The 144,179-nt window shown below is 43.8% G+C and overlaps 1 protein-coding gene across 2 annotated transcripts; it reads right to left on the bottom strand.

Annotated features, from left to right (window-relative positions):
* Positions 1-35,069: 35,069 nt before the first annotated feature.
* On the bottom strand, positions 35,070-110,859 carry LOC147452288 (uncharacterized). Of its 2 annotated transcripts, XM_086518044.1 has the most exons (7): positions 110,236-110,857; positions 110,050-110,137; positions 80,540-80,634; positions 80,367-80,439; positions 55,682-55,774; positions 55,500-55,586; positions 35,070-35,517 (listed from the first exon to the last, which is right to left on the bottom strand). In XM_086518044.1, the coding sequence occupies exons 1-7, from the start codon at positions 110,535-110,537 to the stop codon at positions 35,452-35,454; spliced, it is 804 nt and encodes a 267-aa protein (XP_086374170.1). In that variant the 5' UTR covers positions 110,538-110,857; the 3' UTR covers positions 35,070-35,451. The 2 variants fall into 2 exon arrangements, with proteins under 2 accessions (XP_086374170.1, XP_086374171.1); XM_086518045.1 differs by lacking the exon at positions 35,070-35,517 and having other exon boundaries at positions 55,467-55,586; positions 110,236-110,859.
* Positions 110,860-144,179: the final 33,320 nt, after the last annotated feature.

Raw genomic sequence — 144,179 nt, 5'->3', positions numbered from 1 at the left:
TAGATGGGATGCAGATTACGCATGACCCACACCGGGAGTAAAAAGGCTATAAGCATATATAAAGACATCTTGGACTATCAAAACTCACAATTGTGAGTGGTTATTGTATTATAAAGTCACAAAGAGAAATACAAAGCAGCCTCAAGCTCATGCCGAGCCTTGAGGGACAGAAGGTTACATCAGAACTTAGTCAGCCATACCAAAGTGCTTACACTACACAGCTCGAATGGATGGTGAGAGTCGCCCTAATCCAATCATCTGAGATATAACTTTTGGTAACCCCACACATCATATCCTTACTTTCTTGCACAATCTCGGAGAAGCTAGCCACATAGATGTCGCTATGGAATATGCGGTAATTCCTGGCCTTCCAAATATTGCTGAAGAAACAATATCTGACAATTTGAGTACAAATTAGCAATGCAGAAGTTCAAAACTGTTTCCCACCAAGGCACAAATCCTTCTTGAAAAATCCTATCTTCCACATTCTTTGTACCCATATGCACACTTTTCCTGCTAGACCTCTAATAGCCGCGCATTCTATGAACAGGTGGGTGAGGTCTTCACTGGCCAATCTGCACACCTAAATATTAACCACTAAGGATAGAATATGTGACTGTTTCTTAACAATTTCTCCTTCACTCTCATATTTGAGGAGACCTATTAACCTAATTATTGGCATAGCATTCAGAACGTCCAATCGTCATTGACTGAAGGAGGATCATTTTTTACCATTGTTACAATTTCCTCATGTTCTTTGACTTGTTCCTCTTGCTGCTGACATTTTATGCTGGATTGAGGTTGGATGTTGGATTTTGGCTTAATGTTCTTTGGAGAGGATGATTTTTGCAATAGATTTTACCTTTTTGTTCATACCTTTTTCCAAGAAAACAGAACTCTCCCAAGTTTGTGGCTTAGCATCATTATTTCCCTGGTTGATCTCCCATATTTGTTTCTTCATTAAATGAAATTTAATCCTAATTTACTAGATGTGAAAGTTGTTACCACAAAATTTCTCAGTTCCTTGGAAGCCATTTTTAGGGCCATATTACCATAGAAGTCAATGCTATGGACAGTTTCTATGAACCCTTTAGAACGATTTTTGATCGGTGTATTTAAAAGCTTCCTATACTAAGATGTGCTTTGGATTTGTGGGTTCCACAAACCAGGTTTTATAAGCCGGACATGTTCTCTTCCTAGTAGCTATCCTATAGATTCTTGGATCCCGGGCATGTATAATTTTGGATGTCAATGCTTGGTAAGTCACTTCTTCTTTACCGTTGAATGGTAGTTGGATTTCAATAGTGAGAGTGCTAGTTGCAAGTGTCTTCACTCATTAGTATTTCATGACACGAAGGTCTTACCACTTGATCGGGTTAAGGGCAATGTCTAATCTCTTCTCTTATACGTAGTGTGATTGGGACACACTTATTGCTTGCAAGGATTAAGGCTTTTGTTAGATGTGGCAATTCTCACGAGCACCTTCAAAAAAAAATATAACTCTTCAAGCAAGGGTCTACATTCACGTGAATTTAATTGATTCAAAAAAATAAAGAAAGGCAAGCTTCTGTCGAAACAGGAGCTACTCGATGAGTGTCATTCCTTACATGCATGTTGGCAGAATTGCCCTTTGCTCGCACAAATAGTGTGTGGGGAGTCGTTTGGCCACAGATCGCCGATCCATATGACTACTAGGTGCCAAGAATGCCCTCATGCATAAATACCATCTGAGACATTCTTAGTTGCTCGTGGTGATCTTGAGCGGTGGTCCTCACTGAGATGGTGCTTGTGTGTATGAGTTTGTAGAGCCACTAATTGAAGATGAATACCATTCAATCACTTGCTTTACAACCTAGAATCACACATTTGCTTTTAAAACATGCTCACCTATGACTCAATTAAACATCAACATGCTTTGATTGCACTGGAAAGGATTGTAACTTGCATCTTGAAAGGGTTTATGGAGTTGTAATCACTCAAGATTAGTGGTAGAGATCAATAAATCACCCATTCGTTTGGTATTAGATGGTGTATAGAAGCTCTCAAATTTCGTGTAGAGGCACGAAGCAGGTTAATCACTCCTTGACTTTATGTCTCCAATAGTTGAAGTAGCACCATTGATTAAATGTAAGAAGTACGTCCTTAATTAAGCAAGTAAATCAACTGGGTGCTCGCTTCTCTTGTTGTGATACCAATTGTTGGCTTGGGTGTAGACTCCTAGCTTGGGTCGTGGAACCCGTAAAAACCTCTTGGCGTATTAATGCTTAGGGATCTATGTACACTTGAAGATTAACTAGGCTTTCAATTTTAGATATAGAATATGTGAGTGCTTCCTATCCATTTTTCCTGCACTCTCATATTCAAGGAGTTATACAAGGCTTATTGTTGGCAAGGCATCGCATATTCGATGACCTATAAACCCAATTATTGGTGTGGCATTTAGTACACCCAATCTTTGATTGTTTCTACAGTTTTTTTCATGTTCTTTGACTTTTTTCTCTTGCTGATTCTCCATGAGGAATGCTTTTATCTTTTTCTTTTGGAATAATACCTTTTACCACCTAAGTACACTATCAGTGATAGTCTCTGTTTTCTTGGTGAGACATTTTTTCTCTTCAAGCAGTGAAGTATCCACTTCTTAAAGTTTTGGTGTTGGTAAATTTGTTAATGTTGTAACCAAACTTGAGTATTCATTGAGGTTTGATTAAGAATACTATTTTCTCACTATCCTCTATTTGTTTATCGATCTCCGCTAGCTGTGTCAATAAGCTTTTGCAATTGTTAAGGTGTGATGACATGCTAGTGTGTAGTCTTTGTCTAGCCCGAAAAATGAATGAAAGGCTAATCTTAGAGATTTTACTTGTGGCCGCGAAGGTTCTATTTAAAATAACCCAAGCTTCTTGGGTTATCTTGTACTGATGTAAGAATCGAATAAATTTTCACCAATTATCACTAGAGCCTTATGATTTTTAAACTCTCCTTAGAAAGAACTCTCTCGAGTTTGTGGCCTAGCATCATTATTCCTCTAGATGATCTCCCATAGCCCTTCTTAATCAGGTTTTTTTTATGTGAAAGTTGTAAACAAAAAATTGCTAATTTCCTTCCTTAGAAGCCATTTTTAGAGAGATCTTACTAAAGAGTCAGAACTCTCCATAATGTCTATGAACCTTTTACTAGGATTTTAAATTGATGTTTTTGAAAGCTTTTTATGCCGAGGTGTGCTTTGGTTTTACGGGTTCCACGAACCAGGTTTTACAAGCCGGGCATGTTCTCTTCTTAGTTGTCCTATAGATTCTTGGACCTCAAGTAGGCCCACAATTTTAGACATCATTGCTTGGGAAGTCACTTCTTCTTTGTGGCTGACTAACAATTGGGTTTTAATAGTGAAAGTGCTAAATGCACTTGTGTCCTTTTTTTAGTATTGGAATGAGAGGTTCTTATCTTGGATCACATCAAGGGAAATTCTAATCTCTTAAGGTTGTCAAGTGGTAGGCCCACAATTTTAGACATCATTGCTTGGGAAGTCACTTCTTCTTTGTGGCTGACTAACAATTGGGTTTTAATAGTGAAAGTGCTAAATGCACTTGTGTCCTTATTCATTAGTATTGGCCTATGAGAAGGTCTTACTACTTGATCACATCAAGGGAAATGTCTAATCTCTTACAGGTCTGCTCTAGTGGGTTACAATGTTGCTTGGCTTTTATCATATTGAAGTGGCTATATGAAGGAAAATTAAAAACGGCACTGTAAATTTCAACAAGCAATGTGGCTTTTATTAACATTTACTCAAAATGCGCATTGTTGTGTTTCCTTGGAAGTACTGTGATTGGGACACACTTACTAACGCCAAGGATTGAAGCTTCCATTAGATGTGGCAAGCCTCATGAGCACCTTTACATAAAAGTGTGACTCTTCAAGCCATGTGATAAAGCTCCATATTGAAGTGAACTTAATTGACTCAAAAATAAAGACATGCAAGCTTCTATCAAAATAGGCATTGTTGGATGAGTGTCGTTCCTTGCAAGGAGTTCCTAGGAGCGCCCTCTCCTGACACAAATAGTGTGTGGGGGGTCATTTTGATTGTTGATTTGCATGGCTACTATGCTACAGACGGAAAGCGCAGAGGATCTGCGAAATACCAAAAATAACATAGTAGGGATTTTGTAAAGCGTAACATTAGGATTTTGTGTGTGTGTGTGTATATATATATATATATATAATATATATATATAATATATATATAAATATAGAGAGAGAGAGAGAGAGAGAGAGAGAGAGAGAGAGAGAGATCTCTAAAATGATATATTAACATCTTCAAAAGGCCAAATTGACCTATGAGACAAAAGAGTTTACAAATGGTGAATTTGATACAATGTCTGTGTAAAAGACTGACAAGCTGAAACTGAAAAACTGAGCTAAAGCAAAATGGAACGAAATGGAATGGGATTAAATGAAATGAAATGAAAGGCTGAGATGCTAGAATCAAGATCCTATCCTATGATATCTAGCATCGGTCTTTGGCGGAGCTCATCGATGTCCTCCTCAGTGAGCACTCTGACTGGGTATCTCCCATGTCATGCCAGAATAGCCTAAACCCTCTGATGAAGCTTCCACTGATGTCTTGATGACCCTCGAAATTGTGGGCGCCTAGATCTCCCAAGTTCAGTGGCCCTGACAGTCAGTGTACCTCTGGTACAGGTGGACTTTGAAGTCTACTGTGATGCCAACTCATGTGAATGTCGCGCATGTAGTCTGGAAAAACAGTAATCTCCCTCCGTGAGTGTCTCCCACTGTCTGGTCTCCTCAAGAGGCTCTCCCTATGTATGCGCAACTCCAATAAAAATAGCCCAAGGCATCTCTGACCTTAATATCTCACAACTTTGGCCAATGTTCCAAAACCCTCTCCGAATAGGCAGTGGAAACGGCCTCGTATCTCATAGTAGATTGGGCAATGACAGATGTGATGTAACTCTGTCTCTGGCTCTATTTGGCATAGCTGACAAATCCTGGCCTTTATTGGTACTCCTCTAAATCTACCAATCTCAATCTCTAACTGATGTGACGATGTGCGCATCTGTCCAATAGCACATTGTAATCCATGGGATAGATGAGTGCCCATGTAGGCGGGTCTGATCACAAAACCATCCTCTGTAAGCTCAAAGAGATGCTCTCTGTAGAAATCCATCTTTGTGCCAAGCACACACATAGGCTATATCCATGTCCTCCTAGTGTCTAACTGAATTAAGTCATGTCTGATGAGCTGAGTGATCTCAGTCCATGTGAGAGAGCATAGGTGATGTGACCAAAGTGTCGAAAATCCATAGTTTCGATTGGGGTTCCTGAAACTAAACCTGTGAACACATCCTCTCCATCTTCCCTAACGCCACATACGCTCTCGTTAGCCTAGTCTCTACTGCTATCCTCAAAGAAAACACTAGGCCACTAAAGACAACACCAAGGTAAGTGTATGCATCTGTATACGCCACCGTCTCCTGACCATATGCAAAGGTAGGTGCAAATCATCTGACCCACTGTGGTGTGGTGTTGCCAAGGTTCACCAATAAGCCGCTATCACTAGCAAATGTGTGCAATGTATCCAAATGTTGTTGCATTCCCTCTGGTGAATCTAAGATCAACACAATATCATCTGCATATAGTAGCAATGAGATCCAGGTCCCTCCTAATTGTGCTTCTCTGTCGCCTCTCCTCTCAATGTATTATGAAACCTCATCCACATAAATACCAAATAAAGTAGGGGAGAGTGTACAAGCCTGTTTCACCCAAATATTGGAGTGAAAAAGCTCAGACATCCCTTTGGGAGTGCGGACCTGACCCACAATTTTCCTGTATAAGGCCATGATCCCCCAAATCAGCTTTGTTTGTACACCCATCTCATGTAACCTACACATCAGTTGTGCTCTAGGGACCGTGTCAAATGCTTTGCGGAAGTCCACAAAAATACAGTAAATCCTCCTAGCATGTGATCTGCCCTCCTCAATAATAGCTCATGATGATTTTGATCTCTTACATGTGAGTATAGAAGCAGTAAATGTGTGCGAGGAGCAACATGAAGTGCAAGCCGAGATGCCTAGTGGAGCAGTCTAGGCCCACATGCGATAGTGTGCAGGTAAAGCTGGTATGCGGTGCCATGCTAATGGCCATGTTGGTCAAGGTAGTTGTGGAAGTTGGTCAAGGTAGCTGTGGAATATGCTTTGGTTGTACAGCAGGTACAGGGGTTTCTCGAGAAGGAGAGAGCTGTTGTGGCTATGGAAATTGGACAGGTCATAGGAATAAATTGGCAAGAGGTGTTGGAGGAGACATATGGCTCTATTTTCTTCAATGATGAGGATGATTGGGGGTTTGATGACCCAATAGATGAGATGGATGGAGAAATACAGGCGCTCGTTGGAAAAGATTTGGCTAGGATACAAGTGATGCGAGGACTAGCCCCTCCACAATTGGAGGTTCCTTTGGGAGAGCAGGAGTCTCCTTCTATGGTTGTGCGAGCAGAGGCTGTTGTGGGGGAGTATGTGTATCAACCGCAGTGCCCTTCACAAATCGTTCTACATGGTTGGGAGACAGGGCCGGATATGTTCGGTGAAAGTGATGATGGTGTGTACGCGCATAATGATATGCTTGATGATGTCTTGTTTGAGGTGGACGATTTGCTTGTGGATTCTTGGAGCAAGGGAGATATGCCAAGACCAAGCTATGTGGACAATTAGCTGTGTGCGGGAGTGCGACACTACAAGAGGATGCTATTAGCGGGTGAAGGAGACCAATGTCAAGTGTTTGACCCAGGTGGTGTCTATGCGGTAAAGCAAGGGCTGGGCAATCCGCTTGAGCAACAACAGTGGGTCACAGGTGCCAGTCTATGTACATATGGTAGTGTTTTTGTGGTGTACAGGGAATGTTTTTTGGGTGTGCAGTTTTTTAGTGCAATAAGCCTATGTGTGGTTGAACATAAATGTTCAATGAGGGTGTGGGCAACGATGGTGCAACCAAATTTGGTCCGAGCTAGAAAGTGGTCTATGCCAAGAAAAGGCTACAAGTAGGTGCAATACAGAAGGCTAGGGCAGGTACCAAGGTCCTTGGCAGCTAAAGGGTAGCGGAAAAGTATGTCTAAAGTGGATTTTTAGGCCAAGAAGGCTCAAAGATGGCTCAGTTGGGATAGCAGGTGAAGGTGCCCAAAATGCTCTATCAGTCACCTGAAATGTAGTGCTTGATATGCTCTAGGATCTCGTCCAGATGGCTCATCAAACGGAGTCCCAGTGTGCAAGATACTGAAGTTCAAAGCTAGAAGGTGTTGCACATCTCAACAGACAGGGAAGATGGGGACAAGTGTCCTAGCCAGCTATCAGTGGATGCATGTGTAGAGCTTGATTTATGGAGCATGCCTGTCTTCTCCGATTGCGGATCGGAGCTCTAGTTAGCAAGTTATGGTGAATTCAAATTTTTCCGGGGGCTAGTTATGGGCCAAGTCGACCGCACCAGGGAATGCGCCATCTGGCGTCTTTTTTGCCTCGCCAAGGTTCTCGGAGATAGTATGCATCATGTGGAGCTAGCACAAATCGACAGTTCGTGTATCGGATGCTCATCGGCCAGGTACAACATGAGGCAGTTTTGGGAGGTGTAGGCGGTGGCGGCGCCATGCACAGGTGACGCGCTGGCGGGGGAAGCCAGTGCTGGCTGATGACGTTGCCGCCCGACGAGGGGGCATTTCACACCCGCAACCCTTGAAGGGTGTTTTTTGAAAGAAGGGGGGAGAGCATTAGCAACATTGCTAATGCCTCCCCAGTGCATATTAAGAGGTGCGTCCCACAGGGATGAAGGGAGGGCTAGAGTGGTCGGGTCGGAACCGGGTCAAATTCCAAGGGAGAGCCCGATGTGAAATGAAGAGAGAGAGAGAGAGAGAGAGAGAGAGAGAGAGAGAGAGAGAGAGAGAGAGAGAGAGAGAGAGAGAGAGAGAGAGAGCCCAAAGGGGCCACCAGGTGTACGTCGATCAAGCAAAGGAAAGGGTAAGCAAGCCTTTCCAAGGCTGAGTATGACAGGACCAAAAGGGAGAGCCACAAAGAGAGAGAGAAGGCAGGACAAAGGATAAAAAAGAGGAGCAGTGCAAGCTAGGACCCCCCAAAGGGTAAAAATTAAAGAAGAAGCAATAAAAATGAAAAAATGCCTAGGGGAAATAGCGACATTGCTAATGCCCCCCCCCCCGCCCCCCCAAGTGCAAAGAGAGCAAGAGAAAGTAGATGAAGCATGAAGCGGCTACCTCCTCCTAGAGTTACCAAATGTGGATGCAAAGTGGACCAAATAGAGCCCAGATGCCCAAATTGAAAGGGCACCTGTATATAAACCATGTTTGAGCCATTTTTCATGCTTCTTGCCAGGGCCTTGAGCCGGTGAGCGTGCAAAGAGCCAAGATAGGGAGTGTGTGTGAGTTCTTGGGTTATCTTTTTTGTGCAAAGGTGTGTGCCCGCAAAGCCCCAAGTGCGTGTTTTCATGCCCAACAACCATGTGGGTGCACCGTTTGATGTGAATGGGTTGTATAGAGTGTTTGAGCAGTGGTGAAGCCTCCTATTTTTTTTTCTTGCGTCGTTTTCCCTTTCCCCTTCTCTTTCTCCTGCTTTGATGTTTCCCCTCGGTGCCGGCAGTGTGGATGTGTGTGCCCTCCCGGACCGACGGTGTTTTGTGTGAGAGAGTGAGATTGAGTGGCTGTGTGCGGTGTAAGGGTGGAGACAGACCGTGGCAATAGGTGTGCATTGTGTGGTGGATTTGTGGAGTGTGTGAGTCTTGGGAAGAGAGCAAGTGGTGTTCTGCTAGTGTGAAGCGTGTTTTTGAAGGTGTTGTGGATACCCTGAGCTATAGAGAGGCCCTTGTGTTTGTTCCGGGCGTGTTCCCCCTCTCCAACGTCTTCAAATTTTGCGTGAAAATAGGCACCAAAAATCTAGCCAAAAAGCCTATTTTTTATGCCTACAAAAGTATTTTAGTGGCCCTCTCCTTGGTTGAATTTGCACATTGCATCCAAGAGTGATCCCCTCCTTTGTCATATCATGATAAAAATCATCCAAGTTATCTTTACACATGGATGAAGGAGGATTATTGGGGAATAAAGAAATATACATGGTGGGACTAGTGTATGGACTCTTCATGGATTTTAGCGCAATGAGCACATGGTGTTAGAAAAAATATGTAAGTAAATGAAAATTATATAGTAAACGTGAGGGAGTAGAAACCAATTTTTTGTTGGGTGAGGGTGAAAATATGGGGGTGATTTGTATAAAAACAAAATATGAGATTAGAGAATGTACACATTGGTTTTTATTTAATTTATTTTTTGGCTCAACTAACCCAGTGACTAGCTAATTGAGGGTTTTTAAGGAGATATGGGAAAAGTCCCCTAACTCATACGTCTATGTACAATGAAAAGGTAGGGATAACTACAATGTTTGGGTGATTTTGGTAAGGTGAGGTAGCTCACTATGGCAATTATGGATAGCCAAAAAATGGCTATCATTAAATTGAGGCGGTCTGGGTCGGCGGGCAATAAGAGAGATGACCTCTAAACACCCCTCAAGGCTCCCGTGCTTCTCAATTGGAGCTTGGGCTACCACAAACAAGAAAAACAACAACAAACCCACAACCAAAATAAGTGAAGGGGGACCACTTGGCTATATAACGAACTAGGATGCAACAGAGGAGAATCCCTGAGCAATACAAGTGAGTAGGAAGGATACACTATCACTAATATCAATGCTACAAATACATACACAAAACACAAATATATATATATATATATAGAGAGAGAGAGAGAGAGAGAGAGTTTTGTGCAAGAATTTAGCTTCAATTTAAATGATTGACGTGGGTGTATAAACAGCTTGGAGGAGAGTCAAAAACACAATTAAGTTTGAGGATGTTGCAATCTACACATTATCTTAGGATTATGGGAACCCTCTCACCATACAACCCTCTTATAATGTTCTTTGAAGCAACAAAAACAAACACAAAAGCTCTTGAGTTACATACAAGCAGATACTACAAAAGAATATATAATGAGAACGCGTCACCTTAAACCAAATGAGATGAGGTTTCTAAGAGTGACTTGGAGAGACTCAAGAGATTTTTAAACCGTGGTTGCACCCAATATTGATTCAATTGATGTGCAAGAGTAGGTACAACTTTGATTGGAAGTTATGAATCACTTACTCCCTCGAAATGTTATAACTAGCTTAAAGAAGCTTTCCTATATACCACAAGTAATGGTGTATAGAGAGCTCACTCTCTCTCCCTACAACTAAGATGGAGAATGGTACGCTCAAAGTAGTGAGTAAAAGTGTAGACATCATGCCATTTACAAAGGAAAAAGGGTTCTATTTATAGGTGAGGAGAGCCCTTATTAGGATTATCTCTTGATCAACATTTACATAGAAAACATTGAGGTGATTATTCAATTTGTGGTCTACGATTTGTATGTTGGTCACTTCTTCAAAGTCCAAACGAAAATAGGTACCACAAATCTCACTAAAAAGCCTATTTTCGTTCAAAATTTGAAGAAGTTTTTTATGCATTCAAAAGTCTTTTAGTGGCCCTCTCCTTTGTTGAATTTGCACAATGCATCCAAGAGTGAGCTTCTCCTTTGTCATATCATGATACAAAGCATCCAAGTTATCTTTACGCATGCATGGAGAAGAATTATTGGTAAATAAAGAAGTATTTACATGGTGGGACTAGTATATGGACTATTATGGATTTTAGCTCAATGTGCACATGGTGTTAGAATAATGAGTACATAATAAAAAGAATATGAAAGAATTGTGGATATGAAAAAAGATATTGGAATCATATGAAATGGTCTCTCGTTTGTATTATTTTGGGTGAAAGAGGAAAAAGTATGCAATTAAATAAAAATTATATAATAAACGTGACTAAGGGAGTAGAAACCAATGTTTTATTTTCACAAGGATAAAGGTGAAAACGTGGGGGTGGCTTGTATAAAAGAAAATTATGAGATTAGAGGATGTACACATTGGGAGAAAATATAGTTATGGTGCAAGAGGATGAAAGAAGGCGTACCTAGGTTTAATAAAACACACACCTAGGTATAAATATGTAAATAAAATACCAAAATAATCATAATAAAAAATCCCTATATTTAAGCCCTATATACAATGAAATATTTATACACAAAAAGGCTATAATATACTTTTTTTTCTTTTTTTGGCTTAATTAGCCCAATGACTAGCTAATTGAGGGTTTTTAGGGATATTGAAAAAAATTCCTAACTCACACACACCTATGTATAGTGAAAGGGTGAGGATAACCAGAGTATTTGAGTGATTTTGATGGGATGAGGTAGCTCACTATGGAAATTACAGAGAGCCAAAAAATGGCTATCATTAGCCTTCCCCTAGGATGATGGTACATTCATGTACCATCAAAATGAAATTTTTTTAATGGGATTGGTTTCGTGTTTGGTGTCTCAAAACAATCTTCACTCTATAGTTCTTCTGCACCTTGTCTTTAACTACTGACATAAACCAAACTACAAGACTTACATGATGATATAGCTTCCTTTGGTAGAGTGCAACTCAGATAGGATTCTAGTCGGTACGGATTCACCTTCTTACATTAGGAAAGAAATGGACTCACTTTCGGGCCTTTTAGCTCTAGTGAGAGAATGCTCCTTAGCCAATAGGAAGAAAGCTAACGTTACGTAGAAAAAATATTTTTTCTCATTTTAAAAATGTCCATGAAAACCATTTTGATGAAATTGTCACTATCATCAGAAAAGTAAGGCGCTTGATAATGACATCTTGCACAAGCGCCAAACGTCTTTTTATGACCCAATGTTACTATCCTATACAGTGAAGTACTTGTACTTGTGCATCTTGCATAAGAATCAATTATCTTTTTATGAAGTACTCGCAATTTAAATTCGAACAGATCGTACTTAATAGTGATTGATACGTACTATTTAAGACTAAGAAGGAGTTAGAACCAAGCAAATCAAGGCCCTTGAGAGGTCTCTAGGACCTCTATTTTCTTGGTTCTGACCTCATGAGGCCTTAGTATTAAGATATAGCAATTTTTAAGCCCATGAATGCATTCGGAACGTCCAAAAACTTTATGATAGCTCTTCAAAACGCTGAAATCTGACGTCTCTAGCTCAAGATATAGCATTTTTAAGCCTAGGGCCTCATGAGGTCAGTGCCAAGCGAATAGAGTGTTAGGAATTGGATCGTGCTAGCTATGGTGGATGAAAGAGAAACATGGTGCAAGTGTGTGAGTGTGTGTAAGCAAAGTTATCACTCAAGTGAATTAGGTTCCAAGATAGAATTAGTTTGGACTCATAAACACAATCTTGAGTATTGACTTAGCTTAGCACAAGCTCACCATAGACAAGCATGTAGTGCAAAATGAAGTTGTTGTTTATTGATTCAAGAAATGAGCTTTAAGTAGCTCTACAGCCTTGATCCACAGTATGTGGGATAAATCCACTCTCCTCTCCTTGACTCACACCTTAGGACAAAGCTCACACTTTACAATCCTCTGTTGGAACTAGGGTTGCACAGAAACACACACAGCTTGGAGAAGACGAAGGAAGCTCAAGGCACACAATAGAGAGTGTATTACTTAGTGTGCAATGGAAAGATGGATAGCCCTAGAGTGATGGGCGTATATACAATGTACGGGGGAAAAAATCTCCTAAAGAGGGAAAAAATGCCCCGGCGGTCCTAGTGTGTTCACCCACATCACTACCACATGTATATGGTAACAAATCCCCCCTGGAGTGATGCGATGAACGAGGGCTGGCACATGAGTAAAGGGAAGTGCCATGCCCTGAGGACAGGATCAGTCCACAAAGGGGAGTAAGCCCAAAGCTTTGCGGAAAGCTTCAAGATTCTCATGAGACAATGCCTTTGTGAAAAGATCTGCAAGGTTGTCCTGTGTTGGCACATAAGCCAAGTTGATCTCTCCTACTGAGAGCCTCTCCCTGACATAGCGGTAATGCACCTCAATGTGCTTTGTGCGAGCATGAAAAACTGGGTTCCTCGCAACTGCCAATGCGCTCTGACTGTCAGTGTAGATAGTGTTGGCAGTGTCCTGTCCAACACCCAAATAAGCCATAAGGCGTCTGAGCCATACACACTCAACAGTAGCTGTGAAGACTACCCTGTACTCAGCCTCACAACTCGAAGTCGCCACAGTAGGTTGCTTCTTGCTCAACCATGATATACATGAACTGCCAAGCATGAAACAAAAACCACTTGTGGACACTCACGTGTCAAAACAACCAGCCCAATCTGAGTCCGAAAAAGCATGTAAGTTTGGCGGCAATGATCCCCCCTTGGGATAAAACAAGCCAAGATGTAAAGTGCCACTAGCGGAAAATCCTCTTGACAGCTTGCCAATGCTTAGACCCTGGGCTATGCATAAATCTGCTAACCTGTGAGACTGCAAACTGAATATCCCGCCTCGTGTTGCATACATAAATGAGGCAGCCAACAGCAGTTTGGTAAAGAGTGACATCAGCAGTATCGCCAGCATCATGTAGACTCAACTTCAAACCTGTTTCCATGGGAGTGGCAATAGGTTTGCAATCCTCAAGTCCAAACTTACATAACAATGTCTCTATGTAACTTTTCTGACACAAGGCAATACCACCATCACACTGCTTAACCTGTATACCCAAGTAATGATGCAACAACCCCAAATCATTCATCTTGAAAGTTGCATTCAAATCAGCCTTAAATTTAGCAATATGTCTCTCATTTGGTCCAGTGATCAGCAAATCATCAACATAAAGAACCACAATGAGAAGTACATCATCCTCACGCTTTACATACAATGTGCTTTCTGTTGGACTGTTACGAAAGCCTCGTTTAACCAAATGAGTGTCAGATTTCTCATACCAAGCACGAGGAGATTGCTTCAACCCATACAAAGCCTTCTTACATCTGCACACTTTGTCCTCTTGTCCTTTTATGACAAAATCGCGAGGCTGCGTTACATAAACTTCCTCAAATATGTCACCATTCAAGAAAGCAGTAACAATGTCTGATTGATGTACATCCCAACCAAAATGAGCTGCCAATTCACATAGAAAACGTACAGTAGTCATACGACAAGTGGGAGCAAAAGTCTCTTCATAATTTATGCCGTTTTGCTCTGCATAACCTTTTGCAACAAGTCGAGCCTTATGGCGATTGATCTCACCATCCGGCTTGCGTTTCAACTTGTAAACCCACTTCATACCAATGGCCTTTTTGCCAGGAGGCAAATCACATAAAGTCCATGTGTCATTTTCTATAAGTGCATCATATTCTGATTGCATGGCAGCCATCCAATTTTCTGAATTTTGTGCTTCATCAAAAGACAGAGGCTCCTCAACATCATGTAAGCTAGACACAGCCAAAGCATAACAATCTGATGCATAAGATGCATGGCGAAGGCCTGAACGAGTACGACTAGACAAAGGTGTATCCAATTTATTGTCACGCAAAGTGTGCACCAGCCATTTTGGCATACCTCTAGCCTGCTCATTCAACCCTTTCCTCATCAAGTACATCATGTACATCTGCATCAGTAACATGCTAATCTGTAACATTTTCAGAAACCCCCATAGGATGTACCTTTGCCTCATTGGAAATTACATTCGTATTTCCACCACTGAAAAGAGGCAACAAAGTGTCATAAATGTCCTGTGAGCTTACATTATTGTCTCTAGTACATGACAACAAGGGCTGAACAAAATCTTCCACAAACACTACATCCCGAGAAAGCAAAATACATTTTGTTTGCAGATGATACAACCTGTAACCTTTGATTTCAGCACTATAACCAACAAAGATACATTTGACAGCCTTATCATCCAATTTTCTGCGCTACACTTGTGGCACCAAAGCATATGCCAAACAGCCAAAAACACGCATGTGCTCAATAGAAGGCTTTCTATCATGCCATGCTTCATATGGAGTAATAGACTGCAAAGCTTTCGTAGGGCAGTTGTTAAGTACATAAGTGGCACACATGATGGCCTCAAGCTAAAAAGAATGCGGCAAAGCTTGACTTTTGACCATACATCGTGCCATTTCCATCAGTGACCTGTTTTTCCTTTCAGCAACACCATTTTTCTAAGGTGTATAAGGCACTGTACATTGGTGTTTTATCCCACGACTAGCCAGAAATGCATTAAATTCATGAGACATATACTCCCCCCCTCAATCGGAATGGAGGGTGCCCATAGTACATTTCGAGACATTTTCAGCCATAGCCAGAAATTTTTTGAAGCACATAAAAACTTCGGACTTCGCTTTAAGCGGAAATACCCATGCTTGCCTGGAGTAATCATCAATGAAAGTCACGAAGTACAGGTAATTGCCCAAAGACGGAGTTTGCATGGGCCCACAAACATCACTATGTACAAGCTGCAACCTGCATGTGGCCCGAACTGAACCATCCTTTGGAAATTTAGAACGGTGCATCTTACCCAAAATACAGCCTTCACAAACATGTTTGATAGGTGCTTCAAGAGGCAGCAAAGAAGCAACCATATCAGATTTCTGCAAATGCAAAAAACTGGCAAAATTCAGATGACCAAAACGTGCATGCCAAAGTTTTGCATATGATATAGCCCTTGAATCTGCAACAATATTTGCAAAATTTTGTCCACACTTGTCATACAAAGTGAGCTTATACAGCCCATGGCACAAAAGTCCAGATGCAACAATTTCATCACCAAAACTAAGATCATGAACTGTACATCTGTCATACACAAATTTGACTACAAGTCCAAGTCTAGCAAGTGCGGATACAGACAAGAGATTCTTCTTGATCCCAGGTACATAAAGTGCATCAACAAGTGTGAAGGAACTACCATTAGCAGCAGTAAGCACAATCTTTCCAACTCCCTGAACTGGATAAGAGGCATTGTTGGCACAAGTGACTGAATTCCCATGAGGGATAGACTCAAGAGAGGTAAATAATTCACGATGTGAGGTAATGTGCTTTGTAGCACCGCTGTCAAAATACCACACATGTGAATCTACAGCAACTGACAAGCATGCATCATGGACAACAGGATTGTAAGTGCACTCTGCGCTAAAAGCCCATTCTGCATCAACATCAGCAACACAGTCTCTTTTCATAGAAGACTCAACAATGGCTGCATTTGTAGTGGAACCACCCTCTTTCTTCTTAGCCTCTTTGGCCTTCAACTTAGGACACGACTTGATCAAGTGATCATTGGCTTTACAATAATGGCAACGCATCTTCTTTTTGCCCTTATCACTAGAATTTCCAGACGAATTGCTGTCAGCAGAAGCATTAGGAACAGAATTTTTGCCACTCGCAGCAGAACCATAAGAAGTGGCTACATTGCTGTTACCACCCTTTCTTTGAGAAGCAATAAAAGCATGTTCAATTGCACGCTGTCTAGTCCTGTTTTTTCTGGAAAGTGACTCTTGCAACAGCAATGTGCATAATGCATCAAACTTGAGAAATTCTGGATTTCCTTGGGTCATAAGTCTCCAAGTACTAGCAAAAGTCTGGTAAGAATCTGGTAAGGCATCAAGAACAGTCTGCACAAGGGAACTGTCTGAAATAACTTCACCTGCAGAAATAAGTTGCTCATTGATATCCTTGACACTAGCAAGGAAAGTGTCCATATCATCTTCCTCATGCATAATCTTCGACTCCAGCTCTTTATGTAGCAAAGCAATTTTAGCCTCATTGCGGCTTGCATAAAGACCTACTAGAATATCCCAAGCCTGTTTTGCAGATTTTGCTGAACGGATGTGAGGAACAATGGTGCGCTTCACAGACAACGCAATCAATGCATGAGCCTGCACATCCTTAACATCCCAACAAGCTTGTTCTGCCGTAGGCAAAACAAATCTAACAGCTGCAATCCTTGCAGCAAGACCTGCAACATCCTCAACATCGCCTACATCCTCAGAACCAGGACGTACATCAATGCCCTGCACAATGTTCCAGACACCCTTTGACACAAGAACATGTTGCATCATATAAGCCCACATAGGGTAGTTATCCCCATCCAACCTGTCCTCAGCAACAAACATCTTGTACACATATGTGTTGTTGTTGTTAGCCATGGTAAATGTTGCACCTGATGTGAAAACTGCCCGAAAATAGGAGAAACGGAGCAGGAACAACCTGTGCTATATAGCACAAACCGTAGAAGACTATAAGGCACCTGTTATGCAGAAAACGACACCGACAGAAATTCTGCACAAAATGACGAAATAGCCTGTGCAATACTGTCTGCAGTGGAAACAGAGGCCGAAATGAGCCCAAATCATAATTCTGAGTAGACCAAGCTCTACGAGCTGTCCCAAAATATGTGTCGATCTGCGAACGCTTGCCAAAGCTCATTGAAATCGGAGAAAGTGAGCAGGCGTGTGCTGGAGCAGCTGGCGACTAAGCCTAGAAGGACGTGACCTGCTCTGATACCAATTGTTGGAACTAGGGTTGCAGAGAAACACACACAGCTTGGAGAAGACGAAGGAATCTCAAGGCACACAATAGAGAGTGTATTACTTAGTGTGCAATGGAAAGATGGATAGCCCTAGAGTGATGGGCGTATATACAATGCACGGGAAAAAACCTCCTAAAGAGGGAAAAAATGCCCCGGCGGTCCTAGTGTGTTCACACACATCACTACCACATGTATATGGTAACATCCTCCCCTTGAGGTTTGGACTAAGACAAGATACTAAAGATGCATGATCCACACACACTAACAAAAATCCACATAGGATGGTGATATCCACACAGGAAAATAAAGTCCACAAAGGATGGGGATATCCACACAGGAAAAATCCACAAAGGATGGTGATGTCCACACAGGATGATAAGCTGGTATCTACACAGGAAAAAGTCCTTCCCTACAAGTAGAGAGTCCGCATCTTCAAAATGGGTCTTCCCAAATGCTACCTTCATCTTCGTCCTTTTTGTCTTCTACTATGTGAGCTGATCCTCTGTCAGGTCTCTTGCCTTCGTTGCTTCTGCTGTTGCTTTCAATTGCTTCATGGTCTGAGTTCGTATCCTCCCCTCGAACGAGTACTTCTGTCCCCCTTTTTGTGGTACAATCAGGCTTTATTCCATGCGTCATAATGACATGCAACAATATGCTAAAATATCCTATGAAAAGGTTTATGCAAAAATTAATGCTCTCTTCCATCTTGGTCATACTCCGAGAGCCCAAGCATGCGGTGTTTCTCATACACTTTGTCACAAATTCTTCACACATGGAGAGATTTTAGCGATTTGGAGACTCTCCAATGCCAATTTCTATCCCATCACAAAAGCACATAATGTAATCCATATAGACAAATACAATTACATACATTGCAAGAAATTTGTTGTGCTTGGCTGCAAGAATATTTAATTTGTACTTTGGTTTTCTCCTTCAAATGTGAAGCTCCTCTTCACTGTCGGTGAAGCCCCTCTTCACAATGAAGTAATGCTCCTTTGGATGCTTGGTAATGCCGTGGTCGGTGAGAATGGCCCCTTTGGCAGCCCTTGGATGCTCGATAAAATTTTGAAGTCTCACCCTCCCTTAAATTGGTTAGAAATGCCTTTTGAAGCGCGATGAGATCCGCCTTTGAATGCCTTCTGGAAGGCCTTGAAAACCTTGTTGCAGCTTTGTGGGAGCAAGCCCTTAAAGGGTCTTGGCGGCTTGAGGCAGCAGGTTCGTGGGACTGCCCCCTTGAGGGAGTTGGAGGTTATGGAGACACCTTCTTGATTATGCTTGTGGGAGCAGGGGCTTAAAAAGCCCTCGGAAATGTGCCTTGGAGCTTTGGGCCTCTTGGAGGTGCTCGGCAGTCACGCAGGCGAGACCCGTTGCTAGGGCAAGTTGGCAAGGCGAGGCTTGAAGGCCTTTGATGCTCGAGGCAGCGCCGTGGGAAGGGGGGCCCCGTAGGGGCGGACCTGAAACGCTTGTTAAAAGCAGTTGAGCGCGCGAGGGACAAGCGCGGGTCAGGCCAGGCGGGTTCCAGCTAGTCGGTCGCGGCCGATCGAATCAGGCGCGGGCGCGGGGTCGCCAGTCTCACCGGACAGCGTAGTCTAACGGTCGGGCCACTGACGGACCCGTTTCGGGCATGCAATGCAATTTTTTGCTTATTTGGAGTCCGCCCAGTGGGCCCCTTAGTGTGTGTGGCCCCTTGTGGGTTTGACTTCGCCAAAAGTAGGCTGTTCCCACCACGTGGGCTCACAAGGAGGGTGATGGTGTGGGAAAAAGTTGATTGAGCATTGAATGCTCTCTTAGGCAGGCACACACACACAAGTGCCCCTTGGCCTTGTTCTGCAGAAAATTCCAGAGATTGAGGGTGTGTATGAGACCAAAATCAAGCAAGCTTTAGGATAGGCAAATTAAATGCGATTTTGGCATGGGTGGGCTTGATGAAAAGCATTTGAATGGGGCTACGCACACATACCAATGGTGAATGCCAATTTTGCCAAAATGAGGAGCAGCCGTTGAATGCAAAATGCAAGTTCTTGATGGGAATTAAATACAATCTAATGCTAATTAGGCTTCCAATTGGCCAGTGAGTAGTGGCCCAAGAGTCTTTAGCTCAAGAACATGCTCATGCTAGCCAATGGAACACTAATCAAGCGTGCGGTATGCAATTAGAAGAGAAAATCTAATGGATCTATCTAATGATGATCAATGAATGCTAATTGTACTAACACACAAATACATAACAACAATCCTAGCATCAATATGTAATCACGAGTGGAAAAACCTCTCTTGAAACCTGCCTGCTATCTGTGCTAGGGTGAGATTATCCCCCAAGAAAATTCATGTCTTCTTGAGTGTTGGTCTTTCTTCAAAAACTCCTTCCTAGCCTCCCAAGTAGGAAAGCACATAATGAATGCTCTTTCTTTAGAGCTACACGTCCCATCCTTCCCTTCCTTCCCTTTCTTCCCCACTCTCTAAGCCCATGTGTGAGTAGGCTCAGGGATGTTCATTTGTTTCAGAAGTTCCTTTACTTCTTCTTCCACATTGTTAGTGTCTTTGTGAGAACAGTGACACGTACATGAAAAGCTCTCTTTCTTCCTCTTTTGCTCCTCCTCCAAGGTCAAGTTAATGGTAGATGGGGGTGTGGTAGTAGACATTCCACCTTTTCCTTTCTTTGCAATAACAATCTACTTCTTCACTTCGTCTGCCTTCTTCTACATTTCGAAGAGCCTATCTGCCCACAAGGAAGCTTCCCGTGTCTTTTGTTGCTCCTCCTGCTTAAGAGTCTTTACCTGTTCTCTCTTTGATGTTGTTCAATTCCTTGATCACGTTGGGCTGGTCATATTTAGCTTTTTCTAATTTACTTTTGCACTCTGCAAACTCTCTCTTGAGTTCTTCAATCAGGGCATCCTTTTCATTCATACGCTTCTCCACCGCTGATTTCCAAACCGCAAAGGTGGTGATTATTGCATCCAATTCCTTTCTCCAAAGGACTTGTGCTACCTCTATTTCTACCCTTATCCTTTTTTGCATTTCTACTGTCATTTTGTTCTACCACTAGACTTTGCATGTCTCCTTGGCTTTGACAAATTCATTTTCCATGGCTGCTCTCATGAGATTGAGCTCGACCCAAATCATCATCTAAACCTTTTCCTACATGGTTTTATCCTTGATCTTGTTGAGCTTGCCTGCCCTCTCACAAACACACACACACAGAGAGAAAACTATTGACTGGAAGAAACTATGAAGCTTGGATTTGGGTTTCATGTAGCCGTCTGCCGCACATTAAGGGGTTTGTTGAGCTTTGTGCATTGGCCTTCATACCTGCGTCCTGCCTTGCAAGACAGAGAGAAGGAGAAGAGAAGAAGGACACGTCGGCAAGTTAGGGTTTTGCCATGACGTGCTGTAGAGAGAGAGAGAGAGAGAGAGAGAGAGAGAGAGAGAGAGAGAGAGAGAGAGAGAGAGGGAGAGAGGGAGAGAGAGAGAGAGAGATTTGTGGTGTTTATTTTGAATGTAGAAGGGTTGTGTGTGAGTGTATATAGCTAGGTGGGATGCACCAAATATCAATTCCTTATCCTACATATTGATTTGGGTAGGTAACATTGTGTGGGTCCAAAAAGTGGACGATTGTGAGATTGAATGGGGTGTTCATGGGTTTCATCCCATGCTGATATAGATGCAGAGTGGTTTTTGGTCATTTCATAGGCGTTTCGGGTGAGCACGTGTCACAATTGCTACACGTATGATCTTTAATGCAAAAGATGTCGTGAAGAGAGGTGAAAGGGTATGGGTGAAGTTCTTGCTCAAAGTTGGGAATAGCCTTTTGATGAAGGCTGTTGCCCAAGCTTGTCCATGTAGCCTAGAGGGCATTCACTTTTTTGGCTCAAGTGAACAATCTGAGGTTTGCCCCCAACGCCGTAGCTCTAGCAAGAAAACGCAAGCAGCTCAATAAATAGCGTCGCGTAAATGATCTAGGCGAAGGGGCTGATAGGACAAAATATTGCCCATGTTTTTAGCTTCGAAGAGCTAAAGAAAACACTCTTCTTTGATTGTCTCTATGTGGTAGTGAATTGTGTGTGTGTGAATAGGGGGATGAAACATATAAGAAAAATAAACATCCAAATCTGCTAATAAAAAATAGGTTTGGTTGTGTATGTCACTAGGAGGGATCAATTGAAGGAGTACGAGCGAAAGTGCGACGCGAGAGAGAGTGCGAGAAGAAGAGCACGACGATATGGTGAACTCGGTCTACTGTAATGTGTAGAGCATAGTGAGTTCTTATTAGGTTTTAACAAAAGAATATGTGTACATACCTGGCGGCCCGCCCACTTACCTGGGCGACCACATTGGGCTTTATACCCCAACAACCTCCCACTTAAAGTCCAATGTGGTACTTTAAGTGTGAAAGAATCTACTATACAAGCTAATATAAAAGAGATGTAGAGAAGTGATGTCCCTACACCTAACTGCTTGCGAAAATGCGCAAAGCTCTCTGAGGGAAGTCCTTTTGTAAGTAGATCAGCAGGATTTTCTGTGGTGTGAACTTTGACAAGCTGAAGTTGCTTATCCTCGAGCATTTCCCTGATGAAATGATACTTCACATCCACATGCTTTGTCTTTGAGTGATAAACTGGATTGCGAGCCAATTGTATAGCACTTTGACTATCACAATATAACACAGGCATCTCTTCTTTGATTCCCAAATCTGTTACTAGTCGATTAAGCCAAATTGATTCTTTGCATGCCTCTGATGTTGCAGCATATTCAGCCTCTGTAGTAGACTGAGTAACACAATCTTGTAATCCAGCCAATGTAAATACATACCATGACGTAGACCTTCGGTTGTCTAAGTCACCTGCATAATCTGAGTCTGTAAAACCCTTTACACTTAGTTCCTGACTCCCATAGCATATAAGCATACTCTTTGTAGCTTTCAGGTATCTCAATATTCCTTTCACTGCCTCCCAATGTTTCTTGCCTGGGTTTGACATGTATTGACTTACTACTCCCACTGCAAATGCAATGTCTGGGTGAGTAGCAATCATTGCATACATCAGACTACCCACTGCAGACGCATATGGAATCTTATCCATTTCAGCCTGTTCTTCCTCAGACACAGAACAATCTTGTTTGCTAAGTTTCACATATGGTGGCAATAGAACACTCAATGCCTTTCCCTTCTCCAGATTGAAACGTTGCAAAACCTTGTCAATATACTCTGTTTGAGATAACCAAATCAACTTCTTTGATCTGTCTCTCTCAATGCGCATACCAAGTATATGACTTGCCTCACCCATGTCTTTCATGTCAAACGATTTTGCCATCTTTGACTTCAAGGCTGAAATTTCTTCCAAGTGCTTGCCAGCAATCAACATGTCATCTACATACAAAATAAGGATCAGCCAACTGCCATCCTTAGCTTTCTTTGTATATAGACAGTGATCGAACTCACTACGTTTGTAGCCTTGAGAAAGCATAAACTTGTGGAACTTATGGTACCATGCCCTCGGTGATTGTTTTAAACCATAAAGACTCTTTAACAAATGGCATACCAAATCTTCCTTGCCTTTCTCAACAAACCCTTCTGGCTGCTGCATGTAAATTTCCACATCTAAATCACCATGCAAGAACGCTGTCTTGACATCCATTTGGTGCAACACCAAATCTAATATGGCAACCAATGCAAGAAAGCATCTCAATGTAGTCATCTTGACCACCGAAGAGAAGACTTCATCAAAGTCAATGCCTTGTTCTTGCTTAAAGCCCTTGGAAACAAGCCTTGCTTTGTACTTTGGCTGACTATCATGAGTGGTGATCTTATACCTGTAAACCCATTTACAAGGTAGAGCCTTTTTGCCCTGTGGTAATTTAACTAGCTTCCATGTCTGGTTTTTATGCAGAGCTGTCATCTCTGACTGCATGGCCAATTGCCAATTCCCGAAGTCCTTCATTTGCACTGCTTCCTTGTAACATGAAGGCTCATTGCAATCAGTCAACATGACATAGTTCATAGATGGAACAAACCGATCAGGAGGTCGTGAGATCCGTCCCGATTTATGCAAAATAGGTGGCTGAGGCTCAGCCACAACCTGTAGTTCCACTCTATCCTGTCCTTGGTCCTCTTGAGCCATGACATTTTGTCTTGCACGTGCAGGTCCATCTTCTTGGAAGACAACTCTTCTAATCTCCTCAACCCTCTCTGGTTTAGAATGATATTTGGCTTCATTAAAGTGAACATCATTGCTGTGGATGACCTTTCTGGATTCGGGATCCCAAAGTTTGTACCCCATCTCACCAGAATTACCATAGCCTAAGAAGATGCACTTTCTACTCTTTGGCTCAAGCTTGTTCCTAAATTCCTTTGGAACATGAGTATATGCCTCACAGCCAAAGACTCTGAGATGCTTGTATGAGGGCATTTTGCCTGACCATACCATCTCTACCACTGAATCCTTCCGCAAAACCTTGCTAGGAGATCTATTTATAAGATGAACAGCTGTTGATACAGCTTCAGCCCAAAACCCATTTGACAGTTGTGCATTAGACAACATACTTCTAACCTTCTCTTGTATAGTCCTATTCATCCTCTCAGCAACACCATTTTGAGGAGGATTGTAAGGAGCAGTAAGTTCACGTTTTATACCTTTTGACTCACAAAAGTCCTGAAAGGCCTTTGAAACATACTCTCCACCATTGTCAGCGCGTAAGCATTTAATCTTCTTGCCACTCTGATTCTCCACAAGTGTCACAAACGTTTTGAAAACACTAAACGCTTCATCCTTGTGCTTGAGAAAGTAAACCCATACTTTCCTCGAGTAATCATCTATAAATGTCATAAAGTAAGAAGCTCCCCCTAGAGATAGGTTAGGCATAGGTCCACACAAATCACTATGAACAAGTGCGAAATGTGTATCTCTTCTATTGCTTCTATACGTATGTGGCTGCTGTGTTTGCTTACCATACAGACAATGCTCACAAAATTCAAAATCATTAAATGAAAAGCCACGTAAATAACCAGAACGAGACAAGATTTTTATTCCCTTCTTGGAAATATGTCCTAACCGGCTATGCCACAAAGAAACGTTCGGCTGCTCGGTTACATTGATTACGTTTTTAGAGACATTTGATACATAAATCATGTAAATTCCTCCAGACTTTACTCCATGTGCTACTGTCATAGAACCCTTGGATATCTTTCACATGTTCTGTCCAAAGGTGGTGACGTAGCCAGCATCAAGTAAACCTGTGCTGATCAAGCTCTTTGTAATTGCGGGAACATGTCTCACATTCTTCAACGTGAAAGAAGAGCCATTATGAAACTTCAATTGAACATCTCCAACACCTAAGATCTCACATGTCTGTCCATTGCCTAGCCGAACATGATCTTTAGTGGTCACATAAGAGGTAAACCACTCCTTGTTTGGAGACACATGAAGTGATGCCCCTGAGTTTATAATCCAATCACTAAGTGCATTTCCATCAGATGCTGTAAGAAGAGCTGAGTCCATTGTATTCTTCAAGAAGTAGATGTCTCCTGACACTAGATTGTCATCCTCTGCAATAGTGTTTGTCACATTTATTTCTTGAATCTTCATTGAGGACTTGTTCTTCTCACCATGGTCTTTAGATTTCTCTTTGCCTTTTTCTGCTTTCCATTCTATGCAGTCTCTTTTCATGTGACCCTTCTTGCCACAATGATAGCATTCTATGTCACTCTTGCCTTTAGCACTGCGGGACTTGCTACGAGACTGATTCCTCTTTCCACCTGTCCTTTTCTTTGGTCCTTCCCCTGACAACTAAGGCTGTTCCTTTTCCTTTGTCCATTTTATTTCTGTTGGTTTCTTCAGTAAGCAGACTGCCTTCTACACCTGCTATGGTCAAACCATCTAGAGGTGCAGAATTACTCAAAGCTGTGCGAAAAGTGTCCCAACTCTCCGGCAATGTGATCAACAGGAACATAGCTCTAACAGGTTTATCAAACTTGACACCTTGAGCTGACAACTGACTGTAGATGGTGTTGAATTCATTCAGATGATTGGACATAGGTGTCCCTTCTTTCATCTTCAAGTCAACAAGCTTCTTAAGCCAGTATACCTGTGAAGCTGCACTCTGCTTCTCATAAAGATCACTCAACTTTGTCCATGCTTCATAAGCCGATATCTCGTCTGCTACATTGAAGTAAACACTTTCTGCCAAAGTCAGCATAATGGTAGAGAGTGCCAATTCATCTATTTCGCTCCATTCATCTTCGTCCATATCTTCTGGTTTTATCCCCTTCAGCTTTATAGGTTTTATCTGCTTCTTTTGTACCAACACGTGCCAAATCTGCTTCTTCCACAATGGGAAATTGGTTCCATCCAGCTTCTTGATATTGTAAAGAGCAGTGTCATGTGATCCAGCCATAGCTACGCTTCATAGTAGTTTACTTTCCTAGGAAAAATTCGGCAGAGTTTTCTTTGTAAACTGACCTCTGAACCAATATCAACCTGTCAAATGAACCAAGAAAGCTTCAGATTCTGTAGGAATTTCGACAAAGTTTCCTTTGTAAAATGGCTCTGGTGTACTCAAAAACAGACCAAAAAACAGCTCAAAAAACACTGTCTCTCTAACACTGTAAGCTGCGGGTAAACCTGTCCTGCACGTGTACTGGCTCTCACTGTCCTGCAAGCATAGACTCCGACAATGCCTCAACGGCAGTAAAGCAAAGATGCAATCCCAACTGTCTAACTCACAGTCAATACATCTTAGCTGCCTATCTAAGGGTGCTCGAGGGATCGCTCCAAGACTTGTATCACCGAAAGGATCTCAACATTCGAGAATCCCCCAGCTCAATAAAACCTCACTCGACCCTCAACAAAGGCTCCAGTAAATCTGACAGTACATAGACTTCCCACAAAGTCATACATCCACAAATTTTTCACTGTATGTTGTAACCGCTGCAGCGGTTGTTTGCTGCGTGACTCACAGCCAACAAACCCTCAATAGACATACATCATCTCTGACAATACATCCCATGTCAAAGTACCTGCAATGTCATGATGAAATCTGGAATATCAAGCAACAAACACAAGCTACCTGATGAACTAGTGGATGTCGCCTACAGTCTGTGTGTAGATGCGCCCGTGTCCTATGTGACGCCTCCAAGAACTGTGAGCCGTCCTTCGTTGTGTAGACAGCCACAAATCAGCACTCTGGAAGTGCAGATATCCTCAGCACTAACAGTCGTAGGCCGAAACCCCAAATTTGCAGAGTCGGATCTGCACCCGTCGAGACCATGTAGTCGAAAATGGCATGCGCAGAACTTTGTCGAAGCTGAACGGTGGTCGAGATGACCTCAGAATGAAATTTTGAGAACACCTACCCCTTCGAGTCCACCCACAAGATTTGGGGCCGTGTCTTCGCCTGTGAAATCTCACTCCAGTGACTCTGGCTACCTTCAAATGCTGCCCCGAGCCCTGATCTGAGCTCTGATACTAGTTGAAGGAGTACGAGCGGAAGTGCGACGCGAGAGAGAGTGCGAGAAGAAGAGCACGACGAAACTCGCTCTACTGTAATGTGTAGAGCATAGTGAGTTCTTATTAGGTTTTAACAAAAGAATATGTGTACATATCTGGCAACCCGCCCACTTACCTGGGCAACCAGGTTGGGCTTTATACCCCAACATCAATGGCCCAAGACGACTGATTATGTATTTGTTCTTTTATTCTGAATGATTTTTGCCTATGTTTATATGTCCCTTTTTTTTTTGTAGGTTCTACAACTTAAAACTATATAGAGAATTCCTCTAGGTTCAGGAAGCTGAAAGAAGTCACTTGAAAGTTTCATAGTGGCTTGGTGGACAACCTTGTGCTAAATGGAGATGTGGAGGTAATGTTTAGTCATTCTTTGGTGTGGCAACGGAGTTCTAACTTCCTTGCTTAATTCTAGGGCACATGAGAAGCCTTCTTGCTGCTTAAACAAGGTGAAGGTTCACGTTCTCATTTTGGAAGAATAAAACGAGAAAGAAGCAAGTCATCCTAGGCTCTGAAATGAAACCTTATTTTGAAATGGACATCTCAAGGGCAGATTCGACGGCAAATACGCAAAATATACATTCCAACAAGTGCAATATTCCCAATTTCCAAGAAAATCCAATCAAATACCAAGACTATTTCTTGGTTCTCAAGTTGTGAAATCTCCCATCATATATATACATTTTAATCCAGAAGAGGTGTTCATCATACTGTGTTATGGATTATCAATCCCAAAAAGAAAAAGAAAACAAATACTTTCACAATGTTTCATCGCACATGAGCATGACAATGCCGAGTGCAAGGCATCACTTTTTTTATTGAAGTACTGTATGCACATGTAACTCCTTTGAAGAGATGGTAATAGTGGTAGGGAGCTAAGGATGTGCTCACGCGAAGCATAGTTATCAGTAAGTAAGATGCTATTGTTGCAACTATGCTAATCTGTTACGAAAGGCCTTTCATAGTTGCATGTAAGACATAATAACTAGTGCACGTGTGACTGCATGAGGCACAATTAGTTCAAAAAAGTAATTGATAATTATCCATCACGTGACCACTACCTAAGCTGCTCGATACACCATGAAGGAACTATGTCTTGCACAAACTTGACAATGGCATCGTCTGGCGGTCACCTCAAATCGAAGACCACTCACAAGCGTGGGAGATGGAACATGCCACATTCTTTTAATCTAAGCATGGCAAGCAATCACTACCATTAATCCATACATCCTCACTTTTAAATAACAATTAATCTGGAAGAAAAGTCAAAACAATGCTTTTAAAACACAACATTGATTCCATAAAGATCAGACAAATCAAGAAACATGATTTGATAATGAGATTTTTATTTTTGTTTTTGACAAGCTCAGCCATTTTCCACATTGTGAGCGAGAATGATGAATAATTTCCCAATTTCGGCTAAGCTGGCAGTAAAATCATGTACAATATTTATACAAGTGATCGAGTAATCAAAAGATTATTGTCACAAGAATCAATATCAGGAAGCCAAGTTTTGGGTTCAACACCAAAAATGATCTTCAATTGACTTGATCAATTACACCAAATTAGAAGATTAAAATGAGGTACAGGTTGCAAAGACAGGAAAAAGGCACGTAGAAGAGCAACTGAAGGGACACTTCTCCTCCTTTTCGGCAAAAGTAATCCTTCGTGCTCATGTTATCTCTTCTCAATTGTGACCAATAAAAGAGATAAAAATGCTCCAAGCCACTCCCATGACGCTAGTAACAGCCACCTAAATGAGCCAAAAACATTGAAAAAGCACTCTTATGAAAGACATTCATACCAACATATCAATATTCGCTCGAGCAAAAAAGCTACACAGCATTACATTTGATAGTTTGACTCATGTAAAATATTTGTAACGTAAGCGCAATCCTAGGCGTCATAGCCTCTTGTGAAGAGCTCTTCTTGAGCTCTCTACCTTGGAGAGCTCCAAAAGGCTTACCACCCAACCATAGGAGTCCCTCTTCTATAGCCTTGGCTGTCCACATTTGGTTGGAGACTGGCCAAGTATGCCCACACCTATGGTGTGCCGGGCTACACACCCATGTGGACTCCACCCCCAAAATCTGCATACACTGTGCTCTACGCACTCTATCCGTGCATGCCATCTTTGCTCCATGGTCCCAATGCTATAGATGACATGACAATATTGCTGCTAGTACTTGTTCTTCTTCCACTAAGTGCATAAAATATGACATGGTAGATGTATAATATCCTCCTAAAATGGCACCAAAAGCCCTTTATATTTTTATACTCAAAAGAAGCAACTTGAGTTTAAAAGGAATGTGTGTGTGTGTGTGAAAGAAAGAGGGGTGAAAAGGGAAGACACGCACACCACCACACCTCCTCTTTTTATTTTATTTTTTTAAGGGGGGGGGGGGGGGGGGGGGGGGGGGGGGGGGGGGGGGGGGAGGGGAACGTGTAAAGGTTGGAGAGAAAATCTTTAGGGGTTGAGTGTGTGTTGTGTGTGTGTGCATGCGCGTGGAGCTTCTTAGGATCTAGGTAGTGTTGAGCAGCTATTTGCTTAGAAGCACACCCTGGCTCCGATAGCCAGGGAGCAGCTGTTACCTTTGTGTTTCATCTGCCTCCATCCACAAGAAACAGTTGCTGGCAGCCACCGCTATCTAGCTCTATCTGTGTGTGTGTGTGTGTGTGTGTGTGTGTGTGTGTGTGTGGCCTCTTGGGGTCTAGAAAGTGAAGATGTTTGCTTCAAATCATGACAGACAGTCATGCGTGGCTACCACCACTTGTGTTCCGTCATCCTCTGCCTTTTCAATTGCGGCAGTCGGTGCTCTCTAACTTCCGTGCATGATTTTGCCTTGAGTGCCAGTTTTCTTCTTTCTCCTCCTTGAGAATGGGGCGGCCCTCTCAGCACAGCTCAAAAAGTTCCTCCTCAGTCCTGGTTCAGCTGCCCCTTACGAAGTTCATCAGCAGCCACCTTGAGAAAACCTGTTGCAAATTTTCCTCCAAGCTCCCTGGGCTTTGGTTTCCCTTTGCCTTGTTGGATATCTTCTGTGAAGTTCCTTGTCGCATCTTCACCCTGGATCCTCCACTCTATTTGTACATTAAATTTCTACCTGGTAGTCCTGAATAGTGAGCCTACCTCATCTCTAAGTGACACAAAAGCGGAGCCACAAATCGGCGCCCCTGATTTACAAAGTGCTGCCCCAAATACCTGAATTTACAAAAAAATATTAAACTCACATCATGTCTTTATTTGCAATATCAAGCCAATTCCCATATATTTCAAAATGGCTGCACAACTAAAGTGGTTAGGGTGATGTCTTGGGCTCAAGTCGCAAAGGGTCAAGGAGTAGGCGCTGTACCAAATTTACTTTTTGGCCTGAATTTACAAATCAGCCCCAACGTCACAAATGTGCATCAAATGTCCCTCGTGCTCCGACCGTTGGTCCCCTCCAACATGCCTGTGTGACTTAGAGAGGAGGCAAATACGCCCACTCTTAAGTATTCAAATTTCTTGACCAGTGGTGGCTCCACTATTTCGCAGAAGCAGATTAGGGAGTGAGCTGTTTTGTAACTGTGCCCGGCTGTATCTGATGTAAGACGTATGTCACGTGCCCACTTCACTTGCACCACATGGACACACTTTTGCCATAGTCTAGCATCACTCATATACCTAGATGAATCCAGGATAAACCGAGATTCACCCTTGAAGGAAAGTGCAAGGTATAGACCCATGGTAGTCACCCAATATAACCATCAGCTCCATCATGCATAGTATTGACTAAATACCACGACATGCCCACTAACGTCGTCAGTGCCCAATAGTAGGTGTAGAACTAGGTACTAACATATGCTCCCCAACACAACACGCAACACACGTGCACACACACATGAGCCTAGCTTAGGATTGAGCCTGGCACTTTGTGAGCCTCTAGCAGGACGTGCACGTCCAAGCCGGTCATAGTTGCATACCCTCTCTTGCACACGAACAATCATTTCATCCTGCAATCCATTGCATCTAGACCATTGTACCAGATTTGTGCAATCTATAGCATAGACCTCTCTCGCCATAGAGAGGGGGGCCATTGGAGGAGGGTTTGAGAACCGTCTGATGTCCTCTCTCTCTCTCTCTCTCTCTCTCTCTCTCTCTCTCTCTCGGGTTTTGGGCCTCTATCTAGGGTCATGAGTTATGAGGATCAAAGATGTCATGGGCTTTATCTACTTGAGTTACACAAGCATAGAGAAACCTTACTGAGGAGAGGTGAAGAGAGACATCCCCAGAGACAGATCACAGATTTCTTTACACTAGATATTGTACACCCAGAAGAACAGACAGAGGAGCAACCAGCGACGGTGGAGAGGACTACCCGCACTACTGGCATTCTCATAGACCGAGCATTGGAGCTAGGGAGATCTAGACGACCCCGAGGGAGGAGAGGAGCTACACAATTTCAATGGAGGCTATGGCAAAAGATTAAAGCCATACTCTTTCGTCGTCCAGAGTGCACATGAAGATGGATCTCTACTCCCCTCCCATATTGTCTTCTGCTTAGTTTAGGATCCCGCAGTATTTATATTTTGTTATCCTAGTTTAATTTATTTTGTTAATCTGACTTTGTATCAGATACACCGCATTGTAACTTTTTGGTCTCATAGGTCACTTTGGCCTTTTGAAGACGTTAATATAACATTTCATTTCATTTCATCTCTCTCTCTCTCTCTCTCTCTCTCTCTCTCTCTCTCACACACATTCTCAGCACTCTCATTCACAGTAGCATCCACTTTGTTTGTGATCATTGCACTTGTACTCTCTGTCTAAGAAGAACGGAAGGCTCTCCTTCCGTAAGTAAAAGGAACCCTTGAGCATAGTTCAAGGCACTCATCCTGAGCACTCTCAACATTCTCTTCTGCTGCACCTTACATTGGTATCAGAGCTTTGTGCGTGCTTCGGCTTCGCGATTTCAAGGGAAGAACCTAAGGAAGAACCCCAAAAGAACCAAGAACTATCAAGAACCCAAGTTGAACCAAAGAACCTCTCCCAATTTTTTTTCATGTAAGCATCTTTGAGTCCCGACCATGGACTTGCCGGATCCCATCTTCATTGCCATGTCTTTGAAGGAAGATTGACACCGGATACACAAAAACCAAGATCTTGAGTACCAACATCTCCTAGCCTTATATGCGAATATGGAAGGAGATCCCTAGCCTCTTTTGCATTCACATTCGCATGTAGTGTGCATCCATTTCCCTCGTCATTGAACTTTTGGGAAGGACACTGGAACCACACGTCGGTTCATCAGCACCGGTAATGTTTTCACCACAATTAGTGTTTAGGGATAGCTCTTGCTACAGAGACAGAGTTAGCACTATCTGGTATAGAGCCCAGGCTGATATTCAGCAATCGTAGTAAGGCTGGACACTGACCCTTACACGGTGTTTGCATCGCCAGTAGTACCCACAACACGCACATCACCCGCAATACCATTTGTCCATGGTTTCGAAAGAATCAGCATTGGTTCGTGCATCCACAGCATCAGAAGCATTCATCAGTCGGCATCAGAAGTACAAATAGAAGTTCAACAACTGTACCTCACTTTAACAGGGGGATGTCACGTGCGCACTTCACTTGCGCCACGTGGACACACTTTTGCCATAGTCTAGCATCAGTCATAGCCTAGCTTAGGACTGAGCCTGGCACTTTGTGAGCCTCTAGCAAGACGTGCATGTCTAGGCCGGCCATAGTTGCATACCCTCTCTTACACAAGAACAATCATTTAATCATCCAATCCCATTGCATCTAAGACCATTGTACCAGATTTGTGCAATCTAAGGCATAGACCTCTCTCGCCATAGAGAGAAGGGGCCCTTGGAAGAGAATTTGAGAACCGTCTCTCTTTCGTAAGTAAAAGGAACCCTTGAGCACAGTTCAGAGTACTCATCCTGAGCACTATCAACATTCTCTTTCGCTGCACCTTAAATTGGTATCAAAGCTTTGTGCGTGCTTCAGCTTCGCGAACTCAAGGGAAGAACCTAAAGAAGAACCCCAGAAGAACCAAGAACCATCAAGAACCCAAGTTGAACCAAAGAACCTCTCCCAATTTTTTTTCTTGAAAGCATCTATGAGTCCCGACCATGGACTTACCAGATCCCATCTTCATTGCCATATCTTTGAAGAAAGATCGACATCAGATACACAAAAACCTAGATCCTAAGTACCAAGATCTCCTAGCCTTGTATGCTTTCAAGTGAAGTAAAGTGTCCCTTGTGTCTGTGTGCGGAGTACTAGATCCGAGCAAATCCTTATTCTCTTCCGCTGAACCTGACAACATACTTGTTCTCGGTGATGCACTCCACTGTGTTGCTCACTCGGTAGGCTAGCATGAGTCGGGACTCCCGTTCCTAGGGTTTCTTGAGGTCAAAGTTTCAAATATTTTGCATTTCTGCTACTAAATATGTGTCAGGTCACTTTTAGTGAGTTTACATATTTAATAGCATTTTAGGGCCATTTATCAGGATCGTGGGTTTTCTGTAGTAGGTAGAGCAAATTTCCTATTTCCCTTTACATGCAACCCACCCCCTTGTACTTGTTGCTAAATTGGCTTTATCTGACACAAAAATAATTCTAAATGAATTATTGGAATTTCAAATAAGGATTTTTCTCACTGGAGACATCTGAGTACAGATATTTCTAGTGCATCATTCAGAGTAATGACAGGAGCACTATAAACGAGAATATCTGTAAGGCCACTGGAAACGGGTACTTCTGATGCGGCACATCGGATGGGTGACGGGAATGGGAAAGAAGTATTCGACCATCCAAGAACGGACATCTCTAATGCGTCATAGGATGGGTGACATAGAGCATGGCGAAGGAGATTGTACCATTAGTTCGATAGGAAAAGACTAGGTGATGGATATTCCTTATGTGTCACAGGGTGGATGACGAGGGGACTCAGAAAGGAAATATTCCATAGTCGGGAGGAAATTCAGAACCCTGTTAGAATTGTGCACAAGGATGAGAAAGCACTTGAATGAAGATGTGTATGCATTGTTTTCAGTTTATAAGGTTTTATTATAAACGAGAATATCTGTAAGGCCACTGGAAACGGGTACTTCTGATGCGGCACATCGGATGGGTGACGGGAATCGGAAAGAAGTATTCGACCATCCAGGAACGGACATCTCTGATGCGTCATAGGATGGGTGACATAGAGCATGGCGAAGGAGATTGTACCATTAGTTCGATAGGAAAAGACTAGGTGATGGATATTCCTTATGTGTCACAGGGTGGATGACGAGGGGACTCAGAAAGGAAATATTCCATAGTCGGGAGGAAATTCAGAACTCTGTTAGAATTGTGCACAAGGATGAGAAAGCACTTGAATGAAGATGTGTATGCATTGTTTTCAGCTTATAAGGTTTTATTGAGTTTTTGGGCAGGTTCACACATCTTTTAAAAAAAGACCAGCTGCCCACTTAATAAGTGGCAGCCCTCAATTAAAACAAGCCATAAAATTTCAGCGCTCTTTCTTGGCAGCCCTCCCTCTCTCTCTCTCTCTCTCTCTCTCTGTGGCGCCCCTCTCCCCCCTCTATTCCTGTCGACAAGGTTGCCTTTACTTCTGCCGACTGCCAAGAGCAATAAAAGTGAACCCCTCTCACACTCAATCACACTGAAAAGACCAGCGCTAGCAAGAAGAAGAGGTTGCTGCAGATTTTCAGCCATGAGGTCGACGTCGTCAGACCCAAATAACTAGTGCACGTGTGACTATGCATGAGGCACAATTATTTCAAAAAAGCAACTGATAATTATCCATCACGTGACCACTACCTAAGCTGCTCGATACCATGAAGGAACTATGTCTTGCACAAACTTGACAATGGCATCGTCCGGCCACCTTCTCAGATTGAAGACCACTCACAAGCGTGGGAAGATTGGGAGATGGAACATGCCACATTCTTTTAATCTAAGCATGGCAAGCAATCACTACCATTAATCCATACATCTTCACTTTTAAAGAACAATTAATCTGGAAGAAAAGTCAAAACGATGCTTTTAAAACACAACATTGATTGCATAATGATCAGACAAATCAAGAAACATGATTTGATAATGAGATTTTTATTTTTGTTTTTGACAAGCTCAGCCATAATCCACATTGTGAGCGAGAATGGTGAATAATTTTTTCCAAATTCGGCTAAGCTGGCAGTAAAATCATGTACAATATTTATACAAGTGATCCTCAAGTAATCAAAAGATTATTGTCACAAGAATCAATATCAAGGAAGCCAAGTTTTGGGTTCAACACCAAAAATGATCTTCAATTGACTTGGTCAATTACACCAAATTAGAACCTTGAAGAAGATTAAAATCAGGTACAGGTTGCAAAGACAGGAAGAACGCATGTAGAAGAGCAAATGAAGGGCCACTTCTCCTCTTTTTCGACAAAAGTAATCCTTGCTCATGTTCTCTTCTCAATTGTGACCAATAAAAGAGATAAAAATGCTCCAAGCCACTCCCATGACGCTAGTAGCAGCCACCTAAATGAGCCAAAAACATGAAAAAGCACTCTTATGAAAAACATTCATACCAACGTATCAATAGTCGCTCGAGCAAAAAAGCTACACAGCATTACATTTGATAGTTTAATTCATGTAAAATATTTGTAACGTAAGCGCAATCCTAGGCGTCATAGCCTCTTGTGAAGAGCTTTCTTGAGCTCTCTACCTTGGAGAGCTCCAATAGGCTTACCCCCCAACCATAGGAGTCCCTCTTCTATAGCCTTGGCTGTTCACATTTGGCTGGAGACTGGCCAAGTATGCCCACACCTATGGTGTGCTGGGCTACACACCCATGTGGACTCCACCCCCAAACTCTGCATACACTGTGCTCTACGCACTCTATCCGTGCATGCCATCTTTGCTCCATGGTCCCAATGCTATAGATGACATGACAATATTGCTGCTAGTAATTGTTCTTCTTCCACTAAGTGCATAAAATATGACATGGTAGATGTATAATATCCTCAAAATGGCAACAAAAGCCCTTTATATTTTTAAACTCAGAGGAAGCAACTTGAGCTTAAAAGGAATGTGTGTGTGAGAAAGAAAGAGAGGGGGGAGAAGGGAAGAAACGCACACCACCCGACCTCCCTTTTTTTTTTTTAAAAGGAAACCCCCCCCCCCCCCCCCCCCCCCCCCCCCCTTCTTTGGTTTCTTTGTTTCCTGCTTTTCTATTTCCCTGATTGCCATTTACTACTTTCCTTATTTACAAGGAAAAATCTCCTTATTAAAATAAACATCTCAAGGGCACATCCTCAAGATAAATCTACAAAGCTGATCACCACAGACATGGGATCCCCAAAAGATCCCACCTTTTTTATGTTCCCTTTTGTTGCTCGTCTGCCTGTGTGTGTGTGTGTGTGTGTGTGTGTGTGTGTGTGTGTGGGGGGGGGGGGGGGGGGGGAACATGTAAAGGTTGGAGAGAAAATCTTTAGGGGTTGAGCGTGTGTTGTGTGTGTGCGCGTGCGCGTGGAGCTTCTTGGGATCTAGGTAGTGTTGAGCAGCTATTTGCTTAGAAGCACACCCTGGCTCCGATAGCCAGGGAGCAGCTGTTACCTTTGTGTTTCGTCTGCCTCCATCCACAAGAAACAGTTGCTGGCAGCCACCACTATCTAGCTCTCTGTGTGTGTGTGTGTGTGTGTGTGTGTGTGTGTGGCCTCTGGGGGTCTAGAAAGTGAAGATGTTTGCTTCAAATCATGACAGACAGTCCAGCGCGGCTACCACCACTTGTGTTCCGTCATCCTCTGCCCTTTCAATTGCCGCAGTCGGTGCTCTCTAACTTCCGTGCATGATTGACTAGTAATCTGTTTGACAGCTTGACTGCGAGATAGCACCTAGTGGCTCACTGCTGCTGTCCCGCCCCCTCCCCCTGCGTGCCTTTTGGCTACCCGCCCCTACGCTCCTTCCCCCTCGCTCCAGCCCCGCCTGACACCGCTCCCCTCGCCCTACCCCCTCCATGCTACCCCCCCCCCCCCCCCCCCCCCCCCCGCCCGTTTTTTTTTTCTTCCACCCCGGCAGCTCCCTGCAGTTCGGCCCGTTCGGCATTGAATCATTCCTTGGGGCAGTGCTCTGCGCGCCCAATTGCAACGCCCTCCCGTCGCCCTCTTCTTACGCCACAACAATAGACACAAATGGAGGCTCCAGCTTCGCCACAGAGGGACTCGCAAAAAGCCCCCTCGCCCGACCCCGTTGAGCCCACCATTCGACTTGCTCTCTCGCCGAGAGAGCAAGCGAGCCTTGCCGCAGAGGTAGAGCGATTACATGCGACTTCGGTCATCTGCAAGATTCTCGGCACCCGACCTAGCAAAGGAGAGCTGCGAGACCTTCTCCAAGCCCGCCTTCTTGCACACGTGGGCAAGATCTTGGATGTCCAGATTCTCGGACGGGGTTACTATCAGATCGAGTTTGAGACCTCCGAGATGGCGTCCAAGGTCATAGCTATGAGTCCACTGGCCACCCGAGCATCACGTGCCCACTTTCGACAATGGCAACATGGTTTTGACCCGGCTTCGGATGTTCTAGTAAAAGAGGCAGACATCCCCATCTCAATCTGCTTTCCGGGTTTATGGAGGGAGTACTTACCACTTCTTTCCAGGATCGGCTCCGCCATTGGGACTGTCCTGGAGACACCTTGTACGGCAGCATCAGTAGCTGCCAAGGCAACTGGCATTCCCTCAGTTCGAGTTTTGGTCAGAGATACCCACACCCTCCTGAAGGTTATCCTTTTGCCTCGGGTGAGTGGGGGTTGGTTTAGACAGAGTGTGGAGACTTGGGCCTCCCGAACCAGTGCTTCATTTGTCGACAGATGGGCCATCTAGCGAAGGCCTATCCACGGAGGAGGCCGCGACTTGCACCACAGCCTCAGCCCCAACCTGCCAGGGCTGGCCCGCAGCCACAGTCAGCGGCACAAAGCACACATGCAGAGCCACCCTCCGAGCCTGGGGCTCCAATGAAGGAGGGGTGACAACAGGCCCGTGGTCGACGACGCCAGGGGCCACAGCGTCAGCCTTGCACTCAGAGTGGCCCTCAGGTGCCTACTCATCAACAGTGGGTTCCCACCAGGAACCGCTTTGGTCCTCTTGAGCAGGAGGAGATCCCTGCGTCAACCCCCACCTCCGCTTCACCCTCGACATCCCCTCCCCTCCCCCCCCCCCCCCAGAGTTCCCTCCCTCTTTCTCATCCTCCCCCCGCCTTCTGCTCCCGTTGCCTCTCCACCTCGCCCATCTACGTCTGTCGACACATCCCGCCCCTCTTCTCCTCCGCTCCCCCCAGCTCCTTCTCCCCCCCCCCTCCTCCTCCTCCAGTTCCACAGTCGACTCAGGGGGCAGGTCCTTCTCCGGCGGCTAGGAGATCTCTTGGCAGCGCCTGTGCCACGAGTCGCCTAGCGAGAGAGGGTCAGCCTTTCTTACGGCCCCCTTTGTAGATTCAGACATCTTCCCTTGCAGTTTTCCCTCGTGGTCTGACGAGCATTGACATCCAATGCCGCTGGGACTTCTTCGACTACGAGTTCACTCGTTTTCTCGGCGATCCCGCAGCAGACCATGAGGCAGCCTGCTTCAAGGTCCATGCTTTGTTCCTTGCCGCTAGGGGGACAGAGGCCTTGGACTCAGCAGTTGGTTTCTCCTTCCCCCTCTGTGTCAAGGCCGAGACAGAGTGGTCCCTCGACTCAGTGTTGGGATGGTTGCATACACAGGTCCTAGAGTTCTCTCACCACATGGGAGAACTTGGAGTTACAGATATGCTGCAGACTTTGTGGCCATTGGCCAAGTTTGCGGTGACACCCCCAGACTCAGCAAGATGTAGGCACATTGTGGTGTACTTCTTTGCTGGTACGCAGTGTTTGCCTTGCTATGTATACATTCATGAGGACTCCTGGACAGAGGAGGTGGCTTTACGCACGGCTCGCTCTGCTTGGGCTTGGGCTTGGGCTAGACACTCACTGCAGTCACGCCTATCTACAGCTGTAACAGACACTCCAAGTCAAGAATCAACCGCGACAGCACCAAATAACCACTTCAAAACAATTCACAGATCACAATAGATTTGCACTAGCCTGGCGGAGTTCCGTGCCTAGAGATATTGGCCCCAAAGACTGGCGCCTCTTTCGGTATTTCTTTTTGTATTAATCAATCATCAAAGTACAAGAGAGCGGTTAGGGTTTCACTCTTAGACTCTGCGTCTGGATGCTCTGAGAAGTGAGGCCCTCACCACTAATTTAAAGGTTACAAGGGATGCCCAAAAGCAGAGCCCCATAAGCTTCAAATCAAAAGCTATTGCTCTCTCTCTCACAGAGAGTCAAAAAGAAAAATTTGCGTCGCTCATCATTTTCCAAAAAAAAATAAAAAAAATCGGATGCGGATTACTCCCCATCCAAGCCAGCCTCGAAGATAGCCTGTCTAGCTGCTGCGGCAGCATCTGTTCTCTCTTGCTCCCCATGAGGATCGTCTCATGGAACGTGCAGGGACTAGGTGGGCCCCAGTTTCAACGTCAGCGGGGCCGATTGCGTCAGGAGATTCAGCGTTGCCTTGTGGGAGGAGAGATTGATCTCCTTATGCTTCAGGAGCACCATTTGTGTGAGAGCCGCATTCGGCGATGTGGTCAGATTTTGCGTGGACGATATGATACCTTTTGGTCAGTTGCTTTTGGACCTGGAGGCATCCAGGGTGGGGTATGTATGACTATTGCGGACTCATTGCAGCAGGCCATTGTGGACAGAGGGATTATTGTGCCAGGCAGGGCTCAATGGATTACTATGCAGTTTCAGGGTGGCCTTGTGGGTTTCCTGAACATCTATGTGCCCAATGTGGCGAGTGCTCGTGCAGAGTTTTGGTCACAGATTGTTAGAGTCTTTGCCGCAGGCAGATCTTTGGTGTGTAGGAAGGGACTTCAACATGTTGGAGGACCCTTCTGACAAGATTGGTGGCAGCCATGCTACTGTGCATGGAGTCGAGTTGGCAGCTTGGGAGAGGTTGTGCATGACTTTGAGGGTCTCGGATACATGGCAACACTCTAGTTTTGTGAGGCCCCCAGACAGTCTTGCCTTCTCTAGATCGGACCGCAGAGTGGGAGGAGTGAATCTATCGCGGATAGATCGCTTCTACACTAGTGACCACTTCAGTGACTTGGGGGGATCAGTGGGCATCCTGGCAGGGACCTCCTTCTCGGACCATGCACCAGTGATCCTCACAGTGGCAGATAGGCAGAGGAGTGGGAGCACGATGCTCCGCATCCTAGAGAGGGTCTTGTTGGACTCAACACTCAGAGAGAGGGTAGAGGCTCTCTGGACAGAGGGCATGGACAGATAGGATTTCACCTGCAGACAGAGTGGCCTCAGGCCTAGCTCAGCTTAGCCACTTTTTTCTTCAGGAGTCTCTGGCTCGGCGGGCTGCAGGGAGAGAGGCGGAGCAGCGTCTCAGACGGGGCATTGCTTCACTACTGAGGATGCAGGAGCAGCATCCAGAAAATCCATGGTTGGAGGAGCAGTTACAGCAGGCTGGACAGGAGCTTGCTAGCACAGGGGAGAGGTGTCATGAGTTTGCCTTCCACCGACAGGCATCTCAGTGGACTCAGGTGGGTGACAGAGTGACTGGTGCTTTTTTTGAGACAGTGGGACCTCGGCACTCGCATGTCAAGGTCAGTCAGCTGAGGAGGCCCGATGGGTCAGTTGCTTGTGAGCCCGAGGATATGCGTGCAATTGCTACTGACTTTTACCGTGAGTTATTGTCGGCTGAGCCCCAGTCAGAGCGGCAGGATGCATGCAGGGAGCAGGTTTGGGCACAGATGCCATGTCTTGTGACTGAGAGAGGAGATGCATCAGGCTTGAGCTACCACTTCAGCTTGAGAAGCTGCACACGGCTTTAGGGCCCTCCCCCGTGGTAGCTATCCAGGTGAGGATGGGTTGACTCCCAGCTTTTTCTTAATTGCTTGGCCCAGATCTCTGTAGTGCTTTTCAGTACATTTTGCACACAGGAGTGATGCCTGACAGCATGAGTGAGGGCCTGATCTACCTCATTCCCAAGGAGGGTGGCTCCTTGGATGAGATTCGACAGTGGCGCCCCATCACCATCCTCAACTCAGCCTACAAAATTCTTGCCAAGGCTCTGAGTTTGAGAATTCAGCCACTTTTAGAGAGCCTTATACATGGGACTCAGACAGGTTTTGTCAAGGAACGCAGTATCCTTGACAATATCTTTACTTTCTGGGAGACTTCTGCCCTAGCACGGCTCCGTGGTGAGGACCTCGCGATTCTTCTTCTCGATTTTGAGAAGGCATACGACAGAGTTGACTGGGACTTTCTAGAGGGCACTCTGTGCAGGATGGACTTCTCAGATGCTTGGATCAGAGGGGTGTCAGCCCTGTACAGACAGTCTCACAGTCAGGTGCTTTTGGCAGGAGGTAGAGGTGACCGCTTCATGCTTACACGCTCAATCAAACAGGGCTGTCCTCTTGCCCCCTTTCTCTTTCTGTTCTATGCGGAGGCGATGAGCAGATTTTTGGTGTCACAGCAGGTTGGTCTACGGGGCTTAGCACTCCCTATTCGGGGAGATGAGCTACTGGACGCTGAGTTTGCCGATGACTCAGCCTTGTACTTGGATGGCAGGAGGCCAATCTTCACAGATGTGAGCAGGCTGTGGAGACCTTCAGTTGTGCATCGGGCGCACTGATCAACTGGAGAAAGACAGTGGCTTTCTCGGTTGGTAGTGCTCCTGTGCCAGATTGGATGCCAGGAGAGGGTTTCAGGTGGATTCCCCCAGGGACTGCAGTTCGGTACTTGGGTTGTCAGGTTGGTCTGGACTTGTCTCCCGAGCAGCAGATTGCTCCCCTCCTCCTGTCCATCAAGAGAAAGTTGTTACACTGGAGCTCAGCACGACTTTCTTTGGCTGGTAGAGTAGTAGCTGCCAACCAGGTGTTGTTGGCGACTATGTGGTACATCACTTCCTGTTGGATCTTCTCGAGTTCTTGTATCAGCCAGGTAGAGAGGCTGATCAGAAACTTCCTTTGGTCAGGACGTGACACTCAAATAGCCCGAGCCAAGGTGGCTTGGCAAATCATCACGCTTCCTTGTTCTCAGGGAGGGCTTGGGATCATTGATCCAACACAGCAGAGCAGAGCCCTTCTTGGGAAGTTCATAGTTAGAGAACTTCTTCCAGGTGAGGAGCCCTTGAAGGAGTTCTTGCTGCAGAGGCTTCGTGCCAGGGTGCCTCAGTCAGAAGGTCCTTGCCAACCTTCGACCAGATGGATCTTTACCGAGATGCGCAGAGTTGGTTTGAGCAGGAGACTGGAGGACCGCTGCGCTCTGAGTTTGCTTCGATCTTGGGAGCTCTTACGGCATAGTCTGGAGCAGAGACAACCGACGTGCACGGAGGAGCGCCTACGGCAGCCCCTCGTCTGGAACCCCATGGTTAGCACTCAGAGAGGCCACTTGGTTGGTAGTCGGCCTCATGTTTCCTGGGGTCCCATGGCAGCAGGTCCAATGCGCTCTCTAGGTGATTGGCTAGAGTTCACAGGTTTGTCAGAGGAGGTGCAAGGTCTCCAACTACAGGGCATGAGAGGGGTGCAGAGCATGTGTCAGGACATCTCAGAGTCAGTTCCAGCTGAGTGGCTCACGCCTCTCGAGCCAGTAGCACCCCGGTGGATGGGAGCCTTCATACGAATGGAGGTTCTCATTTTAGTCAGGGCCTGCTCAGAGACTGTCCCAGCCCTTTTCTTCGAGCTTCAGGGTGGGGGACAACTACAGCGAGTTGCAATAGAGGCCCCGCAGGTGGCAGAGTGCTGTTTCCAGAGGATCCGAGTTGTGGGCATCTGTGGGAGGACTTGCGTCATAGACCCTGACCCAGCAGCTCTTGAGACTAGACACTGGAGGCTATGGGCTTGGGAGTGTTGTCCACTGGCACAAGTGCAATGGGATCCTAGTGAGTGGCTATGAAGGGACCCCTTCTCTTTTGCAGACCACCCAGGAGTCCCTTTCTTCTAGTACACTCTTCGGCTTGGACGTCATATACTTGCAGCACAGAGAGAGGCCCGCCCCGTTGCAGCACGTCATTGGCAGGAGGAGGGCCTCACAGTCGAGTTCTTGGCAGCCTTTTGGGAGAGGCTGTGGGACTCCAGACAGTCGAGACGCGTCACCTTTGTTTCAGTGGCTGGTCGCACACAGAGCTACAGCTGTAGGGAGTTGGCTTGTGCATAGTGGTCTCTCGGCCGCATGTGCAACCTGTGACCATTTGGTGGAAAGTCAGCATCACTATCTTTGGGACTGTCCTTCGGCCCAGCAGGTGTGGCTACGAGTTCTTCGGCTGATGCCTACTCTCTCCAGGGCTAGACAATACACTTGGGGGGCAGCGGCTTGGTCCACTCTCGCGGGCCCGGCACTTCAGTTTGAGCTATCTTCCACCAGCAGGATGATAGTGATACAGGGGGGGCGACCTACACTCCAGCCTGCTACAGAGCTTACTCCACAGGAGTGGTGCAGTGAGAGAGAGGAGTGTTGGGAGCTCATCAGTGGCCTGACACTCTAGTTCATCTGGCGGGCCCGCTGTTTCCACATCTTTGAGGCTCGTCCTGTGCCACCAGCAGAGACTGTTCGTGACTTTTGGCTAGAGGTGATCCATACTCTCAGAGGACAGCTTGAGGGACTACAGGGCAGCTCTGACGACATGAGGGAGTGCCGCGAGGCTTTCCTTCGACTCTGGCGCCCTGGGCCTTTCTACACCATTGTCCACGGTGTGCTCAGATGGCACTACCGTCCACCTGTGTGGCTCTTTCCTCCTCCCATCTCTTGATTTAGCCTCATTGTATATATGCTGTTCTTTCATTGGGAGAGTCTCCCCATCATGTTTTTTGTAGCCCTCTCTTGCAGAGGTGGTTGTAGCCCTATGGGCAGTTTTCATTAACTAATAGAAGGATCTTGTTCTCGGGGAAAAAAAACTTTTGTGCAGGATTTTGCCTTGAGTGCCAGTTTTCTTCTCTCTCCTCGTTGAGAATGGGGCGGCCCTTTCTCGAGGATCCTTTGCAAGCAGATCTTTTCCTAGCACAGCTCAAAAAGTTTCTCCTTAGTCCTGGTTCAGCTGCCCCTTAGGAAGTTCATCAGCAGCCACCTTGAGAAAGCCTGTTGCAAATTTTCCTCCAACCTCCCTTGGCTTTGGTTTTCCTTTGCCTTGTTGGATATCTTTTGTAAAGTTCCTTGTAGCATCTTCACCCTCAATCCTCCTCTCTATTTGTACATTGAATTTCTACCTGGTGATCCTAAATAGTGAGCCTACCTCATCTCTAAGTGACACGTGAACATCATTTTAAGGCCCACAGACAAAAGCGGAGCCACAGATCGGCGCCCCTGATTTACAAAGTGCTGCCCCAAATACCTGAATTTACAAAATAGATTAAACTCACATCATGTCTTTATTTGCAATATCAAGCCAATCCCCATATATTTCAAAATGGCTACACAACTAAAGTGGTTAGGGTGATGTCTTGGGCTCAAGTCGCAAAGGGTCAAGGAGTAGACGCTGTACAAATTTACTTTTTGGCCTGAATTTACAAATCAGGCCCAACGTCACAAACCTGCATCAGATGTCCCTCGTGCTCCAACCATTGATCCCCTCCAACATGCCTGTGTGACTTAGAGAGGAGGCAAATACGCCCACTCTGTTAAGAGTTCAGATTTCTTGACCAGTGGTGGCTCCACTATTTCCCAGAAGCAGATTAGGGAGTGTGCTGTTTGTAACTGTGCCCGGCTGTATCTGAGGTAGACATATGTCATGTGCCCACTTCACTTGCACCATGTGCACACGCTTTTGCCATAGTCTAGCATCACTCATATACCTAGATGAATCCAGGATAAGCCGAGATTTACACTTGAAGGAAAGTGCAAGGTATAGACACATGGTAGTCACCCACAAGACAATATAACCATCAGCTCCATCATGCATAGTATTGACTAAGTACCACAACATCCCCACTAACGTCGTCAATGCCAAATAGTAGGTGTAGAACTAGGTACTAACATATGCTCCCCAACACAACACACACCACACGCGCACACACACATGAGCCTAGCTTAGGATTGAGCCTGGCACTTTGTGAGCCTCTAGCAGGACGTGCATGTCCAGGCCGGTCATAGTTGCATACCCTCTCTTGTACAAGAACAATCATTTCATCATGCAATCCATTACATCTAGACCATTGTACCAGATTTGTGCAATCTATAGCATAGACCTCTCTCGCCATAGAGAGGGGGGCCATTGAAGGAGGGTTTGAGAACCGTCTGGTGTCGTCTCTCTCTCTCTCTCTCTCTCTCTCTCTCTCTCTCTCTCTCTCTCTCTCTCTCTCTCTCTCACACACACACACACACACACGCGCGCGCGCGCACGCACACACACATTTCAACACTCTCATTCACAATAGCATCCACTTTGTTTGTGATCGAAGAAGAACAGAAGGCTCTCCCTTCCATAAGTAAAAGGAACCCTTGAGCACAATTCAGGGCACTCATCCTGAGCACTCTCAACATTCTCTTCCGCTGCACCTTACATTGGTATCAGAGCTTTGCGCGTGCTTCAGCTTCGCGAACTTAAGGCAAGAACCTAAAGAAGAACCCCAGAAGAACCAAGAACCATCAAGAACCCAAGTTGAACCAAAGAACCTCTCCCAATTTTTTTTTCGTGAAAGCATCTTTGAGTCCCAACCATGGACTTGCCGGGTCCCATCTTCATTGCCATGTCTTTGAAGGAAGATCGACATCGGATACACGAAAACCCAGATCTTGAGCACCAAGATGAGTACCAAGATCTCCTAGCCTTGTATGCGAATATGGAAGGAGTTGGAGCAAGATCCCTAGCCTCTTCTGCATTCACATTTGCATGTAGTGTGCATCCATTTCCCTTGTCATTGAACCTTTGGGAAGGATCTCGAACCACACGTCGGTCCATCAGCATCGGTAATGTTTTCACCACAGTTAGTGTTCGGGGATAGCTCTTGCTACAGCAGGCAGAGTCACCAATCTCTGGTATAGAGCCCAGGTTGATATTCGGCAATCGTAGTAAGGCTGGACAGTGACCCTTACACGGTGTTTGCATCGCCAGCACTACCCACATCACCCACAATACCATTTGTCCCTGGTTTCGGAAGAATCTGCATTGGTTCGTGCATCCACAGCATCAGAAGCATTCATTAGTCAACATCAAAAGCATTCATTAGTCAGCATCAAAAGTACAGATAGAAGTTCGGCAGTTGTGCCTCACTTTTAACAGGGGGGGAATGTCACGTGCGCACTTCACTTGCGCCACGTGGAGACGCTTTTGCCATAGTCTACCATTAGTCATAGCCTAGCTTTGGCTGAGCCTGGCACGTTGTGGGCCTCTAGCACGGCGTGCATGTCTAGGCCAACCATAGTTGCATACCCTCTCTTGCACAAGAACAATCATTTCATTGTACCAGATTTGTGCAATCTATATCATAGACCTCTTTCGCCATAGAGAGAAGGGGCCGTTGGAGGAGGGTTTGAGAACCGTCTCTCTTTCCGTAAGTAAAAGGAACCCTTGAGCACAGTTCGGAGCACTCATCCCGAGTACTATCAACATTCTCTTCCGCTGCACCTTAAATTGGTATCAAAGCTTTGTACGTGCTTCAGCTTCGCGAACTCAAGGGAAGAACCTAAAGAAGAACCCCAGAAGAACCAAGAACCATGAAGAACCCAAGTTGAACCAAAGAACCTCTCCCAATTTTTTTCCTGAAAGCATCTGAGTCCCGACTATGGACTTACCAGATCCCATCTTCATTGCCATGTCTTTGAAGGAAGATCGACATCGGATACACAAAAGCCTAGATCTTGAGTACCAAGATCTCCTAGCATTGTATGCTTTCAAGTGAAGTAAAGTGTCCCTTGTGTTTGTGTGCAAAGTACTAGATCCGAGCAAATCCTTATTCTTCCGCGGCACCTGACAACATACTTGTTCTCGACGATGCACTCCAATGTGTTGCTCACCCGGTAGGCTAGCATGAGGCGGGACTCCCGTTCCTAGGGTTTCCCGAGGTCAGAGTTTCGAGTCTTCTGCATTTCTGCTACTAAATATGTGTGTCAGGTCCCTTTACATATTTAATAGCATTTTCGGGCCATTTATCACGATCATGGGTTTTCTACAATAGGTGGGGCAAATTTCCTATTTCCCTTTATATGCAACCCACCCCCTTGTACTTGCTGCTAAATTGGCTTTGTCTGACACAAAAATATTTCTAAATGAATTATTGGAATTTCCAGTGAGGATTTTTCTCACTGGAGACATCTGAGTACAGATATTTCTAGTGCATCATTGAGAGTAATGACAGGAGCACTATAAACGAGAATATCTGTAAGGCTACTAGGAACGGGTACTTCTGATGCGTCACATCGGATGGGTGACAAGAATCGAGAAGAAGTATTCGACCATTCGGGAACGGACATCTCGGATATGTCATAGGATGGGTGACATAGAGCATCGCGAAGGAGATTGTACCGTAAGTTCGGTAGAAAAGGACTAGGTGATGGGTATTCCTTATGCATCACAAGGTGGCTGACGGGGGCATCAAAAAGGGAATATTCCATAGTCAGGAGGAAATTCTGAACTGTGTTAGAATTGTGCACAAGGATGACAAAGCACTTGAATGAAGATGTGTATGCATTGTTTTCAGCTTATGAGGTTTTATCGAGTTTTTGTGCAAGTTCAGACTTTTTTTTTTTAAAGACCAGTCTCCCACTTAATAAGTGGGCAGCCCTCAATTAAAATAAGCCAAAAAAATTCAGCGCACTTTCTTGGCAGCCCATGATCTCTCTCTATCTCTCTCTCTCTCTCTCTCTCTCTCTCTCTCTCTCTCTCTCTCGGCAAAACACCAGTGCTCTCTCTCCCCCCCTCTCTGGCGCCCCTCTCCCTCCTCTATTCCTGTCGACAAGGTTGCCTTTACTTCTGCCGACTGCCAGGAGCAATAAAAATGAACCCCTCTCACACTCAATCACACTAAAAAGACCAACGCTAGCAAGAAGAAGAGGTTGCTGCAGATTTTCAGCCATGAAGTCGACGTCGTCAGAGGTGCCCTTGGCTGCCCCGAGCGTACCAGGACCCAATGCACGAGTTCCATCGCGAAGAAGTGGCTACAGAGAGAGCTTCCATCCCGACAAGTTGCTGTTTTTCTCTGTTTTCAGCCCATAAACGTCATAGACGGGGTTGATTTACGAGAAGAAACCCGAGAACACACCTCTTCTATGTGTAGGATTGGAAGAGACGTTTCTATGTATAGAGATCTCCTCCGAGAAATTGCTTTTTCAAGAATCGAGTTGCCTTTCGAGCGTTGAGACTTCGAAGGTAACCTTTTCTTGTTATGATCTATGAGTATTTGTTTGTAGGTGTACTTCCTCATCGTGAGGAAGTAGGAACAAAGGAAGGCACAAGCCTTTGAAGGAGAGAAGCATTCTGAGGAACTAGAGCCAGATCAGGCCAACGGTTTCGTAAATGGAATTTGGGAGTAAATCCACGGATCTGAGAGTGGTAAGACTCTCGAGTTGTGATCCAGTAGTTGAAGATTCCCAAGGAAGGAGTTCATGTCCGAGAAACAAGAGTTGTTCTGCACGAAGAGGACTCCACGACAGAGTCGGAAAAGACTTGCAGGGATGTCATGCCCTGAGTTTGGAAGGTGAGATCCCGAGGCGAGAACCTTGGTTCTCGAGGATTCAGAGTAAGGATCGAACGTTCCTTGGAATAGGGTTTTGTCCTAGGAATAGGAAGCTGAGCCTTCCAAGAACCATCGAGTCTTATTCTAGAACCAGCCCATTTTTTGTTCCCCAATCCTGAGTCAATCTTCTCATTCTCTATCTCTCTCGCTCTCTCAATTTCTCTCTATATACTCTATTTCTCTCTCGCTCTCTCTATTTCTCTCTATATACTCTGGCTTCAATATTAAGTGATAAATTCTATTTATCCAAGTATATTTTAGGGAAAATTACCAAAATACCCCTCTAATTTGAGGAAATTCCCAAAATACCCCTCAAATTTCAAAAATTCCCAAAATACCCCTGATATTTTGTCATAAATTCCCAAAGTGCCCTTCAAATTTTCCAAAATTCCCAAAATACCCCTGGTTGTGAGAGTAAATTTCTCGAAAAATAAAATTTTTTGTGGGTCTTCACAAGAAGAATGATTATCTATCGTACAAGATGCTAAAACTACAATTTGGGTTGGTTACGTAGGCTTTGGAGATGGATTGCTTCATTAATTTTAGACATAATTGCCTTTTTTGCGATGGTAATTGGTGACAAATTACAATGCTGAGCACTCAAAAACGGATCTCAATTGTCAAAAACGAATGAAGATTAGAAAATCTTGAACAATCCAACCAAAATAGATACAAGGGTATTTTGGGAATTTCCTCAAATTAGAGGGGTATTTTGGTAATTTTCCCTATATTTTATATTGTTATGCGCTCCTGTTTGTGACAGTACTTTTGGCATTCCAGCTTAATGCAAAGTTCTAGTGTTTGGCCTCTCTCTCTCTCTCTCTCTCTTTTATTCCAACGATCTCTCCATCCCTCTCTAGCGCTCCCTTTCCCCTCTGTGTTGAGCCCCTACACCCGTGGTCTCACGCGTCCTTGTCTGCCCGTGCCCGTTTGGTGGGCGGTACACGCTAGGAGCTTGTGTACGAGGAGATCTGTCGCAATAGATCCGAGATCTATTTGGTTGCCCAGTCCTGAGAGGAGGTTTCTCGCGGTTGCAGACAAGTTCATCACCCAATTCACCCTTTTTTGTTGCGCCTTTAACATGGTATCAGATTTGCGATGATTCTGACACAAATTCAACTTGTGATGACGAGGTACATCATGTGGATGAGACCCACGGTGGTGGTGAACCACCCGTCAATGAGGAGTGGGGAGATTCATCCCAGTTGGAGTCCGGGGTAGGTGATCAACCAATCAAGATACCTACCCTCCCTACCTTTCCCTCAGTTAAATGGAGACAACTATGCCATTTGGAAAGCAACCATGATGGCGGTCTTCAACTCTTATGAGCTTGAAGGATTTGTTTCAAGCAACTTTCAAAAGCCAAAGGTCCTTGCGGGAGCGTTTTGCGTGTCAATGCTCGAATCCGGTCTTTCATTATCCTCAATTGTACAACATCAATTATTAGTCACATACGCTTGATGAAAGACGCAAGGTTGATTTGGGATCGGCTTTCTTCACTTTATGATCGAGTTTCTCCAATGAAACGGATAGCCCTCGAAGTGCAGTTGAGAAGCTAAGCTTATCAATTTAGAGGATAAAGCCATCCAATTTTTGGCCCAATTACCTCCTCGGTGTACCAACTTCTATTATTCATTGATTACGAGTGGCCGGCTAAATACTATCTCTTGGGATGAGATTGTTTCAATGGTATTGGACCAGGAGGAGCGGTTCAATTCGGAGAAGAAGTCACGCTCCGAAGCCTTGACCGGTTCTTCCAACAACAAGAAGCAGAAGGGTAAGAAGAAAAGCAACACCACCAAAGACAAGAAGAGTAGAGATGCTTGGACTTCTTCGGCAGCAAAGGTGCAATCACCAACCTTTGTTCATTTGGAGATTCTCCCCTCACAGGACTCTTCAAGGACATCAGAGGATGCGTTGGACTCTTGTGGGTCGAGATGGTCGTGATTGGATTTTGGATAGTGCTGCCTTACAACACCCTCATGAAAGATCTTTTATCCAGCATGCGGCAACGCTATGGACCATCTTTATTGGCGAAAAATCTGAAATTCCTATTGAGAGCGAGAGATCTATGGAGTTGATTTCTGACGGGAGAGGGGGTATGCATACCTCCAAGGTGCTTTATGCTTTGAAGCTGGGATTTCATCTTATCTTATGTATGTGCACAAAGTGTGCAAGCTTGGCATTGAGGTGATTTTTACAGAGGATGCGGTACCTATCCGGGATCGTGAATCCGGCAAGGAGGTCAAAGGGGGCTCAATGGAGAACGGACTCTGCAAGCTCCATGCTCTTTCTTCGATGACACAGATACCTACAGGTGATCTTTGGCATTATAGATTTGGTCATTTAAACAATGATGCTCTTCGGATTGCTTTTCGTTAGCAGGTGCTTACAGGCTTACAAGATGTTGGGAGTTCGCATGGAAAATGCATTACTTGCATTCTTGGGAAGCAACATCGAGAATCTATTCAGAGGCTTGCTACACGCCGAGCCGTTGCCGGTTTGGAGTTGGTTCACACCAACCTTTGTGGATCTATGTAGACCCCTTCTCTCAACAAGGCCGTCTATTTCATGTTGCTTGTGGATGATTTCAGCCGCTTTACTTGGGTATACTTTCTACGGCACAAGTATAAGGCATTTGGCCTCTTCATGAATTGGCCTTCTCTTGTGAAGAAGGAAAGCAATCATGTGTTGAAGACTATTCGATCAGACAAAGACGGGGACTTTTCCTCCAAAGCATTCAATCAGATTTGAGCGGACAATGGCATCAAGCGAGAGCTTGCAAATACTAGATCCCCTTCCGAGAATGGAGTTGTAGAGCGGAAGAATAGGACAGTGGTAGAAATGGCACAGACCATGCTTGAGCATCGAGACTTGCTAAAGTCTTTATGGGCAAAGGTAGTTGCGATGGCAATTCACACCATAAACCAATCTCCAACCTCTTCAGTTCCAAGCAAGACTTCATTCGAAGCTTATTTTGGTTAGAAGCCCGATGTCTCCCATTTTCCGATCTTTGGGAGCGATGCATATGTCCATGTACCAAAGGAGCAAAGGGGGAAGTTTGACCCCAAGTCAAGGAGAATGATTTTTGTAGGCTACAACTCTCTTTCCGAGGGATATCGACTTTATGATCCAGATAAGAAGGATGTTGTACTCATTCGTGATATTGTCTTCGATGAGTTTTTACCTTCAAAGGGGGCTTCTACTCCCAAGTCTTCCACGACAACCACTGATTTGCCGATACTTGGAGACCCAGTTTCTGTTTTGCCTCTTGATGAACCCTCTTCTCCTACCCTTGTCCCTTAAGCTTCGGAGGAGAATGCACCCATTCTAGATGATGCAAATGACACTAGTTCTCATCATAGAGCAGAGTTCGAGCCAGATCTACCAGTAGCTCCTCCCCCGCGGAACAAGTCAAACAAGTTACTGAAGTGGCTACTGGAGACTTTGCGAGATTCAACAACTTCAAAATTTCCACCCGACTCGCGTGAAGACGGTACTCCACATCGATCTCAACGACTTCGATTTGCTGAGGTAGATGAAACTTTTATTACATGTAAACTATGCTTTGATGTCGACAGTTGATCAAGGACAGAGATCCTCTGACAATTGAGAAGGCGCTTTCACAACTGAAGTGGAAATTGGCCATGCAGAAAGAACTTGATTGCATCAAGAAGAACACTTGGCAGTTGATTCCGCGGCCTACCAAGTGGAAAGTGATTGGTGTCAACAAATGGGTCTACAAAACCAAGTACAAATCTGATAGTTCTTTGGACAAGCACAAGGCAAGGCTAGTTGTCAAAGGCTTCTCTTAGAAACCTGGTGTAGACTATGACGAGACCTTTGCACCGACAACGAGGATGGCGACCATACGAGTAGTTTTTGCCCTTGCTGCCTTTTTCGGGTGGCCGGTTTTTCAGATGGATGTTGTTTCGGCATTTCTCAACGATGACTTAAGGAGGAGGAGGTATGTGGAGCAATCTCCAAGGTTCGAGGATCTAGACTTCGCAGACATGGCTTGTAGGCTACTAAAGGGCAGATTGTTACTCTTTCTTCCTACGACACTCTTTTCGATGATCTTTTGCAGATCCAGATTTATACATCTACCGTGAGGGAGGATTGGTGACACTTGTTATCCTCTATGTGGACGATCTTGTGATTACAAGTAGCCATGTTGGGCACATGCGTAGTACTATGGAGACCTTGGCTAAGGAGTTTGAGATGACAAATTTTGGCTTGCTTCACTACTTTCTTGGATTGGAGATATGGTAGATAGAGGGGGGCATCTTTCTCTCTTAGGAGTGCTATATCTAAGAAGCACATGGTATGACTCAATGCAAACCTATCTAAACCCCTACAAATACCAATCAAAAGTTGTCACCATATGCTTCCCCAGATGTAGCAGATGCTGCAGTTTTCAAAACCTGGTTGGTTCTCTCATTTGGGTTCTCAACTCCTGGTTTGATGCCAATTTCCCAATGGGACTTCTTAGTTCTTTCATGTAGAAACCGACAAGTTACATTTGGAGTAGGCTCTTCGGACTATGAGATATCTAAAGGCAGCAAATTCATTAGGCATTCATTATGCGGCTGGAGGTAAGACTCCCAAATCATTCTACTAGGATGGAGTGATTCAGATTGGGGTAGATATCAAGATGGAAGACGATCAATTACAGGTTACATCTTTTCTTCGGCTCGGGAGCAATTTCCTGGAGCAACAAGAACCAACCTACATTTGCCTTAAATTTTCCACGGAGGTAAAGTAAAGGGCTGTTTGTAGTGCTACTTGTGAGTCAATGTGGATACGGAGGCTACTTTTGGAGATGGGTTTTCTCCAGCAGACGACCATAATGTACTCTGATAACCAAAGTTGTATAGCCATTGCGAGGAACCCGATGTTCCATGCCTAGACCAAGCATATAGAGATACAGTACCATTTTGTTCGTGAAAAGACTAAGGATGACTCTATCCGACTAGAGTACATGCCAACTTCGGATAACACTACCGACATCTTGATTCTTCACCAAACCTCTTCCACAAACAACATTATCCTCTCATGCCAGCTCCCTTGGACTTGTTTCTTGTCCAAGATCTGAGATGGGGTGTTAAGAGTTCAGTTCCTATCCGGTGGTGGCTCCAATATCTCTGAGGAGCAAATTAGGGAGTCAAGGCTATTTTGTGGCTATGCCCGAACGTCTCTGAGGTAGACGTACCTGTTCTCGATGATGCACTCCATGGTGTTCCTCACCCAATAGGCTTGCATGAGACGGGACCCCCGTTCCTATGGTTTCCCAAGCTCAGAGTCTCAAGTCTTCTGCATTTCTGCTACTAAATATGTGTGTCACGTCAATTTTAGCGAGTTTCCATGTTTATTAGCATTTTAGGGCCATTTATCAAGATCGTGGGTTTTCTGTAGTAGGTAGGGCTAATTTCGTATTTGCCTTTGTATGCAACCCACCCCCTTGTACTTTTGGCATTCCAGTTCAGTGCAGAATTCCAACGCTTGGGCTCTCTCTCTCTCTCTCTCTCTCTCTCTCTCTCTCTCTCTCTCTCTCTCTCTCTCTCTCTCTCTCTCTCTCTCTCTCTCTCTCTCTCTCTCTCTCTCTCTCTCTCTCTCGTGTTTTGCACTTTGCTAGCGTTTTGCATTGTGTGCGCCACATTTTCTCTCAGTGGCATTTTTTCCAATGATCTCTCCATCTCTCTCTAGCGCTCCCTTTCCCCTTTGGGCGTACATGCTAGGAGCTTGTGTACGAGGAGGAGATCCATTGGCTGCCGGATTCCAAGAGGAGGTTTGCTCGCGGTTGCAGACAAGTTCATCACCCGATCCACCCTTTTCCGTTGCACCTTTGACACACCCATAAGTCTCACATGCATGTCCGGAGGGGATCAACAATTAAGAGCACAAGAGCAAGAGGGGCATCCAATGCAAATTTGTGAGTTCAGGGCTGATTTGTAAGGTGAGGCAAAAAAGAAAATCCATGTCCACTCCTCGACCCTCTACGACTTGAACCCAAGACATCACCCGTAGGATCTTTGGTGCCCTAACCCCTACACCCGTGTGCCTGTTTTGAGATATATGGAAATTGGCTTGTTATTGTAAATGAGGACACGACGTAAATTCGAAATTTTTTTGTGAATTCCGGTATTTGGGCGGCACTTCGTAAATTCGGAGCAACGATTTACAGCTCCGCTTTCGGCTGCGGCCCTTAAAATGATGTTCACCCTTGATCTCTTCCCACCATGCCCGTGTCACTTAGAGATGAGGGCCTATTTGGCTCTTTGTTTTCGTCGATGGTGATAGTTGTTTAGCAAGTTCGAGGTGCCGATTTTCAGAAGCTTCTGGAAGTCCCTTCTCCCTCCTATAGGTGGCCAAGCCGCTTTGAACTCTTTTCGGGAGCCTCCCCATGCCCTCATGCACACATAGCCTTTTGTAACAATTTTTACAGTTTTTCAGTTTATAGCCTTTGGGCATGCTCCTATGTATTACAGCTTTGTACTACTGTAGGGACTGGCAGGGTGAGCATCTCCGCAAGCTTTTTAACCCCATAGAGCCAATTTCATTTAGCCGAAAAAACAAGAAGATGAATCGAGAACATCCAATTTAACCTTTCATGGTCGTCACTCACAATACAATATACCAACAAAATTCGTCATGCATAGTATTGACACACCTCTCTCATATACATGCACGCATTCACAAGTTTAAGGCGCTTTGGAGCAAAAATAGTATGATCACAACCAGAATATCGAAAGTTGAAAATTAACCTGTAATTGAGGTGGTATGAAACCAAAATTGATAAGCTGAAATGGTACCCACACTTTCCAATTTGCAACAACCAATTGCAGCCAATCCTGCAACACTCACATATTAAGTAAATTACAACCATCACAATAGCAACTACCAATGTTCATCGCACATTCAAGGAAAGAGAACAGCCAGAAGAAACCTTTCTCAGCTTTGCCTCGATTTCTTGCTGCCGTCCTTCAAATGTGCACAGTGCAATAAAGAGACAGACAACTCCTAATGGAGTAAAAATGATCTGCCATTACCAAAAAATCTCTCTCTCTCTCTCTCTCTCTCTCTCTCTCTCTCTCTCTCTCTCTCTCTCTCTCTCACACACACACACACAATGTTGGGCTTAAGTCACATGCATTACACATGGCCACCAAGGGGAAGATTTGGGGCTAAATTGTGCTCCCAATGTGAGAGGAATGAAGGGCCGAAAGCTGGCTGCGAGCTCTCTCTGGTATCTATGATTTCCCGAATGATTAGAGCCAAGGCCTCTGTACCACACGCGATTGCCCGAGCGGAACTAGCGGCCCCTCCGTTAGAAATTGAAGCTCTTACCATATCAGTGTCCTTTATGCATGGTTTGTGGGATACAAATAATTGCCAATATACTAAACTGGCCCTCGAATCCTCTCGACAATTAGCAATGAAAGGGGATACATCATGCTGGCATGCGCAACTGTCCTCGTGGTTTCAGAGACATGGGTTCAGTATGGAAAGATTACCCCCCTTCCAATACTCTCTTGAGGCTCCATCACTGGCAATTACACGAACAGAGATTAATAAAATCATCCGACAGGATCTTATACAGTTGGATACTAAGAGGACATGGGTAGACCCTACACAAGAACTAGGCACGAAGATGGCCGAATACAAAGAAAACTTCCTACAACTATCTGAAGATGGATTTGTGATTCGCCCGAGTTACATGGATACCCACCTGTCTCATGGTTTGAGACGTGCTATTGGTCAGATTCGCACATCCTCACACCAGTTGGAAATTGAATTTGGCAGATTTAGGGGAATCCCACCTAAGAGCAGAATTTGCAAGTTGTGCGGGATGGAGCCGGAGACAGAATTACACTATATATGCCATTGCACAGTATACTATGAGATACGGGGGCGTTTTCATTGCCTCTTTAAAGAAGGCTTTGGACCTCTAGATAGGATCATGCAATACCAAGATCAAAGATGCTTAGGCTTGTACCTACTGGAACTACATCGGCACAGGGATAATCTAATGAGAAGACAAAGAGCACTACAGCCTCAGAAGCAGATCACAGATTTCTTCGGATCGAGAGAAGCAGGAGTGGACGGAGAAACAAGAGGCCAACAGCCAGCACAAAGGAGTACCAATATTCATACCAAAGGCACCCTAATTGACAGAGAGACTGAGCTTAGGAAATCGAGACGACCACAACCAAGATGCAGAAGCACACTCCATCGGAGGAGACTACAACAAAGGATTAGAAGCATTCTAGCCAGACACCTAGAATGCTCCTAAGAAGTCTATTTACTACTTTGTATTTAGTTTTTCACATTTATTTTCACTCTTTCACACTTTTCACACTTAGTACTTTAGTACTAAGGTACCCAGACATTGTAACAGATTCACCACTTTTGTATCAATTTGGTCTCATAGGTCATTCTGGCCTTTTGAAGACGTTTAATATAACATTTCATTTCTCTCTCTCTCTCTCTCTCTCTCTCTCTCTCTCTCTCTCTCTCTCTCTCTCTCTCTCTCTGTGGCATTTTTTCCAATGATCTCTCCTTCTCTCTCTAGCGCTCCCTTTTCCCTTTGGGCGTACACGCTAGGAGCTTGTGTACGAGGAAGAGATCCATTGGCTGCCGGATTCCAAGAGGAGGTTTGCTCGCGGTTGCAGACAAGTTCATCACCCGATCCACCTAGAGCACAAACGCGGATCTTGACTCACAGAGGGTCCCCAAACTTCAACCCCATAGAGCACAGTCGAAGCTACGAGGTATCAAAGAGCCAAAGCTTTGTTCGAGGTTTCTAGAACTGAACTTGCTAGCACATCCTCTCCAATCCTCCCAAGGCCGCACACACTCTGGTCCTCCCAAGGCCGCACACACTCTGGTCGGTCTAGTCTCTGCTTTGTTGGGGGTTCTTGGAGCTGAACTTGTGAACACATCCTCTCACGAACTGAGCAGGGCAGCGAGCTGAGCTCTCCTACGTGCGACCTCTCCTACGCGCGAACTGAGCTACGCGCTGCGCGCGACCTGACCTCTCCTACGCGCGAACGCACTGGGTCTCTGCGCGCACAAATGCACACGAGACAATAAGCCTCCTCACGTCGTCTCTCTCTGTCTCTGCAGCAGGGCAATAAGCTGTGGCGTGAGGGAAGAGCAGCGTGAGGGCAGCAAGGCAGCGAGCTGTGGCGTGAGGGAAGAGCAGCGTGAGGGCAGCAAGGCAGCGAGCTGTGGCGTGAGGGAAGAGAAGCGTGCGGGAAGGACAGCGAGCGACTTGCACACAAGCCCTCTCCTTCTACGCGTAGAAGGATTTCTACGCGTAGCAAGTCCCCGGCACCCCTCCTTTACCTACGCGTAGAAGGACTTCCCATCTACGTTAAAGTTTAAAGGTTTTTAAGCTTTGAAATAAACTTTTAAAGTTTAAAGGTTTTTAAGCTTTACAATAAACTTTTAAGTTTGCCTTATTCTCAGTCCCTCACCCTAGTACCCTACCCCACATTTGTGGGGCGGGATCGATGGATCCGCCAAACGACGGCTACTTTCAAACGGAGAAACAGAGATATTGTACTATCACCACGATCCTTACGAGTTGGGAAAACCTCCAGGATACATGATGAGCTACTGATGGAGAAGGTCCAGGTGATGCTCAAATCAGAGCTAAACTATATGAGGGATGACATCAGGAAGGAAATGCACGCGAACGCTGAGAGCTACAGGAACTCCATGTATGGAGACATGATGAGAGAACTAAGGAGAGAGATCCGGGGGGTACAGAATGAGGAAATTCAGATCGTGAAAACGGAATTACGAAACCTAATCAAGGCCGAAGTAAATGTAACAGAATGCGTTATGCAAAAGAAACTCGATGTTTGAAGCATGAAGAACAAATATGGAAAAGCACATGGGGGAAAAATATGCAATAATCGAGGAGCTAAAAGGAGAACTTGCGGCTTGCAAATCTGCAACTAAGGAGAAGGGAGACGACCAACCTTCGGTGCTGAAGGAGCTCGAGGACATGAAGGATCATATGAAAGCTCTACGGGAAGGAGATGAACAGAAATCGAAAACGGCATCTTCATGGGCGGAACGTCTGTTAAAACTTAGGAACAAGAAAAGGTTGATGAAGCAGAGAAATGGATTGAGGATGCGAAGAAAGGGAAGGCCCAGATGCCTGAGACCACACCTACCTCCACCATTATTAATATGACAATTGAGGAAGAGCAAAAAAGGAAGAATCGGGCTCTGCATGTGAGGGTCACAGGAGTCAAAGACAAAGAGAATGTAGATGAAGAAGTGAGGGAACTGCTACAACGCATGGGCATCACAGAGCCTACTCACACAAGTGCATGGAGAGTGGGCAAGAAAGGAATCGACGAGAAGGGAAACGTAAAGGATAGGGCACTTATTCTCCGCTTCCCGAATATAGAAATAAGGAAAGAATTTCTAAAGAAGAGGCCAACTCTTAAGAAAACCGGTATTTTCTTGGGAGATGACCTTACATTGGCACAAGTGGCACACATGCAAGAGTTGATGCCAGAGATCAAGGCAGCAAGAGAAAAAAGGAAAATCACCTTTTATAGAGGAGGGAAAGTAGTGGTTCTGGAAAAGCGCTCATCATGATGGTGCGAGACCTATGGGGCGACGCTCCGGATAGCGGCGTGGAATTGTAATGGATCATATAGGCTAGATGTAGGTGCCTTTGAAGACAGCTTTAGGGACAGAGACATAGTTTTCTACTCAGAGACACACCAGATACCGGGACCCTTATGCCACATGTGAAGGGGTATTTATGAGAAACAACTGGTCGACCAAACGAGAGATCTCTACGAGGTAGCCGGGGTTCAGGAGGAGTAGCAATCTTATTTAAAGAGGAGCTGAAACCACTACTACAGATTATCAGGAAAGATGAACAAGCAAGGTATATGTGGGTGAGAATGAGAGCCGAGACAGGTAGATTTCTACATATCGCTATATGCTACTTCCCTCCAAGTACATCAGTCTACTCCTCACCTAAAGGACAGTCCCCTTTCTCCATATTGAATAATGACATATGGGAGTTCTCTAGAGATGGAGACATCGTTCTCTTAGGAGACTTTAATGCCAGAACGGCCAACTCTCAAGCAGTATTCTATGATACTTCTGAGGAAATGCTCAGAGAAGTGGATTTATCACAAGAGGGGCTCACTAGAAACTCACAGGATAAAGAACACACTAAATATGGGAGACATCTCATGGAAATGGCAACTACACATGGTTTGGCCATACTTAATGGTCTAGAGAATTTCCCTTTATCTGGGGGATTCACATGCTTCCCGCACAGGCATGGGGCCAATACAGTGGATTATGTCATGACTTCACCAAGCTTTATTTCGAGTATCGAGGACTTTAAGGTGGGACCCAGACCGGTTGGGATTGCAGTGGATCATGCTCTCTTGACCTTATCAATCTCCTTCCAATACAATGCCTCTCAAGTACAAAGGAAGAAGACACACACAAGATATACTTTCACGCCAGAGATTGATTCAATCTATGTGGAAAAGATCTATAATAGGATGTGGGCAGCCGAGCCAGTATATACTGTAGAGGAAATTACTTCTCAGCTAACAGAGATACTACATGGAGCAGCACAAGAGCCATACCCACATACTCAGCCTGATCAAAAGAGAGGATCTGGGAACATGCCTCAAAACAGTTGGTACGACGATGAATGCAGAGAGACGAGAACCCAGGTCTAGAAACAGCTTACACTTGGGATCATCACATATAAGCAGTCTCGGATTGCTCTTTGGCGTATAGTACGTCGCAAGAAAAGGGCATTTTTAGCCAAATTGGAGAAGGTTTTATATCAGCTCTTCTTGAGTCAGGACTCACATGAGGCCTGGAGTTTATTTCACGAGCACTCATCGCCTCCGACAATTACTTCTCCTGAGATTTGGGGTCAATATGTAACATCATTATATACGGTATCTGGACAGCCTCCATTACCAGATCCGCTAGAGCCATGCCCTGCTACTAGTACTTTCTTTACTACGGAAATGGTGGAAAAATCCATTGATAAGATGAAGACAAGAAGAGCATATGATCATGAGGGTTTAGTAGCAGAACATCTGATCCATGCAAGGGATCAACTTTCAGAAGTCCTTGCTCGTCTGTTTAATCAGGTCATGTGTGAAGGATTACCTGAATCTTGGAAATTATCTACTATCGTACCTATTTTCAAGTCAGGGGATCCTATGATATCCGGGAACTACCGTACCATTATGGTGGGTCACACATTGACCCAACTGTACGCATCCATCCTGGAACAAAAATTGAGTAGATGGGCAGAGAATGAGGGCATAAGGGCAACAGGACAAGCTGGATTCAGGAGGGGTTATTCCACTTTAGATCATATTCTTACACTCAGAGCCATTATTGAGGAAGGAAGAGCAAGCGGGAGAAGGATGTATTGTTGCTTTGTGGATTTTCGGAAAGCTTTTGATAAAATACCAAGGGCCAGATTGATGCGCAGAATGCAAGAGTTAGGGATCCCCAAAGAGATTATCTGGGGGATCATGGCCTTATACGGGTCAGTAAACTGGTTATGTACGTACTCCAGAAGGGGATTCCGACATTGCTCATTCCACCATTGGAGTAAAGCAGGGATGCCCACTGTCCCCTACTTTATTTGGTATGTATATAGATGAGGTATCAGATTACATTGATAGAGAGGGTGACAGAGGTGCTCAACTTGCATGGTCATGGATCCCTTTGTTGTTGTATGCAAATGATATTGTATTGATAGCAGAATCACCAAATGGAATGCAAAGGCAGTTAGATGCATTACATAAATTCGCGGAGGACAGCGGACTGTCGGTAAATTTGGGTAAAACCAAAGTTATGGTGTTTAACACCACACCGCAGCGGGTTAGGAGATCGGCACCTACAGTAGAGTACACAGATGCATACACATACCTTGGTGTAGTATTTACAGGACCGAAGTTTACTCTTAAGAAAGCAGCGGATGCTAGATTGTCCAGAGCCTCTGCGGCCTTGGGAGGGTTGGAGAGGATGTGTTCACAAGTGCAATTTCAAGAACCACGAACAAAACTTTGGCTCTTTGATACTATGGTGGCTTCGGCTATGCTTTATGGGGTCTAGATTTGGGGACCATCTGTGGATCAGGATAATTGGAAGTCAATGGAGAGACCTTTGGTATCTATGATTTCCCGAATGATTAGAGCCGAGGCCTCCGTACCACACGCGATTACCCGAGCGGAACTAGCTACCCCTCCGATAGAAATTGAAGCTCTTACCAGATCAGTGTCATTTGTACATGGTTTATGGGATACAAATAATTGCCGATATACTAGATTGGCCCTCGAATCCTCTCGACAATTAGCAATGAAAGGAGAAACATCATGCTGGTATGCGCAACTGTCCTCGTGGTTTCAGAGACACGGGTTCTATGGAAAGATTACCCCCCTTCCAATACTCTCTTGAGGCTCCATCACTGGTAATCACACGAACGGAGATTAATAAAATCATCCGCCAGAATCTTATACAATTGGACACTAAGAGGACATGGGTAGACCCTACACAAGAATTGGGCACGAAGATGGCCGAATACAAAGAAAACTTCCTACGGCTATCTGAAGATGGTTTTGTGATTCGCCCGAGCTACATGGATACCCACCTGTCTCATGGTTTGAGATGTGCTATTGGTCAGATTCGTACAATCCTCACACCAGCTGGAAATTGAATTTGGCAGATTTAGGGGAATCCCACCTGAGCAGAATTTGCAAGTTATGCGGAATGGAGCCGGAGACAGAATTACACTACATATGTCATTGCACCGTATACTATGAGATACGTGGACGTTTCCATTGCCTATTTAAAGAAGGCTTTGGACCTCTAGATAGAATCATGCAATACCAAGATCAAAGGTGCTTAGGCCTGTACCTACTGGAACTCCATCGGCACACGGATAATCTAATGAGAAGACAAAGAGCACTGCAACCTCAGAGGCACATCACAGATTTCTTCGGATCGAGAGAAGCAAGAATGGAAGGAGGAGCAAGAGGCCAGCAGCGAGCACAAAGGAGTACCCACATTCATACCAAAGGCACCCTCATTGACAGGGCGACTGAGCTTAGGAAATCGAGACGACCACGATCGAGATGCAAAAGCACACTTCACCGGAGGAGACGACAACAAAGGATTAGAAGCATTCTAGCCAGACACCCAGAATGCTCCTAAGAAGTTTATCTAATACTTTATATTTAGCTTTTCGCATTTATTTTCACACTTTCACACTTTTCAGACATTGTAACAGATTCACCACTTTTGTATCAGTTTGGTCTCATAGGTCACTCTGGCCTTTTTGAAGACGTTAATATAACATTTTATTTCATTTCATCTCTCTCTCTCTCTCTCTCTCTCTCTCTCTCTCTCTCTCTCTCTCTCTCTCTCTCTCACACACACACACACACTTACACACACACACACACAAACACAATGTTGGGCTAAAGTCACATGCATTACAAATGGCCACCAAGGGGAAGATTTGGGGCTGAATTGCGCTCCCGATGTGAGAGGAATGAAGGGCCGAAAGCTGGCTGCACAAACACGGATCTGGCACGCAAGACACGGCTGTCTCTCGCGTAAAGCAGGGCTGAAAATGCAGGTCTCGATGACGGCAATGATGGGCAGCAATGGAACACTCGATGCCAGCGACGAATGGCCCAGGGGAGGCTCAATGGGCTGCCGAAGTACCGTTTCACCAACGGGGAACTCGCGTAGACCGATCCGAGCCTCTTTCTGGTGAGGAGGAAGGCTGAAATCTGAAAGCGCTGAGGCTGATCTGCTGCTAGGGCTAGCGATGGGCTGAAATCTGCAATCACCAAGCTCGGATGAGCAAAACCACTAATGCTGGAAAACGCTGGGCTGGTTCTGCACTCCTAGCGCTAGCATGCTTTGTGTGAAAACGCTAGCAGATAGGCTCCCTTTACAAGCAATGGTAAGGGCGTATAAATCTGCTAAGGGTTAGGTAGGACAAACTGTCCACCAAACCCAACAAATAAATCATGAAAATCATTTATTAATAAATTAGGTCAGGGGTTCCAGTTTGGGTGAAACTGTCACACATCTGCCCACCCGAGAATCCAATCGATGCGGGGAATGGCACGTTGTATTCCTCTAACCTAGAACTACATGCTCGTCATGCTAGATGACCCCACCGTAGTGTAATAACATCTGTCAAAACACGTGTACAACCATTTATGCAAGAGGGTTCCAAAACTGGAAAACCTAATCTAATGGACTTGTCCGGTCATGTATGTCCTGCGAACAAGCTCACAAAATTGCCGGTACTACTACTCCTAGGATTCTAGACACTCCTGTCTAGGAAGAAGGTGAAAACTGGATCTGGAAGTCGATGAAGGATGTCCACATGGCACACACAGCCATGTGCACGTGACAGCCCTAGCTTCCTGAGAAAGCGGGGCTCTGTGGGGATCTCTCTTGGCAAGAAGGCTGATCTGGAGGAAGAAGAAACCCGATCAGGGCAGCCCTATGCCATTGCTGGCCCCTAGAGAACATGGATCTTCTCCTCCCATATGTCTGTACCAAGATGGAGGTGCTCTCCATTTGCAAGATCATGGGGCCTCCACGCATCTGCCTTGAGAGAGAAAAACGCAAGGGTGATCCCCCACTGCCCATCAACACTGCCGGTGTGCTGCCCTTGTGTTGGTGACCGCGGATTAATGGGATGCAAAAACGCTAGGGGCTGCTGCGGATAAACGCCAGCAAAGCTCCTGCCACTGCCCATCGTGCCACCCTAGGGCTGCCCTCAAGGGCTGTCTTGCACCCAAGACCTATTCACACACTACCCCTTTGGTGCCCCTACCCTCTCCTATATACCACCATAACTCCAGGTCAGCCAGCCATCAAGCTGCCTCACGAGCTCATAAATAGGGGGATATGTGGAGAGAGAGCACCAAAAGCCCTCAAGGGCTATGGGAAAATACTGGCAAGGCTGGGGAAAAATGTCCTCCAACCTGCAGGAGCATGCTGGCCATGAAACCAAGCACCCAAGGCTAAACATGGCTAAACACATCTTGACATGAGGAAACCTCCTCACACTCGCCGGCCAGAGCCACAAAACAGTCCTCACTCCCTAACACCTGTCAAAACAATCCTCGTCTACTCCTACAAGGAAACCAAAAGACTTGTGCTAGTTGATGAGTGCACCATTGGCGAAGCAAAAGGTAGCTAGAGCATCTCGTTAACTATCCAAAGTGTGTGTGTCATAATGTGCAAAGAGCGAAGTGTCATTTGCATACTCCTGACCCAACAAATCTAGTGATCCCTCCAATGGCATAGCAAGGCCTCACAACTGTGGAGTCCTGCCTCACAAGAAAAGTGGCATGGCCTCTATATAAAACGAAAACAAGTAAGCTACCCAGCAGAGGCAAGATTTGGCATGTCCTGGTCACTCAGTGTGTGTTACCCCCATCATTGGAAAGCTGCGTCTACATATTCAGTCGGATGTGCACACAGAGAATTTTTTATCATGCCACTGGAAGGGTGCGATGCGTTGTTGGGAGTCCCATGGATGTTCCGTGTACATGGAGTGTTGGACGTCTTCAACAAAAAGGTCACCCTGCAGCATAGGGGCAAAACTCACATCTTGGATGTGTAGAGTCTGTCCCTATTGTGTCTGCTTCGGCTATCACTTTTGTAATTAAGAATCGTCTTTCTACGTACTTGGATTTTGCACGTGATGTTTCAGATAATTGTCAGTCAAATATTTATAGGTGTTAGATAAAAAAGGTCAACATTTTTGCGAGAGTTTAGTGACTGTTTTTCTGATTAATTACCATCACGGTTGCCGCCGGAGAGGCCTGGGGATCATGCGATAGATTTGGTAACTAGCAATTGCCATGTCCTCGTGACATACCCCCCTCTTGAAATCGCAAACGTCCTCGATTCAATGCCATATATCCATGCCATTGATGATCTTGTGTTGTTGGCACGCTTTTATCATCGCATGTACCCGCAAGAAAGGTCATAACACATAGATACAAATGACTTAATGAGACCTTCATACATTTGTCATTTCCATCTAAGATAGAAGTGAGCATAATACCTTTAACACTTGGAAGAGTGATGCGCACTTCTATTGCATTGAATCCGTATGTACATTTGATGTGCTAGCTCCATCATTACCCCTCCTTTGAACACGTTGGGTTGGGGCATACATAGACTGTAACCCAAAAGCCTCAAGGTAAAGCTGCAATACATTTGGTGAATGTGACAGTTCATGCTCTTTTATCCACTTTGCATCCATAGGTGGACAGTTCTTGAACTTCACTAAATAGCGTCTTGCAACTTGCCCCTTAATTTTTCTTTCTTAATGTGCCTAAATCTTCTCAGGTACCAAGATCTCATCAAGTTCAATGACTTCTGGCTGATCCTCCTGTTGCATATCTTCTGGCACATCACCCACAAGGGTCTTGGAAGACTCACGTGAAACGCATTATGAATCTTCTAAGTGTCAGGCAATTTTAACCTATAAGCAACATCGTTGTATCTTATCAAGCACTTGAAAAGGCCCATAGTAACGCATGCTGAGCTTCGAAAACAACCTTTCCTTGCCCTTCATCTTCTTTAATCTTGCCTTTTCAAATTGTAGGAGTACCCAATCACAAGGTGAAAACAATAATTCAAGACGTTGACGATCAGCAACCTGAGTCTTCTCCAAGGCAACTTTGATTGTCTTATACATTTGATCCATGTTTTCAACATATCGATCTGCCTCAAAGATCTTGTCCTTTGTATGTAAAATGGGAGGAACCTTTTTGCCACCTTCAACAATCTCAAAAGGTGCCTTGCCTGTGGACGAATGCACCGCCTTGTTGTACGCATACTCAAGCATAGGCAAATCCTGTTCCCACTTGCCCTTATTATCTGACACATAACAGCAGATCCAAGACAGTAGAATTAGCCTCTTCTGACTGTCCATCAGTTTGTGGGATGAAACGAAGATGAGAACTTGAGCGTAGTGCCCATGTTCTCAAACAATCCTCTCCAAAACAAACTTGTCATGCGGATTGTGGCATACCATGGTACTTGAACACATTGTACATGGACAACCGTGCCATCTGATCACATTTTACCTTCTTCCTGACAATAATAAAATGGGCCTGCTTGTTGAACCTACAAATAACGGTCCATATACCATCATCCCTGTCAGCATTCTTGGAAGATCAAAGATAAAATCTATAGCAATGCTTTCCTATGACTTAGGAATCGGCAGTGGCTGTAATAACCATGGTGCCTTTTGCTTGTCAAACTTGACCTTTTGGCAAATCACGCAAGCTCCCACAAAGGCATCCACATCTCTCCTCAAAGTAGGCCAATAAAAGAATGTCTCTACCGCTTTCACTGTCGCATCAATTCCACAATGCCCTGCATACAATGGGACATGACTTTCTACCATGACCTTATGTCGCAATGGCCTAGTGACACATAGTCTGCCATGCATCATCATAAAACCAGAAGGAGGTAGTGCTCATGGCGTTGCCCATCTTGCAACTGTTCAAGATCCTTGCAAAATCTTCATCTGAAGCATATTGTTCCTTCATGTCATCAAGCTCATGATGATAAGGAATTGACACAGCTGAAATTTGTGACTTCCTTGATAACGCATCAGCCACCACATTCTTCTTGCCTTCCACATAGAAAAAATGTTTGCCCATCGCATATGCTTTTCCGATAGCTTTGACTGTGTCAAAGAGTATCGCAAGGTCTGATGATCTGTTTGGACAATAAAATCAGCACCTAGCAAGTAGTATTTCCAATTTAAAAGCGCATGAATTACAGCCAGTAGCTCTTTCTCATAGATTTGCATAGTCTTTTCTGGCCCTTGCAAGATTTTGCTTTCATAAGCTACTACCCATCCATCTTGCATTAACACTGCCCCAATACTATTGCCACACGCATCACATTGGACCACAAATGACTTCTTAAGATCTGGTAAAACAATTACTGGATTCAAAGTCATCTTTTCCTTCAAGAGATTAAAAGCTGAAATTGCTTTCTGTGTCCACTTGAAAGTGACCTCTTTCTTTTGCAAAGCATGTAGAGGTGAAGCTATCTCTACAAAATTCCTAATAAACCTTCTATAGTATGAGCACAATCCCAAAAAGCTTTGGACATCGTGCAGAGTCTTTAAGTCTGGCCATGTCTTAATAGATTCAACCTTTGCGGGATCCATTTAAACACCATTCTTTGACACTATGTGGCCAAGAAAGTGGATCTCTTCCAAGAAGAATTCATTTTTCTTAGGATTGACAGGTAACCTGTGACTGTGCAGCTCTTCGAACACAATGGTCAAGTGACACCTATGCTCCTCTTCAATTCTTCGAATAGACTATCATGTCATCATAGAATGTGCAAGCAAACTTTTGATGCGAGCGGAAGATCCGGTTCATCATCCTATTGAATGTAGCAAGAGCATTTGTAAGACCAAATGGCATCACTAAAAACTCATAAAGACCAAATGTCGTCCTAAACGCAGTCTTGTACACATCCTCTGGCCTTATACGAATCCGATGGTACCCACTCTTAAGGTCTATCCTGCTGAAAATCACAACACCCTCTAAACGGTCAAGAATATCATCAATCTCTTGGGATAGGAAACCTGTTCTTGATGGTATTCTTATTCAACGCACGGTAGTCAATACACATGCGCCAAGAGCCATCCTTCTTCTGCACTAGGAGCACTGGGGAGCGCAAAAAGGCGAAGAATGAGGCTGAATCAGCCCCTTCTCTAAAGCTCCTCAACTTGGCTCATAATCTCTTTCTGTTGGGCCGCACTAACCCTGTAAAGAGGCCTATTTGGTGGGCTACACCCAGGCATTGTCACGAGAACGTGGCAACTACTAACCTTAGTTGTTGGTTTCTTTTCGATGATTTTCATTTTATTTTTGGGACCCTCTTTTTAAAGTCACAAATGGTCGGACATTGCATGGCCAGTGTGAAACGCTGATGGCCGAGAGTTTCACCCGGAGGAGTAAAGGCCAGGTCGCCACGAGTTGGTTGGGCCAGTCGGCATTGAAATCCGAGGAGTGAAAGGGTGGCTAGGCTCTGTGTAAAGTCATTTAGGCCCCCTCGCTACACGTTATAAGTTGGTGGGTACTAGGAAATTAATCCAAAAGGAGTCAACTGGATACATGGCAGTAGGGAGCTGCATGCAGGCCAACACACACCTTCCAGAAAGCTCATCCAAAAGGGGGCGCCCAAATTTTGAGAGGAGGGGCTGATTTTTACACATTGTGTGCTTTAGAGTGTGTGGGTGAGTAGTGGGTTCAGGTGGTCACAACTGTAATGGAAAGCTTGTGTAACAGACTTGGACACTCCAAATCAAGAATCTACTGCGACACCACAAACAATCACTTCAAAACAGTTCACAGCTCACAATTGATTCGGCATTGGCCCGACAGAGTTCTGTGCCTAGAGATATTGGCCCCAAAGATTGGCGCCCCTTTCGGTATTTCTTTTTGTATTAATCTGTGTTGAAAGTACAAGAGTGTAGACAGGCGCTCACTCTCAGACTCTGCGTCCAAATGCTCTGAGTTGCGAGGCCCTGCCCACATTTTTAAATGTTTACAAGGGATGCTAAAAGCAGAGCCCAAAAGCTGAAAATCAAAAGCTCTTTTAAAATTTAAAGCACCTCCAATTTTTCTCTCACAAGGCTTATTGGTAAAATAAAGCAAAAGCTTTTTTTCCCTTTTTTTCTTGCATACTGCATAGCCAGAAAAGCAGCCCAAGGCTTCCATGAATTGCGCCACAAACCGCGGACGTCCGTACGGCAGGCCACGTCAACAATACTCAGCGTGAAATGCGGGAGGGGGACTGTACGGACCATCCCTGAAGCTCAAAGAGACATCAATGACTCTAGTATTCAAAAATCGAGGCATCTGTTGACAAAGGAGCAAAGTAACTCCACTCTTGTGCAAACCCACTGCACCAGATCTCCGGCCAAGCTGAATTCGGGGTTCCATTTGGAGTAGACTATGCTAAACCAAAACCTTCAAGGTAAACTTTCACAATCTGAAGAGTATTGCTAGGTCCTCCTCCTTCATCCACTTCGCATCCAATGCAAGATAGTTCTTGAATTTCACCAAGAACCGCCTTCTGACTTTACCCTTAATCTTTCTGTCCTTATGTGCCAATATCTGTTCTGGAACAAGGATCTCCTCATTTTCTTCCACTTTGGGTTGCTCACCAGGCTCCCCATCTTCGAGCACATCGCCTTTAAAGAGTTCAAGAGACTCACATGAAAAGCATTGTGAATCCTCCAAGTTTCATGCAGCTTCAGTCGAAAGGAGACATCATTGATCTTTTTGGAGATATCCGGCCAAGCTGAATTCGGGGTTCCATTTGGAGTAGACTATGCTAAACCAAAACCTTCAAGGTAAACTTTCACAATCTGAAGAGTATTGCTAGGTCCTCCTCCTTCATCCACTTCGCATCCAATGCAAGATAGTTCTTGAATTTCACCAAGAACCGCCTTCTGACTTTACCCTTAATCTTTCTGTCCTTATGTGCCAATATCTGTTCTGGAACAAGGATCTCCTCATTTTCTTCCACTTTGGGTTGCTCACCAGGCTCCCCATCTTCGAGCACATCGCCTTTAAAGAGTTCAAGAGACTCACATGAAAAGCATTGTGAATCCTCCAAGTTTCATGCAGCTTCAGTCGAAAGGAGACATCATTGATCTTTTTGGAGATATGGAAAGGTCCGTAGTATCGCATACTAAGCTTTGGAAAAAGCCTCTCCTTTCCCTTCTTCTTTCTCAGGCGTGCCTTCTCAAAACGTAAGAGCACCCAATCATCCTTCTTCAATTTCAAATCGCCACGATGGCGATCTGCTGCCTTTTTCTGTCTTTCTTGAGAATTCTGCAAAGCCTCGCAAACCTTGGCAAAAGCAGTGTCCAAGTCGCGCGTGTACTCATCGGCTTCAAATATCTTATCTTTCATCCTTAGGAAGGGTGGAGCCTTCGCAGCACCTTCAAATGGCGCCTTCCCCGTCGAAGAGTGTACCATGTTGTTGTAGGCAAATTCCACCATAGATAAGTACTTTTCCCATTGAGTCTTCTAATCCGAGATGTAAGACTTCAATAAATCTAGTATCAGTGAATTGGCAATATCAGATTGCCCGTTAGTCGGCGGGTGGAAAGATGACGAGAACTGCAACCGCGTGCCAATGTTCTCCCAAATTGCCTTCCAAAACAAACTCGTGAATCTAGGGTCCCTGTCGGAGATAATCGTCTTAGGCATGCCATGTAATCTGAAGATCTGGGCCACAAACAGTCTCGCTAAGTGATTCGGCTTGACTGTTTTCTTCACTGGAATAAAATGAGCCTGCTTGCTAAATCTGTCAATAACAGTCCAAATACCATCGTGACCACTATGTATTCTCGGGAGATAAAAAATGAAATCCATTGCAATACTTTGCCAGGGGCGGGAGGGTATGGGCAAAGGATGTAACAATCCCTGTGCTTTATGCCTGTCAAACTTCACCTTCTGGCATACCAAGCAACTACGCCCAAACTCGTCCACATCCTTCTTAAGTCACGGCCATAAGAAGTATTTGTCTACCCCTTTCAAGGTGGTAGCAATGCCACGTTGACCCGTAAAAATGCGGACAGTGGCATTCGGTTAGAACCTTTTTCCTCAAAGGCTGTGTAACGCACAACATGGTTTTCCTCATCAAGTAGCCATCCCGAATGGAATATTCCCCTACTGTTTTCCCGTCCCGTATCCGTGTGAAAATGTCTGCAAAATCTGTATCCGAGGCATATTGATCGACCATATCCTCAAAGCTCCTATGATGTATCGCGGAAATAGCCAGAACCAACGGCTTCCGAGACAAAGCATCTGCCACCAAATTCTTCTGTCCCTGCACATGGACAATCTGGAAGTGAAACTGTGACAAGATATTCGCCCACCGCACCTGCTTTTCCGATAGCTGCTTCTGTGACAAGAAGTAGCATAAACTCTGATGGTCTATAAAGACAGTAAAATCCGTTCCAAGTAGATAGTGCCACAACTGAGTAAGAGCATGGATAACCACCAAAAGCTCTCTCTCATAAATCATGCGCTGTCAATTCCAGCCTTGAGAACAATCGGCTTACATAGGCAATGACATGGCCTTCTTGCATTAAGACCGCACCCAGACTACAACCCCACAAGCATCACAATATACTTCAAATGACTTTTGCAGGTCCGACAAAGTCAAAACTGGTCCCGTAGTCAATTTCTCTTTCAATGTCTGAAAGACGGTCACCTCTGTGGATCCCCACGAGAAAGGGACTCCTTTCTGTGTCAAGATATGCAAAGGGGATGTCACGTGACACATCCAACCCTATGTGTCCGTGGACAAGCTACGGCATGACCAGGGTTTAGTTCAGTCAAGTCAATCTAGGATAGGAAGTGATCTGGCACTTTTGTGAGTCTATTCGTCGCAGACCGTGCATGTCCAGACACTTAGATTAGATGCATATCCTCAGGTTGCACACAGCATGATCATCAACATTCCCATCAGATTCCATCAAGATCATTTTACAGAGCAGAAAACCTATTTTCCCTATTTTTGACATTTTTCACTCATTATTTTTAAGTGACTTTTGTTGGGAACTGGGTAGGGCAATTTACATAAGATAATATATAAGGAAACCAGAGCTAGCAGCAGGAGCGCTTGCTCACAGGCAACTTCTCAACACGACCCCAAGTTTCTCAAGCGTTTTTGCATCACAACAGAAGAGCTAGCGTTTTTGAACAAAAGAGCTAGCGTTTTTTATCAGAAGAGCTAGCATCTTCGCGACGGAATCAGCCCTAGACTCAATGTTTTCAGTTTTCAACAGTCAATTTCCGTAGTAGCACCCTCGAACCCCGCAGATCTCACCTTCCCTCAGTAGATCCTCGCAGAACGGTAAGATCCCGCGTAGTTTGCAGATTCAGCCCGGAAAACACAGATCTCAGCATCTGCGTTTTCAGCACGTCGTCGTCGCATCGTTGCCCTTGACATCGTCACCGACATAGAGTCAGAATTCAGCAGATAGAAGATTTGCAGATTTCAGCCATTGGCATTTTCAGATTTCAGCCCGTCTCGTCGTCATGCTCATCGTCGTCGACATCGTTGGCAAGTCCATAGCATCGTAGAGATTTGTGCAATCAATAGTAGACCGCTCTCACCATAGAGAGTGGGGCCTTTGAAGGAGGGTTTGACAACATTCTGGTGTCGTATTCTTCCCTATCTATCTCTCAGTCTCAACACCTTCAATCATAGTGTTCACCGCTTTGTTTGTGTCCATTGCACTCTCTCACTAAAGGAGTGGAAGGCTTTCCCTTCCGTAAGTAAAAGGAACCTTGAGCACAGTTCGGAGCACTCATCTTGAGCAAAGTTCACATTCACTTTTGTTGCACCTTACATTGGTATCAAAGCTTTGGCAATGTTCTATATCACTCAAGGAAAGAACCACAAGAACCACATTTTTTTTATTTTTTTTTGCTTGTTGCGGTCGCACGTAACCCAAGACCTCTTGGGCGTGTCGATCCCTTATCGTGTTTTTGAAGAGTGACAAGAATCCCAAGAAAGAAGGGCTTGTCCAACCTCCCCTTGTGCCTCTTTTCACTCATTGAGAGCGGACCGTGCACTTAGCGGCCGGAAATCGACGTGAGGTGGGAAAAAGCAACCTTGGTGTGAGCCCAAGGCCGCCAGGGGATGCGCCCACGGAAAAGAGCAGAACTCGGGTGAAGAGAAGATCCTTCTCTAACACAGATTGCAAGCGAAAGAAGAACCGCAAGAACCTCAAGAACTCAAGAACCCAAGTTCCTCGTGAACTTAAGAACCCAAGACCACAAGAACCCACGACATCAGTGGATGGTCATCACCCGAAGAGGAATGGATACTTCGCATGGAGGTGGTGAGCATGGGAGTGGCGAAGAAGAGTTTTCCCCACCAGGAGGTTTTTCCGACCCTCCCCCTTCCCCATCTACATCAAGGATTGCACTAACTCCTATGGAGGCTTTCGACATGATGATGATGATGGACATAAAGTTAGAACGTGAAGCAAGACAAGCAGAAAGAAAGGCCGACTTTGAGCGTGAGCGTGAGCAAGCGCCCTTGGCGGCCAAACAAAGAGCCCAACAGATGCAAGAGTTGTTCCAATTCTTTTCTAGTGTGCAGGCACAAATTGCAAAGGATCAAGAGAAGGAGACTCTCGGTCTCTTCTTTTCCAAAGCACGACACACAAGATTTGCAAGATGATAAGCATGATGAATTGCCTGATAATGATAAGCATGATGATTTGCATGACAATGACAAGCATGATGATTTGCATGATCAAGATGTGATTTCTCACAAGCATGATGATTTGCACGAAGATGATGTGATTATTCACAAGAACCGATCAATCACAAAGAACCGATCTTGGCTCTCGAGTCGAGGTCCACAGAACCCCCACAGGAAGATTCGATCAAACACGAAGAACCAATCTTAGTGGTTTGCACCAGTAGATTCACAGCATTTTTGCAACAGGACCCATTTTCAGCCCTAGCGTAGTTTTTTATTTGCAGATCAACCTCAGCGTTTTTGCAGATCTTCGCAACGGAATCAGCCCTAGACTCAGCGTTTTCAGTTTTCAGCAGTCAATTTCCGCAATAGAGCCCCCGAACCTCGCAGATCTCACCTTCCCGCAGTAGATCCTCGCCGCACGGTCAGATCCCGCGTAGTTTGCAGATTCAGCCCGGAAAACGCAGATTTCAGCATCTGCGTTTCAACGCGTCATTGTCGCATTGTCGCCATTGACATCTCACAAACATGGAGCCAAAATTCAACAAATAGAAGATTTGCAGATTTCAGCCATTAGCATTTTCAGATTTCAACCCGTCTCGTCGTCCTCCTCATCGTCATCATCGTCAACAAGTTCATAGCATTGTAGAGATTTGTACAATCAATAGTAGACCGCTCTTGCCATAGAGAGTGGGGCCTTCGGAGGAGGTTTGACAACATTCTGGTGTCGTATTCTTCTCTCTTTCTCTCTCAGTCTCAGCACTCTCTCACTAAAGGAATGGAAGGCTCTCCCTTCCGTAAATAAAAGTAACCTTGAGCACAGTTCGCAGCACTCATCTTGAGCAAAGTCCAACATTCACTTCCACTGCACCTTACAGGGGAAGCAACCTCCGCAAACTTTCTAATGAATCGCCTATAGTACAAACACAATCCCAAGAAGCTTTTAACTTCATGGACATTCTTCAAATCAGGCCAATCACGGATAGTCCCTATCTTGGCCGGATCCATTTGCACTCCCGCTGCTGAGACAATGTGTCCCAAAAAGTGTATCTCTGGTAGGAAAAATTCACTTTTCTTCGCATTAATCACAAACTTGTGATCTCGTAATGCCTAAAAGACTTAAAGCAGATGTACTCTATGTTCTATCTCATCCTTGGAGAAAACAATGATGTCGTCAAAGAAAGTGCCAACAAATAGTCTGTACTCTCGAAAAATCCTGTCCATCATCCGCTTAAATGTCGCAAGAGCATTGGTACCAAAAACTCAAATAACCCTGACGACGCTCAAATAACCCTAACGTCGTCCGAAAGGCTGTCTTGTAGACATCTCCCGGCACGATTCGGATCTGATGATATCCACTTTTGAAGTCGATCTTGCTAAAGCTCGAGGATCCCTGAAGTCGGTCAAGTATATCATCGATTCTAGAAATCGGAAATTTGTTCTTGATGGTGATTTTGTTGAGAGCTCTATAATCGATGCAAATTCTCCAAGATCCGTCTTTCTTCAAAACCAACAACATAGGAGAGCAATACGGTGAAGTACTAGGCTGGACGAGCGGGTGGTAACTCGCCTGGCAGGCCCTCCGAGAGGCAATTAGTGCAAGTGTGGAGAAAATCTTGGCATTCTTTATCAAGTTCAGACATGTTTGTCCTATCCTCATCATTCAACTCTTTCAAAAAGATCGAGTAAACAAACAAACTAGATTTCATTAATTTTGAAATGGCCGACGCCGATACAATAGGGACAGACTCGCCCTTAAGTTTTACATCGAGTACAATGATTCTGCCCTTGTCTGTGGTCAAAGTATAAGAGTGTAGACAGGCACTCACTCTTAGACTCTACGTCTAGATGCTCTGAGTTGTGAGGCCCTGCCCACATATTTAAATGTTTTCAAGAAATGCTAAAAGCAGAGCCCAAAAGCTGAAAATCAAAAGCTCTTTTACAATTTAAAGCACCTCCAATTTTCCTCTCACAAGGCTTATTGGTAAAATAAAGCAAAAGCTTTTTTTCCCTTTTTTTCTTGCATACTGCGTAGCCAGAAAAGCAGCCCAAGGCTTCCGTAAATTGCGTTGCAAACGCAAGCATCCGTACGGCAAGCCACGTCAGCAATACTCAGCGTGAAATTGGGGGGGGGGGGGGGGGGGGGGGGGGGGGGGGGAACCGTACGGACCATGTCAGGTCAGCAGTCTCAGCCGGTTCCTCCGCGGGTCTGTCCAAGCCAAAGGGGGAAATAGGGGTGTGTGTGTGTGTGTGTGTGTGTGTGTGTGTGTGTGTGTGTGTGTGTGTGTGTGTGTGTGTGTGTGTGTGTGTGTGTGTGTGTACTAGGCAGCCACGTCACACAATTGGGCAACCACGTCACCAGTTTGTGATAGCTTGCCGATGATTTGCTCTCACGTATCTCTCCCCCCCATTTGGCACATATGGTAATGCCCCACAAGTTGGGCTTCTCAGTTGACCATGAACCCATCAGTACTCCTCAGTACCCCTTGTGTTTTGCCTTGGCTCCTGCCTAGCTCAGCATAGGGATCCTCAGTACCCCTTTGTACCTCAGTACCCGCAATACCCTTCAATATCTCAGTGGTACCCAGCATTAGTAGCATCAATACCCATTAGCATCAGCATCTCAGCATTGTGCAAGAATAAAGAAAGTACTTGCTCTGGCAACAGAGCAAGGGGGCCCTTGAGGGTTTGGGACCCGACATTCTCTCTCTCTCTCTCTCTCTCTCTCTCTCTCTCTCTCTCTCTCTCTCTCTCTCTCTCTCTCTCTCTCTCTCTCTCAGGATAGTTTCCTACGACGTCAAAACTCTCTTCTTCTTCTTCTTCGTCTCTCTCTCTCTCTTGTGTCTCTCTCTTTCATTCAGTTCAATTCAGTTCTTTCAAGTGAAGTAAAGTGTGCCTTGTGTTTGTGTGAAGTACTAGATCCGAGCTAAATCCTTAACACTTCTATTGCACCTGACAGGATATGTGACAAGTTATGACGTGGCACTGGATGGGTTAGGGTCTTTAAACCTAAACCCCCAACTTGCAAAATATGGCCAAGGGGCCTAAACCCTAAACATGAAGAAAACCCCGAATTGCGTAATGATGCTAACATGGCACTGTAGTTCAAAATTTCCAAAAAACACGAAAGGCTGATGATGTGGCATTCTAGCCACAAAACACACAAGTGTGCTAACATGGCAATGCAAGGAGGAGGCCTTGAAACGCCAGTTTTTGGATCAAAAAGCTTTAGAGAAACATAGCTTTTCACAGGAGTTGCTTTTCAAGGCCAAGGGCCTTTATGTACTTGGGGGTCTCAACCCCGGATTGCGTAATGATGCTAACATGGCACTGTAGTTCAAAATTTCCAAAAAACACGAAAGGCTGATGATGTGGCATTCTAGCCACAAAACACACAAGTGTGCTAACATGGCAATGCAAGGAGGAGGCCTTGAAACGCCAGTTTTTGGATCAAAAAGCTTTAGAGAAACATAGCTTTTCACAGGCGTTGCTTTTCAAGGCCAAGGGCCTTTATGTACTTGGGGGTCTCCTCCTGGCAGTTGAAGTAACATAAAGGAAATAACAAGAGGGGCGCCAAGGTTTCGGAGCCAATGCACTTTGGGAGCGGAAGTAAAACACACCGCATCTCTTGCATGGATTCTCTCTCAATTCAGTTGTTTTGAAGTGCTAAAAGTCTGTTCAATTCTTATCTTTTCAATTGGCACATGCTGCCTTTCCTTTACGCTGTCCAAGTGCGGTCTCCCAAAAAGTCTGTGATGCCCTAGTTAGCAGCTTCCCACATCACAGCAGTTGTACAAGCATAGCTTGTGCTGCTGTACTAGAAGTAAATCCACATCACCGTCTATATGAGAGCGCAAGTCCGTGCGAAGCAAGTTCTGTCTCGAGCCCACTGATACTAGTGTGATGCAATTCATTGAGATTCCAAGTAACAATGTGCAAATCCATGTAGCAAGTAAAGAGATGTTTGAAACCTCAAAGGTCTATATAGATGCTACAACACTAGAAGCTAGCGTTGAGTCCCAAGCTCTCTCTCTCTCTCTCTCTCTCTCTCTCTCTCTCTCTCTATATATATATATATATATATATATATATATATAGAGAGAGAGAGAGAGAGAGCTGCTACAACACTAGAAGCTAGCGTTGAGTCCCAAGCTCTCTCTCTCTCTCTCTCTCTCTCTCTCTATATATATATATATATATATATATATATATATATATATATATATATATATATATATATATATATATATATATATATATATATATATATATATATAACTTTTTAATTATTATTTTTTAAACATATATATAGCACAATTGCTTTCTAAGAGATGTTGCTAAATTGGCTTTATATGACAAAAAAATAATTCTAAGTGAATTATTGGAAATATAAGTGACAGGGTTTTTCTCACTGAAGACATCCAAGTACAGATATTTCTAGTGCGTCATTCAAAGTAATGACGGGAGCACTATGAACGGAATATCTGTAAGGCCACCAGGAACGAGTACTTTTGATTCACATCGATGGGTGACGGGGAGCATAGGGAAGAAGTATTCGACCATCCGATTACGGACATCTCCGATGTGTCATAGGATGGGTAACATAGAGCATCGGACAGGAGATTGTAACGTAAGTTCGGTAGGAAAGGACTAGGTGAGGGTATTCCCGATGCGTCACAAGGTAGGTGACGATGGCATCGGAAAGGGAATATTCCATAGTCGGGAGGAAATTCCGAATTGTGTTAGATTTGTGCACAAAGATGAGCAAGCACTTGAATGAAGATGGGTGCAAACGAAACTTTGAGGAAAAATAGTTGCTTTCTGAGAAAGCAGGTTGCTTTCCCACGAGGAAGTTTTATGTTTGCATTGCATCTGTGCATGTGGTTGCATCTAGGAACTCCTGGGAAGTGTTTTTTTGTTTTGTTTTGTTTTAGGAGTCGGGTTGGGCACTGCCGGCGGTTCCCCTCATACACCAAAAAAAGTGCACAAGAAGGACGACCAAACCTATGCACCCAAGCTCCTAGGGCAGACGCTTTTGCCACTAGTTTCCTTTGGACTACGTGAGGCTTTGCTTCCCCATGAGGCCATAATTATCTACACTCTTAGGGCTAACTAGTTATGGGCGTGACAGCCACCAAGTACCTCTGTTCAAAGGCCCAAGTACTACGGGACTTGCTTCGGTCTTCCCTTCAGAGTTTCCTCCAGGTAACTTATTGCTCACCACGCTAAACTGCCCTTGTAACCAGATGGTTTTCCCCTAGGAAATGCCATACCCGCTTGGAAGGGCGTCAGCTCACAGGTGGCGTCCGCTGAGGTTGGTGGTGTCTCCCTTTGCACATCCCAACCCCTTTTTGGCGAGGTTGACCCCCCCCGCGGGGGCAAGGCACTTGGGCACTCTTATAGCTCATTTGGCTTCGCTTGGGGAGAATGACATCATTTTCCTTGGAAGGGATCACATTATAGAATAAAACATAGGAAGGAGGGCATTATCCCTTCATCCACCTATGCAAAGCACCCAAGTACCAAGGTACACCCTCACTAAGGAACTTTGCCACAGGCACGTGCCCTGCGGTTCCATTCCTCGAGTGCGGATCACGACATACCGAAAAGGGCAGCCGGCTTCCCGCGAACCTCCCCACCAAGGAGGATAACGGTCCTTTCTTCAGGGTCCAACGGCGGGTCGATGTCGTTGAAGGTGGAGTTGAATCGGTTTAGCCAGCGCCCCCTAGGAAGTGTGGTGCAAGCATTGTTTTCAGCTAATAAGGTTTTACTGAGTTTTAAACAGGATCAGATCATTTTTAAAAGTGGCCGGCCGCCCATATATATATATATATATATATATATATATATATATATATATATATATATATATATATATATATATATATAATATGTATCCCCCCCAAACAGACACAAACGAGGAAGGTAGAGAAATTGGCAAAGCACATAGCCATCGCTCTCCTCCACCAAAAGGAACTTGTACTGATATTTGCGTTCAGTTCATCCTAAGTAGCAACATGTGTGCACAACATGCTCATGTGACAACAAGAGTTCTCCCCTCTTGCCATTCTGCTGGCCATCATTAGTGAGAAGCACATTTCTTGTTTTCGCATGCAAATCTAAGCCTTGTAAGAAATCACACCCAACCTATAAACAACTAGTTTGGCAGGCTTGAAAAAAGACGATAGATGGGGCATCGTAGTTTATGTTCTCACCTGTTATACTCATAATCGATGAACGATCACTCATGCTGTCTGAAAGAGCTGTTAATTTATAGCTTCAACGGTTACCTGATCTGCAGCTAGTCGAAGTAACACTCCAGAAAATCCTGGCACAGGAATAACCTTCGGTAGCAAACCATACCTTAACACAACCAAAACAGTAAATGTAATGCCTGAATACTTTGGAAGTCAAGATTAACATTCACTAGAACCAAAGCTACCAGTCAGGGTTGTAGACAAACCAGAAATGAAGCCCCGGTCCACTCATAAACAAGCCAATTGCAGTAAAAGACAGAAGTCTCTGAATATCAACCTGCTGAACTTTTTCAAAAACAACCTGCAATATAGCACACAAATAATTCACTGTAAGAAGTAACATCAGAATTACCCACTCTTCCTCATGGAACTAGAACTATCATAGTTGCAAAGTGTTACATCCCTAGATATCACAATGGGCATCTAAGTTGTCTCTGCCCCATGTGAACCAGGCCCTTATGTTAGGGCAGCTATGAAAGTACTATGATAGGACCCTGAGCAAGAATCGGGCCCTTATGTTAGGCGGCTGTGAAAATACTATGATAGGACCCTAGGAAAGAAACAAGCCCTTATGTTAGGGCCGCTATGAAAGTACTATAATAGGACCGTGAGCAAGAACAAGGCCCTTATGTTAGGGTGGCTATAAAAGTCACACGATAGGACCCTGTACTCAGTTGTAAGCCAGCTTATATGAGAAAAACATTTGGATTATCAACCGTACGTCGTGCATGTTTGGATACCGATGCTAGGGCGTGGGTTTGTGTCACAAAGTGATGACGTGGCTGCCCGAGAGCAGAAACCCTAACCCTAACTGCTTCTGAAATCCTAATTCTGGAAACCCTAACCCTAAAACCTGCCAAAACCCTAAAACTGCAAAAACCCTAACCCTAACCCTAAGGGCAGCAGGGAGATCCTAGAAAATGCACAGACATGATGACGTGGCACTGCACGACAGAATCCCGCTTTTTGCGGCGTACTATATGGCAGCTTTTTGGAAATTGCAGAGATTTTGCTTTTACGGCAGCTTTTTGACATTATCTACGCAATGGGATGAGAGAGAAAAAGAAACTTTTGCTTTAATTTTGAAGCTCAAGAGAGCTTGTGAGAGAAAGAGCCTTTGCTTTATTTTCAGGCTTTTGATTTTAAGCTTTTGGGGCTCTGCTTTTGGCAACCCTTGTAAATAAATAAGTGGATTGGGCTCCCACTCTGCAGAGCATCTGAACGCAGAGTTTGAGAGAGAGACCCAACCACTCTTGTACTTTGAACTTTGATTAATACAAAAAGAAATACCGAAAGGGGCGCCAGTCTTTGGGGCTAATATCACTAGGCACGAAACTCTGTCGGGCCAGTGCAAATCTATTGTGAACTGTGAACTGTTTTGAAGTGGTTATTTGGTGCTATTACGATTGATTCTTGACTTGGAGTATCCAAGTCGGTTACAGTGGTATCAGAGCACGGCCGATTTCTCTTCTACGGGAAATCCGGTCCCAGTTTTTTTTCCGCGGCACCTATGGCTTCACGCAAGGGTCAGTCGACTCCCTCTGCATCCGAAGATGCGGCAAGGGATTACAACGAAGATTCCGGCAGAGAGTATGGCCCACCTCGGCCTACTCAGGCGGAGCAAAGAGAGAGAGCGTCATCAACTGATCGGCGATGCAACAAAGATGATGCTCAATTTTGCGAAGGACCCAAAATTGGCAAAATATATGAGCAAGACTTCTTTTCAAGAAGTGCACCAGCAATGGCAGAAAACCACAACACCCCCGAAACCCACTCTCAAGAAACCTTCTGCTCACAAGAAATATTCCAAGAAGGAATTAGAAGAGGTGGTTGATGCACGGATTGCTCAGCTTTTTGACGCGCAAAACAAAGCTAAAAAGCACGGCAAAAAGCAAAAGAAAGGCACTAACTTCCCGGGTTATTTGGGTCGTAAGTCGACATTGGATAAGGCAAAGAAACAGAAGAAGCATGTTCGATTTGAAGGAGTACCCAGTTCTTCTTCTTCTTCTTCTTCTGATAGTTCTTCTAACTCTTCTGACTTGAGCGAAGAAGACAGAAAAGGCAAAAAGCGAAGCAAGAAACAACGCTTCCGAAAGGACAAGAAAAAGGCAAAGATGTCTTAATCTCGCCCAGTGAGTGACAGTTCTACAGAGGACTCGTCTACAGACAGTTCACACTCTAACGACGGCAACTTTTATGCGAACAAGAAGAATTTTTATAAAGCCAACCAGTATGACTTTCTGGAAGATAAAAGCAAGAAAGTCCGAGAGTTTAAGAAACGTGGACAGTCAATTAAATTTGATACGTTTTCACGAGATAAAGATGCTTCAAAGGCTTTGTCTTTTATACGGCAGTTTGACATCGCTTTCGCGGGAGGACGCTACTCAGAGCACTCCAAGATTCGGAAAGCTGCCTCTTATTTGAAGGGGAATGCTCAAACTTGGTGGTCCACGCTTCTTTTAAACAAGATTCTGCCAGTTAAATGGCTGAAATTTAAGAAGCTTTTTATTTCTTCTTGGCTAACTCAAGAGTATGAACGCGATATACGAGTTGCTTGGAACCATCTTCGGATGACCAAGAGAGATACAGTGGATGCTTATTGCGAGAGATTTTGGAGCTCTTATGTACCCGCCTCTTCATTCAAGAAGATTTCGTTCAAAGAACATATTGAGCGGCTTACATTGGGTCTACCTACAGAGATCCGAGATCACTACTTGCAACAGAAGTCAACTTCTACTCGGGAGTTGATGAGTCATGCGAAACGGGGCTTTGCCATTCACTCTGGCAATCTGACCTACCCCACCGATGAGGTCATGACACAACGAGCCGAACAGACTTCGGCGAATAAAAGTAGAAAGAGAGAGAGCAACCCAGAAAAGAAGGATGCACGTCCCAAGCTTACTCCTCACGAGAGAGCTCGCTTCATCAGCAAGGGGAAGTGCTTTGGATGCGGGGAACATGGACATATCTCCGCGAAGTGGCCTAAAAAGGCAGAGAAAGAACAGAATGACAAGGACGTCACAAAGGCCTGAGAGTTCGAGAGCAACTGAGGAACGTGGAAGAAAAGACAAGATGAAAACAGGACTAGTTCCAGATTGTGTGGGTACCAATCCCAACACCATGGACGAGAGTACAGCTCGGCAAAGTGAAAGACCAAGAGGCCCTGATCTTCTTTGATGGAGGAGCCAAGGCCAACTTCATTTCATCAAAATTGGCGGCGCGGCTCGAGATCACTCCCGATCGGATGGGACCAATTACAGAGGCTGTTCTAGCGGCACCCGGCAGGGACGTAGCCATTACACCTGTCATTGACAAACTTCGGTTGCATTGTCAGGGGTATTTGGGACATGAGGACTTTTTCATAATGCCTTTGAAGGTTGTGATGTTCTCTTGGGGATTCCCTAGTACCACAAGAACAACGCCGTGGTCGATTATCGGGCGAGGAAAGCGACATTGACTACAGATAAAGGCAAAACCATTCTACTTGACATTAAACTGAAGGGCGAGTCTGTCCCTATTGTATCGGCTTCGGCCATTTCTAAATTAAGGAAATCCAGTCTGTTTGTTTACTCGATCTTTATGAAAGAATTGAGCGATAAGGATAGGACAAATATGTCTAAACTTCATAAAGAACGCCAAGATTTTCTCCACACTCACGCTGATTGCTTCTCAGAGGGCCTACTAGGCGAGTTACCACCTACTCATCCTGAAGATCATACCATTGATCTGATACCTAGAAGCACACCACCGAGCCAACCACCTTACCGCGTGAGCCGAGCACAAAATGAAGAGATTATGAACCAAGTGAAAGACCTCTTGGAAAAGGGTTTTGTCCAACCTAGTACTTCACCGTATTGCTCTCCAGTGTTGTTGGTTTTGAAGAAAGACGGATCTTGGAGAATGTGCATCGATTATAGAGCTCTCAACAAAATCACCATCAAGAACAGATTTCCGATTCCTAGGATCAATAATCCTCGAGCTTTAGCAGGATTGATTTGAAGAGTGGATATCATCATATCAGAATCGCGCCGAGAGACGTCTATAAGACAGCTTTTCGGACGACTTTGGGGTTATTTGAGTTTTTGGTGATGCCTTTTGGCTTAACCAATGCTCCTGCGACATTTATTCAGATGATGGACAGGATTTTTCGAGAGTACAAGCTATTTGTTGGCACTTTCTTTGACGATATCATTGTTTTCTCCAAGAATGAGACAGAACACAGAGATCATCTGCTTCAAGCCTTTCAGGCATTACGAGATCACAAGTTAGTGATTGATACAAAGAAAAGTGAATTTTTCCTACCAGAGATACACTTTTTGGGACACATTGTCTCAGCACCAGGAGTGCAAATGGATCCAGCCAAGATAGAGACTATCCGTGATTGGCCCGATTTGAGGAATGTCCATGAAGTTAGAAGCTTCTTGGGACTGTGTTTATACTACAGGCGGTTCATTCGAAAGTTTGCAGAGGTTGCTTCCCCTTTGCATATCTTGACACAAAAAGGAGTCCCTTTCTCGTGGGGGCCCACAGAGGTGACTGCCTTTCAAACATTGAAAGAGAAATTGACTACGGGACCAGTTTTGACTTTGCCGGACTTGCCATAGATAGAGATTTTACAGACGTTTTCACACGGATACGGGATGGGGAGACAGTAGCGGGATATTCCATTCGGGATGGCTACTTGATGAGAAAAACCATGTTGTGCGTTGCACAGCCGTTGAGGGAAAAGGTTATGATTGAATGCCACTGTCCACCTTTTACGGGTCACCGCAGCATTGCTACCACCATGAAAGGGGTAGAGAGGTACTTCTTTTGGCCAAGACTCAAGAAGGATGTGGAAGAGTTTGTGCACAATTGCTTAGTATGTCAGAAAGTCAAGTTTGACAAGCATAAAGCACAGGGATTGTTACAGCCTTTACCCATAACCACCCTCCACTGGAAAAGTATTGCAATGGATTTCATTTTTGATCTCCCGAGAACACAGAGTGGTCACGATGGTATCTAGACTGTTATTGACAGATTTAGCAAGCAGGCTCATTTCATTCCAGTGAAATAAACAGTCAAGCCGGAACACTTAGCAAGAATATTTGTGGCCTAGATTTTCAGATTACATGGCATGTCTGAGATGATTGTCTCCGACAGGGACCCCAGATTTACGAGTTTGTTTTGGAAGGCAGTTTGGGAGAACATTGGCACGCGGTTGCAGTTCTCGCCATCGTCCCACCCGCAGACTGACGGGCAATCTGAGATTGCCAATTCAGTGGTTTTAGATTTATTGAAGTCTTATATCTCGAATCACAAGACTCAATGGAAAAAGTACCTACCTTTGGTGGAATTTGCCTACAATAACACGATACACTCTTCGACGGAGAAGGCGCCATTTGAGGTTGTTGCAGGTGCTACGAAAACTCCATCCTTCCTAAGCACGAAAGATAAGATTTTTGAAGCAGATGAATTTACGCGAGACTTAGATACGGCTTTTGCCAAGGTTCGCGAGGCTTTGCAGAAATCTCAAGAACGACAGAAAAAGGCAGCGGATCGCCATCATCGCAATTTGAAATTGAAGGAGGATGATTGAGTGCTCTTACGTTTTGAGAAGGCACGTCTGAGAAAGAAGAAGGGAAAGGAGAAGCTTAGTATGCGATACTACGGACCTTTCCAGATCTCTGAAGAAATAAATGATGTCTCCCTCCGATTGAAACTGCCTGACACTTGGAGGATTCACAATGCATTTCATGTAAGTCTCTTTAAGGCTTTCAAAGGTGATGTGCCTAATGATGGGGAGCTTGATGAGCAACCCGAAGTGGAAGAAAACGAGGAGATCCTTGTTCTTGAACAGATTTTGGCACAGAAGGATACGAAGAATAAAGGTAAAGTCCGAAGGCGGTTCTTGGTTAAGTTCAAGAACTATCCTGCATTGGATGCGAAGTGGAGGAGGACCTAGCAGATACTCCTCAGATTGTGAAACTTTATCTCGGGGCTTTTGGTTTAGCATGGTCTACTCCAAATGAAACCCGGAATTCAGCTTGGCCGAAGATCTGGTGCAGTTGGATGCACAAGAGGGGAGTTACTCCGCTCCTTTGTCAACAGATGCCTCAATTTTGATACTAGAGTCACTGATGTCTCTTTGAGCTTCAAGGATACTCAAAGCTGACAGTATTCTGTTGTATGACTTTATGAAATGGAATTCCTAAATATGATACTGATTTGTTCTTGACTTCTTTTTAAGTGCAGGAACTAATAGATGAAATGACTGCAGCATTTTGGTCTACTTGATCTTGAATAGACCTGGTTGCAATAGGGGCTAGTCAATCGGACATCGATGAGGTCCCGACTGGATCTAGATGCGATTGCTAGCTACATTGCCGATAGATTACGGTCTAAGATCCGAATAAATGTTGAATGTCATGTGATGTCCTGTGATGTCTAGTGATGTCTAGTGATGTCCTGTGATGTCGTGTGATGTGACTGTAGATTGGTACATGTGCTAGATGTGTGTTCCTAGTGTGTACGGACTAACAGTCAGTGTCTGCTAAGACGGTTTATGGTCTCTGTCTGTTTTGCAGGCGTAATCGAGGACGATTACAATGCTTTCAAGAGGGGGGTATGTCAAAAAGTGATGACGTGGCTGCCCGAGAGCAAAAACCCTAACCCTAACTGCTGCTAAAACCATAATTTGGAAACCCTAACCCTAAAACCTGCAAAACCCTAAAACTCAAGAAACCCTAACCCTAACCTTAAGGGCACCAAGGAGATCCCAAAAAATGCATAGACGTGATGACGTGGCACCGTATGGCAGAATCCCGCTTTTTGCGGCGCACTGTACGGCAGCTTTCCGAAAATTGCGGAGATTTTGCTTTTGCGACAGCTTTTTGACATTTACGCAATGGGATGAGAGAGAGAGAGAGAGAGAGAGAGAGAGACTTTTGCTTTAATTTTGAAGCTCAAGAGAGCTTGTGAGAGAAAGAGCCTTTGCTTTATTTTCAGGCTTTTGACTTTAAGCTTTTGGGGCTCTGCTTTTGGCAACTTTTGTAAATAAATAAGTGGATTGGGCTCCCACTCTGCAGAGCATCTGGACGCAGAGTCTGAGAGTGAGACCCAACCACTCTTGTACTTTGAACTTTGATTAATACAAAAAGAATACCGAAAGGGGCGCAAGTCTTTGGGACCAATATCTCTAGGTACGGAACTCTGTTCGTCCAATGCGAATCTTTTGTGAATTGTGAACTGTTTTGAAGTGGTTATTTCGGGCTGTCAAGATTGATTCTTGACTTGGAATGTCCAAGTCGGTTACAGTTTGTGGTATAGAATGCCAGACCTTTGGGTGTGTCGTTAAGCCAGTAGCTATAGGCCCAGGGATGATCCAATTGAGTTAGGCTCTATGGCTAGGAGGTGAGGCAAACATCTACCCCTTAAGATATTTTATGTGCATATGTGGCTTTGTGTCATGTTTGTATGTGAGATGGATCCTAGGGGAGAATTAGCTGGAAAAGGCATCTCCAATAGATTGAATTTGCTTATAGCAGCTCCAGCATGCAACATACGGCCACTCATTCATGTTTATGTGCGGAAATCACCATTCACTATTGGAATCGCTACTCGAATTCAGAGTGCCAAGTTGCAGGCCATAGATAGCAGATTTTCTCTAAAACATGCAAGAAAAGTTCCAGATTGCCAAGAAAAGCGTAAAGATTGCGCATGGTCATGCCGCTTTTAATGCTAACCAACCTACAAAACCTCATGAGTCCCAAGATTGCGTGTTGGTATATATGCAAAGGAACAAAAACCACTCTGTGCTGGAACATTCTCACAGTTCTCTTCTTGGTATTCTTGACCAATCCATGCCGGAAGTGGCAATGGAAGATGGATGGAAACCACTCAATGGCACATGTGCAAGAATGCCTCTCATCTGCAATGAGCAGCCAGTACCCCTCTCAAAAACGACATGATCAACCTCTCAGAAACATTGTGAGCAGCTTGTAGAGCTCAGCTGAGTGAACACCTCTCCAGATCTGATCCCCAACCTCGAGAGAGATCACCTAAGTAGAGGAGACGGTAGAAATGCCCGATCCTAGACATTCTGCCACAAATAATCCACACAAAAACAGAATCTAACCCACTAAGGGCCTGCAACTGCTGCAAGTGCGTCCAAATGGGGTTCTCCTAGACACAGCAAAGGAGGGAAAGAACCACCTGAGGCTGAAACCAGCACCTGCACCAAAATCGCACAACACACGAGCAAGCACAGACACAGAGAGAGAAATGAAATGAAATGAAATGTTATATTAACATCTTCAAAATGCCAAAGTGACCTATGAGACCAGAAGTTACAATGTGGTGGATCTGATACAAAGTCAGAGTAACAAAAATCAAAATACTACGGAATTCTAACCTGCTAGATGTGAAAATAAGCAGCTAGCTCGGTTAGCTAAATTACAAGAGATCCAACATAGGTCGCTAATGGATCTCATCAATCTCCTCGATGGTCAGTAGTCTAACCGGGCGTCGTCCATGTTGGGCCAAAGTGATCCGAATCCTCTGATGCAGCCTCCGTCGATATTGTGCAGTCCTCTACAGTCATGGGCGTCTGGATCTCCCTAGCTCGGTCGCTCGGTCGATCAATCTGTGTAAGGATTCTAGGTATTAATCCTTAATTAAGTACTTAAAATCATGATTAAGACTTGAGAAACTTGAATTGAACTCAAAAACGAGACTCAGAAGACTCTGTGTTGATTGATTGATTGTGTGATACAAGGGCTCCTTACATAGGAGACGAAGAGACACAAATGAAAAGACACATTTCCTGGTGAAGAGATGACTTTAGACGTCAAGACGCATCCCTTAGGTGACGAGCTGCAACCATTGGGCGAAGAGTCGCACCCGTAGAGCGAAGGGGTGTGACCAATCATCGAAAAAGTGTGGCTTTTGGCGAAGAGACGCGTCTTTTGGGCGTAGGGGTGTGACCATCCAAGCATATGGGTTCTCCTTAGCATGGCACTTCGCGTATCTACAACTAGGAGTAGATGCAATACTGTTAACATAGTCACAATCGTGACATTCCCTCCCATTCAAAATGAGAGCCTGTGTCAAAGAAATGACTTCTAATATTGATAGAACTCTGGAAAAGCATTGAATCTTCGAAAATCTTCAATCTTTGAGTTGTTGGAAACCTTTGTCTTGAACCTTTGCTTCTTGCGAAACCTTTTTGCATTGCTAAAACCCATGTCATTGCATTATTCAAAGACTTTTTAGAGGAATGTGACATAATCAGGTTGACTGCAACGAGAGGTTGATCTTCAAAATTCTTCATGCGATGTAAGATTTCTGGTTCAAAATCTTCGAGTAACTGCAAAATACTTGGGAAAGAGGAAATCTTCTCAAGGTACTCTTCAGATGGGGTAACTTCAACTTTATGAATTACTGGAGAGGATTTCGGCTCGAAATTGTAATCGTCTTCCAATAATGAATCCCAAAATTCTTTAGAATCATCTTCAGAAACTGCCACTTCATGACTTGCAATTGGCATATCATCATCCAACAAAGAATCAAAGAAAGCATAGTTCGTGCTTGAAATCATCTTTGTCTTCAGCAATTGATTCAGATGAAATTAATGAATTCAAAAATTCATCAATTAGAATTTCTGCATCTGCATCGAAGATCATATTTGCTTCATAATTCTCTATATCATATCGTTCGACTAGTACACGTGAGGTGTCACCAAGAGGTGTATTTTTCCTGTTGTCTTCCGTAAATAAGTACTAGATATTTTTTATTTATTTTATTTTTACTTGTTTTCCTCGAAACCCTTGAAAAGGTGCAAGTGGACATTGCATGGCCAGTGTGAAACGGCTACGGCCGAATAGGTTTCTCACAGCGGGTCGGTCAGTCTGGGACTGGTCGGGGCAGATAGCACTGAATTCTGATGAGTATGAAAGCCTGTGTGCGCCAAATGAAGTTTGGGCCACTCGGAAAGTCACTTATAACTTTATAAGTCAGTGGGAACTAGAGAATTAACACAAAAGGGGCAAACTAGACACATGGCGGCTACAGGCAGTTTTGCCACTTCCAGCATGAAGAGGGGGCGCCCAATTTGAGAGAGGAGGCTGATTTTTTATCAGGAGGGAGCTACAGAGTGTGTGTGAGTAGTGGGTGCAGGTCTACAGCTTTAATGGAAAGCTTGCCTTCTCCTCTGTCTCATGTAGCGCGATGACTTGCTCTCGTGCATCTCTCTCTCCCCTTTGGCACATATGGTAATGCCCCACTAGATGGGCTACTCAGATGAACATGTACAGTTCTGGGGGTTTATGCGCGTTTGCCAAGGCAAGAGCCTTCTGAACAAGAACCAGATTAGCTAATTGCTAATCCCCCACAGGTACGCACAGTTCCATCGCGAAAGGTTGCGAGTTCGGAGAGTTTTCTCGCTTGAAAACTCGTCCAATTCACAAGGGAACTGTCCCATGGCGTGCGGGAGCCCTTGGGACACGCGTAGGCGTGTTCGTTCCGCTAAAAAAGAAATGCATTAAGCATGCTCCATAGGAGGAGTCGTATCCGTTGAGAAACGAATCGTATTGACCACAGATTTTCTTTTATCGTTAGTAGAATCTGGTTGTTCAAAATTCAATAATGTTTTTGTGTTGGAATTTCCTTTCAAATTAGACGGATTTGGTCTCTTTGGACATTGATACCATCTATGGTCACCACCGCAAATTGTACATAATCCTTCTTTCTTTGAAGTCGAAGCTGTATTTGACGAAGAGCCTTGCTGACTATTGGAATGCTGATCTTGAGAAAAATCACGTTCTTTATCACGATCAAGTGGAGGATTTGAAGAAGATTTGCTTTGAGATTGTCGATCTTGAGAATAGAACCTTGAGGCTGAATAAGGCTTTGTTGCTTCCTGTTTGAACTGAGATTGATGTTGCTAACTTTGGCTATAGCAGTTTCTGCTATCGCGTTGTGAAAAGCGAGCGCTATTTGAATATCTTTTCACCAGGGAGAAAATTCCGTGTAGGGTGCCGATTATCGCCAAGACGCTCCACATAGGCAATTGCAGCATCCAAGGTGGTAGAATCGTATTTGTGCACATCGTCCTTCAAGTTGGGTTCGAGTCCGTCGAAAAAACTGTGCAGTTTATCACAGGGACTAAGGATCTCTATCTCCAGAATTAGCCTTTGGAACTCTGTGATGTACGCGGCCAAGGAGCCTGTTTGGCTCAGGCGGCAAAGAGAGGACCGGGCATGAAAATCCGCATTGGCAAGCTCGAACGCCTTGCGAATAGCACGCTCAAATTTATCCCAAGAAGGTGTGTGATTACCATCAGCAACCCGTCGTTGCCACCAAAGAAATGATGTATCCTTAAGCAGAGAACTAGCAAGTGCAACTTTTTTACTCACGACTAAGTCTGTATTTGATAAGTAGACCTTCATTTTGAATAGCCATTGGTCCAGCACGCGCTTGGGCGGCTTCTGTGCAGCATTGAAATTTTTATAAAGTAAATCAAGTTCGCGATTGTCCACCTCTTCAGTTGGATGTGGTTCATTTGGTTCATCCACTGAAGCTTCAAACAAAGGTGTGGAAGATGTTGCACGTGTAGTCCGAGAAGCAGCATGACGACTTCAAAAGTGTTTTGCGTCTACATATGATCCAAGCGAGTGTGAAGTGATGCGAGGCTTGTGGAAAGTGTCGCCATATGCTCTTTGATGAGAGCAAGGGCGTCTTCCGGCTGTTCGACGCCGTCTTGTGATGTCGGCATGGTGATTCCTCAAAAGAAACTCTCGAACAGGTGCAAGGGCAAGTTCTTGGACGAGTGCTCCTTCTAAGACGGGAGGACCTGCAAATCGTCGGTACTGCTTCTTCGAGAGCTTGGTCTATATACGAAATTTATGAAATAGGCACATCCTGGAATTCGTCTGCCATCGTGCGCGGAGTACGGTGCTTATTGAGGGGCCAGCTCTAGAGTTAATGGGTCATTTATATTTTTTTTTAACTTTCACCAAAGGGTGCCCACTGAGTTAATAAGTTGGGCGGCCGACCAAATGAACTTACACGTTGGCCACTTAAAATCAAAATCGTTGGCTAATAAGTGGGTTAAAAAAACTATACGCTGCCTTTATTGTCATGGTAGGCTTTTACGAAGTGCTGCCAGCGTTTTCATAATGCAGCGAAAGGGCAACCAACAAAACGTGCAGCGTAAAACAGCCCGCAATTCCAATGTGTGTGTCTCTGGGAAGGGGTGTGCCACTTCGTGCTGGAGAGGCACGGGAAGAAGAGGGGCAGCAGCCAGTGAAATTTCAACATGCAACGTTTCCAGAAATCAGCCTAGCAACAGGGAAAGGGTGCGCAAGGGCAGCAAAGAGGTGCGCTAGGGGTAGCCTTGGGAAGCAAGGGATGCGATCCTGCAAGGGGTAGTGGCTTTTTATACGAAGGGGTACGAACTTGAGCTCGAAAAGGCACGTCCCTTCGAATAGCCCCATCCCGAATTACGAGCATGACCCGTATGCCCACACATGGCCTTGCTGTTGTCCCTTGTCTTTTGTAATATTTATAGCAATAGAACAGGAGTAAATTAAGATTACCTCATGCCGATATGTGTACCATCTTTCTTCTATTTTCATACAACTCCGGGACATGGGTAGAGTGTAGCGGCTAGGGTGAGAGGCTCACAACCTTTGGGTCCCGAAAAAAAAAATTGCTCTGATACCATTGTAAGGATTCTAGGTACTAATCCTTAATTAAGTACTTAAACTCATGATTAAGGCTTAAGAAACTTGAACTAGACTCAGAAACAAGACTCAGAAGACTCTATGTTGATTGATTGATTGTGTGATACAAGGGCTCCTTATATAGGAGACGAAGAGACACAAATGAAAAGACACATCTCCTGGTGAAGAGACATGACTTTAAACGTAAGGACACATCCTTTCGGCGAAGAGCTGCAACCATTGGGCAAAGAATCGCACCCGTAGAGCGAAGGGGTGTGACCAATCGTCGAAAAAGTGTGGCTTTTGGCGAAGAGACGTCTTTCGAGAGAAGGGTGTGACCATCCAAGCGTAGGGGTTCTCCTTGGCATGGCACTTCGCGTATCTGCAACTAGGAGTAGATGTAATAATGTTAACATAGTCACAATCATGACATTCCCTCCCATTTAAAATGAGAGCTTGTGTCAAAGTAATGACTTCTAATATTGATAGAACTTTGGAAAAGCATTGAATCTTCGAAAATCTTCAATCTTTGAGTTATTGGAAACCTTTGTCTTAAACCTTTGCTTCTTGCGAAACCTTTTTGCTTTGACTGCTAAATCCCATGTCATTGCATTATTCAAAGACTTTTTAGAGAAATCTGGCATAATCAAGTTGACTGCAACAAGAGGTTGATCTTCAAAATTCTTCATGCGATGTAAGATTTCTGGTTCAAAATCTTCGAGTAACTGCAAAATACTTGGGGAAGAGGAAATCTTCTCAAGGTACTCTTCAGATGGGGTAACTTCAACTTTATGAATCACTGGAGAGGATTTCGACTCGAGACTGTAATCATCTTTCAATAATGAATCCCAAAATTCTTCAGAATCATCTTCAGAAACTGCCACTTCATGACTTACAATTGGCATATCATCATCCAGCAAAGAATCAAAGAAAGCACAGTCATCTTCAGACTCGGAATCTGCAACTACGTCCTTATCTCTGTTTGGTAACGAAGTATCACTTGGAAAAACTTCTTGCTTGAAATCATCTTTGTCTTCAGCAATTGATTCACATGAAATTAATGAATTCAGAAATACATCAATTAGAATTTCTGCATCTGCATCGGAGATCGTATTTGCTTCATAATTCTCTGTATCATGTCATTGGACTAGTGCACGTGAGGCTTGAATCACTCGCTACGCATGATAAAGCCCGTGTAAAATCAGTTCACGTCCATCTTTGAACAGATTGATAGTATGCTTGATCATATTGAAATAGCCAATGCTGACTAGGAATCTGTCAAATTAAGATAGAGGAATGACTTCGAACTCCAATTGATCCGCATACATTTGAATACCAAACTGCAACTGTCGAACTGTCTGATCACAAGTCAAAATTGATCCATCTGCCAATTCTACATCGTACAATTGAGATGTCTTCTAAGTTGGTAAGCCTAACTGTTGAACTATTTGAGTGCTAACGAAATTATTAGAGCATCCACTGTCCACCAAAATGTTGATGGAATGACCATTGATAGTTCCAAGAAGACTCAAAACTTGCTTTGATAGAGGCTCCAAAACTGAAGAATTGCACTAAGCATGCTTCATAAGAGTAGTCGTATCCGCTAAGAAACGAATCGTATTGACCACAAATTTTCCTTTATCCTTAGCATCTGGTTGTTCAAAATTCAATAATGTTTCCGTGTTGGAATTTCTTTTCAGATTAGACGGATTTGGTCTCTTTGGACATTGATACCATCTATGGTCACCACTGCAAATTGTACATAATCCTTCTTTCTTTGAAGTCGAAGATGCAGTTGACGAAGAGCCTTGCTGACTATTGGAATGCTGATCTTGAGAAAAATCAGGTCCTTTACCACGATCAAGTGGAGCATTTGAAGAAGATTTGCTTTGAGATTGTCGATCTTGAGAATAGAACCTTGAAGTTGAATAAGGCTTTGTTGCTTGCTGTTTGAACTGAGATTGATGTTGCTCACTTTGGCTATAGCTGTTTCTGCGATCGCGTTGTAAAAAGCGAGCGCTATTTGAAGATCTTTCACCAGGGAGAAAATTCCATGTAAGGCGCCGATTATCGCCAAGACGCTCCACATAGGCAATTGCAGCATCCAAGGTGGTAGAATCGTATTTGTGCACATTGTTCTTCAGGTTGGGTTCGAGTCCGTCGATAAACCTGTGTAGTTTATCACAGGGACTAAGGATCTCTATCTCCAGAGTTAGCCTTTGGAACTCTATGATGTACGCGGCCAAGGAACCTGTTTGGCTCAGGCGAAGAAGAGAGGACCAGGCATGAAAATCCGCATTGGCAAGCTCGAACGCCTTGCGAATAGCACGCCCGAATTTATCCCAAGAAGGCGTGTGTTTACCATCAGCAACCCGTCGTTGCCACCAAATGAAGTATCCTTGAGCAAAGAACTAGCAAGTGCAACCTTTTTACTCACGACTAAGTCTGTATTTGATAAGTAGATCAAAATTTTGAATAGCCATTGGTCCAACACGCGCTTGTCACGGCGACCATTATACGGTTCCGACAATTTAACATCAAGCTTCTTCTCCTGTGCAGCATTGATATTTTTATAAAGTAATTGAAGCTCGCGATTGTCTACCTCTTCAGTTGGATGTGGTTCATTTGGTTCATCCACTAAAGCTCTAGACCAAGGTGTGGAAGATGTTGCATGTGTAGTCCGAGAAGCAGCAGGACGACTTCGAAAGTATTTTGCGTCTACATTTGATCCAAGCGAGTGTGAAGTGATGCGAGGCTTGTGGGAAAGTGTCGCCATATGTTCTTTGATGATAGCGAGAGCCTCTTCCGATTGTTCGACGCCGTCTTGTGATGTCGGCATGGTGATTCCTCAAAAGGAACTCTCGAACAGGTGCAAGGGCAAAATCTGGGACGAGTACTCCTTCTGGGACGGGAGGACCTGCCAATCCTCGGAGAGAGTTCGCCGGTACTGCTTCTTCGGGAACTTGGTTTATATACAAAATTTACAAAATAAGCACATCTTGGAATTCGTTTGCCATCGTGCGCGGAGTACGGTGCTTACTGAGGGGCCAGCTCTAAAGTTGATGGGTTATTTATATATTTTTTTAACTTTCACCGAAGGGTGCCCACTGAGTTAATAAGTTGGGCGGCCGGCCAAATGAACTTACACGTTGGCCACTTAAAATCAAAATCGTTAACTAATAAGTGGGTTAAAAAAACTATATGCTGCCTTTAATTGTCATGCGTAGACTTTTACGAAGTGCTGCCAGCGTTTTCATAATGCAGTGAAAGGGTAGCCAGCACAAACAGCCGACGATTCCAATGTCTCTCTCTCTGGGAAGGGGTGTGCCACTTCATGCTGGAGAGGCACGGGAAGAAGAGGGGCAGCAGCCAGTGAAATTTCAACATGCAACGTTTCCAGAAATCAGCCCAGCAACAGGGAAAGGGTGCGCAAGGGCAGCAAAGAGGTGCGCTAGGGGTAGCCTTGGGAAGCAAGGGATGCGATCCTGCAAGGGGTAGTGGCTTTTTATACGAAGGGGTACGAACTTGAGCTCGAAAAGGCACGTCCCTTCGAATAGCCCCATCCAGAATGACGAGCATGACCCGTACGCCCACACATGGCCTTGCTGTTGTCCCTTGTCTTTTGTAATATTTATAGCAATAGAACAGGAGTAAATTAAGATTACCTCATGCCGATATGTGTACCATCTTTCTTCTATTTTCATACAACTCCGGGAAATGGGTAGAGTGTAGCGGCTAGGGTGAGAGGCTCACAACCTTCGGGTCCCGAAAAAAAAAATTGCTCTGATACCATTGTAAGGATTCTAGGTACTAATCCTTAATTAAGTACTTAAACTCATGATTAAGGCTTAAGAAACTTGAACTAGACTCAGAAACAAGACTCAGAAGACTCTATGTTGATTGATTAATTGTGTGATACAAGGGCTCCTTATATAGGAGACGAAGAGACACAAATGAAAAGACACATCTCCTGGTGAAGAGACATGACTTTAAACGTAAGGACACATCCTTTCGGCGAAGAGCTGCAACCATTGGGCAAAGAATCGAACCCGTAGAGCGAAGGGGTGTGACCGATCGTCGAAAAAGTGTGGCTTTTGGCGAAGAGACACGTCTTTTGAGCGTAGGGGTGTGACCATCCAAGCGTAGGGGTTCTCCTTGGCATGGCACTTCGCGTATCTGCAACTAGGAGTAGATGTAATAATGTTAACATAGTCACAATCGTGACATTCCCTCCCATTTAAAATGGGAGCCCGTGTCAAAGAAATGACTTCTAATATTGATAGAACTTTGGAAAAGCATTGAATCTTCGAAAATCTTCAATCTTTGAGTTATCGGAAACCTTTGTCTTGAACCTTTGCTTCTTGCGAAACCTTTTTGCTTTGACTTATCCTATGTCATTGCATTATTTAAAGACTTTTTAGAGGAATCTGACATAATTAGGTTGACTGCAACAAGAGGTTGATCTTCAAAATTCTTCATGCGATGTAAGATTTCTGGTTCAAAATCTTTAAGTAACTGCAAAATACTTGGGGAAGAGGAAATCTTCTCAAGGTACTCTTCAGATGGGGTAACTTCAACTTTATAAATCATTGGAGAGGATTTCGGCTAGAAACTGTAATCATCTTCCAATAATGAATCCCAAAATTCTTCAGAATCATCTTTGAAGTCGAAATCCGCAACTATGTCCTTAGCTCTGTTTAGTAACAAAGTATCACTTGGAAAAACTTCTTGCTTGAAATCATCTTTGTCTTCAGCAATTGATTCAAATGAAATTAATGAATTCAAAATACATCAATTAGAATTTATGCGTCTGCATCGGAGATCATATTTGCTTTATAATTCTCTGTATCATGTCGTTCGACTAGTACACATGAGGCTTGAATCACTCGCTACGCATGATAAAGCCCGTGTAAAATCAGTTCCCGTCCATCTTTGAACAGATTGATAGTATGTCCTCGAAAGCTAATTGCTCGATCATATCGGAATAACCAATGCTGATCAAGAATCGTGTCGTAATAACATAGAGGCATGACTTTGAACTCCAATTAATCTGCATACGTTTGAATACCGAACTGCAACTGTCGAACTGTCTAATCACAAGTCAAAATTGATCCATCTGCTAATTCCACATCATATCAGTGAGATATCTTCAAAGTTGGAAGCCTAGCTGTTGAACTGTCTGAGTGTTGACGAAAAAGTTAATAGAAAATAGTAAAGAACTTTGAAATTATTAGAGCATCCGCTGTCCACTAAAATGTTGATGTAACGACCATTGATAGTTCCAAGAAGGCTCAAAACTTGCTTTGAGAGAGGCTCCAAAACTGAAGAATTGCACTAAGCATGCTTCATAAGAATAGTCAACAGCCGGTGTGAGACCCAAGCATTATACAGTTTCTAGTGGGATGAAGTTGTCCGTCGGTCCAAGGTCATAGAGGATCAAAATCAGGAATGGAGTTCGAGCTCGATTGGAGCGGATTCCTTCTACAATTGTTCATTCTTCGAAGATGCTTGTTCCTGCAGTTGCTGCCGAACAGGACAATCGATCTTCATATGTCCTTTCTGACCACAGTAGAAACACCTTCCTTGCTCTTTGAAGGTTTGTACTTGATTTGGCGTGAGATACTTAAGCCGACGCTTTTTGTCTTGGTCGCCATGGTCATCATAAACCGCTCTTTGCCTTGCACGGTACGATCTATGTTCCATTTGTCTGGGGGCACCAATGGAGTATAGATCCTCGGCAATGATTGCCGACTCCCTCATCCGCTGAAGGGTGTCATAGGGATACACCTTCATGATCTTCCGAAACGGAGGTTGAAGGCGAGCTTCAACTTCTGCATCTTTTCCTCATTAGAAATCTTCATGAAAGGCATAACTTTCAGAAGAACCGACCAATGCTTGTCAACGTAAGCCGTGACTTTCTCGTGTTCCTTTTGGGCGAGCCAATCCCATTCCTTCCGAATGTCCTTCTTGAAGTCGAGCAAAAGAAATTGTTCATTAAATTGAGCCCACTTTTTGGCTTGTGTACCTTCTAGAATCTTAGCTAACCACCAATTGCTTGTCTCTCCTTGAGATGCATCCCAACATGACACAACTTGGATTTTTCGGTGAAGTTCCCGTTGGCAAACGCAACTTCAAACTGATGAAAAACAGTACCTTGGACATGTCCCTTTGTCCTATGTAGTTGTCAAGCTTGACATCCTTGCCACCAGATTTGAAAATCCGCATCTTGCGGTGACGCTTGCGGTTATCCTTCTTGAACTTCGGCTTTTCTTTAGTATTACGTAGGGAAGAAGTAGGAGTTTTCTTCTTAGGAGAAGATTTAGATATTGTATGAGAAGTAGATATAGTAGTATAATCAAGAGAGTATGATGGAGAAGAGATAGAGATATCCTTGCTTTTGTTAAGAAGAGAAAGTTCTTTTTCTTGGCCCTTGCTCTTGAAAGGCCGTTTGTCCTGATCCGGAGATTCCTTTGTTCGCTTCGGCACCTCTTTCCGCATCCTCCTGTGGCGGGTTGCTACCACTGACAGGATTTTCCTAACGCCCATCGTCATCTATTCCTTGCGGATTCTTGATTCCATCCAAAACCTTTTAAACAACCACCGGCAGCAAAATAAGCTACTGCAATTCCGCGAGTTGAACTCGTTCTTGCCAAGGTGGTACCAAACGTACTGTACGTGGCGTATATGTACGTATTGTACGTTGTTCCGTACATGAAAAATTACATAAAAATACGTACTCTTGTAAAAAAACCGCAAAGTACTAAATTTTCTAGGACATTTACAATAAAAAACAAGAGAGAAGCCAACTTCTTATAGAGACATTCAAAGACACATTTTACAAGACAACCATATACTATGTAACTATTGCAAGAGATTTGGATTTTTATTTTAAATCAGCATTATACAAGCTTCCCACACCCAAAAAAAAATTCCACCAAAAAAAAGGCGTACGGATCGTTCCGTACGGTACTAATCCGTACATAACGTCCGTACGGTACGAAACGGATCAGTACGTACGTTTTGATCCAACCTTGGTACTTGCTAAAGTTTCTCTTTTGTGGCTTGTCATGGTTCTTCCTGTTCCTTCCCGGAATCCTTCTCCTTTGCCAAAGAAAGAGAGGATTCCGAGCTCTGATACCACCAACACAAACGGGAGCCCACACAAACAATCATGTCACAAACGGGAGCGCATAACAATATAAAATATACTCAGATAAATAGAATTTATCTCTTATTATTGAAGCCAAAGGATATACAGAGAAATAGATAGAGAGAGAGAGAGAGAGAGAGAAAGTGAGAAGATCGACGCAGTACTGGGGACCAGAAGATGGGCTGGTCCCCCCCCTTATAGAGAATTCTTTATTAGGGAGAATCTTTTTACAAGCACAAGAACCGGAGAAAACCCCTCCGTTCTAAATCTCTGACTCGATGGTCGTTCCTTCCCGTAAGGGAAATCCGAGAGACAAGCTCTCAATCCTTTTTCCGTATGTACTCAGAGTTGAGACTCCGCAGACAATTTCCGAATTCCGTTTCCGGAATTCCCAAGCGTAGGCCGAAGCCTTCTCGCTTCTCCTTCGCGATGGAAGTACCTGCAAACACACACAAACACGCGCACAATTCGTATGGCGAATCCACAATAGATACCTGTCGCTCTTGTGCGGGAAAAGCGACTTCCGTGCTTCGTAGTCTCGCGCAATCTCTCGCGTCTTCTGGCGGTAGAGTCTTCTCTTGCTGGTGTTGGTAACTCCTTTTCAACGAGGGCATGTGGTGCTTTTATAGCTCCTTGACCACGGCACAAATAGCTGCTCGCGTAGAGATCGCGGCCTTTTTTTTTTCTTTTTTTTTTCTGTTCTACCCGAAGTAGGGAGAGAGAATTCGCTGGCTGGTTTTGTTGCTTTATTTTCTAAGTGGCTGCTCGCTTATTAAGTGGACGACCGGCATATTGTAAAATTGGTCTGAACCTGCCCAAAAACTCAATAAAACCTTATAAGTTTATAACAATGCTTTTCACAACACTTCCCAGGCGTCCCTGGATGCAACCACATGCACAAATGCAATGCAGACATAGATTCCTCGCGGAAAAGCGTTTGCTCTTTCCGGAAAACTCGTTCAAATTTTCCGCTTTTTAAGAAAAGCTTCTCAGAACCCATCTTTATTCTTGTGCTTGCGTCTTTACGCGTATTCCTCTTTCCAGTTAGGATTTCCTCTCGACTATGGATATCCTCTTTCCGATGCACCCGTAACCCACCTTGTGACGCATCAAGAATACCCATCACCTAGTCCTTTCCTACCGAACTTACGGTACAATCCCCTTCACGATGCTCTTTGTCACCCATCCTATGACGCATCAGAGATGTCCGTTCCCGGATGGTCGGATACCTCTTCCCGATGCTCCCTGTCACCCATCCGATGTGACGCATCAGAAGTACCCGTTCCTGGTGGCCTTACAGATATTCTCGTTCACAGTGCTATCGTCATTACTTTGAATGACGCACTAAGAATACTCTGTACTCAAATGTCTCCAGTGAGAAAAACCCTCACTTAAAATTCCAATAATTCATTTAGAATTATTTTTCCTTGATGTTCCAAGCGAGAAAACCCTCTCACTTATAAATCCAATAATTCATTTAGAATTATTTTTCTGTCCGATAAAGCCAATTTAGCAACATCCCTCTCACTTATAAACAGTTGTCCTCAAATGTAGAGGTCCAACTAAACTGCCGGGGAGAAACCGGAAAGATTCCAAATCTTGCTCAATGGTGAGTTGAGCTAGTCCTTTCTCAAAAGAGAACTTAAAAATTAAATTAAACAAAAATTCAAGAATTCAATACTTACCTTACCGCTTCATGTCCTTCCTCTAGTACCTCGAGGATATCCTTCACCATTCATCAAACTTACGAGCCATGTAAGAACTCGTCATTCGCGTCTTTCCAACAGATTGGAAGTTTCCTCATCCGAGAATCTGTTAACTCAATTCCACCTTCTCAATCCCGAGAAGAATAATCCTCCTAGAAATCAATCTAGGTATCTGTCTTTGCGCATAATTCTGCGCTGTTAGTCTAGAGGATATTAAACCTCTTGTGTCCTCCCACATAGGGAATGCTCAAGTCATAGAGCATTAAGCTCGATGTCTTTCTTCCACAATTTGCGATCACCTTAAAGAAGGTTCTTGTTCCAGGCCGTCGCTCAACGTAGACGGACGGTTCCAGGCCGAAGATTCCTTGTGCACGACAGCACTTTCTTCCAATCGTTTCCTCCTACGAGTTATTACCACCAGCAGTGATTTTCCGACGCCCATTAGCGTCTCTTCCTTACAAAATCATAAAAAATGATTCACCTTGCAGCATCAATGACGACTTGCAAAATCTCAGGCAGATAGGATTCTAGCCATAGCATTTTCTGAACGTACGTTCAAACACGGTTGACAATAGAGCGAACCCTCTTTGATTCTCAGGGAAGTTCTCCCATATGTAATTCTTACCATTTTGAAACAGTTGACGAACTATATTCTTATGAACATAATAGTTCGAATTTATTCCAGCAGCATGTAAATGCTACTTGACCTGCTCATGGAGAAACATATACCGCAACCAAAAGTTGCTACTGTAATGGTAAAAGCACATAGCGTACTCAATGATCAACGACCGTAAGAAAACCTCTTCTCCATAGAGAAACTCAAATTCCTTCTACCCAACACATCTCAAATAGAGATTCTCGTGTCGGAATATCCTTGCGCGCAAAAAGGCGCTCAAGAGAGTATAACAAACTCTCATCCAGTTCCTTGGCATAGGTCTGCATCTTCGTGTGTTATCCATGTACTCAAAAGTATACATAATTCTTAAGCTGTGTTAGAGTTTCAATGAACCTGGGAAATTACCTTCCCTTCGTAAGATCCTTAGAGCAAAGACGCTCAACTTGACGATCCCTTGGCTCGATCTTAGAGCAAAACCCACTCATCAAATAATCTAGGATTTCAATCCTTGCATTCCTCGAGCACAGGCCGTAGTCGTCGCTTGTTCCTTCCCTCGTAAAGAGTGTTCATTCACTTGTGCGAAAAGCACTACCATATCTTCCCTTACCGGGTAGGGGGTGTGGGCTTAAAGAGTATTCAAGCTTAGTGAAAGCTTTTCTTGGTTGAAAGATCTGAATGGTTCCTTCCTTTCTGCCGTCCTACCCGCAATAGCAGGTAATTTGTTTGTGAACTACCGGATACGAGATCAATAGTTGACCTTCCGGATGGTTGAGCAAACCAATTCATCTCAGAAAACAATGTTTCAAATTGATCCTACTCTCATAAATACGCGAGAGTGATTGTCCTGGTCAGACACATGCATATCTCGTGCATAAAAGCAATATGCATTTATGAGTTCCTCAAAGATTTAACTTTGATCCAAGACCTGCCCTCTCACTTAAAGTTTGAGGGTCAAAAACTCGGGAGCTAGATTGAATTCCCTTACTCCAAACTTTCTCCAGATAGCAATGTATCCTTCGAGGAGAGGTAACAAAAATTGGTTCTCGTCCCACTACGGGGATTGTATTCTATGTACATCAAGGTGTACACTTTCAGCTTTTATTGTTGACTCCACCATCTGCTGCAAAGTATCTTGCAAATGGGTTTACAAAATTCGGCAAAAGTCCTTCGTTGAATTTCTTCATCTTTCCTTCCTCAAAGAGGGTCAAGAGTGGAGCTACCTTGGCAAGAGTGAACAACTACTTGCTTGGACTTGCTCGTATTTCTATTGGGCAAACCGATCCCAATCTTCTTGGATGCCTTCCTTAAAGCGTAGAGGAAAAAAATTCAGCCTTGAATTGAATCCAAGTCTTGTTGTAAGTTCCTTGCAAAGCTTTGGTATACCACCAAGTACTTGCAATCCCCTTGAGGTGTTTGGTCACATGCCTTACCTTTGACGCTTCTCAGAAATTGCCGTTTGCAAAGGCAACTTCATACAGTCAAATGAAAGCGGTAGCTTTCGGGGCATATTCTCTTCCGTCAAAAGTATCAAACTTGATCAGAGGGTTCTGAGGTCTAAAGACCTTCATATCCTTCCCGAGATGACGGGATTTCTTGGCTATGGTTCTGGATTGATGTTCATGGATATCTTCTGAATTCTGAAGGATCTCGAGCATTCCGCTCCTTGGATTCTCTAGGTTCTTCAGCATCATGCTCTTGTTGCCTTCTCAGAGAATCCCAAGTCTTGTGTCGACTTCTTGCAAAGAGAAAAAAAATTCCAACTCTGCGAGCTTTCTCCTGCAAGACTTAGGTTTCCACCTGCTTACTTCTCTCTTGGCTTGTCATGGCTTCTTCCCGTATCTTCCCAGAGTCGTCCTCCTTTACAGAGAAAGAGAGGAGATCATGCTCTGATACCACTGTCACAAACGGGAGCGCATAACAATATAAAATATACTCAGATAAATAGAATTTATCTCTTATTATTGAAGCCAAAGGATATACAGAGAAATAGATAGAGATAGAGAGAGAGAGAGAGAGAGAAAGTGAGAAGATCGACACAGTACTGGGGACCAGAAGATGGGCTGGTCCCCCCCCTTAAAGAGAATTCTTTATTAGGGAGAATCTTTTTACAAGCACAAGAACCGGAGAAAACCCCTCCGTTCTAAATCTCTGACTCGATGGTCGTTCCTTCCCGTAAGGGAAATCCGAGAGACAAGCTCTCAATCCTTTTTCCGTGTGTACTCAGAGTTGAGACTCCGCAGACAATTTCCGAATTCCGTTTCCGGAATAACCAAGCGTAGGCCGAAGCCTTCTCGCTTCTCCTTCGCGATGGAAGTACCAGCAAACACACACGCAAACACGCGCACAATTCGTATGGCGAATCCACAATAGATACCTGTCGCTCTTGTGCGGGAAAAGCGACTTCCGTGCTTCGTAGTCTCGCGCGATCTCTCGCGTCTTCTGGCGGTAGAGTCTTCTCTTGCTGGTGTTGGTGACTCCTTTTCAACGAGGGCATGTGGTGCTTTTATAGCTCCTTGACCACGACACGAATAGCTGCTCGCGTAGAGATCGTGGCCTTTTTTTTTTCTTTTTTTTTTTCTGTTCTACCCGAAGTAGGGAGAGAGAATTCGCTGGCTGGTTTTGTTGCTTTATTTTCTAAGTGGCTGCTCGCTTATTAAGTGGACGACCGGCATATTGTAAAATTGGTCTGAACCTACCCAAAAACTCAATAAAACCTTATAAGTTTATAACAATGCTTTTCACAACACTTCCCGGGCGTCCCTGGATGCAACCACATGCACAAATGCAATGCAGACATAGATTCCTCGCAGAAAAGCGTTTGCTCTTTCCGGAAAACTCGTTCAAATTTTCCGCTTTTTAAGAAAAGCTTCTCAGAACCCATCTTTATTCTTGTGCTTGCGTCTTTACGCGTATTCCTCTTTCCAGTTCGGATTTCCTCTCGACTATGGATATCCCCTTTCCGATGCACCCGTAACCCACCTTGTGACGCATCAAGAATACCCATCACCTAGTCCTTTCCTACCGAACTTACGGTACAATCCCCTTCACGATGCTCTTTGTCACCCATCCTATGACGCATCAGAGATGTCCGTTCCCGGATGGTCGGATACTTCTTCCCGATGCTCCCTGTCACCCATCCGATGTGACGCATCAGAAGTACCCGTTCCTGGTGGCCTTACAGATATTCTCGTTCACAGTGCTATCGTCATTACTTTGAATGACGCACTAAGAATACTCTGTACTCGAATGTCTCCAGTGAGAAAAACCCTCACTTAAAATTCCAATAATTCATTTAGAACTATTTTTCCTTGATGTTCCAAGCGAGAAAACCCTCTCACTTATAAATCCAATAATTCATTTAGAATTATTTTTCTGTCCGATAAAGCCAATTTAGCAACAATCAACAAGCTGAAAATGAATAAACTTCCAACTCAAAAGAGGCGAGGGAGAAGATCGACATAGTATTTGAGACCAGAACATGGGTTGATCTCCCCCCTTAAAGAGAATCTTTAATAGGGAGGATCTTTTTGCAAAGCACAAGAACCGGAGTGACCCCTCTATTCTAATTCTCAGATCGATGCTCAATCCCGTACCGTGTAGGAAATTCCCAAGAGACGAGCTCTCAATTCTTTCCATCTGTACCTAGAGCATGAAGCCCTATAAACCATTCCTGATTCCGTTCCCAGAATCCCTGAGTACAGACCGAGGCCTCCTTGCTCCTCCTTCGTGATGGAGCACCTGCAAAAGCACAAACACGAAACAACTCATATCGCAAATTCACGGTCGATACCTGTCACTCCGTGTATGGGAAAGCGAACTCCACGTACTAGCTTCTCTCATCCACTTGCAGATTCCCGTCGAGAGGGTTCCTTGCAACTAGCGCTGGCACATCTGTCTAGGAGTGGGACATGCGGTGCTTTTATAGGCCTTGGACCTTGGCAGGAATAGTCGGTGGCTATCCGGCGACAATAGCCGTAAGGTGGGGGGGCGCCAGAAAAGCAAGGGAAGAGAGGGGACTGGCGACAACCTATAGAGAGAGGAGAGATAATGCGTAGGCTGTTTTTGGCTGAAAATTTGGGACACCCAATCTTTGGGTCTGCTTTATTTTTAGAAGGAGCTGCCCACTTATTATCACTTAAGAAAAAAATTGTGAACCTATTCAAAACTCAAATAAACTTAGTGAGTTAAGAATTAATGCTATACAGTCACATTCTAGACGCAAATGCATTTCGTTCACACAGATGCAATGCAAACACAGATTCCTCGCGGAAAAGTATCTGCTTTTCCTGGAAAACACTTAAAAATATTCCACTTTTTAGAAAATGCTTCTGAGAGCCCATCTTTATTCTTGTGCTTGCATCTTTACGTGTATTCCTTTTTACAGTTCGGATTTCTTACCAAACCAAAGGAATATTCCCTTTTTTATGCTCTCGTCTTGCATCTTTACGTGTGTTCCTTTTTCTAGTTCGGATTTCTTACCAAACCAAAGGAATATTCCCTTTTTTATGCTCTCGTCACCCACCACGTGACGCATCAATAATATCCATTTCCAGGTCTCTCCTACCAAACTAACAATACAACCCCTTCGCAATGCTTAATGTCACCCATCAAGGCACATCAGAGTTGTCCTTTCCTGATTGCTTTTGATAATTCCAGTAGATCTACAATTCCTAGCCTTACGGTTATGTACAAATTTAAATATCCTAATTTCAATATAAAAAAATTACTTAGAAAAACAAGAAAATAGTCCATTTAGCAACATGTTTTGCTTTCCACAGTGAACTCTCTTTATAGTGTTTTTTGCCTGCAATCTCTCTCTACACCTAGCCTACCTCTCCCTCTCTATCCCCTCCCCTACAAGTTGCGTCTCTGAAGGTTGTGTTGCCCGGGCCACGAGGGCCTAGTGGTGGGCTTCCCATTGTCCAGAGGCTGATTTGGTGGAGTCCTATCGAAGTCGATCTTAGATATAGTAGTTGCCCGTGCTCGAGAAGAGGTTTCCTCATGGTTGCAAACTTTATCATCATCTTTTTACCTTTTCTATTGCATCTTTGACCAGAAAATCCCCCACTTGCCTACTCTAAAACAGCCTCACAAGGCTGGGCACAACCACAAAGAGGCCCTCAATCATGAGATCTAGACAGGAAACCAAAGAGATGACAAACAAAACACTAACACAGAAACTTCAAACGCTCGCTGAGGGCTTTACTATAGCGATAAACAGCCCATTTTCTTTATTTCCTAGCCTCATAAACCTCAGTCAATTTCTTGGCCTTAGTTGAAGAGGTGTGAGCTCCTCGACCATCCATACTTTGCTACCCTATAGTGAGCTGGTTTGGAGAGAGAGAGAGAGAGAGAGAGAGAGAGAGAGAGAGGAAGGGGGGGGGGGGAGAGAAGAAGAAGAAGAAGAAGAGAGGTTTTCAAATTCGTAGGAACAATCCCAAGAGACCTCAGAGATCTATCCAGTGTTGAACTCAAGACTTGTTATTCAAGAGGAAATTAAAATAACCAATCTACCACACCTAGGTGAGTGATATAATTTCCTCTTCTTAATCAGATACACATCCACACTCCCGAGAGAGAGAGAGAGAGAGAGAGAGAGAGAGAGATAGATTGTATTATCGTCCACGGAGGTCAGATATGACCCATGGGACTAAAGACAAGACATTACAAACGTGGGGGGTTTTGGGATACATCTCAATTAAGGACTGAGGGTCCAAAAAGAAGGTAAGATAAGATAAGATGAACAAAATCTATGGAAAAGGGGGTGAGGAGGGGCCGGTTTGGGAGTTCGAAACTCTTGAATAATGGCTTTACCTCCCCGGTCGACACAGAGCCTTGTTAACAACTACACAAGGCTGAAGTCAACCTACAAGACAAAACAATATAAGATTGCAAGTATCCTTTGGGGGGTCTAGGTAAGGGAGAGAAAAAGCATAGTCTCCAAGACTATAAAGTTGAAGGTAGTTGTGGTGATAAGACCATCAAAATGACGGGAGATGGATGGAGCTATATTGCTAGGGGCTACATGTGCACTCATGTTGTCCAAGTCTACCTAGCTCCATCCTGAAACATAATGTGGAAAAAAACATGATAATACTTCTTTTTTGTGAGGGTAGTGAGAAGGATGTGAGAACCCACTAGCTCGCTTCTTCTCATAAGAGGCAAGACGAGGGAGTGTTTTCAGATAAAGATCTCCATACTCTAGTCTGATTAGCTAGGCTCTTAAACTCGCAACGGTTCTTTGCCGAGGTTGATTCGGTGAGCCATAAAGATGCCCCAAACAACCTTGTTCAGCTCGAGCATAATAAGGTAAGGCCTTTTTGAACTTAGCTCTCAAAAGTTGACGGTGATGAACCAAACAGATGTCCTAAATAGCCTCGCAATAACCTGTATAGATCAAGCCAAAGGAACACAATCACCCTTTGACCCAAAACATGACCCAAAACAAGTCTTTACATCGTGTCTAGGTCCACCTAATGGAACCTGTAGCAATGGCCTAGGCTACAGGCACAGCGTCAGCTTCAAGATCATGTAGATGTATGAGGTCTGGACCTTTGTTGTTTATGCCAAATAGTTAAGGTCAACTCACGTTGCACGGTCTGCAGACACCATGAATCCACAAGCTAACCGAGCAGCAAGATCTCGTCTCCTCCAAACTACGACTCATATATCCAAGGAATCCACAAGTCACAACTCCCACAAGAGCCCCAAACCACCACAGATACAGGCTGAAGATGTCAAATCCATACTCCTCCAAGATGTTGCTGAAGAAGATGGTAGCCGCAAGGCACACCTTCAGCTATCAAAAATAAAGCAAGGGCCTGTGAACACACATGCAAAGGGTGAGAATCCTGCTATATAAAGAGTTTTAGCAGCCACTTCAATCTCCCACATGAGATTTGATTAAAACATTGCTTTTAGAGATGTACCAATTGTCCATGTTCAGAACCCAGCAAGACTCCAACAGAATGGCCCAAAAACAGCCACCAAATGATAACTCATGAGCCAAGCCAGATTACACAACACACGTATGAATGCACTACAAGGAGAAGGCAAAAAATTTTGTTGTAAGTTTTGAAAGCTCTCACACCAAATCAGATCAAAACGTTGCTCTTGTAGTTGCAATGACTAGAAAAATCACAATTACTGTAAAACAAGGCAAAGCAGCCAACAAAGGATACCTGGCATGCCACACCGCCAGCACAAAGCAGCTATACAACAACCCCCCCCACCCCCCCCCCCCGCGCCTGCAGCAAGATATGAGAAACAAGGGGTAAAAGGAATTTATGGGAGAGTGCCCAGCCACCCAGCTCACCACAAAACAGGGCCAAAATTAACACAAGACTTAAAGGCCAATGCCACTGGCTGGCCAATCCAGGACAATAACTAGCCATACAAGCATGCTAATCTACTCAATGTGAAGCAGCACCAGATGAACTATGGCACAAATAAAATATAGCCTTTTAGAGGCATCAGAGAACCAAAATAAAGCATTCTCAACCAGGAGCACATTATGCAGAAAACCTCGAGCTTAGCTAAATACCTGGCAGACAAGGTCTGCAAAAAGATTCAAAATGCCGGCAGTGAGACTCTTTGTAATAAGGGGATGGTCTTCCAACGTCTCCATGTACCTGACAAGTCACTTGGGTAAGGAAAGCAATGTCAGTGGATATAGGAAAGTGAAAAATAACATCACCAATTCGAGAAGTAAGAATGGTGCTTTTCAAACCTGGCCCATAAGCTGCCAAACACTCCAATTCCACCAACTTTTCCATAAGCCCCATCGCCATGGCCTCCACTGCCCCCGGAACCACCCATACCGCCACGGCCATCACCACTGCCTCCATCCCCTTCCTTGTACACTCTGCAGGATAAACTGGAGCCCAATGGATGAAATACGATGCGCCGACCACCAGTCGGTACCCAAAACTGCTTGCAAAGAGAGCCCGGAAGAGGGGAGTGGCTCTCTGAAGCTTGAAATCTTTTGCTAAAAGAGCAGGAGCAATGTGCCGCTGTGGCTATGGAGAGCATATTTGCAAGCTTTCTGGGAGATATGATAGGGGCAGGGCGATATGAGAGCTGCAGACATCAACCGGTAGGTGTTCCTCCTCCTCTGCAAAACAAAACTCATCTATTGTGCGATCCTCTCGTGTGCTTTGCCGCCAGAAGTGTGCGTTGTCACGCTATATGAAAATTAGGCATCTACGTGTCCCGAAGGCCTCTGACTAGAATCCACGTGCACAGACGGGGGGCCGGCGGAGCGTGGGAGAGAGAGAGAGAGAGAGCGAGGAATGGAAGGTGTGTGTGTGTGTGTGTGTGTGTGTGTGTGTGTGTGTGTGAGAGAGAGAGAGAGAGAGAGAGGGGGGGGGGAGAAGTAGGGGCAAAATTGCTTATCATGCACCACAAGTAAAGATCATGGTCACACCAAATGCATCAAGAAACTGTTGTACGTGTTGGAGTAGAGTGAAGAAACTTGTGCGACGGTTGTATTTCTCTAAGCTCTAAACCTACGATAGCCCATCGGGGCACCTATGCTTTGCAATATCTCGGTTGCAAGCACCTCTTTGTAGCGACTACAATGCCTTGGTCATGGCCGCATAAGTGTTGTAAGTGCTCTGGGAGATGGCTTTTACTAGCTTTTGAAGAGCATTCAACCGCTGTAATAACCACTAGGTGGGACAAAGCTCTTAAGAGACCTAAGAAGAGAGAGAACTTGGTTTTGTAACGATGAACTAAACAAGACAAAACCCCACAATTATCCAAAAGGAAGAGAGGGGTTTTCCTTTTGAGTGTGAGAGTGTGTTTTTTTTCTTTCTTTCTTTTTTTCTTTTGTGTGTGTGTGTGTTGGGGGGGGGGGGGGGGGGGGGGGGGGGGGGGGGGTTGTTGTTTGATGAAGTGCTTACTTTTAAAGGTCAAAAATTTTGCTTCATCTTCTATGAGAGGATAATCAGTTGTCTCAGTGCTGCAATGAGAAGATTAACTATAAATGGGTGTAGTAAATTTATGTGGAAAGAATAACGTATACAACAATGAGGAGGCAATTCAAGCCTATGTTATCACCATTTTATCTTTGTTCATTAATTTGTTCAAAAGATTCTTTTGATGTTGAAATTAATAGTAAGGTCTAAAGGTGTGGGTAAGGTCGGCAAGCAACATGCAAAGCTAGGGTTGGGAAGCCTTGGCAAAGCCTGTTATGAGTGCGTCTTGAGCTACAGAAAAGAAGGCGCTCACGATATACGGGTTTGGTGTTTGATTGTTTGAAACACTTCACCTTGATTGTACAACTTGATACTTGATTAAGGAAACTTGATTGCAAGGCTTGGTTTACAAGAATAAAGCTTTAGTATAAGATGAGAGCTAGTATTGGCAAGATTGAGGAGCTTGTAGCCCAAGACCTCTATTTATACTAAGCCCAAGGAGGTTAAGAACCTTTTAGAACTTTTTAGGTTCTTCCTCAAGCTTTTAGATCCTTTTAGAACTTTGTAAATTCTTCTAGCTAACTCTAGAACCTTTTAGATTCTTCTAAAATCTTCTTGAACTTTTAAAATCTTCTTGATGCTTCTATAATCTTTTAGAACCTTCTAAGTTCTTCTAGATTCTTCTAAATGTTTTTAGAACCTTCTAAAAGCTTCCAAAATGAACTAAATGTTCACATCTATGGCGAAGCTGCCAATTTAGAGCTACCAATGGCCACCAGGTGGTGGCACTAACAGCACACAGTCACTATCCCTGCCAGGAGGGGCTTCATAGCATGCAAAGATGGTGCCAATGACGGGAGGCGGAGCAATGTAGTGGACTTGGTGGACATTGAGGCAATAACGACATGCTCAAGGGCAGAGAAGGAAAACACAACGAACGCGCGCAAGCGAGGGTCCTCTAGATCCACGAGAGTCCATGTGTATCCCCATGGATCCTCCTTCCCCCTTTGTTTGGTCGTCTACTCCCTTTGCGTTTCCTCAATTCCTTTCAAAAAACAAGATTCAAAATCTTTGGCTTCTCTTTTTGCTTGTTTTCCCACATGCTATCTCCCTTAGATTCCACCTTTGGCTTGTTTTTCCACAAGGTATCTCCCTTAGATTCCACTTAATAAAACCCTCAAAAAGGATTTATCCCACCTACCACAACTTCTTGAGTCTCTTTATCTCAATTCTCAACCATAGATATGGGTTTTCTTCACATGTCATTGGTCTAAGTTTCTTATTTATTGTTTAGTGTATTGATACTTGATGACTTTAAATGGAATGAGTCATTTCAAGAAAGATTTGAGTATGGTCTTTAGCTTTTTAATCGGTCTTCAGAATTGTACATCCAAGGAAAGTTTTTTGCAAGCATTTTACAGCGAGCCGATTCTAAGTATCTTCCAAGAAGCTGTGCAAGGCCTCCTAAAATCTTAATTAACTTTGTCTTGCTTTGGGTATAAACTCACATTGGCATGGGCTACGTTTTTGGGTGCATAACCAAACATCATTACTACATACATATTCAAACTAGCATGCTTATAAACATAATGAAAGAGAAACTTACTAACCATTATTATATACATATTCAAACTAGCATGCTTATAACCATAATTAATGTAATGGAATTGGCCTATTAACTTAAATTGTAGCGGAAGGAGAATAACTTTGTGAGCATTTTATTAAGGAGATTCCTTCATGTGGGTGGAGAGAGTGTTTGGATGGAGAGAGCAACAATAAACACACTTCCTAATTAACATGGCATGACCAATAACTTGTAAAAGAGAGAGAGATAGAGAATTTGACAACAATTGAGGACCGGATTTACTTGGAGCCGGTCCCCCCGCCAGAAGGCTTTTGTATTATAGATTTCCTCATAAGAGGAGCTTGGTACAATACAATCTTTTGTGTTCTTTAAGACCTCTTTAATAGCATGAAGATGTAAAGCTTCATGTACTAAGACTTTGCTGCAAAACAACCATTAGCATGCTTGAAATCATTAACAAGAACTTGTGAACTCATTAATCATTGTGTTCATTCAATCATTTGGGTGCCATGAAGATGGAAGCTTCATGCACCACCATTAGCATACTTATTAACAAAACAAAAACTTGAAATATCCCAAGCCTCTATCCCAAGACCTCAAACACCATAAATGGTGAGGAGAGCTGGCAGGGATTGAGGAAGAATAGAGAAGGAGAAGTATTTCTACAAGAAAGTTTTCATCCCCTTACATATAATCACTCATAAGTAGCATAGCTTAGCTTACATAGAGATTAAGAAGATGTTAGCATGCTTTAAGCTTGGCTCTTTGTTGGATTGGCATCCATAGCCAAGAGGTGTTGGTGTAGGCACCTCCCTTCACCTTGCATGCGAGAGAGAGAAGACTTGTGAGCTTCAAAACTCCTCCACACAAGAATGGGGCGTGGGATTCATGAGAGAGAGAAGGAAATTCGAATTTGGGCTTCTTACCCTAAACCTACTCTCTCATTGGATGCTTTCCGGGCTGGCCAATGGTTGACCTCGATCATCCAAGGCAACAAGGGTATCCTTGTGACAAGTGTCCTTGATACCCCTATTATCACAAGCTTTGGCAATCAAAAATACTTTATTAAATCCTCATTGGGCCTCTCAGTCAATTGGCCAATAGGAATTAAGATAATGTAGCTTAATTCTCATTGGTCATTTGGTAGGCTACCCAATAGGATTTTAGCATCATTTAGCATTAACTAGAAAATGAAATTGCCTTTCCTAATAAAAGATATGCTTAAATCAATTTATTTAAATGCTCATTGGACCTTTAAGGTGGACTACCTTTTAGCACTTTTAGGGGGAGCAGGAGGCCTAGGGTGATGACATGTGTCCTTTGGCCCATAAGGGGCATGGCCTAGAGAGAGAGAGAGAGATATTCTTCTCCCTCATCCCCTACCTTTAGGGCTCGCCCCCTCCTTTGTAGGCCCCCTTTTTGACTCAAGCACCTCAAGCACCTTAGTCATAGTTCTTAGTCAATAAGCACCTCAAGCTGCTTAGTCACCAGCTGCTTAGCATAGGTTCCCCCCTTGGAAAAATAACAAATGCAACTTAATGTCCTAGGTCTAAAGGCATTTAACACTAACCCTTGGAGGCTTTAATGAAGCAAACCCTAGGGTCTTAATGCTCATTAAGTGTACTTGCCCTTTTATAGGCCATCTCCCATATGGACCTGTAATGAGATAAAACTATCTCTCTTTTGGTCCCGTCGTGAGATGAACCTAAAGCACTTCTTGTACCTAGCTCTTGGATAGACCATCCCTCTTTTAGCCATAGTAGAGATGCCATCATCTCTCATGTAGGCCCTTGGTAGAGATAGGTGTAAAAGCACTTATCTATATTCTAACTCTTGGTCCCCTTTTATCTCTCCACATTAAATGATCAGTTTAATATGAGAAAATCATTTGGTAAAGTTAGATATTAGATTTTATGACAATTAAGGAGAAGATTAAGTATCGTTATTACATACATATTCAAACTAGAATGCTTATAACCATAATGAATGAGAAAATTATTAAATGTGAGAGGACACAAAATTGAGGGCCGGATTTTTTAAGGCGGACCCCCCCTTAAAAATCTTTTCATTACTCATGCTCTTAGAGCTCTTTGCAACAAAGAGAAGCTTGAATATAGACATGACTAAGATCTCCATGACCCAAGCAACTTAGTGGCTTCCTTCATCATCGTATGGTGTTCTTGTCTTCTTCAAAGCATCAATGAATAATCAATACATGTACATTGCAGATCTAGACACGAAGGGTCTCAACTTTTGCAACATTTACATTGATGTTTACATTTTATGCAAATCATTGTAAGCAATAACGAAGTACGTTTAGTCCTTTTGCTAGAGCTTATGCGTTCTTTTAGCTCTAGCTCCTACATTGTTTTAGAAAGTTTTAAAGGATAATTCTTAAACTTGATAGACGAACTACCTCCCATTTGGTGTTAGAGTCATCAGACATCGATCATGCTACCCAGAAGAGTTGCACAAGGTAGAAGGCCAGCTTCCAGATTCATGGATGATCCAGATTGCATCATCCCAATCCAAGAAGAATCGGAGTGAGGCTCGGAGACTGAGAGGGAACCTCGGAATGAGACGGATGTTCCTCCACGTCTAGGAACAACTGATGAATCGCTAGATTCTCAGCTTATCAACTCGTTCCATGTGCAGATAAGCAGAGCGAGCAAAATGACGAAACCGGTCTCATGGATCTCGGCACAACCAAAAACATATTGATGAGAGCAAAGGCAGCAAGAGAAGTCATAAGTCATGACACAAACCAGCAAAGAAGAGGGTAGAGGACACAGTGTCTGAAATTGGAAAACACAATAACTAGGAAGCTGACACAGACCATTACAGTAAAAGGAGATCCAAAGACAAGAAACCAATTCACAAAACCAGAACCAGTCACACAAAGCACTCCACTAATCTGAAAATTTATTTTCTAGTTTTCAAAGGAGGTAAGAAGAATGAGCCTAATGTTCACATTCAAGCTTTTGAGCAATATGCAGAAAAGGATATTGACGAGGATGAACGGGGGGAATAGTTTCCCCATACACTCAAAGAGGGAACAATGAAATGGTATTACCATTACCCCCCAGCCTGCCAACTCAAGTCATACAACAATCTCACTAAGGCTTTTCAAATAGAATATTCAGACAACAAGGGAGATGTGGACATCCCGTGCGAGCTAGACAAGATCAAACAAGGCACGTTGTCAATTAAGAGCTATGTGGAAAAAATAAAAGAATTTACCAGACAACTGTGTAATGGAATTAGCCTTTTAACTTGAGTTGGAGCGGAAAGTGAATAACATATTGAGCATTTCCTTGAGCATTCTTTTGAGTATAGATTCATAGTGAGAAAGAAAGTGCTTGGATGGAGAGAGCAACACTAACACACTACTTCATTAACACGGCATGAGCAATATTTGTAAAAGAGAGTGAGAGTTTAGAGAAATCGACACCAATAGAGGACTGGATTAGTTGGAGCCCGTCCCCCCTCCAATAGGCATTTGTATTATAGATTCTTCCATGATGGAAGACTTGTTTACAATACAATTGTTTGTGTTCCTTGAGACCTTCTTGATGAGATGAATATGGTAAGCTTCACTCACCAAGCATTAGCATGGTAACGACAATAAACATGATTAGCATGAACTTGGAAAATGCCCAGCCTCAATCCCAAGACCTCAAACACCATGAAAGGTGAGGAGAGCTGGGAGGGAGTGAGGAAGAAGAGAGAAGTAGAAGTAGCTTTACGAGAAAGCAATAACCCCTTGCACATAATCACTCATAGCTCTTGTAGCATAGCTTAGCATAGTGATAATGGAGATTAGAGAGATTGATAAGTAATCATAAGCATTCTCTTGTGTGGATTTGCATCCATAGCCAAGAGCTTGTGGTAGTAGGCACTCAACTTCTCAAGCTTGGAGAAGGAGATGGAGTTCTTGCTTCACAAGAGTGTGTGAAGGGAAGAATGAGAGTGAGAGAGCTCGTGGGATGCTCAAACGAGAGAGAGAGAGAGAGAGAGAGAGAGAGAGAGAGAGAGAGAGCTAGTTAGGTCGACTCCCTTCCCTAGGCTTTCCTTGAAGCTTATTGGGCCATGTGGCCCTCTAGCCAATGAGAGCTTGGCTCCCTTTGGGGCAAGATGTGTAGTCTCTTGACAAGTGTCCTACTTGAGTAATGTGGCTCTACCCTTGACATGTGGCCCCTTTCCTTTCATAAGAGTATGGGTCCTTGGTGGGGTGCATACTTACTACACACATCCCTCCTTTGTAGGGATTGCCCCCCTCTTTGTAGCAAGACATTTGATCTTGGTAAGCAGGCAGGCCCCCTGCTTAAGCACAACCCTAGCTTAAGCAAGCTGCCCCCTTGCCTGCTTGGACCTTAGTGACTAAAGAGTAAAAATTAAAGACTATGTCTTAAGGCTTTTACACTTACCTTTGGAAGCTTTGATGAAGACAACCCTAAGGTCTTTTGCTCCATTGATTAACCTTGCTCTTTGATAGACCTTTTCTCATTTGGGTCCGTTTACCATTGGCCCCGTGCTGAAATAGATCTATAAGCACATCTATATCTTAACCCCTGTTCCCGTTTATTCTTCCACATTAAGTGATCAGTTTAATATGAGAAAATCATTTGGGTTGGTTAGATATTAGATTTTATGACATTACCTCTCTCTTGAAATCATAGTCGTCCTCGACTATGAGGTAGAAGAGATAAAACCGTAATCATTAGTCAATTTTACTTAGCGGGTAGAGGATCCCTTTTTACCCTACGACATCTTTCCAAGATGGATGACTAATCCATTTGGTGCTTGGGAGACATAGCTGCCACAAGCATGTCTACTCTTTAGTCCATTTCATTCTCCAAAAGTAGAGTGACAATTTCTACTCGGTGTTTGAGAGACGTCGTCGTCACAAACATGATTCTAAGCATGCATACCATTTAAATTTGTGCACAATAAAAAGAGAATTAGTCTTATAAGACAAAAACACGAGTCATTTAAAAGAAATTTGTACATTTGCTTACTTCAAGGTAGCACTGTAAGCATTGACAAGGTTCATACTATCCTTAAGTTGTATTCCTTGCATCCATCTAGCATCTTCAAAAGGATAATTTTTGAATTTAATAAGATACCATCAGATAATCTTACCATGTGTTAGTACCTTGTCTTCATGCCGAAGGATAGCTTCGGGTTGTAGCACCTCTTCTTGGTCTTCAACTTCGGGTGGATCTTCAATAATTGGTTCACTTGGTGGCTCTCCTTTGTATGAGCCAATGGTTGGGCAATTTGAGTTGGTAAGCCGTCTCATTGATAGGCTTCAAGATTTGGAAAGGACCATAGTATCTTTTTGCTAGCTTAGCATAATTCTTTGATGGCCCGTAGGATTTTTTCCCGTCATTTGCCTTAATCGAGCCTTAGGAAACTTAAGTAAGACCCAATCATTTTCTTGGAATGTTAAGGCCCTTCTGTGCTTGTCAGCATCAGCTTTTTGTTGGAATTAGGGTTGCAGAGAAACGCACACAGCTTGGAGAAGACGAAGGAAGCTCAAGGCACACAATAGAGAGTGCATTACTTAGTGTGCAATGGAAACATAGATAGCCCTAGAGTGATGGGCGTATATACAATGCTCGGGGGGAAAAACCTCCTAAAGAGGGAAAAAATGCCATGGCGATCCTAGTGCGTTCACACACATCACTACCACGTGTATATGGTAACAAATCCCCCCTGGAGTGATGCGATGCACGAGAGCTGGCACATGAGTAAAGGGAAGTGCCATGCCCTGAGGACATGATCAGTCCACAAAGGGGAGTAAGCCCAAAGCTTTGCAGAAAGCTTCAAGCTTCTCATGAGACAATGCCTTTGTGAAAAGATCTGTAAGGTTGTCCTATGTTGGCACATAAGCCAAGCTGATCTCTCCTGCTGAGAGCCTCTCCCTGACATAGTGGTAATGCACCTCAATGTGCTTTGTGCGAGCATGAAAAACTAGGTTCCTCGCAACTGCCAATGCGCTCTAACTGTTAGTGTAGATAGTGTTGGCAGTGTCCTGTCCAACACCCAAATCAGCCATAAGGCGTCTGAGCCATACACACTCAACCGTAGCTGTGAAGACTGCCCTGTACTCAGCCTCACAACTCGAAGTGGCCACAGTAGGTTGCTTCTTGCTCAACCTTGATATACATGAACTGCCAAGCATGAAACAAAAACCACTTGTGGACACTCGTGTGTCAAAACAACCAGCCCAATATGAGTCCGAAAAAGCATGTAAGTATGGCGGCAATGATCCCCCCTTGGGATAAAACAAGCCAAGATGTAAAGTGCCACTAAGGTAGCGGAAAATCCTCTTGATAGCCTGCCAATGCTTAGACCTTGGGCTATGCATAAATCTGCTGACCTGTGAGACTGCAAACTGAATATTTGGCATCGTGTTGCATACATAAACGAGGCAGCCAACAGCAGTTTGGTAAAGAGTGACATCAGCAGGATCGCCAGCATCATGTAGACTCAACTTCAAACCTGTTTCCATGGGAGTGGCAATAGCTTTGCAATCCTCAAGTCCAAACTTACATAGGAATGTCTCTATGTAACTTTTCTGACACAAGGCAATACCACCATCATACTGCTTAAACTGTATTCCCAAGTAATGATGCAACAACCCCAAATCTTTCATCTTGAAAGTAGCATTCAAATCAACCTTAAATTCAGCAATACGTCTCTCATTTGGTCCAGTGATCAGCAAATCATCGACATAAAGAACCACAATGAGAAGTATATCACCCTCACGCTTTACATACAATGTGCTTTCTGTTGGACTGTTACGAAAGCCTCGTTTGACCAAATGAGTGTCAGCTTTCTTATACCAAGCACGAGGAGATTGCTTCAACCCATACAAACTCTTCTTACATCTGCACACTTTGTCCTCTTGTCCTTTTATGACAAAAACGCGAGGCTGTGTTACATAAACTTCCTCAAATATGTCACCATTCAAGAAAGCAGTAACAATGTCTGATTGATGTACATCCCAACCAAAATGAGCTGCCAATGCACATAGAATACACACAGTAGTCATAGGACAAGTGGGAGCAAAAGTCTCTTCATAATCTATGCCTTTTTGCTATGCATAACCCTTTGCAACAAGTCGAGCCTTATGGCGATCGATCTCACCATCTGGCTTGCATTTCAACTTGTAAACCCACTTCGTACCAATGGCCTTTTTGCGAGGAGGCAAATCACATAAAGTCCATGTGTCATTTTCTATAAGTGCATCATATTCTGATTGCATGGCAGCCATCCAATTTTTTGAATTTTGTGCTTCATCAAAAGACAGAGGCTCCTTAACATCATGTAAGCTAGACACAGCCAAAGCATAACAATCTGATGCAAAAGATGCATAGCGAGAGCCTGAACGAGTACGACTAGGCAAAGGTGCATCCAATTTACTGTCACGCAAAGTGTGCACCATCCATTTTGGCATACCTCTAGCTTGCTCATTTTCAGCCCTTTCCTCATCAAGTACATCATGTACATCTGCATCAGTAACAGGCTGATCTGTAACATTTTCAGAAACCCCCATAGGATGTACATTTGCCTCATTGGAAATTACATTCGTATTTCCACCACTGAAAAGAGGCAACAAAGTGTCATAAATATCCTGTGAGCTTACATTACTGTCTCTAGTACATGACAACAAGGGCTAAACAGAATCTTCCACAAACACTACATCCCGTGAAACCAGAATACGTTTTGTTTGCGGATGATACAACCTGTAACCTTTGCTGTCAGCACTATAACCAACAAAAATACATTTGACAGCCTTATCATCCAATTTTCTGCGCTGTGTTTGTGGCACCAAAGCATATGCCAAACAGCCGAAAACACGCATGTGCTCAATAGAAGGCTTTCTATCATGCCATGCTTCATATGGAGTAATTGACTTCAAAGATTTCGTAGGACACCTGTTAAGTACATAAGTGGCACACATGATGGCCTCAAGCCAAAAAGAATGGGGCAAAGCTTGACTTTTGACCATATATCGTGCCATTTCCGTCAGTGACCTGTTTTTCCTCTCAGCAACACCATTTTGCTGAGGTGTATAAGGCACTGTACATTGGTGTTTTATCCCACGACTAGCCAGAAATGCATTAAATTCATCAGACATATACTCGCCCCCTCGATCAGAACGGAGGGTGCCCATAGTACATTTCGAGACATTTTCAGCCATAGCCAGAAATTGTTTGAAGCACATAAAAACTTTGGACTTTGCTTTAAGCAGAAATGCCCATGCATGCCTGGAGTAATCATCAATGAAAGTCACGAAGTAAAGGTAGTTGCCCAAGGACGGAGTTTGCATGGGCCCACAAACATCACTATGCACAAGCTGCAACCTGCATGTGGCCCGAACTGAACCATCCTTTGGAAACTTAGAACGTTGCATCTTACCCAAAATACAGCCTTCACAAACATGTTTGACAGGTTTCAAGAGGCGGCAAAGAAGCAACCATAGCAGATTTCTACAAACGCAGCAAACTGGCAAAATTCAGATGACCAAAACGTGCATGCCAAACTTTTGCATGTGAAATAGCCCTTGAATCTGCAACAGTATTTGCAAAATTTTGTCCACACTTGTCATACAAAGTGAGCTTATACAGCAAACGGCACAAAAGGCCACATGCAACAATTTCATCACAAAAACTGAGATCATAAACTTTATATCTGTCATCCACAAATTTGACTACAAGTCCAAGTCTAGCAAGTACGGATACAAACAAGAGATTCTTCTTGATCCTAGGTACATAAAGTGCATCAACAAGTGTGAAGGAACTGCCATTTGCAGCAGTAAGCAAAATATTTCCAACTCCTTGAACTGGATAAGAGGCATTGTTGGCACAAGTGACTGAATACCCATGAGAGACAGACTCGAGAGAGGTAAACCATTCACGATGTGAGGTAATGTGCTTTGTAGCACCACTGTCGGAATACCACACATGTGAATCTGCAGCAACAACTGACAAGCATGCATCATGGATAGCAGGATTGTAAGTGCACTTTGCGCTAAAAGCCCATTCTGCATCAACATCAGCATTACAGTCTCCTTTTACAGAAGACTCAACAATGGCTGCATTTGTAGTGGAACAAACATTTGCAGTGGAACCATCCTCTTTCTTCTTAGCCTCTTTGGCCTTCAACTTAGGACACAACTTGATCAAGTGATCATTAGCTTTACGATAATGGCAACGTATCTTCTTTTTGCCCTTATCACCATAATTGCCAAACGAAGTGCTACCAGTAGAAGCATCAGGAACAGAAGTTTCGCCACTCGTAGCAGAACCATAAGAAGTGGCTGCATTAATGTTACCACCCTTTCTTTGAGAAGCAATAAAAGCCTATTCAATTGCATGTTGCCTAGTCCTGTTTTTTTTGGAAAGTGACTCTTGCAACAACAATTTGCATAATGCATCAAACTTGACAACTTCTGGATTTCCTTGGGTCATCCGTCTCCAAGTACTAGCAAAAGTCTGGTAGGAATCTAGTAAGGCATCAAGAACAGTCTGCACAAGGGAACTGTCTGAAATGACTTCACCTGCAGAAATAAGCTACTCATTGATATCCTTGACACTAGCAAGGAAAGTGTCCATATCATCTTCCTCATGCATAATCTTTGACTCCAGCTCTTTACGCAGCAAAGCAATTTTAGCCTCATTGTGGCTTGCATAAAGACCTGCTAGAATATCCCAAGCCTGTTTTGTAGATTTTGCTGAATGGATGTGAGGAACAATTGTGGGCTTCACAGACAACGCAATCAATGCATGAGCCTGCGCATCCTTAACATCCCAACGAGCTTGTTCTGCCGTAGGCAAAACAACTCTAACAGCAGCAATCCTTGCAGCAAGACCTGCAACATCCTCAACATCTCCTACATCCTCAAAACCAGGACGTACATCAATGCCCTGCACAATATTCCAGACGCCTTTTGACACAAGAACGTGTTGCATCATATAAGCCCACATAGGGTAATTGTCCCCATCCAACCTGTCCTCAGCAGCAAACATCTTGAACACATCTGTGTTGTTGTTGTCAGCCATGGTAAATGCTGCACGTGATGTGAAAACTGCCCAAAAATAGGAGAAACAGAGGGGGAACAACACGTGCTATATAGAACAAACTGTAGAAGACTGTAAGGCACCTGTTATGCAGAAAACGGCTGACAGAAACTTTGCACAAAATGACGAAATAGCCTATGCAGTACTGCCTGTAGTGGAAACGGGGACCGAAATGAGCCCGAATAAAAAATCTGAGCAGACTAAGCTCTATGAGTACTCCCAAAATATTTGTCGACCTACGAACACTCGCCAAAGCTCACTGAAATTGGAGAAAGTGAGCAGGCGTGTGCTGGAGCAGCTGGTGACTAAGCCCGGGAGGACGCAACCTGCTTTGATACCAATTGTTGGAATTAGGGTTACTGAGAAACGCACACAGCTTGGAGAAGACAAAGGAAGCTCAAGGCACACAATAGAGAGTGTATTACTTAGTGTGCAATGGAAAGATATATAGCCCTAGAGTGATGGACGTATATACAATGCTCGGGGGAAAAAACCTCCTAAAGAGGGAAAAAATGCCCCGGTAGTCGTAGTGTGTTCACACACATCACTACCACATGTATATGGTAACACTTTTTGCCTTTGTTGAGAGATGGATATAGCCTCCTTAATCTTTTGAAAAGATTCTTGTAGGTCACGGCTATACTCATCGGCGGCAAAGATCTTCCCATGTACTTTAAGTAGCAAGGGACTTTTTGGTCTTCCTTCAATGATCTCAAAAGGTGCCTTTCCCGTAAAAGTATGTACATTATTATTGTAAGCATACTCTACAAGTGGTAAGTACTTTTCCCATTGTGAGCGTTGATCTACTTCTGTAACATAAGTCTTTAGTAGATCGAGTATTGTAAGATTGGCTATTTCACTTTGGCCATCCGTTTGTGGGTGATAGGCCGAAGAGAAGTTCAATCTTGTTCCTAGATTTTCAAAGAGACCTTTCCAAAAATTACTGGTCATTCTAGGATCTCTATCTGACACAATGGATGTGGGTAATCCCTGGTGCTTGAAAATCTGAGATATGAAGAGAGTTGCCATTTGATGTGTCTTAATAGTCTTTTTGACAGGAATAAAGTGTGCTTGTTTGCAAAACCTGTCAACTATTGTCCATATTCCCGTATTCCGATGGGTAGACTCGGGTAATCCAAAGATGAAATCCATGTTTATACTCTCCCATGGTGAATTTGGGATAGGCAATTGCTGGAGTAATCCAGGTTGCTTTCCTCTATCATATTTGGTCTTTTGGCATACTACACATTTTGAAACATACTTATGTATGGCCACTTTCATGGTAGGCCAATAGAAGTATGTCTCTACTCCTCGGAGAGTAGATTGAATACCTCTATGCCCCGCATATGGAGGAGCATGGGATTCATACATTACTTTGTCACGAAGGGGATGTGTAACACATAGCCTATTGCCGTGGAGAAGATAATCATCCTGCAAGGTGAATGGTTCCTCTTTCTTCCCCAAAGCAAGGGCTGACATTATGTCCCTGAAGTCACGGTCATTAGCATACTCGTCTATCATAGAAGATAGGTCATTGTGAGTAGCTATAGACACTGCATTAACTTTTGGTCGTCGTGAAAGTGCATCAACCACTTGATTGTGCTTACCAACAATGTGAGCAATATGAAAATTAAATTGCGAAAGAAAATTTGCCCACCTCATTTGTTTGTCGGAGAGCTTGGTTTGCGTCATAAAATACTTGAGTCTTTGGTGGTCGGTTCACAGAATAAATGGAGTCCCCAATAGGTAGTGCTTCCATGTGTCTAGGACATGTAGAACAGCTAAAAGCTCTTTCTCATAAATGCCCAAGACTCGTTTATCAGTATTGAGTCATCGGCTCTCATATGCTATGGCATGCCCTTCTTGAAGCAAAACTGCTCCAAGGCAATCACCACAAGCATCACATTGGACCTCAAATGGCTTTGAGAGATCAGGAAGCATGAGGACTGGTTGAGAGGTAAGCTTCTCCTTGAGCTTGTCAAAAGCATTTTGCTCCTTAGCAGTCCATACATATTTAACGTTCTTCTTAGTTAAGTCGTGTAATGGTCCTGCTACTTGGGAGAATTTTGCTATGAAGCATCTATAGTATGCGCACATACCAATAAAGCTTCTTAGCTCATGTAGATTCCTTGGGTTAGGCCATGATTTTATTACCTCTAACCCGGTGGATCCATACGGATACCATCTTGAGAGATAATATGACCTAAGTATTGAAACTCTGAAGGAAAAATTCACTTTTCTTTTGGTTGAGAAAAAGCTTATTCTCCCTCAATGCTTGAAAAATCACTTGGAGATGTTGCTCATGTTCCTCCAAAGACTTGGAGTAGATGATGATATCATCAAAGAACACTCCAATGAATTTGCGGTACGGTCTAAAAATTTTCTCCATTAGACGATTGAATGTAGCCGGTGCATTAGTCAAACCAAAAGGCATGACTAGATATTCATAAAGACCAAACATTGTGCAAAATGCGGTCTTTAAGATATCTTCATCTGCTATCCTTATTGATGATAGCCACTCTTAAGGTCAATCCTACTAAAGTAGGTAGAGCCTTGTAGCTTATCAAACAAATCTTCTACCCGAGGCATGGGAAATATGTTTTTGATAGTGATATGATTTAATGCTCGGTAGTCCACACAGTACCATCTTTCTTTTGCACTACAAGGACTGGAGAACAAAAGGGAGAGGAACTTGGCCTCACCATCCCTTTGTCTACTAGTTCTTGTACTTGCCTCATGATCTCCTCTTGTTGAGCTTGTGAGACTCGATAAGGAGGCTTGTTAGGTGGTGAGCTTCCAAGAAGGAGCTCAATGCGATGGTCATCATCCCCTCGTTTTGGAGGTAAGTCCATAGGGATATCGTTGATGAACACATCTTGGAATCCTTTTAGAAAATTAGACAAGTATAACTCTTCTTGATTCCTACCATTTACATTTGATGAAACATTAGGATCTTTTGGAGACTCTTTGACAAAAATCATATACGTAGAAACTGAGCTCATTGATTTATCAAAAGCAAGAGAATTTACAAGTGGAATAGTGCGACCACGCTCACTAGCATCTATATACATATTCTTTCCCCTATAAGTGAAGTAAATTCTCCTTTCAGGGAACTTCATATTGGTAGCCATGCGATCAAACCATGGTGCCCCTAGGATGAAGAAGTCTTCTTTGTCGACATAGCTTTGGACATGAAGCCTCAACTTCACAATCAAGGGAGTAACAGAGGCTTGATGTCCCTTGAAAGCTGTGTCAGCCGTTACCATATCTCCCATCTCGAAAGCTTGAATGCCCAACTTGGTGGCCAACTCCGTTGATATGAAATTGTGAGTAGAGCCAGGGTCAAACAAGATGAATGCATCATGCTCTCTTACCTTTCCCCAAGCATAGGAGAGTGATGAGCCTTTGCAATGAGCATCCTCTTTTGGAGCTTCGATGGTGGAAGCCCTAGGAGTCTCATTGCGAGTATTCTTCTTGGGGCAAGAACGATAGCCGTGTCCTTGCTCCCCACACTTGAAACACTTATGGTCCTTGCAAAAAGCTTCAAGCTCTTCAGGAGAGAGTTTGTTTTTACCTTTGTAAACTCCCTTCTCCTTGGATCGATTGTTGTTGTTGTTATTATTGGAAGTGCCTTGGGAAGAATTTTGAGCATTGGTCTTCCCCTTTGGTCTTCCCCTTTGCATCATTTTTGCCTTTGTTGTCCATGGGTTTGACATTACGTCTAGCCCCTTGATGGAAATTGATATGTGAAGCAACCATGGTGTAATGGATTACTTCGCTAATAGTACCAGGCCATTGAGAGTTGATGTATTCGGCCATCTCTTCAGGTAATCCCGCACATAATTGTTGTCTTCGCTTGGCAAAGTCTATCTTTTGAAAAACAGTAGCCTTGAGATGTAAATCCCAAAACTTGTCTACATACTTATAGATAGACTCATGAGAGAGAAGCTTCAAGCTGCGCCATTAGGTAAGCACTTTGTCCTTTGCACTGCTTGCAAAGAATTGCTTCATGATGGAAATCCTCGTAGAGTTTTCCATGTCTTTGGGGCTTCTCCGTTGCCACGAAGGCTAGCCCACAATTGACGAGCTGATTTTTGAAAGTGCATAGCTACATGGCATAGCTTGGAGGACTCTATAAAGCCCTCGTCTCCAAAGGCCGCATCAAATTGCTGGATGAAGGCCAACACTTTGTCGGTAGCACCAAAGGTGCCATCATAAGTGAGAAAAGAGATACTCTTTCCTCCCTCCTTGAACTTCTTTAGCTTTTGGGACCTTCTCCATGCAGGGAATGATTTGCAATGTCCTTCCCTCTTGTATTCTCTAGGAGAATATCCATAGCTTTCATCGGAAGAGGAGGAAGGTGAAGATGAAGGAGAAGAGGGTGACCTCTTCCTAGCCCTTTTCTTCCTTTGTTTCCTCTCTTCTCTTTTGAAATGACGAGGAGAAGGACTATGTGTTGATCTTTTCCTCTTGGGAGGAGTAGGCGATCGTCAAGACCGCTGTCTTCATGGAGCCACATCTTCAGAGGAACTTAAATTTTCATTGCTTTCTTGCTCTTTGGATTCCTCCTCTCATATGGGAGAGAGTCTTCTTTTGGAGGTCCCTTCAAGAGGCCTCCTAAGCTCTCTCTCCTCTTGGAGAGGAAGGGAAATTCCATAAGCACAAAGTTGTTGAGTAACTTCAGCTTGCAAAGCAGGGTTGCCCATAGCTTGCTACAACCTAGTTACGAGATAATTCACAAACATGGGAGCATCATCATTAGCACCTTCATGTGCGAAATATAAGCTATCAATGTTCATTCTACTCTCTTGATTATTGTCAGCCATGTTAACAAAATTTATGTATGTACTTAGTGTATGCTTTGGCAATTCAAAACCTTAGTTGTCACTCCTCTTAGCCTTTGAAAATCGACTCTTAAGTATCTACACCCACGGCTCAAAGTGGTTAATTATAGAGAGTAGAGGAGTAGGTCTAACATAGCAGAGTTGCCGAGGGCTAGTTCCTTTCGGACTTCTTATGGCTCAATAATGATAAAGCCGTAGGCAAGTCTAAAAAGACTCCATGATTAAGTCCAAAGCTCCCGAGGTGTGCACCATACCCCACATAATGGGCTCAACCAAACTGATCATAGATCCCAGTTCCACTTACCCTAATATAATTAACAACATCAACCATTTATAGGCTACTTAAGGACCTCTCTTCTTAATCAAGAAAAGACAAACCAAATGATTTGATACCAATGTAATGGAATTAGCCTTTTAACTTGAGTTGGAGCGGAAAGTGAGTAACATATTGAGCATTCTTTTGAGTATAGATTTATAGTGAGAAAGAAAGTGCTTGGATGGAGAGAGCAACACTAACACACTACTTCATTAACATGGCATGAGAAATACTTGTAAACGAGAGTGAGAGTTTAGAGAAATTGACACCAATAGAGGACTGGATTAGTTGGTCCCCCCTCCAATAGGCATTTGTATTATAGATTCTTCCATGACGGAAGACTTGTTTACAATGCAACTGTTTGTGTTCCTTGAGACCGTCTTGATGAGATGAAGATGGTAAGCTTCACTCACCAAGCATTAGCATGGTAACAACAATAAACATGATTAGCATGAACTTGGAAAATGCCCAGCCTCAATCCCAAGACCTCAAACACCATGAAAGGTGAGGAGAGCTGGGAGGGAGTGAGGAAGAAGAGAGAAGTAGAAGTAGCTCTACGAGAAAGCAATAACCCCTTGCACATAATCACTCATAGCTCTTGTAGCATAGCTTAGCATAGTGATAATGGAGATTAGAGAGATTGATAAGCAATCATAAGCATTCTCTTGTGTGGATTTGCATCCATAGCCAAGAGCTTGTGGTAGTAGGCACTCAACTTCTCAAGCTTGGAGAAGGAGATGGAGTTCTTGCTTCACAAGAGTGTGTGAAGGGAAGAATGAGAGTGAGAGAGCTCGTGGGATGCTCAAAAGAGAGAGAGAGAGAGAGAGAGAGAGAGAGAGAGAGAGAGAGAGAGAGAGAGAGAGAGAGAGCTAGTTAGGTCGACTCCCTTCCCTAGGCTTTCCTTGAAGCTTATTGGGCCATGTAGCCCTCTAGCCAATGAGAGCTTGGCTCCCTTTGGGGCAAGATGTGTAGTCTCTTGACAAGTGTCCTTCTTTCCCTCTTGTGAGGTTAAGCTAGCACCCCCCTTGCTTAAGCAAGCTGCCCCCTTGCCTGCTTGAGTAATGCGGCTCTACCCTTGACATGTGGCCCCTTTCCTTTCATAAGAGTATGGGTCCTTGGTGAGGTGCATACTTACTACACACATCCCTCCTTTGTAGGGATTGCCTCCCTCTTTGTAGCAAGACATTTGATCTTGGTAAGTAGGCAGGCCCCCTGCTTAAGCACAGCCCTAGCTTAAGCAAGCTACCCCCTTGCCTGCTTGGACCTTAGTGACTAAAGAGTAAAAATTAAAGACTATGTCTTAAGGCTTTTATACTTACCTTTGGAGGCTTTAATGAAGACAACCCTAAGGTCTTTTGCTCCATTGGTTAACCTTGCTCTTTGATAGACCTTTTCTCATTTGGGCCCCTTTACCATTAGCCCCGTGCTGAAATAGATCTATAAGCACATCTATATCTTAACCCCTGTTCCCGTTTATTCTTCCACATTAAGTGATCAGTTTAATAAGAGAAAATAATTTGGGTTGGTTAGATATTAGATTTTATGACAACTATAAGAACCTCTGTTAGAGAAACGAATGAGAGCCTAGTTTCTGAATGGTTTCAGAAGAAACAAATAATGGGACCAGAAAGTACCAGTACCTTCCAAGAAGTTCAATGAATTGGTGCAAATGGCACTGAAAGTAGAGTAGCAGGCCAAGAAATAGAAAGGTCATAAGAAGAGACAATCCAGTGATAGCAAGTCAACAACGGAAGAGTCAGAATCCAACACCAGTTCCAATTCATCTAATAGCGAGTTAGATGACAAAGGCAAAGGAAAGAAAAAGGGATCATGGACTAGGAAACAGGAGGAAATGACGAAATAGATTGTTGAAATAGCCAAGACAAGACCTTCAATTAAGAAGATGGATATTTGATGCTCAAAGTGCAAGTTAAGAGATCATAGGTCTAATGAGTTACATATTGTAAAGCCTATGGTCATGTCTGGGATAATTGTGGCATCAAAGTCATTACTTCAAAAAGGAAAGGATCTATCAATGATTGCACTGACTAACCCCGAGGCAGCAAAAGCATGCGGTGTTAGTGGGTCCAAGGACAATGAGACTAGCACGAGTAATGGTTTTGCTAAGGGCAGGTATCAGGGAGGTATTGGCTAGGGCAGGTGCATTTTGCAAAGACAAGCCTAAACTGCTACACGTGCAAAAACTATAGTCACTTTGCAGTCCAGTGTCGAGACGTTGCCAAACCAGAAGTACTTAACTAGAAGGCACCATAACCAGTGCTAGTCAAGGTGGTGACCAGAAGCAAGGGTGTTATCATTGAAGACATTCCAGATGAAAACGAGGAAAAGCAAACTACTGAAACCGGGAAGTGGGAGCAGCAGAGAGCAAAATGAAAGGCGAAGGGCAATGAGAAGGTAGTGGGTGAATGTCAGGATCAAAGTGAGCTTGCGCAAAGATCAATAAAAATCTGGCCAACAAACTACTAGAACAGTCAGAATGTTTTGAGGCTCACACGATTCAAAAACTAATGCCCCATTCTTCAAAGGTGCAGGAGCACCAGAGTGAGAAGGCTGCATCTGGACCGAATGAGTCCATGATCGATGCAGTGCAGGGTCTGGTAACTGAAGTACGATAAGTCAGATTAGACTTGACCGAGGTTGGAGCCACTGAACTGACGAAGGACCAATCAGGGGATCCATCTCAAGTTCAGCCAACAACCAGACAAAGAAAGACAATTGGATGGAATTATGAAGATAGCCAAGAGGAGAAATCTTCAAGTTCAGACTGTAGCTCTAGAAATGAGCAAGATGAAATTTATGTGAGCATCGATGAACGCATCCAAAAGTTGACGGTGGAGCTAGATGACATCAAACGCACGTTACTAGAGGCTGCTAAGTTTATCAAATAGAAGAGAAAAGTAGAGAGGTTGAAGCAAGAGCAATAGACCTATTGGCCATTAGAGACGACGAGGTTTCAATAATTCGGGTTGATTATAAACTGAGGAGGCAATGTAAACCACTATCAAGTGTGATATTGGATAGGGGAGGTGGTGTCAATATACTTGGAAAACATTTTTAAGGCAAAAATTGGGAACTTATGACTTAAAACTAGCACCATTCATTGTTAGAATGGCTGACCATAGGGTGGTTTAGGCTAGTGGCTTAATTGAAAATATGCATATCAGAGTGGACAAAGTAAAGTTCATAACCAGCTTCTTAGTATTAGATGTACATGGAGCATATGGGATGCTTTTGAATAGACCATGGGTCAGAAACGATGGAGCCATACATGATTATGCCAACCAAACATTGACAATTCAGGGGGTCAACAGGAGAATTCAGATAAAAACCGATAACACAAGAAGCTAGAAGAAAGCTTTAAGACCAGAAGAGCGGTGCAAGAAATATGAAACAAAGAATATAGAGAGAATGCTTGCTTCAATGAACATCTTTTCATTAACAAAGATAGACACGAGTGTTGTCTTGATGGACAAGGAGTAGGCTGAGAGACAAAGGAAATAGTACCTAGATCAATTTACTTAGCTGAACTCCAAAGAAAGATCAGTCTAGTTATATGGTCGGCCACCAGAGCAGCCATCACTAGACAAGTTTGATTACACACCAATGAGGAAAAGCAGTCGAGCAAATTTTGATGAGAGGAACCCAATCATCGAAGAAAAAGAGATTGAAAATGGATTATTGAAATTATGCAATCCCTTCAACGACTACGCTCCTGGTATTGGAACTAAGAAAGATGCTGAGTCAATAGCTGAACAAAAGGGAGGAGGCCCAAACTAGTTGCTCCCAGATGATCACGAAGTCGAAGAGTGGAATCTTGGCTCAGAGGAAAACCCTCAAATGATTAAAATGATAAGCATCTAAAGCTAGAGATCAAGGCAAAGGCACTGTTCCAGAAAAACCAGGATGTGTTTGCATGAGAACATATGGAATTAAAAGGAATAGATCCAAAAGTGTGCCAACATAGGATACCACTGAAGCTTGATGCCATACCAATCATAGTACAAAGGTACAGGATGAACCCCAATTATGCCAAGAAAGTCAAGGAGGAGAAAGAAAATCTTCTCAAGGTAGGGTTCATAAACAAAGTAGCAAGCAGTGACTGACTATTTCCAATAGTGGTAGTCCCTAAAACGAATGGAAAATTGAGGGTATGTGTGGACTACAGGAAGTTAAATGCTCAAACCATCAAGGATTCTTGTCCATTACCCTTCACAGACATGTTACTGGACGAGATTGCATGCCACAAAATGTATAGTTTTATGGATGGATACAATGGCTATAATCAACTTAAGATAGCACCTGAAGATTGGGCCAAAACAAGGTTCATCACTAAATGGGAGCATTTATGTATCTGGTAATGCCATTTGGGCTTTGCAATGCTCCAGCAACCTTCCAGAGATGCATGGTGGAGATAGTCAGTAAGTTTCTACACAAGATTCTGACCATCTTTGTAGATGATTTTACCATGTTCTCCATTAAAGAAATGAATTTATTATTCTTGGAGATGGTCTTTGAGAGATGCAACGAGAAAAGGATATGCCTGAATCCCTTCAAGTCAGTGTTCATGGTCTCCAGAAATGAATTTGAGATGGCCAATGACAAGGTTAAGTGTGTTCCAACAAGAAGCCAATCCTTCGCCAACCAAACTGGGATGTGATTTTCCATGTGCATGTTGATGCGTCTAGAATGTTGATGATGGAAGCTATACTAGCCCAGCTTGATGGGAGAGAGTTTAAAAAGTGTGATATGAAACTCATATATCATTCAAAACTTGCCTCACATGAAAATAGCACCCTATGAGGTCGATTGGGTATTCTAATGGAGCAATTAGATTAAGGGACTTGTCTGGATTACTGTTGCCTGGAGTCTACAACGGGACCAAGATCAAAACATATTACACCAGATCAGAAGAAATCCCAATAGCCCCATAACCAGAATACCATTCTGAATAAAAAAGTAAACCACTGAACTTTTTCCACATGAGGCAAGTTTAGGAAACGTGCTAGCAATTGGCTAAACCAGTTGAGGAGTCCAATGTAGACAAACTGTGAACTAGTACCATCTGACAACCTTAATGGTCACATGAAATCATCAGTTAAGGTCAAAATCTTACCGGTAATGAGTAGGCGATTAGACAAATGCATGAATGACATGTGGCCAACAACGGTCCTAAAACCAAGAGAGCAAGATCATGGAGCATTCATGGCACGTATAAAGATAACTATGGAAAAGGAGCACAACCTTGCACTTCTATCTCAAGCTATCGTGCACCTTATCTCTCCTGCAGAACCTTCTACACCTTCATCATCTACACAACATACAACAAGCTCCACACCTTCACCATCTTCGCCCTCCATTGCTACACCTTTTTGCTTCGAACCCGCCGACTTACCAAAGCTATCTTGTTTCTCTTTCTCCACTACTACAATCACGTTGTCGTCTTCATAGGAGTACTCAGAAAGTGCAGATATGGAAAAAACAAAGAAAGTATCACACGCATGTAGGAAAGTGTGGACCATGCCACGCAACTCATTCAAGAGCAGGTAGAACACACACAACAAGATGGCTCTACACTCCATACCAAGATTGGAAAGTATGTCTTCCATTAGAGCGAGTGGACACTACTAAAGCTCTAAGATCTAGAGGTGGTGCTTGAGGCCACCATAATGGATTTTGATGTAGACCTCATCAAGCAGGTGATATACACCTTTGATGTTGATATACTCAACACCCACCTAACCACCGTCAAAGAAGAAGAAGCTAAGAAGGCTAGAAAGCGAACCATTACCGCTACACTTGAAGAAATAAACCATCTTCCCAAAGAAGAATCTATCAAAGAACTTGTGGATCATGAGGTAATCAAACAAATGAAGAACCTTCCCTCTTCCAAAATCACCCTCAACAAAAACCCTCCAATCTCTAATCCTCGTCCCACCTTACCTAAATCATCCTCTCTTCATACATCTTCCAAAGCCCCCTTTTTTCCACCAAGAACCTCTCTTCCCTCTAAGCCAACCAAACTCGGTCCAATCATCAAATCCAATAAATCACATTCTCATCATCCCTTCCTCAATAAAGCACAACCTCATCACCCTTTCCCCCAATCCACAACCAAACCATTTCAAACAAACTCTCCCGCTAGCTCTCCCCCTAGTTCTCCCCTTTCCAAAAAGCGTAAATTCCCTCCCGCACACTACTCCAAAGAGCCTACCATGCCACCTAAATATCCTCTCAATCACATCCATAACCTCTTTTCCCCGAAACCTACACTAACTTCAAATCCCCTCTCTTCTTCACGTAACAATCTTGTACTTCATCCTAATCGAAACTCTTTGGATTCGGGAAAAGGAAAAGGGAGGAGGGACTAGGGCTAACCCACCCAACTTCATGGGTACATTTACTTTTTGATAAGCCCCCCCTCCTCCCTACACTTTGGATGCTCAATAGCTCTCCTTCACCTCCATCAACTACGACTTCGTCCAACCCGATGGATCACCACCAACACGACCCCAACTCTACATGCATTAAAGCTAGGAAAAGGAGAAAATTTTGGCTCCCTCTTACCAACCCACATGCTTACAAGCTCAAAATTTTTTGGTAAGCAACCGGCCTACGCTTTTGATAATGCCGTGTCTTTCAATTTTTTACACAACTTCACCTCACGCCCCCTCACATTTAATGAAAAGAAATGTCTAAACCTGGGTCTAAAATACATCCCACCCCCTCCTAATCCTACACCCAAAACACTCATAGAAGCACATAAGACCTTAGAAAGGCAACTACAACTTAAAGACTTTTTTAAAACCAAAGAAACCCCTTCAGTGTCTCCATATAAAATCCCCAACCCCTATTGGAAACCACCTAAAGAGAATCCCACTCTAGAAACTATCTCCAAGTTAAACCTTCTTCACCTTCAACAACAATTGGAATCCTACAACTCTCCTTGCTCAAAACCCCCCAAATTTGTGCATCTAGCCCTAAAATCTCTCTCAATAGACAACTCCATTGTCATCAAACCCGCCGACAAAAACCTTGGACTCACTATTCTCTTGAAAGAATGGTATGAAAATGAAGCACTTAGACAACTCAATGATCCCATCACCTATCAACCAATCACCCCACCTTCTCATAATTATTTAGTCTCTCTCTTCTCTACCATCATACATAAATACACCCTCCTATCCATGGAACAACGTGCCTTCATCCTTGCACCCATCTCTAAACCTTTCAAACCTTGCCAAATCTAATTTCTTCCTAAATTGCATAAACCTTCCCTGGTTGCAAGACCCATTTGTTCCTACAAAGGCTATCTCTTTGAAAATGCATCCAAATGGCTCCACATGGAACTATACCCGATTCTCTTAGATAAAAAACAACACCTAAAAGATTCCCTCTCTATAATCAAAGACCTACACAATACTTGTTTTCCACCAAGCTCTCTCCTCTTTACCTTTGATGTACAATCTCTATAAAATCTCTATACCCTAGCATCCCCATTGACCAAGGACTCCATACCCTAAAAACAACCATTTGCAAGCACTTTGACCCTCCAAAAACCAACTTCATCATCTCTCTCTCTACCCTCATCCTCACACAACACTACATCGGGTTCAATAACAAAGTTTTCAAGCAAATCAAGGGCACAGCTATGGGATCAAATTTTGCCGTAGTCTACGCTTGTCTCTTCCTTTGCCACATAGAGTCCCAATCCTCACTTCTTCATAACCCAAACCTAGCATATTTTAAAAGGTTCATTGATGATGCCTTTGGAGTATGGACAGGCCCTTTAGAATCACTAACAATTACCCTCAACACATATGCAGGACCATTACATGAACACATCAAAATTACCCCCTGTATCTCTACCAATCAAGCCACAATCCTAGACATACACTTCTTTTAAGGGCCCAATTTTCTAGCTCATGGTATCCTAGATTCTAAATGCTACCAAAACCCCCAAAACTCTTTCCACTACATACCATGGATCTCTTGGCATCCAACCCACCAAAAAATAGCCTTCATCAAATCAGAACTCATAAGATACATTGTGAGGGAAAGCTCCTTTGAACACTACCTAACCACAAGGAACCTCTTTTTTATCAGACTTAGGAAAAGAGGCTATCCTAGGGAAGTGCTCCTTAGGATCTTCAACTCAATCTCCTATTTGGAAAGAAACAACCTCTTGAATAAACCCTCTCCAATCAAAAAACCTCCCCCAAGCATTTTCAAATTACCATTTACCCCAGAAACTAGAAAACTAAAACCCTCCTTATTAATTGGGAAACCTATACATCAAGCTTGTCAAAACTCTCCTAACCTCTCCCACTTGGAATAACCAATCACATGTTGGACCACTGGACCAAACTTACACACACTCCTTAAAAAACAGTCCTAATGCATAGCAAGGTCAACATGCCCAACTTACCCTCGTTTGATTTGCTTTACAATCTATGCAGGATAATGGTACCACTACTTCGGTTCAACATTTCCCCCCCCCCCCCCCCTCTCCCTTTTGTAACCAGAACTATGGGTAAAACCAAAAAAGCGTATTTTGCCTGATGCTCTTTACCCTATAAGTGGCGTACATCCCACGTGCCTCTTGTAACTAAAGGGTTATCAAACCAAAAGACTTCTCTACCTACCAGTCTCAATAATTCCCAAATCATATGCGTATCTTTTGTGTTATCATTCCCACTCACATAAAAATAATTTCTACCTACCAAACGTTGGTATTACCCAAATTTATAACGCTCTCTCGTACAATTTTTTTTTTGCCCGCCCCACTCATGAAGCTCATTGCTCCTCTTTCTCGGTTTCACCTAACAAAATAGACCCTTCTTTAGCCCGACCCGCTCAGTAAGCTCGCACATGATTGCTCCTCTTTCTCGGTTTCACCTAACAAAATAGACCCTTTTTTTCTAATGACTAACTCACTCAAGAAAAGTTCACACAAACCTTCCAAAATTGAAATTTGGTTTCCCACCTTTTTTTTCTCCCTCCCAAAAACTTGCACCCAACCTTCCCTACTTAAACAACCCTCACACTCCTCTCTCAAAACTCTTCTTCCCTCTCCAAGCTCCCTTGGAATACCACTGATGAGCTCTATCAAGAGCGAAACGCGTTTGGTCGTATAATCCTCAACCCTCCCTTCCCTCCCCCCCCCCCCCCCCCCCCCCCCCCCCCCCCCCCTTATTCCAAACTCCCTTCTCCCTATCCCGTAATCTAATTTGAGTGTTCTGCACGCTTGGTCGTTATTAAGATTGTAAGCTTTGCAAAGATCAATGGTAGGGAAGTTCAGGTCATAGCAGCAGCTTTGGGACATGTTCTTAGAATGCCCTACAATGCCAAGGAGAAGCCATGCACATCATACAAAGTCAACAAGCATCTAATGAGGATGATAAAGCCTTAAAAGAGCAAAAACGAGGAGCTTAAGGAGTTCCAGTAGTAGCTTTTGAATTTGGCCTAGTATACAAATTCATTGATGAGGCCATAAGTATGAAGAACAACCCACGTATGTTGTTGAGAAGCTGTTTGGCATGCTGCCAAAAAGACTAAAGGACTACAAAGCTAAAATCAATCTAGCAACATTTCTACACAATAGTCTCATTCAGCAAAATGCCAAGGTCAAAACACAGAATCAACATGTATTCAAGGCCTGGTATGCCTGGTAATTTCTGTATTGGGTAACTTGTGTTCCACCTCATTCTCATGCCAACGAGGTGTGGGACAAAGCAGCAGGTACTCGGGCTAGCATCAGTTGAGCTATTGCACAACAAGACTCTACTGACCAGGAAAATGAACTACAGACTACTACTGAAGGTGTTGACTTAGCAATTGTCACAACTAGTACAAAAAGAATAGCAACACAAGCTCACTTGGGGACACCTGGAGCTGGGACCAGTGGCACCACAAAGCAAAAGACAGCCACTTTGATTACTAAACTGAAACTAAAACGGACAAAAAGAAAAAGACAACCACTTTGATTAACAAACTGAAACTAAAACGGACGGTACCAACTAAGCCAGTTGAACAGACTGAAGGACAAGGGGCATCCATAGACAAGCCTATCAATTTGGCCCAGACCCCACCAAACACTGAACAATAGACCAATGAAACACAGCAAGCCTCACCAATGAACACATGGGGGAAAGATGTGCCTCAGTCCCAGTTAGTCCTACCAACACACCCATTTCAGGAAAGACTATTGGATCACCTCCAATGTCATAAAATATAATTTCTAACTTTACCAAATGATTTTCTCATATTAAACTGATCACTTAATATAGGAAGATGAAAAAGGAACAAGAGTTAGTATATATATATATGTGCTTCTATACCTATCTCAACAGGGGACTGAAAGGAGAAATGGTTGCATCTCAATATGAGTACAAAAGGAGACGGTCTACCAAAGAGCAATGTACAATAAGTGCTTCTAGATTTAACTGAGCAAGGGACCAACAGGAGAGATGGTTACATCTCAAAAGGGGTCCAAATGGAGGTAGGCTTAAAAGACCTTAGGATTAGCTTCATCAAAGACCTACAAAACTTAGTCTTAAAAAGTCCTTGACCTTATGCAAGCTAGGGCTAACCTTGAAGTGCGAATCGTACCCAAGCATGAGGTGCTAAGACGCTTAAAGTGGTTGTGGGAACCTTGCCCAAAGCTTGAGGTGATTTTTATGCTTAAATGACTAAGGTTTTTGAAATGTTAAATTCAAAGATAAGTTCTCAAGAGGCATGAACGTCCATGTTTGATTGACTAAGGCTTGAAGTATTCAATTCATAACAAATGATTTAAGAAACATAAAAGACACATGCTTGCTTGATTGACTAAGTCCTTGAAGTATTCAGTTCAACCAAATGACTTAATAAGCATAAAAGACACATGTTCAAACGATTTTCTAGATGTGGCCCTCATGATGTTCTTGAATGCTATTGGTTAGGTTTTAAAGGGGTCCAATGAGAATTTAGATACATGAAAATAAATAATTAAATTCTTTCTCTCAAAGATAAAAAAGAGGACATGTGTCCAAATGAAATAAAATAATGAGAGAGAGGTGGACCAAGCATGAGAGGGGGATATACTCTCCCACACACACACACACACACACACACACACACACACACACACACACATTCTCTCATTGTGTGGAGTGCAAGATGCAAGAGCTCCATCTCCTTCTTCAAGCTTGTGGAGAAGTGGAGAGCCTACACCAACACTCTTAGCTATGGAATACAAATCCAACCAAAAGCCATGCTTCAATGCTTAAGCTTGCCATCTTCTTCATCTTCATTACTATGCTATTATGCTATGCTAAGCAAGAAGAGTGATGATAAGTGAGGAACTATTTCTTTCTCCTATGGAATGTTTCTTCTTCCTCTTCCCTACTCTCATTCCCCGCTAGCTCTCTCCACCTTCGAAGGTGTTTGAGGCCTTGGGACGCAGGCTTGGGATAGTTAATTCTTTTTGCAAAGTTTATGTTAAGCTCGTGATGCATGAAGCTTTCCATCTTCATAGCATCACCAAGGTCACAAGGAACACAAAGATTGTATTGTAACAAAGTCTCTCTTGAAGAGAGAATCTACAATACAAACGCCTCTTAGAGGGGGAATCGGCTCCAAGTAAATCTGGTCCTCAACTATTGTCACCTTCTCTAATACTATCTCTTTTGCAAAAGTATTTTTCATGCTAAGTTAATTAAGTATTATGTTTATAATGCTACCATCAATTAAGTTCACCCTCTATGTTCTCAAAGTGATCTCACAAAAATGCTCACCTTAATTCTCTTAATTCCGCTATTCTCAAAGTTCATAGGCCATTTCCATTACATTGGTATCAGAGCATTTGGTTTCTCTTTTCTTGCTTAAAAAGAGAGCTCCTTAAGTAGCCTATTAATGGTTGATTTTGTTAATTATATTAGGGTAAGTGGGATTGGGATATGTTATCAATTTTGTGAGGCCACTATGTGGGATATGGCGCACACCTCGGGAGCTTTGGTCTTAATAATGGGGTCTTTTTAGACTTGCTTATGACTTTACCATTATTGAGCCATAAGAAGTCCGAAAGGAGCTATTCCTCGGCAATTTTGCTATGTTAGACTCACTCCACTACTTTCTATAATTAACCAATTCAAGCCGTGGGTGTAGATACTTAAGTGCCTATTTTCAAAGGCTAAGAGAAGTAGAAACTAAGGTTTTAAATTGCCAAAGTATACACTAAGTAAACACATAAGTTTAATTAACATGGTTGACAATAACCAAGAGAGTAGAATAAACATTGATAACTTTAATTTTGGACATGAAGGTGCTAATGATGATGCCCCCATGTTTATCAATTATCTTGTTACTAGGTTGCATCAAGCTATGGGCAACCCTACTTTGCAAGCTGAAGTTACCAAATAACTTCGTGCTTATGGATTTTCCTTCCTCTCCAAGAGGAGAGAGAGAGAGAGAGCTTAGGAGGCCTCTTGATGAGACTCCCAAAAAAAGACTCTCTCCCATAAGTGAGGAGGAATCCAAAGAACGAGAAAGAAATGAATCCCTAAGTTCCTATAAAGATGTGGCTCCATAAAGACGTCGGTCTAGACTATCACCAACTCCTCCCAAGAGGAAACGGTCAACCCATAGTCCTTCTCCTCATCATTCCAAAAGGTAAGAGAGGAAACAAAGAAAGAAAAAGGCAAGAAAGAGGTCACCCTCTTCTCCTTATTCTTCACCTTCCTTCTCTTCTGACGAAAGCAATAGTTATTCTCTTAGAGAATACAAGAGGAAAGGACATTGCAAAACTTACCTTGCATGGCGAAGGTCCCAAAAGCTTAAGAAACACAAAGGGGGAGGAAAGAGTATCTCTTTTCTCACCTATGATGGGACCTTTGGTGCCACCAACAAAGTATTGGCCTTCATCCAACAATTTGATGAGACCTTTGGAAACAAGGGCTTCAGGGAGTCCTCCAAGCTACACCATGTAGCTATGCACTTCTAGAAATCTACTCATCGATGGTGGGATAGCCTTCATCGCAATGGCGAGGCCCCAAAGACACTGTGGAAAACTCTACGAGTTTGCATCATGAAGCAATTCCTTGCAAGAAGCGATGCAAAGGACAAAGTGCTTACCAAATGGCGGAGTTTGAAGTTACTCTTCAACGAGTCTATCCACAAATATGTAGACAAATTTGGGGGTTTACATCTCAAAGCTACAGTCTTTCAAAGGATAGAGTTCGTCAAGCAAAAGCAACAATTTTGTGTGGTATTACCTAAAGAAATGGCCGAGTATGTCAACTCACAACGGCCTAGCACTATGACCGAAGCCATCCACCACACTATGGTTTCTTTAAGGATCAATTTCCAACAAGGGGTGAGAAGAAATTTCAAGCCCATGGAAAACAAGGATGGAAATGAATCTAAAGGGAAGAGCAATGCTCAAAACTCTTCCCAAGGAAACACCAGCACCAACAACAACAAGGCCAAGGAGAAAGGATCTTACAAAGGTAAAAAAAATAAGCTCTCTTCCAAAGAATTAGAGGCCTTTGGTAAAGACCATAAATGCTTTAACTATGGGGAGCAAGGACATGGTTATCGTTCTTGCTCCAAAAGAAATGTGCTCAATGACACTCCTAGAGCTTCCATGGTTGAAGCTCCAAAAGAGGATACTCATTGCAGAGGATCATCTCTCTCCTATGCTTGGGGAAAAGTAAGGGAGTAGGATGCCTTCATCTTGTTTGACCCTGGCTATACTCACAACTTTATATCAATGGAGTTGGCCACTAAGTTGGGCATTCAAGTTTTTGAGATGGGAGATACTGTAACTGCCGATGCAGCTTTCAAAGGATAGCAAGCCTCCGTCAATAAAAAGCTCTATCTTTAAATATATGATTTTTGTTCGAGAATTCTAATGTTTTCACAAGTAACAATAAAGGGAATTAAGAGGAATTAGAGTTATCTAGTTTGATAAATGGATTCCAAGATGTTTTCAATGATGACATCCCTAGTGAGATACCTCCAAAAAGAGGGGATGATGAGACCATGCAATAGAGCTTCTACTAGGAAGCTCACCTCATAATAAACCTCCTTATTGAGTTTCACAAACTCAACAAAAGGAGATCATGAGGGAAGTGCATGAATTGGTGGAAAAAGGGATGGTGAGGCCTAGCTCCTCTCTATTTAGTTCACCAGTACTTTTAGTGCAAAAGAAAGACGACACATATCACGTGTGTCGACTTTAGAGCACTAAATACGATCATTGACAAATGCTCCAGCTGCATTCAAACTTACGATGGACAAAAATCACTCAAATTCTCTCGAGGAGTACAAGTGACACTTCCAGGTAATCTTTCAAGCTGTGAGAGAGAATAAGATTTTCATTAGTCAAAAGAAAAGTGAATTTTTCGTACAAGAGATTCAATATTTAGGTCACATTATCTATCAAGATGGTATATTTATGAATCCATCAAAGTTGGAGGTAATAAAAGCATGGTCTAATCCAAGGAATCTACATGAGCTAAGAAGCTTTATTGGTATGTGTGCATACTATAGATGCTTCATAGCAAAATTCCCTCAAATAGCAGGACCATTGCATGACTTAACTAGGAAGAACGTTAAGTACTCATGGACTGCTAAAGAACAAAATGCTTTTGACAAGCTCAAAGAGAAGCTTACCTCTCAACTAGTCGTTATGTTTCCGGATCTCTCAAAGCCATTTGAGGTCCAATGTGATGCTTATGGTGATTGCCTTGGAGCAGTTTTGCTTCAAGAAGGGCATGCCATAGCATATGAGAGCCGAAGGCGCAATGTCGATGAATGGGTCTTGGGCATATACAAAAAAGAGCTTTTAGCTGTTCTACATGCCCTAGACACATGGAAGCACTATCTCTTTGGGACTCCATTCATCCCACAAATGGATCACAAAGTCTCAAGTACTTCATGACGAAACCCAAGGTTTCAGACAAACAAATGAGGTTGGCAAATTTTCTTTCTCAATTAAAATTTCATATTGCTCACATTGCTAGCAAGCATAATCAAGTGGTTGATGCACTTTCACAACGGCCAAGGGTAAATGTGGTGTCATAAAATCTAATATCTAACTAACCCAAATGATTTTCTCATATTAAATTGATCACTGAATGTGGGAGAATAAACGAGAACAAGTGTTAAGATATAGGTATGTGCTTATAGATCTATCTCAACACGGGGCCAATGGTAAAGGGGCCCAAAAGGGAGATGGTCTATCAAAGAGCAAGGCTAACCAATGGAGCATAAGACCTTAGGGTTAGCTTCATTGAAGACCTCCAATAAATGTGTGTAAAAGTCCTTTGACCTTAAGTAAGCTAGGGCTGAGCTTGAGGTGGGAACCCGGCCCAAGCTCGAGGTGCTTGTCATGCTTGAGGTGCTTGTCATGCTTGAGGTGTTTTTCATGCTTGAGGTGCTTGATTAAGATGCTTGAGGTGCTTGACTGGCTCCATGCTTGAGGTGCTTGACTTGCTGCATGATTAAAGTACTTGAGGTGCCTTGAGAAGCTTGCCTGAGATGCTTGTGGGAACACCCCCTAGTTCAAGTGCTTTGTCATGCTTGGTGAGTAAGGTGCTTGATCACCTAAAAGTCAAAAGCATTCCTACAAGAGGGGGGGCGAGCCCTTTTCCTAGGGGCTAGAGAGAGAACACCCACTCACACACACAAGGGAAGCCCAACTTGAAGAGGCAGCAAGGACACATGTCAGGCCCCTACCCATGTTACCTTCATGTGTTGCTTGAAGCCTATTGGCTAGGCTTCAAAGGGGTCCAATGATAAATTACATGAATTATCTAATTGTTTTAGCATTTATCAAGTCCTCTCTCTCAAAGGGGAAAGGGGGACACTTGTCCCAAGGCTACCCATGTTGCTTGTAATGGCTCTTGCTTGTGATTGG

The sequence above is a fragment of the Adiantum capillus-veneris genome, chromosome 8 (assembly GCF_014529385.1).
Source record: "Adiantum capillus-veneris isolate H3 chromosome 8, ASM1452938v2, whole genome shotgun sequence".
Classification (NCBI taxonomy): Eukaryota; Viridiplantae; Streptophyta; class Polypodiopsida; order Polypodiales; family Pteridaceae; genus Adiantum; species Adiantum capillus-veneris.
This window is presented reverse-complemented; position numbering and strand designations above follow the sequence as displayed.

Excerpts from the sequence above, each read along its gene's own strand:
- LOC147452288 (XM_086518044.1), bottom strand. The coding sequence starts at position 110,537 with ATGCTCTCCATAGCCACAGCGGCACATTGCTCCTGCTCTTTTAGCAAA. Across the intron at positions 80,440-80,539 it reads GGACCGGGGCTTCATTTCTG|GTATGGTTTGCTACCGAAGG; the intron begins GTTTGTCTACAA and ends GGTTGTGTTAAG. Across the intron at positions 35,518-55,499 it reads TCATACCACCTCAATTACAG|GTGGCTGCTACTAGCGTCAT; the intron begins GTTAATTTTCAA and ends TGGCTCATTTAG.